The sequence below is a fragment of the Triturus cristatus genome, chromosome 5_2, assembly GCF_964204655.1.
Source record: "Triturus cristatus chromosome 5_2, aTriCri1.1, whole genome shotgun sequence".
Lineage (NCBI taxonomy): Eukaryota > Metazoa > Chordata > Amphibia > Caudata > Salamandridae > Triturus > Triturus cristatus.
The window spans coordinates 1075169641-1075313819 of NC_140588.1; positions in this window are offsets into that span (position 1 = coordinate 1075169641).

The following is a 144179-nucleotide window of genomic DNA, read 5'->3' on the forward strand; positions in this document are numbered from 1 at the left end:
GGCCCAGTCAGTGGGCGTCTTCCTCTTGTTAGCTTCGGCACGGCTGTTCGGTCCTTTTTCTCCTTTTCTTGTAGTTGGTTCTTGTCTCAGGAATTGTATACAACAAAGACCTGTTCACACTGTGAACCAATGTTTCATACATCCGGATTATTGGCCATAAACATTAGACCCTCATTTGTAGCTTGCGATTCTGTCGTCTAAGCTATTCTACGGTGTGGTTCATTAAAAAGAAGAAAGAGACAAATTGCCTACGAGGAATGTCAAATTGACTATTTATGTATAATAACCTTATGTCTCCCACACCCAAATGTGGTGAAAAAGGAGTGAGCAGGAGTGTTGGTGCCTCACGGTAGCGCCACCAAAGAGGGTTAAGCAGGATGGTACTCGCCTGCTACCTCAATTTCTCATCATCAGCTACCAACACTCCAACAGCAAGAAATTGTGCATGATGCTAGTGATGAACTAAATAGGTGCTAGGGTGTGTATTGAAAAAAGTTAAAGGAAGAGAAGCTGTGCTAGAATGTGTGCACCGTCTCAAAAAACCCCTAAGTGATATATATTAATATCAGAGAAAGAGCTAAATCACACTGGCTTGCATACTTTATTCTCAGCTGCGTGATAGCTCGTATGTTAAAATGCCGACATGTTTCGTTACCATCGGACCACACTCACGGTAACTTCTTCAGGGCTTGGGGTCTGTTCATTTATCCTTGCACCTTTCTTTGTCGTTTAAAAACAATTCTGTGGGAGACAAAAGAGAACATACACACACACAACAACATGGCTAGGTTGGTAACCTGTTAAAATTAGGGCAAGTCTCGTATATAGTCTTGAGGACCCCCCCATAAGGCATATATTTACCAGGATGTAGCCCAACATGGGCATACCTTTACCCTTGGGACCTTGCGGCTCTGTGTGCGCGTTCAAGGCACCACTTGTACCACTCCAAACGTGAGTCTGTAATGTATAACACATGATGAGAAATGTAAGCTAGTTCCCGTTTTTATATCTCATTCGTGGGTACATACTGATCTGTCCCCCTCCCGTCTCAAGTGATGCCTCCACATCTCAGAAAATCATTATTAATCGGTGCCTCGCTTTTAACATCACCCTTTAAAATTGTTCCCCTCCAAATGGACAACCTTCTCCCCACTACCTCGTTGTAATCCACATCCAAATCTCCACTCCTTAGCCTGTCTCAAGTTCAATTCCCCCAGACTCACACCATCTGTCACCACTCACCGTGTAACTGTTCGAAACTGGCGTTGACTCAGCCCAGGAACAACACGATCGTTCCACGGCGCTGTTTAAAAGCGTAATCACGCGTACCATGTGACTATACTGCGCTGACAAGGGAGCTCATCAATGAAAATGGAGCGCCATTTTGGAATGGGCGAATGAAAGTTAGGCTCACCGTGAGAATATACATTATTGTTAGTTTACTCCGTATTATAGTTGCCTAGCCATTCCATTGCACGAATTATGTGTCATCTATTAAATCTGCTTTTCGTCCTATGATGATGTGAATGCTCGATGTGGTATGAAAAGGGGGCTCTGTGTGATGCAAAAAGTGCCATTTGACTATGCTACGCTAACGAGGGAGATCGATGATAAAAGCGGAGCGCCATTTTGGAATGGGCAAATAAAGGCTAGGCTCGCCGTGAGGCTCCACATTGTTGTTAGTTTACTCAATATTCTTCCCGTTTAGCCCTTCCATTATACCAGTTAAGTATCATTTACTCAGTCTACCTTTTGTAATGCTCGATGTGGTATTTAGAGGAAAGACTCAGTGTGATACAAAAAGTGCGGTGACCATTTTCCAATAGGGAATGTTTTATTGTGCCTGTCTGCACGTAATGGCATGCTTACTTTGCCGAGTATCCAAAGTGATGTATTTCCTAGGTTGCTCCTGTAGGTGTATTTACAAATGTGAATCCCTCACAAATGCGCACAAAGTGTACAGAGGCTCCGACGATCAATGGTCAAGGTTTGAGTATACTAGAATGGCGTTACTGGCACCATTGACTCATTTATGCCATGTACTACATGTATACTCCTTACCCTGCTGGTATAGCCTCTATGTTCTGGTGAGCGATCATGTAATCACCTTACTCCATTCTATAAGGTCATTCAATCCATTCTGGTCCACTCCCTCTTGGTAAATCCACCGTGCTTCCCTGTTACTCAGTCTGGATTCAATACTGTATTGGTCACCTGTGACTCTTTCAAGGACTACCCAGCGCACTTCTTGCGCAGTATGTTTTTGCGTTTGAAAATGTTGCACCAATTTGGTGCTCAATTTTCCTGCACGAAGTGTGCTCAGATGTTCCTGTATTCTTGTTTTTACCTTCCTGGTGGTAAGGCCGATGTAGTGAAGCTCACAGGGGCATGTCAATCTGTATATTACATGCGAGGTGTTGCAGTTGCTAAATTTATTTAGAAACCAGGTTTTGTTGTTTTTAAGAGTAACACTTTTGGTTGGTGATGTAAATACGCACACGGAGCAATTACCACATGGGTAATGCCCGGAAGGGATATTGGTTTCACGTGGACTAGTTTTGGGTCTAGTGTGGACCAGCCGGTCCCGAATGTTTGCAGACCTTTTAAATGCGAAACGAGGAGGGGGCATCTGCATATTGGTGGTACTAAGGAGATGCCAATGCCTCCGGATGATTTGCCTGATTTTCGTGGAAAGTGGTCCAAAAGTAGTGACCACAAGGGGTTGGGATTTGTCCCTACCCCACGCCATGATGGGTTCCAACTGCGGGCGGAATTGTACGGGCTAATGAGGAAGATAAAACTTAAAAAGTTTTTTGCTGGGAAGGAAAAGGAGGACACATCCAATTTTTGTACAAATTTGCGGCGTCCTTCTCAGTTTTGCCCTCCGGGTAATACAACAGGCCCAGAAACTGTGGTGTTTGAACAAAAGATCCTACAAGAGATTGGTAAAATTGAACAAAGTATGCAAACTGCGGATTATAGCAATATGAGCTCTAGAGACTGGCAGGCATTGACAAGCCTACAAAACAACCAAACAATTACCATCAAGCCAGCCGATAAAGGCGGGGCGGTCGTAGTGATGGACACACTTGACTACGACACAGAGGTGGCTAGGCTGCTGGGGAACCGCTGCAATTACAGACCTCTAGCGCGGGACCCAACCAATGACTTGCAGACGACCATTATCAAGTTGGTAACTGAGGCTAAAGAAAAGAAATGGGTTACGTACAGGGAAGCCGAATTCCTGATTAACACCAAACCGAGGATGCCGGCATTCTATATCGTACCCAAAATTCATAAAAAACAACAGCCCCCGCCCGGACGACCTATTGTCTCCGGCATCCAGTCGCTATTAGAACCTCTATCCCAGTTTGCAGACTTTTTTCTCAGGGAATGTGTCATCACCCAACCCTCATATGTCCAGGACACCACGGACGTATTGAGAATTCTGGAGAATGTTTCTTACAACCCAATAAACCAATTTCTAATCACCATCGACATAGAGTCGCTGTATACCAGCATCCCTCAGGAGGCTACGCTGGTGGCAGCGGCGCGTGCCCTGAGGGACTCTGAATGGTTTTATGACTGCCCCCAAACCTTTGTCCTTCAATGCATAGAAATTGCATTGACCCAAAACTTCTTCTCATGTAAAGATCAGATATATCTCCAAGTGTCGGGGACTTCGATGGGGGCTACATTCGCCCCCAGTCTGGCCTGCATTTATGTGGGCCAGTTCGAAGCTTACCACATCAATACAGATACTAATCTCTTCCAGAGGAATATTGTCCTCTGGAAGAGATATATAGATGATATACTTTGTATATGGGAGGGGACCGAGGAAGAATTAAATGAATTCCTTGCTTGGCTCAATGGTTTGGATGAGTGCTTAAAGTTCACCTGGGAAGTAAGCAAAACCAGAGCAGTCTATTTGGACTTAGACATCCTAGCTGAGGGTGACAGGTTGGTGACCACGGTCCACCATAAACCAACGGATAGAAATTCTCTCCTACACTACAGCTCCTATCACCCGAGGGCCCTTCGGGATAACTTACCTGTGGGACAGTTTCTGAGATACCGCCGAAACTGTTCCACCACACAGGAATACTCCACACAATCAAACATCCTGGCTACTAAGCTACAGGACCGAGCTTACCCAAGGAAGGTCATACGACAGGCTAAAAAACGGGCATATAACACCCCCCGTGCAGCCCTGTTGGAAAAGACCAAAAAGGAGAAAGGAGAATGTATCCCAGTGGTCACTACTTTTGGACCACTTTCCACGAAAATCAGGCAAATCATCCGGAGGCATTGGCATCTCCTTAGTACCACCAATATGCAGATGCCCCCTCCTCGTTTCGCATTTAAAAGGTCTGCAAACATTCGGGACCGGCTGGTCCACACTAGACCCAAAACTAGTCCACGTGAAACCAATATCCCTTCCGGGCATTACCCATGTGGTAATTGCTCCGTGTGCGTATTTACATCACCAACCAAAAGTGTTACTCTTAAAAACAACAAAACCTGGTTTCTAAATAAATTTAGCAACTGCAACACCTCGCATGTAATATACAGATTGACATGCCCCTGTGAGCTTCACTACATCGGCCTTACCACCAGGAAGGTAAAAACAAGAATACAGGAACATCTGAGCACACTTCGTGCAGGAAAATTGAGCACCAAATTGGTGCAACATTTTCAAACGCAAAAACATACTGCGCAAGAAGTGCGCTGGGTAGTCCTTGAAAGAGTCACAGGTGACCAATACAGTATTGAATCCAGACTGAGTAACAGGGAAGCACGGTGGATTTACCAAGAGGGAGTGGACCAGAATGGATTGAATGACCTTATAGAATGGAGTAAGGTGATTACATGATCGCTCACCAGAACATAGAGGCTATACCAGCAGGGTAAGGAGTATACATGTAGTACATGGCATAAATGAGTCAATGGTGCCAGTAACGCCATTCTAGTATACTCAAACCTTGACCATTGATCGTCGGAGCCTCTGTACACTTTGTGCGCATTTGTGAGGGATTCACATTTGTAAATACACCTACAGGAGCAACCTAGGAAATACATCACTTTGGATACTCGGCAAAGTAAGCATGCCATTACGTGCAGACAGGCACAATAAAACATTCCCTATTGGAAAATGGTCACCGCACTTTTTGTATCACACTGAGTCTTTCCTCTAAATACCACATCGAGCATTACAAAAGGTAGACTGAGTAAATGATACTTAACTGGTATAATGGAAGGGCTAAACGGGAAGAATATTGAGTAAACTAACAACAATGTGGAGCCTCACGGCGAGCCTAGCCTTTATTTGCCCATTCCAAAATGGCGCTCCGCTTTTATCATCGATCTCCCTCGTTAGCGTAGCATAGTCAAATGGCACTTTTTGCATCACACAGAGCCCCCTTTTCATACCACATCGAGCATTCACATCATCATAGGACGAAAAGCAGATTTAATAGATGACACATAATTCGTGCAATGGAATGGCTAGGCAACTATAATACGGAGTAAACTAACAATAATGTATATTCTCACGGTGAGCCTAACTTTCATTCGCCCATTCCAAAATGGCGCTCCATTTTCATTGATGAGCTCCCTTGTCAGCGCAGTATAGTCACATGGTACGCGTGATTACGCTTTTAAACAGCGCCGTGGAACGATCGTGTTGTTCCTGGGCTGAGTCAACGCCAGTTTCGAACAGTTACACGGTGAGTGGTGACAGATGGTGTGAGTCTGGGGGAATTGAACTTGAGACAGGCTAAGGAGTGGAGATTTGGATGTGGATTACAACGAGGTAGTGGGGAGAAGGTTGTCCATTTGGAGGGGAACAATTTTAAAGGGTGATGTTAAAAGCGAGGCACCGATTAATAATGATTTTCTGAGATGTGGAGGCATCACTTGAGACGGGAGGGGGACAGATCAGTATGTACCCACGAATGAGATATAAAAACGGGAACTAGCTTACATTTCTCATCATGTGTTATACATTACAGACTCACGTTTGGAGTGGTACAAGTGGTGCCTTGAACGCGCACACAGAGCCGCAAGGTCCCAAGGGTAAAGGTATGCCCATGTTGGGCTACATCCTGGTAAATATATGCCTTATGGGGGGGTCCTCAAGACTATATACGAGACTTGCCCTAATTTTAACAGGTTACCAACCTAGCCATGTTGTTGTGTGTGTGTATGTTCTCTTTTGTCTCCCACAGAATTGTTTTTAAACGACAAAGAAAGGTGCAGGTATAAATGAACAGACCCCAAGCCCTGAAGAAGTTACCGTGAGTGTGGTCCGATGGTAACGAAACATGTCGGCATTTTAACATACGAGCTATCACGCAGCTGAGAATAAAGTATGCAAGCCAGTGTGATTTAGCTCTTTCTCTGATATTAATATATATAACTTAGGGGTTTTTTGAGACGGTGCACACATTCTAGCACAGCTTCTCTTCCTTTAACTTTTTTCAATACACACCCTAGCACCTATTTAGTTCATCACTAGCATCATGCACAATTTCTTGCTGTTGGAGTGTTGGTAGCTGATGATGAGAAATTGAGGTAGCAGGCGAGTACCATCCTGCTTAACCCTCTTTGGTGGCGCTACCGTGAGGCACCAACACTCCTGCTCACTCCTTTTTCACCACATTTGGGTGTGGGAGACATAAGGTTATTATACATAAATAGTCAATTTGACATTCCTCGTAGGCAATTTGTCTCTTTCTTCTTTTTAATGAACCACACCGTAGAATAGCTTAGACGACAGAATCGCAAGCTACAAATGAGGGTCTAATGTTTATGGCCAATAATCCGGATGTATGAAACATTGGTTCACAGTGTGAACAGGTCTTTGTTGTATACAATGCATTGAGTGGGGGATGACCTGTTCTCTGCCCCTTTAGCTCCTTTGTGTAGACTGGTCTTGTCTCAGGAAGCAAGGTTCAGGGGTGCCCCTAAATGCTAGAGTTAGGGGCATTACAGGTAGGTAAAATGTTGGGACCAATGGGTCCCTTCCCTGTGGTGGGTACACACCCTATTATGCCACTCTCCAGTAGGAGGGGGGCATATGCCTTTCCCTGGTTGGCTGAGTCTCCTCATCTGCAAGATAGCGGGGACTGAGAGTTGTGCTTCACCTCACCTCCCCCACCTGAGGGGTGGAGTTGGCAGAGGTGGGCACACCTCTCTTCCTCACTTGTTTTTCCTGCCGGTTCTCCTGCCCAAAGTGGGGCTCAGAACCAGTGGGGACCAGTTACTGAAAGCACAAGTGGCCTGGGGAAGCTCACAAAGGCGGCAAGTCTTTCAAGCTTCCCCTTCGTGGACCCTGCCCATCCTGGGGAAGGAGGCTTAACTCCTCGTCCCAGGATGTGCATTGTTACAGGCCCCCGAGAGCAGCAGGGTCTTGACCCAGGGGTCCAGAAACATGTCTGGTGGAGCCACTCAGCCAGGACACTTGTGGTAGGTTTGTTTTAAGGGGGCATCTCTAAGATGCCCTCTGTGAGCATTATATCCCACACTGGCATCAGTGTGGGTTTAATGTGCTGAGAAGTTTGATACCAAACTTCTCAGTTTTCAGTGTAGCCAATATGGTGCTGTGGAGTTCGTAATGACAAACTCCTAGCACCATATACTCTTAATGGCAGCATTGCACTTACAAGGTTTAAGAATGGACATAGACACTGTAGGGGTACAGGGCTCATGCACCTGAACCCTCACCACTGGTAAAGTGCACCCAGCTAGAGGGGTGACTGATCTATGTCAGGGCAGTGGGTTGTAGGCATGACACACAGGGATATGTGCCATGTCGACTATTCACTTTGTTCTGCACCAAGACACACAGCCTGAAAAGGCAGTGTGTGTGTGTAAAGGTAGAGAGCCTCTAAGGGTGGCACAATAAGTGCTGCAGCACCTAGAGGTCTTCGCTGGTCACAGTGCCCTGGGCACCTGTGGCCAGAGATGCCAATTGGGTTTAGGTTTCAATACAGTTTTAGGGAAAGAACATAGGCCCTGGGTACCTGGTTAGCAGGAGCCCAGGGCACATCACCTATTCAGCAAAAAGTGGGGGCAACCATGCAGAAAGAGGGCACTTTCTCACAGGGACAGCTAACTAGGGTTAAAATATCTTCTTGTACTCCCCAAACCCCCCGCTCCTCAATATTTAGTGTATTAGAACAACGGTTCAGTCGGAGAGAAAAGCATACTTTTCATATAATCACTTTTGTCTTTACCACTTGAGGAAGTGTATCTCTCTCTAAGTCTCTTTACATATATAAATAATTAAGAGCACACTCTGATCTCCCCAATGGAACCATTTTTCTTCTATACTGACCTGAACCCAGGTTCTGAGGGGTGCAGGGTTACCCCACTGTGGATTAATGACCCCTCAGCATTCAAGCATCTTTCCACTACTGATTGTAAGAAACAAATCATGGAATCCTGCCCGCCTAGTGCTCTGTTGACCCCCTTCTAGGCGGAAGGGATCACAAGGAGCACTACTGGAAGCAGGTCAGAGATTAGGGGTGGGCGTAGCTGCCATAATTCTCTAGTTTAATTACTCGTAATTACCACAGAATTACTCGTAACTATGCGTAATTACATGAGAAGCATAAGTGAGCACTTGGAGATATTTTCTTTGTGCACAATGCACCCCCGCGCTCAACATGGGCCCGAGGAGGCATTTTGCTCTGAGAAAATAGCTACAGGACATGAATAGCAGTAGCAGCGGCCGCTCGCTCTCTTATACAGAGTCATTATGATGGCGGAAGGACCGCTACTGCCGGGCCGGTGGTGGCGGTCCTTCCGCCATCACCAAGCTCATTACCCACCACCAAATTAGGATGGTGGTGGGTATCACGGCGGACGCAAAGTCCGTCCGCTGCTTTTTCGCCAGAGGCAATTGCGCCGATTCCCTGGCGGACGGTGCAGGGACCCTGAAATGTTGGCGGTGCCTAGCAGGCACCGTCCACCAGATCAGGATGTGTGTTTAGGAAGGCCATTGCGGGCCCCCCTTGTGTGTGGGGGGTGTCACTGCACCCCCTCCTTTCCTTGCACTAAGTGGCAGGCATCGCGTGGTGCCTGCCATGTAGTGCAGGGAAATGCTGTGCATGCACTTTTCACATTGCGTGCAGTGCTGCAGCCAGCAGCACCGCCCGCAATGTGAAAAGCCCAGGATGCACCCGCCAGTATGGCGGGCGCCTCCTAATCACAGTGGTGGGACGACCGCATGTCTGGCGGGCGGTCCCAAACACCGCTACGATGGCGGCCATCGTAATAAGCTCCTTAGTTTCTTATTCTTGTGCCCCTTTTAGTAGGTTTTTGGCCTCAAATTACTTTAATTGCTCAAGCTAGTGTAATCTCGTCGTTGTGGTAATTTCACATTGCAAGAGTAATGTGTAATTACTGATATTACTCCAATTACTCAGGTGTAATTACAATTTTACCCAAGCCTATCAATGACACCACCACCCAGTCCATCTCAAAGAATCGCAATGCGTCGCTTCAGGGTGGGAGAGCGCCACAAGGCTTTAAACAGGCGAATGTGCGGCCAGTCCCAAAAGATCCTACCATTGACCCGAGTTCTCCTGGTAATTCAAGGCCTACTTCCATGTTGCCTTACACGCCCAAACTACTGTCAAGTCACAACTTCCAAATTTTGTTGAAAAGGAAGCGAACACAAGGAGATGATGGACGGAGCGCTGAAACCTTTCAGAAACTTACCCCCAGTTCTTTGTTGAAAAGGAAGCCTTATTAAACCCAATGCAGGCCTTTGGGGAGAAAAACATACATTTCATACAATCACTTTTGTCATTACCACTGGAGAAAGTGTAGCGCTCTCTAAGTTTCTTTTCTTAAATAAATGATTAAGAAACACATATAGGTCTTTGTGCAAAACTAAACATTTTGTGCACCTTACCCTTGTACGGTGGAACTGAATTTTGAGCTGTAGTTTGTAGCTTAAATACACATTTCATGCAAGAAACCAACGGCTTAGCATTGCTAACCATATATTTTTAAACCTCGACTTTTTGCAAATAGGGCTCAGCGTTCTTTTATATCCATCTGCAGAATGTAGCGCTGCAGATCTGACCTCAGTGCTGTTTTGATGAAGATTCGTAAACGTGAGTCCCAAGAAATGATGCAATAAGTGGAGGTGGATTACAGGTGAATGGAGTTCCTTTCTGTGCAATAAACATGAAGAAGGTGGAACTACTTCAGTCCAGAGTCAACTATATTGGGAGCAGCTTCACAAGGGCTTAAGGAGTTGGAAAGGTAGAAGATTGTGAACTATTAAGGGGAAAAGTGATATTATGAAAAGTTAATCTATCTAAGAGTTGAGGGGTCTGTATGTTGTACAAAAACAATAGCTCATTCACCGCTAACTGCAAGACAGGGGCGGGTGTAACCCCAGTAGGACAGCAGCATCCTTGTCTCATCCAGAGCCACCACGATATACTCAAGAAACCCCCATATCTGTCAGTATTCACCAGACGACTTTTACACGGCCCGGCAGGAAGACAGTGCTGGGGCCGCCTCCTCCGAGCTAGTGGTAGCCCCACATTTGTCTCTTCGAAGGCTCATCATTGTTTTTGCACATGCATCACGCTAACACAATTAAATGGACTTATTTCTGAGTGCCAATCAACTTTTTAAAATCAGAGCAGTTACAGTTGCACACATTTATGGCTTTACTCACCGAAAGATTTTTGTCGCATTAAATCTACAACCAAGATTGTTGGTGCGTCAAGTGTACGTTGAGAGGCGCAAATGCCTAGTGCGTTTGTAAACACTCACAAACTCCTCTTGGAGTTCTTCACACCCGGGAAAAAGTTGGAGATTTACTACCGTCAAAGGTAGGGTTACAATTTATATACCTATATCATGGTTTGAATGTATTCCATAGCTTAATTACCCTGACGTAGACCCCAGACCTAGTTAGGCATAGTAAGAGGTCGAAACATGTTGGTAACATAATTAGGTCAGGTGATTCATTATCGATCACCAGATGACAGCCACTTCCCCTATGTTTTTAAACATACCAGAGGCACACACTAAATAAAGGCATCTCTTTGAGTATACTTCTAGGTATATTTTAAAACTCCCCTTCTTTTGTCTTACTTACAAAAAAGACAGGACCAAGTGTTTTTTCCTGACCATGGATTTATAAGAACTCCCAGAGGAAGACAAGCTTTCTCAGGTCGAGTCCGCCGGGGTGGCACTTTCCCTACGCAGGTGTGAGATGACGTCAAATGATGAAGCATGCCTCAATAAATTGAAAGTGAGATGACCTCTCAAAAATCTATTGATGACCCACACTCCTACGTATACGTCTTCTCTAATCATTAGGTTTGTGATGACCTAATAAATCCCTCAAGTGACTTTATATGTGTAGCAGTAAATACCTCTCTGTGTTGGGAGCGGCAATGGAGCACTCTGATATCAGTGGGGATTTCTAGAAAGGGGTTTTTCACGGGTGATTGTATTTTCCCTGTGGAGAAAAAAAGTTTATAAGTGTATTTAAACTTCCTCAGACTTTTTTTTGCATCCAAAGATATAACTGTGCACATTTGCAGGAGCAAACATAGAAATCACAAGAGAGGCGCGTGGTGGATGTGCAGTAAGATGGCCACTGGCTGATCGAGCTCCGCTCCCCGGTCCGCTTCTTTGCCTTTTTCTTCGTCCGGAAGCATAATTTGTCTCGTCCATGGCGAGGGTGGATGCCTCTGGATCGTGAGATATGGGCGGTAAGTTTTTTTAAAAATTCTTTTGAGCTCCCACCCGCCTGCATTACCTCAAAGGTGCATCTCAGGCAATGTTTTCCCATCTTAATGCGCTAACAGGAATTCGAGCACTGGTGCGCTCTCAGTTCTACGACACTGCGCAATTGTTGAACTTTGGCCCAGGGGCTTTTCTTTTAGCTCGATTAACATTTTTATTTTTTATTGTGCTATTTCTCCTGAGGATTTGCTTCTAAGCACACTTGCACCTTAGAAGTGTGCATTTTACATCGTGCCTCCTACTGCTCACTTTGCACTTCCTTTATTTTGTGGTGCATTTCTCTTTATTGCTCATTGTTAGAACTGGGGGTCGTTAGTTGGCAGAGGTAGGTACCTTTGACCAAATAGGGACCCTTGCTTCTAGTCAGAGTAAGGGGGTACTCTCCTAAAATAACCCCTGCTCACCCCCTTGGTAGCTTGGCACGAGCAGACAGGCTTATCTCAGAGGTAGTGTGTAAAGCATTTGTGAACACATACAGTAACACAGTGACAACACTACAGATGGACACCACACAGGTTTTATATCAAAAATAAGTATTCTTTATATAGACTTATCACAAGACCACAAACGACAAAAATCCACAATACTGTACTTTAAAAATGGTAGAAAATAGCTTAGTTCTCTTAAGATGAAAAATGCGACACTTTGATTTCAATGTACCTTAGGATGTGTAACGCTATACAACGAAAGCGGTGCAGGGAAGGTGATGCATTGGTTCCTTACATGCAAGAACAGTGATGCGTTGGGTCCCTACTGATGCGTAGGGGATGCGTCGGTTCTTCTCTGCGAGGGGAGGTGATGCGTCGGTTTCTTACTGCGTTTTCGTGGCGATGCAACCCGCACCGCCGTGATGCGATGATATCCGGTGCGATGAAACAAAGATGGCGTCTTCTTCTTGATGTGACATGATGCATGCACGCCCGACGGCTGTGCGATGACTCAACAATTCTTCTGAGCCGCGACAGGCCCTGCGACACGCTTACCGGTGATGCGGCGACATCTGATGCGACGTCGATCCTCTTCTCCGGCGATGCGAGGCGCTTCGGCAACGATGCGACAACTGCAGTGGCGACACACTTTCCCTGCGATGCGACGACAGCGGCTGTGACACGCTTCTCCGATGATGCGGCGGTGTCTGATGGGACGTCGATCCTCTTCACTGGTGATATGAGGCGCTTTCGCGTTGTGAAGCGACAGCGGCAGTTCAGCGACACTCTTCTTCTTCGTGCGTCGCGCTTCCAGCTCCTTTCCTTCAGGAAGCCCAACGCAACTGCAGGCACTTCCAAAGAACTTTTGGGGAGCTGGTGGGTGAAGTCTGTTGTCCCTGAGACTTCAGCAGGAGGCAAGCTCTTTCTCAAGCCCTTGGAGATCCTCCACAAGTTGATGAAAGTACACACAAAGTTCCTCTCTCCTTTCTTTGGCAGTCAGGCAACCACTGCAGGCCAATCCCTCAAGCTTAGGGATAGTCTCACTGGTTCCACTACTCAGCAAAGGTTTCTTCTTGTTTTCCGAAAGTGATCAAAAGTTCTGGGGTCTGGGTCCCCATTTTTATACACAGTTTCTCTTTGTTCTCTGAAGGCAGAGTGGCCTTTGCCTAGTCCAAACCAGTTCTGGTCAGTCCTGGAGCACTTTTGTTGACAAGACTCCTTCTTTCCTTTCACAGTGCAGACCAGGGACATCAGATGCACCACAGGAGGTGGAGCCAGCATTGTGGAGGGAAGGCACAGCCCTATTCAGGTCCCAGGTGCAACTCCTCCCACCCATCTACATGCAGGTCTCTCTATTCAGCCCTGAGCTGACTCACCCTGTCTCCTGGAATCCCCCCGCCCATGTCACTCAGACTCCAGACAAGGAATACACAACCTAGCAGAGGCAGGCTTGGTTGGTTAAATAAGAAAATACCTACTTTCTAAAAGTGGTATTTTCAAACACAGAATGTTAAAACCAACTTCACTTAAAGATGTATTTTATCATTCTGAGTTCAGGCATACTAAACTCGAATTTCTACCTTGTTCGCTGGGTCAGTTAGGATTATAAGATGTAATAATCAAACTGCCCATTCTGGCCCATGGGGAACAGGTAGCCTTGCAATAGTGAAAAAACGAAAATGGCTGTAATTCACCATTAAGACATGCCACACACACCAGGGCATGTCCTACCTTATACTTACAATGCACCCTGCCCTTGGGCCTACCATAGGGGTGTTTGATATGAGGAAAAGGGAAGGTTTAGGGACTGGCACGTGGGTGCACTTGCCCAGTCAACATGGCAGTACCAGACTGCACACAGGCTCTGCAGACCTGAGACACACTTTTACAGGCTACTTCTGTGGGTGGCACAGCCAGTGCTGCAAGCCCACCAGCAGCATTTGGTTTACAAGCCCTGGGCACACTCAGTGCACTGTACTAGGGTCTGACAAGTAAACCAAACCAGCCAATCATGGAATCACTAATCCATACATCAATTTACCATAGGGAGCACTTGCACGGTGGCACTGGACAGCAGTGGCACAGTGCCCAAAGCATCTATAACCAGGAAAAACACATGAGGCAACAGCAAAAAATGGAAGGGAGACCCACGCCAAGGTGCCAGGTCTAACACGTGTCCCCTCCAGCTGAAATGTGGGGAGAACTACCCTACCTCTTGGGAGTTCTCATCACTAAGGAGGAAAAATCTGGACAGACCATCAGCATTGGAGTGTTCTGTACCAGGGCGGTGTTCCACCGTGAAATCCATCCCCTGTAGGGAAATGGACCACCTCAACAGCTTTGGATTCTCACCCCTCATCTGCATCAACCATCTGAGGGGCCTGTGGTCTGTCTGAACCCGGAAGTGAGTCCCAAACAGGTATGGTCTCAGCTTCTTCAGTGCCCAGACCACAGCAAATGCCTCACGCTCAATCGCACTCCACCTCTGTTCCCGTGGAAGTAACCTCCTACTGATGAAGACTACAGTTGATCTAGGCCCTCCTCATTTATCTGTGAGAAAACAGCCCCCACTCCATGCTCTGAAGTGTCTGTTTGAATGATAAATTCTCTGGAGAAGTTGGGTGCCAGGAGCATGGGCGCCGCGCACATAGCAGTTTTCAGGTCCTCAAAAGCTTTCTGACAGGTGTCAGTCCAAATCACTTTCTTGGGCTGCTTCCTGGAAGTCAGCTCTGCGAAGGGTGCAACAATGCTGCCATACCCCTTGACAAACCTCCTGTAATACCCAGTGAGCCCTAAAAAGGCTCTCACCTCTGTCTGGGTTTTGGGGGGTTCCCAAGCCAGGATGGCTTCAATCTTGGGCTGTAGGGGCGCCACTTAGCCGCTCCCAACCTGGTGTCCCAAGTACACCACGGAACCCTGCCTGATCTGGCACCTACTTGCCTTGATCGTGAGGCCTGCCCTCCGCAGCGCCATCAACACTTCCCAGAGTTGGCGCAGATGTTCTTCCCAACTGGCGCTGAACACTGCAATGTCATCCAGGTAGGCGGCACTGAACTCTTCCAGTCCAGCCAACACCTGGTTGACCAACCTCTGAAAGGTGGCAGGGGCATTCTTCATCCCAAAGGGCATCACCCGGAACTGGTAATGCCCAACTGGTGTGGAGAATGTGGATCTCTCTCTTGCCCCATCAGTCAAGGCGATCTACCAGTACCCAGACGTTAGATCAAACGTGCTGAGGTACCGGGCAGCCCCTAACCGATCTATGAGCTCATCAGCTCTGGGAATGGGGTGCACGTCAGTCCTCGTGACTGAATTGAGCCCTCGGTAGTCCACACAGAACCGGAGTTCTGGCCTGGCACCCGGTGCGGCAGCCTTTGGGACCAAAACCACTGGTCTTGCCCAAGGACTGTTAGAGGACTCAATCACCCCTAACGCAAGCATCTTGGAGACCTCCTTCTTGATGCAAGCCCTCACCCTGTCAGTCACCTTGTAAGTTTTGTGCATCACAGGAGGACTATCTCCAGTGTCCACATCATGGACGCACCAATCAGTGACACTGGAAATCAGGGAGAACAGATCAGAAAATTGTCCCAGCAACTGGTGACAGTCATTTTGTTGCTATGGGGTCAGGGTGGAAGAGAGGTTTACACCATCCACTGACCTATCTCGCTCTGTCGCCGACAGTAGGTCAGGAAGAGGCTCAGTCTCTGTAAGAAGTTGGCCTGATATATGCTGTCCACTAGTTCTAGTGGGCACCTTGTATCAGTACAAACAACCCCTTATGGTGAATAGGTTAAAGACAACCTTTATTGAAAGCTATCCTAGTGGTAGCTATGGAGAGCAGTCTTCAGGCTACGTCTTGAAGGAATGTAAAGCAGCTTGTTTTTAATCTCTTGAATGATCAAATGAAAGGACAACTACGCCAGGAATATATTTAAAATATATGTATTTAAGATAAAACACACCCCTCTAGTCTCTTTATGAGACTGGAGTTCGAAGTACTTAATTTACAAGTTAGCAATCAACAGTAATAGCACAAATACACATTTGGACCCTAGGGGCGTACCAAACCATATACCAATAAAGTGATATAAGAACCACGACTGAACTAGACACAAGGCCTAGAGCCTGTAGAATCGCTGGGACCCCAAGGAACCACCAAGGTAGTGACACAGGGGACCCACGGGGGCCGTGTACAGTGTGTAAACACAACCGCGGGTTCCCGTTAGCTTCTATGGGCAATGTTGTGGTTGGAAATTTAAAGATTAGAGACACTTACAATGGATTTAGGACCCACGGGAGCACCGGAGTACTCGTGTTACCTCACCCAGGGAAGCCGTGACATAGGTGGGTTTTGGTGTCGGGTCGCGTCGTCGATTACAATGGAAGCTGGCGAAGAACTGCTGCTGCCGTGAAGAGAAGAAGTGTCCGAAGAGATCCAAGCCTGGATATAAGATGGAAGGAACCTGAAAGCAGAGGGGACAGAGTCTGGGTCACTTGCCAGCAGTGGTGGCTGGTGACATTTGAAAGTGGTGGGGCGTAAAAAAAGGGTCTAAATGTGTTTTGTGTCATAGCGAGACTGATTGACTAAAGGGGAACTGCAGGACCCTCACGCCAAGGAAATTTTGAAGAACAAAAAAAAAAGGCCCAAAGGATGCAGGTTAAACCACATTTCAGAAAGCAAGAATATTTATAAAAGTAGGTAGGATATGTAGACTTGAAATAATTAAACACATTTAAAACTGTCCCATATCGTGCTTCATTCCTGCTTGCACCCGTGCCATCCATTAAGCCTGACTGCATTATTTTAAAAGAATAGGGAACATTGGCGTTAGCCGCCTGACCTTATTGCCAAAGAAAGATGAACTATATGTCACCTCAGGTCTCCATTAGGGCCAAAGATTGGGTGGCGAAAACAGTGACCAAGTCTCCATAACCACACTCTCTCAGATGCATTGAATTAGTCATATAGCGCCACTCATACCAGTGCAGGGTGTCTGAGCACTTTGCATCACACGCATATTACACACAGACATTCAATCATACATGTGTAAATCACTGTGTAGGAAATGTTACGTAAGCCAAAGGACTAAAAGTGTAGGAGTCACATGTCATCCATACTGGTAGGCAGCATAGTTTAAGAGTGCTTGGTGTGGAGAAGCACAAACTCAGAGTCGAAAAAGAAACAGCATAGTTGGGAGTTTTCTTTAATAATAAGAATCGATTTCTAGCCAAATTAACCCTTTTTGCAACATTGATCAATGTTCTGTACTTTGCAGCGTGTATGCAGTTCTAGGATGAAAGTTAATACCTCACTATTCTATATTAGGACTAAGGACTTTAAATTATACATTGCAAGTAACCTGCTGATCTGTTTACATCTGTAATCTACATGGTACACGTTCTCTGCAGCAGGCATATTAACCCTCTGCACTAACTTCACCTAAGTCAAAACCACAACTATACAAAATGCTGATCTCTCTCTCCAGGAAGATAATTAATCACACGAGTTATCTTGACATTTATGTGAGGCCTGGTAATTGCGGGGTGAAAGAAACGCTGCAGCAGGTGCTTCAAAGGCATAATAAACTTTCAAACACGGCGCCCCCAGGATTCCAGCACCCGGTGCGGTGGCAACGATCGCATCGCCCTAAAGCCGGCCCTGACTGGCATTGATAGGGCACCGGAGGGTCTAAAATAGTAATGAATGTACATAACTATTTTAGGCCTAAGGAGGGCCTAAAATAGTTTTGTACATTCATAACTTCACAGTAACGGCCGGCATGATGGGGGTGGGGGTCGTCACGGGGGGTGGAGGCGGGTGGGTAAATGAAAGAATATTATAAAACTTACCATCCTCATCCTGCAACATCTTCTGGATGCGTTCCAACTCCCGCTCCGTCCTGCACACCGCAGCTTCTGGATGCGTCCAAACTGCCGCTCCCGCCGTCCTGAAGCTCTCGTCGTCATGTCGTCATGAATGAGAGACAGCCTCCCTCCCTCCGCTCTGCCAATCACAACGCTGAGGCGCAGTAGAGAGCGCCCCAGCCGGGACCATTTTCGCTATGTAGAGTGGGCGCCGTGGGCGGTGCTGCTCGAGGGCATGGGGGGAGTGGCTTGCCCAGTGTTGTGCATACGGACTGTTTGATCGGCCCCAGGGCCGGCCAAACAGTCCCTATGCACAACACTGGGCAAGCCACTCCCCCCTGCCCTCAAGCAGGACCGCCCCCCCCCGATCAGGCACTTCTGCTTTCTCGCTGTGCGAGAAGGCAGAAACATAAATGGTAGTTATTACCATTTATGTTTCTGCCTTCTCGCACTGCGAGAAAGCAGGGGGGCGGCGCCCAAACGCCCGTATGGAGGAGCCGCCACTGCTTGCCAGTGACCGAGGGCAGGATGGACCAATACCCACAGATGTCGGGTGCTTCAGGTGAGTTGACAGGTGTCTTGACTCTTCAGCCACGAGGTCCAGGAGGTGTCGACAAAGTCCCCGAGCCGGATTCGAGCTGTCCCATAAAGTTTGTCGAGTGCTGCAGTGTCGGCGACCAGATTTGACCCAACAAGCCTTGGAAACAGCAAGTCTTGTGGAAGGAGAAGAAGGATGTCGGTGCAGGCCAGCAAGGTCTGAGGGACTCACCCAGTGAGGGTAAGTCTGGGCACGTCTGGAGCAACCAGGAAAGCCCAAGCAGAAGAGGAGTTGCCTTCGTGGGGACCTACTAGCTAACGGGCTAGCAATTGTGAAGGAGCCTCAAGCGGTCGCACTGGAACCCGGCCCACGGGTCAATCGTGGAGTGGAGGCCGGAGAGCTTCAGTGCAGTTTGTGCTTGAGGCTGGGGCTACTTGTAACCCAAAGCAGAACTTCAAGGATAAACAGGAAGTCGATGTACCAGCAATAGTATGCGGTGCCCAGGGGTCACGGTTCCTCGTCACCACGATAGCCACGGGCCTCAGCTTTGCTGTGGACTCAGGGTAGCCTCGGGGAAGTCAGGAAATCCACCTCTGGTGATGCAGAGACTTTGGCATCCAACGGGAGCTTCGGAATTGCAGACCAGACAGTTGCTTCTTTGGTACCTGCCAAGCAGGGGAGTCACTCCTTGACTCCAAGGGAGATTTCTTCAGTCTTCTAGTCAGGATAGAACATCGAAGGTCCAGGATATATATTGCAGAGTTTCGTCCAGGGTAATCTAAAGTCGCAAGGACTGGGTTCTCATACTTATACTAAGTTTGGGGGTTGGACATACTCTAGGGACCCACCTATGGGAGGGTTTGGAAAGAGGGGTGGTTACATCCATTTCCTTTTCCAGCTTCACACCAGAGCAGGGGCAGGTAGCCCCTGCAACCGGTTTGAACTGGACTATGCACAGGGACACCAAGTGTGCCCCCAGTGCAGGACTTCAAAGCACCAGAGAGTGCTCCCGCCCAGCCCCAATACACATCTGCCTGTCTGGGGAGGTGGTTACACCTCCCTGGGACAGGAAACCTATTGTCCAGGCCTCCCTTGCCAGAGTTTCGGTCAGCAGCAGGAGGCCAGACCCGTGTCTGTGGCAGGGGCATCCATTTTGTGATGCCAGGGCTCTAGAAAGTCGTACCGGGTTAGACCAGTGTGAACATGTCTTTCCCTCTAGAAGGGTGGAATGCTACCCCCACTGCCAGAACTGACAGGGAGGTGGAGGGGGGTAGTATTCCAAAGCGTTTGACACCAAACACGACATGTTTCCGTGCAGCCATCCCAAAGTTAGCATTTACCGCGAGGTTATAATGTACTTAAGAGTATATGGTCAGGCTGCACCACAAACAGCATCAGAGGAGGTACTCCGAACACTGCAGAGGGGCTCTGCTCATGCAGGGGCACCCTCTCACATAAAAACCAAGCACTCTGCCTTCAGGATTGTTAAGGCCTGCCATAGGAGTGACTTATAGGTTTTCTATGTGTGTGCAATGGTAGTGATATAGGTAGCCTATACCACAGTAAGGGGTGCAAGCACACCCTTACCCAGGCTGCTGTAGCAGACCTGTGGTGCCATTTTGGAGTGCTTCCAGGGGTGGCATAATACATGCCCTCTGATGTACCTATGCCCTAGGTACATAGTATACCATATACTAGGGGCTTATAAGGCACTCCAGAATCCAATTAGATATGTACCTAATGTACATGGAAACCATTTTACAGAGAAAGCAGATAGATTGAGGCCCTGAATAGCAGGATCCCAGTCCAACTAAGTCCTAAACCAGCAAAACACCAGGCAAAAAGTGGGAGCAACCATATAGTCAGATTCCACCTTCCTACAGTCTCCTCCTCCATTCCATCATCTGTCGCTAAGAGCATGCCCACTTCGAGCCTCTCCAAGTGGGGCTTCAGGCGGTTGGCATGCAGGACCCGCAAGGGGTTCCTGAAGGACCGCAAGTCCACCAAGTAGGTAACAGGACATTTGCGCACTTCCACCTCAAATGGTCCGGTCCACTTATCCTGGAGTGCACAAGGCTCCACTGGGGCCATGACCCACACTTTCTGACAAGGCTGAAGCTCTACCAGAGTGGCATTCTGGTCGTACCACCGCTTCATCTCCTCCTGGCTGGCTTCCAGATTCACCTCAGCGAGTTGCCTGAAACACCTAGTCTGGTTCCAGAAGGCCAGCATGTAGCTATATACATCCTGGGGAGGTTTCCTGGGAGATTGCTCCCAGCCTTCCTTGACCAGACTCGGAGGTCCTCTCACGGGGTGACCATAGAGAAGCTCAAAGGGGCTGGACCCTAGAGATTTCTGTGGCACCTCACTGTATGCAAAGAGCAGGCATGGTAAAAGGACATCCCACTTACGCCTCATAGGTTCCTCAATACCCATAATCATGCCTTTTAGGGTTCGGTTGAATCTCTCAACCAACCCATTTCCTTGGGGGTGGTAAGGAGTGGTGAACTTATACTTACGCCACACTCCTGCCACAGGGACTTCATATACTTGGAAATGAAGTTTGGATCTCGGTCGGACACTACCTCTCTAGGGAATCCCACTCGGGAGAAAATTCCCATCAGTGCCTGTCTCACCACGGGGGCCGTCACCATCCTCAGTGGTATGGTTTCCGGGTACCGGGTGGCATTGTCCACCAAGACCAGGATGAACCTGTTGCCCATGGCTGTCTTGGGGTCCAGTGGTCCCACAATGTCAATACCCACCCGTTCAAAGGGGGTGCTGACCACGGGGAATGGCTGGAGAGGAGCTTTCTGCTTCCTCCCACTCTTTCTACTTGCCTGACAAGTCTGACATGTCTTGCAATGAGTGTCTGAATTCTTGCGCATTTGGGGCCAATAAAAGTGGATGACAAGCCTCTCAAAGGTCTTGTCCTGCCCCAAATGTCCTGCTAACAGCACATCATGAGCCAGCCCCAGTAGGAAGGCTCTGAAGCGCTGGGGTACCACCAGCACACGGGCTGACCCAGGCTCAGCAACCTTAGGCTCAGTATACAGGAGATCATTCTCCCAGTAGATCCAGTGTGATCCAGACTGATCACCTGTTGCCGCAGACCCACAAGAGAAGGGCATTCCTTCTGCTCCTTGCAGAACTCTTCCCTGGAGGGTCCTCCTTCTTGCTGCCAATGGGTCAGCTCAGGCAGATCCCCCAGTTCAGCTACCTGTTCCCCTGTAGGCTCCAGGGCATCCCCCTCAGGCTCTGCCTCCTCCTGGACTGTGGGAATTTCGGGGGCTGGTTTCCCACGCCCCCCTGTCTCTTCTCTTTAAGGCAGGCACCTGGGCCTCCCTCTCAGGTCCCAGTTATTCTTGAGCACCCTTACTGGCTGCCATGGAGCGTGTGGTCACACACGCCCAGTCAGGCAGACCCAATATCTCCAAATGAGCTCTTCGCTCCACCTTAGCCCAAGGTGAGCTCTCCAAATCGTTCCCCAACAAACAGTCAACAGGCATGGCTGGCCTCACAGCTACTTGAAGAGTACCAGAGACCCCCCCCCCCCCACTCAAAGGGAACCTGAGCCACCTTGCAGCAACAACAACTGGGTAAAATGCATTGGGGACAACCTGCTCGTGAGATACCAGGTGACACTTGACAGCTGTCACACTGGCTCCTGTGTTTCTAAGAGCCTCCACTCTATGGCCATTGATGGTCACCCACTGCCTGCACTTCTTAGTGTTATCAGGCAGTTGGGTCCTGGGGACCACCTCACAGTCTCCTAAAGAGACAAGGTACACCTCTGCGGGACCCCACCTACCTTGGACACCCATCTCCTCCCCCAGGGCTACACTCGCCATCTGCCGGGGTGGAGCACCAGTGGGTGCTGTCTTTTCAAACTGGGGGCACCGGGTATCATTAGACTCATGGCCCATGTCCCCATACTTGTAGCACCTCAGGAGTCCCCTAGGAACAGGGTCACCTTTCGGGCCCGTGCTTTTTCTCAGGGGGTGGCTGGGAACCTTTCCCTTAGTTCCCTTTGGAAATACTTTATGGCCCTCTCTGGAACTCCCTCTGTTTACCATTGTACCCCCCACTCTTCTGCTGGGGACCCTGCCCACTCTTGGCTGAGTCTTCCACGTGATCCTTGTGGACTCGGGTGCTCACCCAGCGGTCCGCCTCCTCTGCAAGCTTCCTAGGGTTAGTCAGCCTGCTATCAATCAGGTGCTGGCGTAGCTCTGGAAAACAATTACTTAATAAGTGCTCCCATGCATTTAAATCAAAGAGCCCCTCAAAATCATTAACTTTGCTACCCTTCGCCCAACCATCCAATGCTCTGCAAAAGAAAATTACATATTTTACCCATGTGCTTGACTCCACCTTCTTGCAATTTCTAAACCTCTGTCTATACAATTCAGGAGTCAACCAAACCTGGACATCAATGCTTCTTTCATGTGGCTATAAGAATTATGGCTTTTAGAGGGCAAGTCTAACAGTGTATCCCGACCCTCACTAAGGAACCACCACCACAACCCTGCTCCCCAATCCTTCTCAGGGACCCGGTGGGAGGACATGGCTACCTCATAGGCCTTAAACCACTGCCCAATGTCATCATTCTTATAAAACTCTCTAACCATATCCTTAGGAATATACACCCTGACTTCCACAGGCATGGATGGTGTGCTGCCACCAGAGGGAGTAATCTCCAAGCTCCTTACTTTCAACTCCAACTCCCTCAAACTTCTCTCATGATCCAGTTGCATCTTCTTTTCCTCTATTGCCCATTTCCTAATTTCTAACTGCCCATTCATTTTGGGTAGCTCCAACTTATTCCTCTCCCTGTCCTCCAGTTCCTCTGGGGACAGGCCTTTGGCAGAAACACTGCTACCTGCTGGGGAGCTTGCTCCCCTCCCCCCTGGACCCAATGGCCCATCCAGCTGCTCCTTTGCATTCTCAACCCCTTTCTCATTCTCAGGGGTACTCCTTGCTGCGACCCAGGCCCTCAGCGCCTTTTGGAGCTCATCCTTCTTGGAGAGACCGGTCAGGAAAAACAATCTACCAAAAGTATGTGGTCGCGTTTTGGTCTGTACACACTAGTAGTGTTCACAAATCACTGTATATGAGTCACAAAAGCAAGTCCAAATCAAACCGCTGCCACCAATGTTAGAACTGGGGGTCTCTAGTTGGCAGAGGTAGGTACCTTTAACCAAATAGGGATCCTTGCTTCTAGTCAGGGTAAGGGGGTACACTCCTAAAATAACCCCTGCTCACCCCCTTGGTAGCTTGGCACAAGCAGACAGGCTTATCTCAGAGGCAGTGTGTAAAGCATTTGTGAACACATACAGTAACCCAGTGACAACACTACAGATGGACACCACACAGGTATTATTTCAAAAATAAGTATTTTTTATATAGACTTATCACAAGACCACATACGACAAAAATCCACAATACTGTACTTTAAAAATGGTAGAAAATAGCTTAGCTCTCTTAAGATGTAAAATGTGACACTTTGAGTTCAATGTACCTTAGGATGCGTAATGCTATACAACGAAAGTGGTGCAGGGAAGGGGATGCGTCGTTCTTTACATGCGAGAACGGTGATGCGTCGGGTCCCTACTGATGTGTAGGGGATGCGTTGGTTCTTCTCTGCGAGGGGAGGTGATGAGTCGGTTTCTTACTGCGCTTTCGTGGCGATGCGACCCGCAACGCCGTGATGCGATGAAGATCCGGTGCGATGAAACAAAGATGGCGTCTTCTTCTTGATGCGACACGATGCGTGCACGACTGACAGCCGTGCGGTGACTCAACAATTCTTCTGTGCCGCGACAGGCCCTGCGACACGCTTCCCGGTGATGTGACGGCGTCTGATGCGACGTCGATCCTCTTCTCAGGCGATGCGAGGTGCTTCGGCAACGATGCAACAACTGCAGCGGCGACACGCTTTCCCAGCGATGCGACAACAGCGGCTGCAACACGCTTCTCCCATGATGCGGAGGCGTCTGATGCGACGTCGATCCTCTTCTCTGGTGATGCGAGGAGCTTTCGTGTTGTGAAGCGACAGCAGCAGTTTGGAGACACGCTTCTTCTTCGTGCATCGCGCTTCTAGCTTCTTGCGACACGCAGTCCCTCAGAAAGCCCAACACAACTGCAGGCACTTCCAAAGAACTCGTGGTGAGCTGGTGGGTGAAGTCTGTTGTCCCTGAGGCTTCAGCAGGAGGCAAGCTCTTTCCCAAGCCCTTGGAGATCCTTCACACGTTGATGAAAGTACACACAAAGTTCCTCTCTCCTTTCTTTGGCAGTCAGGCAACCACTGCAGGCCGATCCCTCAAGCTTAGGGATAGTCTCTCCTCAGTCTTTCTAGTTCCTCTCCTCAGCAAAGGTTTCTTCTTGTTTCCCAAAAGTGATCTAAAGTTCTGGGGCCTGGGTCCCCCTTTTTATACACAGTTTTTCTTTGTTCTCTGAAGGCAGAGAGGCCTTTGCCTAGTCCAAACCAGTTTTGGTCAGTCCTGGAGCACTTTGTTGACAAGACTCCTTCTTTCTTTTCACAGTGCAGGCCAGGGACATCAGACGGACAACAGGAGGTGGAGCCAGCATTGTGGAGGGAAGGCACAGCCCTATTCAGGTCCCAGATGCAACTCCTCCCACCCATCTACATGCAGGTCTCTCTATTCAGCCCTGTGCTGACTCACCCTGTCTCCCGGAATCCCCCGGTCCCTGTCACTCAAACTCCAGACAAGGAATACACAACCTAGCAGAGGCAGGCTTGGATGGTTAGACAAGAACATACCTACTTTCTAATAGTGAAATTTTCAAACACAGAATGTTTAAACCAACTTCACTAAAAGATGTATTTTAGCATTCTGAGTTCAGGCATACTAAACTCGAATTTCTACCTAGTTCCCTGGGTCAGCTAGGATTATAAGATGTAATAATCAAACTGCCCATTCTGGCCTATGGGGAACAGGTAGCCTTGCAATAGTGAAAAACGAAAATGGCTGTAATTCACTATTAGGACATGCCACACACAACAGGGCATGTACTACCTTATACTTACAATGCACCCTGTCCTTGGGCCTACCATAGGGGTGTCTGAAATGAAGAAAAGGCAAGGTTTAGGGACTGGCAAGTGGGTGGACTTGCCCAGTCAACATGGCAGTACCAGACTGCACACAGGTTCTGCAAACGCAGACCTGAGGCACACTTTTACAGGCTGCTTCTGTGGGTGGCACAACCAGTGCTGCAAGCCCACCAGCAGCATTTGGTATGCAAGCCCTGGGCACACTCAGTGCACTGTACTGGGGTCTGACAAGTAAATCAAACCAGCCAATCATGGAATCACTAATCCATGCATCAATTTACCATAGGGAGCACTTGCACTGTGGCACTGGACAGCAGTGGCACAGTGCCCAAAGCATTTATAACCAGCAAAATCACATGAGGCAACAGCAAAAAATGGAAGGTCTAACACTCATTATTTTTTTTTTCAATATATTTTCTATCTTATCTAAAATGTATCTTATCAATATGGCAGAAGGTGGAGGTGTCCTTACGAAAAATGATTCTTCCACCACTATTTCTTCAGCGACTCGCAAGGAGGGTGTGGGCGGTGGGAGTAAAAGACTTAAAAAGGACCCCTTTTCCCCCAGAAAATCACCTCTCTCGGTAACTATGGAGGATATAATGGACAAACATAAAATTTTGAAACCATTTATGGTGGAAACCACTAGAACTCTTCAGCGTCTTGATGAAAAATGGATTTCTCTTGAGTCCAGAGTGTTTGATCTCAAAGCTTTCACTGCAGAATCTTGAGACACCTCCTTTAAAGTAAGCATTATGGCCAAGGAAATTGCTTCCTTCAAACCGAAGATTTGGAGAATCGCAACCGGCGCAATAACCTTAGCGTTTATCGTATTCCTACATTCAAATCTCCCCAATATAGTAGGTTTTTCCACCAGCTCCTCCCTCAACATTCAAAGATCTCATCCGCTTGGACCAAAAACATCCAATACCAATTCTACTTCTAAGCCTCGAGAAGTTATCACTTCTTTTTCTCCCATTCACAGTTTTGATGCAAGTTCTTTCTGCCTCTAAGCAACGTAAACAAATGTTTTGGTCTGTTCATAGGATTTTCCTTTCTCAAGATGTTTCTTCAGTCACAGCTGCTCATCGCAAAGAATTCTAGGGCTTGCGTCTTTCCATCGTGCCTTGGGCGCTATATACGGGCTTCTCCATCCTTCTATCTTTAAGGTGCCCTCCAAAGATAAGACCATTTCCTTTGATTCTTCTGCTCAACTTAAGGATTTTATTCAACTTCACAGAAGAGAGTAGGTGGACACTGGTGACACCTGAAGTCTCTTCTACCTCTTGATGTTATTGTCTCTTATTGTCACTTCTCTGTAGGTGGACATTCCTGTATAATTGTTCTTCTTTTATTCTCTTTCTTCTACCAGTTTCTTCTCTGTTTTTTTGTCATCCTCAGGCTTCATGTTTGTCAATGACGCCCCAGTTTAGTGGTTGTTTGTCTTCTTTTCATGGACCGTTCCTGTTCATTGTCCCTCCTAGACGCGTAAGCTCACCTTTATATCACTTTTCTGTTGTCTTTCTTACTTCGTCCTCCCCCTTTATTCTTTTCTCTACTTTTAACCAGACTTTTACTTTTCCTATCTTATTTACGTGCTCTCGGACCGGGTTCTCCGGCTGGATCATCTTCTATGGTGCTTTATGGGGCTCTATTTCTAATTTTACTCTTTTTCTCTCTTATGGCTCTGGTCCTTCGGACCCTCTGCCATACTTCTCTCTCTTATTACTCTTTGGGTCTTTTTCGGACTCCTTTTCTGTTCCTTTTGTGTCTGTCCTTTTTTATCATTTCATTCTTTTGTTCATCAATATTTTTCCTGATAAATATATAGTGTATTTTCTTTCTTTTTCCTCTGTATTAGTTACTACTTCTTTCTGGACCCCCTTCTTTTTCTTTTTCCCCGGTTTCCTTTCCTCCTGGTTCGTATGGAAAATTGTTATGTATGCATATATTTTCATGCTCTGTTATTGCTGTTAATGAGGTTGTTGTTTTGTATTAGATTCTTTGCTAGTTTTCCATAAAAAATCTCCAAATTATTTCTTGGAATGTCAAGGGACTTCGGAGGCCTGATAAACAACAGAGTTCTCACACATCTTTCTAAATCTTCATGTCATGATGCTCTGTTGCAAGGAACTCATTTACTAGAGAAAGATACTCATATGCTTAAGATGGATGTCCTTATACATTTTTTTATATTTATGGGCCTCATGGTATGGAGCCTCATATCTGGGACTCTCTTGCAATCAAACTTCTATCTGTTAAGAATGCCAATCTTATTTTAGGCGGGATTGTAATCAGTTGATGGATCCTTTCTTTTTTTTTAACCACATTTTTTATTGCGTTATAGGTCAAATAAAATGCAGAGCTCTGTAACCCAGAGGCGAACTGCTACATGATACAATCGAAATATTGTGTTGACTTTTATAAGATGCATTATACAAAACTGAATAAGAAAGAAACAAACCCCCCCCCCAATGCACTGTCTTTGCACACCACAGTTAACAACAGATATCTGGCCGCCCATACATGAAATGTTCCAGTGGACCCACTAGATCCCATACAACATTCCTGCCCAATTAACTCTAAACAGTGACATCCCCCTCCGATGGGGGCTCTAGGTCCAAGCCTCTATAAGTTGCCGACCTCCTCCAGATCTTAAAGTGCTTCTGCGGACACCCTCAAGCTTTAAAAATAGGAACCTCAAAACCCATATTAAAATCAAGACCATTTTTCCATGCTGAGAGTGATGGCAGTGCCACTGCCTTCCACTTACGAGCAATGTCTCGTTTAGCGAGCGTAAATCCAAATAGCATCAGATAGCCCTTATAAATATTACCCCCCACCCCCTCCAATATATGCAACAGCACCAATTTTGGGGAAAAGGGGAGCTCCCACCCCAAAACTTCGGCAAGACAGGCCAATACCCTCTGCCAGAACCTCCCAAGCACCGTTCACTGCCAAATCGTGTAAACAGGGTGCCATTCTCATGACCGCATCACAGACAATGCGGGGACGCTATCAAACCCGCCCTCCATAGCCTGACGTGAGTATAATATACTTGGTGTAGGTAATTGAATTGGATCAGCCTAAGGCGCATCGCCACCGCCGCCCCTCGAGGGGAGGCAAGTGCTTCCGCCCAGCCTTCTCCATCCAGTGCACCGAGGTCTGCCTCCCACGTCTCCCTGAGTTTGTCTAATGTAGTGGAGCAATTTGTCACTAGGGTTTGGTAGATCTTGGAAATGTTATGGTCCTGCAGGTTGCCCATTAGCTTCGATGGGACTGAAATCAGGAAGAGACTCTGAATCTGCCACGCTTGGGAGGACGGCATGCCTAAACTGCAAGTATTTATAAAATTGTGTTTTTGGCATCTGAAATTCATGCTGGAGATTCTGGAAAGACTTTAGGACCATGCCACACATTGTGTCTCCTAAGGTAGAGATCCCAATGCTATCCCAGTCCCTGAAACCCTCTAGACGGGCCTGTTGCGGCACCCTACCATTAGACCAAAGAGGAGTCTCCTTCGTCAGCCTGCCCCACCACCCCATCCCTCGCAGGGCCTGCCTCCACACCTGGAGGACCACCCTCGTGGCGGATGGTAGAGTCCTGCGTATGGGAGCCGAGTACAAAACCGTGTGTAAGGTGTGGGACCCCATGTGCCTCCGCTCCACCGCATAAGCCGGGTCGGATCTGTCTCATACCACCATTCGTTCAATATCAGGAGTTGCGAGGCCACATAGTAGGAGTGGACATCCGAAGCAGCCAACCCATTACAATAACTGGACTGAAAACACGTCCGTAGCGCTACTCTAGCTGCCCTTCCTGCCCAAAGAAACTGCTTCAGGTTCGAGTTAACCTGGTGAAACCACGAGGAGTTGACGGGAAAGGGATAATTTTGTAGCTGGTAAAGCAGTCGCGGCAGCGAGACCATCTTAAAGATGGCCGACCGACCTGGAAGAGAAAGGGGCATATGGGACCAGGCCCTCAACTTGTCGTGAACATATTTTATACCTACCGCGGTGACCTGCACCGCAGAGGCCCAGGCACCCAATTCCACTGGTCGCTCCAGTGTCCACAGTACAGATTTACTCTGGTTCATAAATAAACCAGACGTTTCCCCCAAAATGTCCATGATACGCAGCAATCTTAGCCCAGTCTTATTGACGACGGTCAAGAAAAAAAGGACGTCGTCCACGTAGATGCGATCCTATAGTCTCTGAGCCCATTCAAAGCCTGCCACCTGTGTGTCAATCCACACCCATGCCGCCAAAGGCTCCATCGCTAGGGCGAAAAGAAATTACGACAGCGGGCATCCCTGACGGGTGCCCCGCCAAAGAGGGAAAGTCAAAGAGACAGCCCCCGCGACATGGACAGACGCAGTGATACGTGTATAAAGCAATTTTAAATGACAAAAAGTGCGGGCCCATATTCAAATGATCCAAAAGAGCAAATATTTAAGTCCAGCTAAGGGAATCAAACACCCTGTCCATATCTGCCAACAGGAGGGCCGCTGGCACCTTCAGCCTCCGAATCGTGTCTATAGCAATGTGTGCCCGTCGAATATTATGTCTCGTCACCTGTTGAGGTATAAAACCCGCCTGGTCTGCGTGGACCAATGAGGCAATATGGGGATGGAGGCGGTTGGCCAATGCCTTGGCCAAAACTTTAGCCTCGATATTCAACAGTGAAATGGGGCGATAAGATGAGTGTTGATCCGGGGGATGGCCCTGCTTATGAAACATTGCCACTTCAGCATGTCTCCAGTCTTGCGGGAGGCACCCCCGTTCCCGCGCCTCCTCCACCATCCGAAGGAGATGAGGCCCCAATTGTGAGAAATATCTTTTAAAGAACTCACATGGGAACCCGTTGGGACCCGGGACCTTCCCAGAGTTAAGATCCCCTAGTGCGGTGCCCAGTTCCTCCACCGTGAGCTGGAGATCCAGATCCGCCCAAGCCTCGTCGGAGAGCGTCCAGGGCGTAAGGTCCCCGAAAAAACAGCAAATCATGACCTCTGAAAGGGATTCCCTCGGAGTATACAAATCAGCGTAGTAGTGAGCAAAGCTCCCCGCTATGGCAGAGGGATCTCCCAGAGTCCTCCCATCAGGACCCAATATCCCGGGAAGAACCAGGGGACGCGTGGCTCTCTGACACAGGCAATGATGTAATTTACTAGATTTATCGCCCCATTGGTAAATCCTGCTGCGAGACGCAAGCCATGCCAGTCGCGCCTCGTCCATCAACAGATCAGCGTGCATTTGTCGTGCTACTATCACATGCCGGTGCGCCAGGGCCCCCCCTCCCCTCTACCAGCACGTTCCAGTTCCATAATATGCGCCTCTGGTCGCACCAAGGACTCCTTCTTAGCCCGATGTGCCGTGGAGCAATAAGAGATATCCACACCACGCATGGTAGACTTCATGGCTTCCCATAGGGGTTCGGCAGTCACAACCGAGCCAACATTAATTTCCAAATATTGAGCAATGGCCTGTCCCGTATGATCCCTATACTGTTCATCTTGCAGATGCCAGGGGGAGAGGCGCCATCGAAAGGGTGGCCTCGCTGGACTGAACTGCAACATAAGCACAGCCGGAGAGTGGTCCGACAGCCCCTCGGGAGGATTTCCGCCTCTGTTACTCTGCCAGCCACCGCAGACGGTACAAAGATATAGTCCAACCGTGAGAACGATTTGTGTACGGCAGAGAAATATATATATAACCCTGCTCCTCCCCATGCAGTCGTCGCCAGGAGCCCACCCAGCCGAGTCCAGACACCAAAGAGAATAATTTAGTAGTTCGGCATACGGTTGGCATTACCCCCGACTCCTTCTGTCCCTAGCCCCATCCATCACATCATTCCAGTCACCACCGACGACTGTCACCCCATCCGGAACATCTGTCCACAAAGTCATAATGCGCTCAACCAATGTCCAAGATAGGGGGGCGTAGACACTACTCAGCACTACCTGTTCCTCATAGATAGACCCCTGAATAAAGACGTACCTCCCCTGCATGTCTGGCCAAGTCCTGGAATTAATATATGGGCCATACGATAGATGAGAATAGCCACTCCCTGGGATCCCCTCGTGAACCCAGAGTGAAAACTTGAGAATAACTGTTCCTCAGAAAGCAAAGGGCCTTAGTCCCCAACAAATGTGTCTCCTGTAACATGAGAACATCTGCCCAATAATGCTTGGCCTGATGAAGGATGGCTCCCCTCTTCACTTTATCCAGCGCCCCCTTACATTCCAACTCACAATCCGGAGAGCCCAGCAAGGGACCGCGAGCTAACTACTGGGGCAGGCATCTATAGAAACAACAACCTCAATGAGCAGAACGTGAGGCAACCTGTGAAGATAAAGAAGCAGCGGTGCATAGCAGCAATAAGACAGTGCAGTGAGAAAACAACAGTCCCCCAGAACGTAACACTTGGAACAATCAACATCCAGAGCGTAGGCAGAAGACGTGCTGAATCCAGTGCAAACAAAGAACAAAAATGTCCCAACAAACCCCCACCTCAATACCTCAAAACCAATGAAGTATCTGTCGCGGTGAAAGCAGCACGAAAACCCCAACGGGGGCTCCCGGCCCTCTTCCACCAATGGATCCCCTGGAGCCCACCCACAATACCCGGGCTGCCCCCCGGACTGCATGGGCCAGGCGGGGAATATTCACCCCAACAGAAGCTTCAACAATAAGATCGGATATGTATGCATGTTCGCCCAACGGGAGAGTTCTTAAGAAGTTACGAGGCCGGCTTCCCCGATCGGGGCACCGAGGACGATCTGCAGGTGTCACTATAGGAATGCGAACGGCGTCTAGATGTTGAACGTCTGTTCCCCTTGAATTAAGGTTTAGGTGGTTTGCAGATGGATTTGCTCGTTGAAGAATCTGACTCGATCCGCGGCGGTGTATGTGATCGCACCCTCACTGACTCATCTGTTCAATTGAAGACCTCTTCAGGTGAATCAAAAAACATTGTGCGGTACTGGTAAACTACCCTCAATTTTGCAGGATACAGGAGGGCGTACGGCAACTTCAACACATGAAGGCGCGCCTTCGCCGCCATAAAAGATTGTTGCTTCTGCTGAACCAGTCGAGTGTAGTCCGGAAATATAAGGATACGAGCGTTAACAAAATTCAATGGTTCCTTAAGACGGGGCTGTTTCAGGATAGCGTCCCGATCATGATAATTTAGGATTTTCGCTATGACTGGTCGTGGCATGGCTCCCAGGGGCAGATTCTGCATGAGGGCCCAATGGGCCCACACAATGATAAAGACAAGGATTCTGGGGGTAGCCAACTGACGAGCCACTTAGTCAGGAACTGTTTCATGTCCCCCCTCACAGTCCTCCGGTGAACCCCACAAAGCACAGATTACTTCTCCGTGCCCTCCCTTCCGCATCCTCAACACAAGAAGCCAGACCTTGAGTGATAATCTCCAGCGTCTCCACCTTCTTTTTCAATGTGGTGACCGAGTCCTCTACTTCTGAGACCCTGGTCTCAGCCACAGTAATGCGCTCTGTTGCATTCCGCAGGTCCTGTCAGAGGAGTAAGACTTCAGAGCCTACCTCCCCTATTTTGGTTTCCAGGGCCGTTCGGGACTGCGTGATCGCCGCCATGAGTGCAGCATTGTCTGGGACCCCGCCCTAAGCGCCCTCCTGGTCAGCTGCTGAGGCCCCAGGCACCGTAAAGCGGTCCATGGTGCTTTGCTTTGCTGAGCCCCCAGAGTGCTTGTCCCTTGTTATGTTGGCACTAGGGCTCCAACGCAGTGAGTTCACCCTCTATATGAGCCACACAAGACTCCCAAGCTAGACAGATCGGCTCAGACCTGGGTGCACAGCCACTTCGCCCGTCCAAGACCACCCAAGATAGGCAAAATGCAGTATGGCGTTTCCTGAAGAGATAGGAACTAGGTACCCCCTTGTTGGAGAGTAGGGTCTGCTATCCTATGGTCACCCCAAATTTTTGCTTTTTGCTTCACTGGTTTTTGACATATTGAGGCTGTGGGCCTGCTAATCAGACCCCCAGCCTGCTGTTCTCTCTAACTAAATTGACACTATGCACCCTAGGTGCATAACCAATTGGAAGTGGATCACCCTGTGAGCCCCTGTACCAGTGTACACTAGGTACCCAGGGCATTGGTGCATCTAAGGCCTGCCAGGGGCTGAAGCATGTATTATGCCACCCCTGGCCTGGCCTAACAAATTTGACACAACTGGCTGATCACTCAGCTGGGGTAAGTTGGTGTAACCACCTCTTACTTAGGTGTAGTATACCTATACCTAACCTTAAATGGGACACCTGGTGACCTATAAGTCACTCCTATGGCAGGCCTTAACAATCCTGAAGGCAGAGTGCTTGGTTCCATGTGAGATGGTGCTCTGGCATGAGCTGAGCCTGTCTGCAGTGGTCGGAACAACTTCCTTCTACCGTTTCCAGATATCGTCATACCATATACTCTTAAGTGCATTATGAACCTCGCGGTTAAATGCTATCTTTGGTTTGGCTTTATCAAAACATGTCGAGTAAGGTGTCATACGAATTGGAATACTAACCCCTCGCCAATTCTGGCGACGGGGTTAGCATTCCACCCTTCTAGAGGGACACGACATGTACAGTACCTGAAACCTGGGTAAAATCAGACAGCCTCAGCTCCACAAAATGGATGCTGCCACCACAGACACAAGTCTGCCCTCCTGCTGCTGGGAGTCCTTCCAGCTTGGGAGACGTGGACAAAGGGTTTCCTGCCAGGGGAGGTGCGAGCACCACCCCAGACAGGATTTTGTGTATTGGTCAGGTAGGGCTTGAATGGAATGAGACATGCCTGAGGCTCACAAGGTGTCGCGATCCTCTGCGGATTCTGTGGGGGCGAATGAAGTACAAGAGTTCCACCTCCCGACGTCCCCGGCTCTGAATGTGAACACAGAGTACCAGGGCAATCAGGCGAGGGATGGGGAATTAGGAAGGGAACAGCGGGGACTGGGATACCTGTAACAGAAGGAAATCATAATACATAGTACAACCACACTGGGCAACCTACTCTCATTAGGTCTCACTATGTCTCCTCAATGTGTCACCTCATACACAACAAAACACCAAGAACATTGCCGAAATCGCCACAAGTTACAACAAGAGGCTTCCTCCTTTCATCTCACACACCCCAGGTTGTTTATGGCTCTCTGGGTTCTGTTCCCCCTGACTTAAGGCTCCTTTGAGGTGGTAGCACCCGATATAATTCTGCAGTGCTTCAATACTAACCGACTCAGTGACTAATCCTTCACTGACACCCTTGTCTAGCCCTTTAGGTGAGGTATAGTTAAAGTCACGCACCCCCCTATTACACCAGGCTGGTGTCTTCGTCGGAGTCAAGAAATGTCCCGCACAATGCAGCCCCTCCTTAGAACGACTATACCTTGCTATTGGCAGGCTGCGGCTCCGGCGGGGAATGGCACCGCTCCGGCTTCCACTGAGGAAGCGTCCGCTCCTAGTGCCTCTTTTGGTCCGAGGCTTAGATATCAGTCCCGAACTCCTGGAACGCGGCGGCGCTTACGTCAGCGTCCCGCGAGTGGTCCTTCACCTTTGGCAACTCCTGGATTCGAAGTAACGCGGTAACGCTTGGCTTCAGCGTCCCGCGAATAAAGAGTGCTCCTTCACCTTTTGGCCAATCCTAGGTTCGAAGTAACGCGGCAACGCTTGGCATCAGCGTCCCGCGAGTGGTCCTTTACTTTTGGCAAATCCTGGGTTCAGAATAACGCGGCAACGCTTACTCTAGCGTCCCGCGCTGGCGAGCTTCAGCAATTCTTCGTTTCGTTCGGAACCCACCGAACGGAATTCAAGTGAACAGGATTACGCGCTCCGATCGGTCCTCCTCTCCCGTACTAAATAGCGGAGGCCACGCCCTCTACCGCCAAGCTTTCTGGAAGTTGTGGTCTGGTTACAGTTTCGGTAGGCGCACTGGATCAGCGCCTGACACAAGGAGCCTCGGTGCATATGCCAGTTCAAACCGGTCCTGGGGCACACCAGCCCCGGACCTGGGGCGAGCTGGACAAAGGATTGGGGGTGTAACCACCCCCCTTCCTGGTCCCACCCTTAGGGAGGGACCTAGCAGGTAGTCCGGCCCCTAGAATCCGTTTAAAGGTAGGAGCTGTGTCCTAAGACTTCAGACATCCTGGAATCAACTTAACCACAAGAAGAAGACGGGAACTTCGACGCTCTGCTGCACAGAGGACTGAAGGAAATCTCCCCTATGGTCAGGGAGTGACCATCTTGCTAACGCAAGCACCAACCAGCTATTGAACGTCTGCTTTGCGGCCGCCTCCTGCCGGAGCCCAAAGCCCGACAAGACCTGGACCTCCAGACTTCTCACCGCCCGATCCACAGTCCCTGCAAAGAAGGAACCCGTGGAGGCACCGAGACACGTGGAGCCAGCCATCTTGAAAGACCGACAACAAGCTGCAAGCGCAACGACAGAGGCTCCCTCCAAGTTGTGCTTTGGGTCCTGAGAAGCCCAACACCCGAGCAGCATCTGCACCAAAGGTGAGCCCTCCAGCATCTCCCCGATCTGCGTGGGGCCCCTCTGCACTTTGCATCTCGACGCGCCTGCCCGGTCCCTGGCCCGTTGGCTAGTGGCCATTTTGGCGACCTATTTGAAAATCAACGACGCTGGTCTGGTTGCTCCAGACTGGCCCTAGCGGCTCTCCAAAAGAGCAACCCCTCTGACCTTGCTGGTCCGAACAATCAGCTTTCTTGAACTTCCACGACTCCGGCCTTTGCCAAGGCTTGTTTGCTTCTTTCGAGTCGCCGACACCGCCGACAGCGAGAGCCTGCGTGGAACAGCTCGTGACTCGACTCCTGGACGTCGTCGACCTTCAGGGACCACGTGGCTGCGGAGACAAGCTACACTTCACCACCTGTTTGCACCCGACATCGCCTGGTACCTACCTGGTGCCACGCCGGTCACTGGCTAGTGACTGTGAACACTGTCCCCTCTGCTTTCAGGTCTTCTACAACTCCGATCCACCCTTGGATCCAACGCAGCTCTTCTGGACCGACCGCCTGCAGCATCTTTGTCATCAGGCTCCATTGAATCGATAGAAGAAACCCGACGCACTTCGAGACCTATGCACCCGCTTCCTGTGGGTGAGGTAAAGCTGGCACTCCGGTGCCCAAGTGTAGAGAAACATCTCTAGTGTCTGTGTTTTGAATCTTGAGATCGTAGTCCACCCAGAAGACCCTTTCTGCAGTAACTTTTTAACTTTTACGCACCCATTGAAAACCTATGGGAGCACGCGTGTGACTTTCCTCACTGCACACGCAACCCGTGGACCTCCTGGTCACTAACTGAAGTTAGCTCCTTGTAGGCCCAGCGATTCTAGAGGCCCTAGGCCTTTTCCCTTTCCTGTTCGTGGTACTTATACCACTATTTTAGTATATGGTTTGAGTGGCCACCAGGGCCCATCCATATAAAGTGCAACTTCTGTGTATTATAACATTGTCTTGTTTAACGATTTGTGCTCCTTTGCTCATAAAGAGTCTAGGGGTTACTTTGAGAAATAAATACATATATATTTTGAATATATATCTGTGTGGTGTCCTTTCATTGGTATAAAAGGGGGTTACATTTGGTAAAACAGCCTGCTTAACACGCTTTAACGAGTTTAGCCTCAAAGACTGCTTAGCCTACGCTACCACTAGGGCAGCTAGTCCGAAAAGGTTGACTTACAACCACACCATAAGGGTTGCTTGGCATGGTACAAGGTGGTCACTTTAACTAGTGAACATCATATACCAGGCCAACTTCTCACATTGGTGAGCAGCGGTTGGATTTGAGCTTGCTGTGTTTTACCATTGTAATCTCTTGGTTACCAATTGAAAGATCACATAGGTACCTGTAGGTACATATAAAACAAGATAGATATACTTAAGTTCTACTGAACTTAGTTGTTGTAGAGCAAAGGGAGTAGCACACCCTGACTACAACTACTAGATAGGTTTAGTAGGTAAACCCAAGTGTAGGTAGATTGCAACACATCCACCCACACTTAAGAGCAATGGAGGGGGCAGAGGGGTCCAAGGTACCCATCTCTGTCGAGAGTGACCCCCAGAGGGCACCAACTCTCTTTGCTACCCTAAATCAAAATGAGCTCAGGCAGTTGGCAAATATCAGGGGCCTTAAACAGCCCAAGAACCCTACTTCTGCTGAACTCAGAGAGCTTTTACAGGCTGATGAAAATCAGAAAGCTCTCAAGAAAGCCCCCCAGTTAGGCCCCTTAGGGACTGGAACAGGAGGCCCCCCTTCTGATGATGCTACTGAGGTACCCCTTTCCAATAGTCACCCCTTAGATGAGATTCATACTACAGAGGATGAAAGTGAGAAGGGTACTGATACAGAAGGTAGTGAGGATGAAGTGAGAACTAGCCCAGTGCCACGTGTTATACGTGGCCCAGCTAACCTAAGACTATTGGGGACTGACAATGGGATCATCCCATTGGATCTCCCCAGTGGACTTAACACAGGGCTTGGGAGGCAAAGGAATCACTCAGGTGAATCCAATGCTTCTCATGCCTCTAGAGGCTTTCAAGGTCACTCCAGGAGAAGGATGACCACCCCTCAGAGGAGGGAGCATGAGGCCAGAATGCAGGAAGCCCAGCTGAGGATCAGGAAGCAGGAGCTAGAGGTAGCCCTGATGGAAGAGAAACTGAACAAGGCTAGGCAACCTAAAGAGAGTGGGTCTATACCCACTGGTGGCAGCATTGTCCCTAAGGACAAAGATAGGGTCTTTGACAATAGGAACCTGTCCAAGGTTGTGCCCCCCTACAAAAGTGGGGATGACATCCACAAATGGATGACTGCTCTTGAGAGAGCCTGCAAAGTGCAGCAGGTTCCTGAAGACCAGTGGGCAGCGATCTTATGGCTCTCCTTTGAAGGAAGAGGCAGAGATAGACTCCTCACTGTTAGAGAGGAGGATGTCAGAAATTATAGAGTCCTGAAAAGTGTCCTAGTTGATGGGTTAGGCTTAACCACTGAACAGTACAGGTTAATGTTCAGAGACACCCAGAAGACACAGACTCAGGACTGGTCTGAATACATTGAATGTGCCACTAAGGCTTTGGAGGGTTGGTTGCTGGGAAGTAAGGTATCTGATTATACAGGATTGTACAATTTGATGATGAGAGAACAGATTTTAAATAACTGTCAGAACCAGCAACTGCATCAACACTTGGTTGACTCAGATCTGACCTCTCCCCAAGAATTGGGAAAGAAGGCAGACAAATGGGTCAGAACCAGGGTTAAGCAAAAGAACCAGAACCAGGGCCAAGGGGGTGATCAGAAGAAAACAGACCAAAAGGGTGGAGATCAGAAATCTAAAGACCAGAAGTCTTCAACAGGGCCCCAAACTAGTACTAACGAGGGTGGGTCCCAGCCTAAAGGGAAGAAGAAAGAAGGTCCAAAGAAACCCTGGTGCAAATTTTGCAAGAATACAACTCACTGGACTAGTGATTGTAGGAAGGGTGGAGCCCCCAACACTGTTGCCCCTAAGGCACCTGCTCCCAGTACTACTGTTAGCAGTGTTGGTCCCCAGACAAAGGGTGTAGTGGGAATCACTATGGGAACTGAAGGAGATTCTGACTTAGACAGAACCCTGACACAGGCAGTCTTGATCTGTGATGGGGACATGGATTTGTCCCTGACTGTGAGCCCCAGTAACCTGGGCAAGTACAGACAGACTCCTTTAATTAATGAAAAAGTGGCTCAAGCCTACAGGGACACATGTGCCAGTGTCACTATGGTGACACCAGGCTTTGTGGATCCTGGACAGTACATACCAGGTGAGAATTACCTGGTGACCAATGCCAGCAATACCACTACTTCACATAGTGTGGCAGTTGTTAACTTCTCATGGGGAGGGGTAACTGGCCTCAAAAGGGTTGTGGTTAGTGCAGACCTCCCAGTAGAATGTTTGTTGGGCAATGACCTAGAGAGTTCTCTATGGTCAGAAGTGGAGTACAGGACACATGTAGAGATGTTAGGTATATCACCACATGTCCTTGCTGTGACCAGGTCACAGGCCAAAAAGTGCCTTACTGAACCACAGGTCTTGGATCCTGGAACAATGGACCAAGCACCTACCAAGAAGAAGAACAGGAGGGTAAAGGCTGTGCCTTCCCCCCTGCCTCAAAGTGATGATCAGCCTTCCCAGGAAGATGATCTAGAGGACCCTGAAGGAACTGTCCCTGAAGAGCTTGAACCTGATCAGGTTGAGTTTCTGGGGACAGGGGGACCTTCCAGGGCTGACTTGGGGCAGGCTCGGTTATCCTGTCCCTCTCTTGAACCCCTCAGACAGCTGGCTGCTGCTGAGGCTGCTGGGAATGCTCAAGGTACCCATAAAGTGTATTGGGATGAAGGGCTCCTTTATTCAGAGTCTAGAGACCCAAAACCTGGTGCAACCAGGAGGTTGGTTATACCTCTGCAATTTAGGGGCTTCCTTCTTACCTTGGCCCATGATATTCCTCTAGCAGGACACTTAGGCCAAAACAAGACTTGGGACAGGCTTGTTCCTCACTTTCACTGGCCTCACATGAATGAAGATACAAAGGAGTTTTGTCGCTCCTGTGTGACCTGCCAAGCCAGTGGCAAATCAGGTGGCACAACAAAGGCCCCCCTAATACCACTACCGGTGGTGGGGGTCCCCTTTGAAAGAGTGGGAATAGATATAGTGGGTCCCATGGATCCTCCCACTGCATCTGGGCACAGATTTATACTGGTGGTAGTGGATCATGCCACCAGGTATCCAGAGGCAATTCCCCTTAGGACCACTACAGCACCTGTTGTGGCCAGGGCCCTGCTAGGAGTATTCTCCAGAGTGGGGTTTCCTAAGGAGGTGGTTTCCGACAGAGGTACCAACTTCATGTCAGGATACTTGACAGCTATGTGGAAGGAATGTGGTGTCAACTACAAGTTCACCACTCCTTATCACCCACAATGCAATGGGCTTGTTGAGAGATTCAACAAGACCCTAAAGGGTATGATCAAAGGATTACCTGAAAAGCTCAGGCGAAGATGGGACATCCTTCTACCCTGCCTTCTGTTTGCTTACAGAGAGGTCCCACAAAAAGGAGTTGGCTACAGCCCCTTTGAATTGTTGTTTGGGCACCCTGTTAGAGGCCCACTGTGTTTAGTGAAGGAAGGATGGGAGTTACCTCTCAAAAAGCCTAAACAAGACATATTGGACTATGTACTTGGTCTCCGCTCCAGGATGGCTGAGTATATGGAGAAGGCATCCAAAAACCTTGAGGCAAGCCAGGCCTTACAGAAAGCTTGGCATGACCAAAAGGCTGTCTTGGTTGAGTTTCAGCCAGGACAGAAGGTATGGGTGTTGGAGCCAGTGGCCCCAGCAGCACTCCAAGACAAATGGTCTGGACCCCATACAATCCTGGAAAAGAAGGGAGAGGTCACCTACTTGGTGGACCTAGGAACTCCCAGGAGTCCCCACAGGGTACTCCATGTTAACAGGTTAAAAGCATATGTTGACAGGGCAGACATGGGCTTGCTCATGGCTACAGATGAGGGACAGGAGGAAGAGAGTGACCCTCTCCCAGACCTGTTGTCTCAGAACCCTGAAGATGGCTCAGTTGAAGGAGTGACCCTTGGAGGCAACCTCACTGATCATCAGCAGATGGAGTGTAGACAGGTTCTACAATCATTTCAACACATGTTTTCCTTGATACCTAGTCAAACTGACTGGTGTACCCATGTGGTGGACACTGGTGACAGTCTGCCTGTAAAGAACAAACTTTACAGACAACCTGACCACGTCAGGGACTGTATAAAGGCTGAGGTACGCAAAATGCTGGAACTGGGTGTCATTGAACCCTCAGAGAGCCCCTGGGCTAGCCCAGTGGTTCTAGTCCCCAAACCTCACACCAAAGATGGCAAGAGAGAGATGAGGTTCTGTGTGGATTACAGAGGACTCAATGCTGTCACTAGGACAGATGCACATCCTATTCCAAGGGCAGATGAGCTCATAGACAAACTAGCTTCTGCTAAGTTTTTGAGCACATTTGACTTAACAGCTGGCTATTGGCAAATCAGATTAGCTGAGGAGTCCAAGGCCAAAACAGCATTCTCAACCCCAGGTGGGCATTGTCAATTTTTGGTGATGCCCTTTGGTCTGAAGAATGCACCTGCCACCTTCCAAAGGTTGGTGAATCAAGTCCTTACTGGGTTGGATGACTTTTGTGCAGCATATCTTGATGACATTGCTGTCTTTAGCTCCACCTGGGAGGATCACCTGATCCACCTGAAGAAGGTACTTGAGGCTCTGCAAAAGGCAGGCCTCACTATCAAGGCTACTAAGTGCCAGATAGGGCAGAGTAAGGTTGTGTATTTGGGCCACCTTGTAGGTGGAGGCCAAGTTCAACCACTGGAGAGTAAGATACAATCCATCAAGGACTGGTCTCCTCCAACCACCCAGACTCAAGTTCGAGCTTTCTTGGGCTTGTCTGGGTATTACAGGAAGTTTGTTAAGAACTATGGGTCCATTGTGACTCCTCTTAATGATCTGACATCCAAAAAGATGCCCAAAAAGGTTCAGTGGACAGTAAGCTGTCAAAAGGCATTTGATGACCTGAAGGAGGCCATGTGCTCTGCACCTATCCTGAAAAGTCCTGACTACTCCAAAGAGTTTATTGTCCAAACAGATGCTTCTGAGTTGGGTGTGGTAGCTGTGCTGTCACAACTTAATGTAGATGGTCAAGACCAACCCATTGCTTTTATTAGCAGAAGGTTGACCCCCAGAGAGAAGAATTGGTCAGCTATTGAGAGGGAGGCCTTTGATGTGGTGTGGGCCCTGAAGAAGCTGAGGCCATACTTGTTTGGCACTCACTTCAAGATTCAGACCGACCATAAGCCCCTCTTGTGGCTAAATCAGATGAAGGGTGAAAACCCCAAACTGCTTAGGTGGTCCATTTTCCTACAGGGGATGGACTTTACAGTGGAGCACCGGCCAGGTACTGACCATGGGAATGCAGATGGTCTCTCCAGGTACTTCCACTTAGGACATGAAGACGAGACTGGTCAAGGCTAGTTTAATGTCCCTGCGTTTGGGGGGGGGGGGGTTGTGTAGGAGAGTAGGGTCTGCTATCCTATGGTCACCCCAAATTTTTGCTTTTTGCTTCACTGGTTTTTGACATATTGAGGCTGTGGGCCTGCTAATCAGACCCCCAGCCTGCTGTTCTCTCTAACTAAATTGACACTATGCACCCTAGATGCATAACCAATTGGAAGTGGATCACCCTGTGAGCCCCTGTACCAGTGTACACTAGGTACCCAGGGCATTGGTGCATCTAAGGCCTGCCAGGGGCTGAAGCATGTATTATGCCACCCCTGGCCTGGCCTAACAAATTTGACACAACTGGCTGATCACTCAGCTGGGGTAAGTTGGTGTAACCACCTCTTACTTAGGTGTAGTATACCTATACCTAACCTTAAATGGGACACCTGGTGACCTATAAGTCACTCCTATGGCAGGCCTTAACAATCCTGAAGGCAGAGTGCTTGGTTCCATGTGAGATGGTGCTCTGGCATGAGCTGAGCCTGTCTGCAGTGGTCGGAACAACTTCCTTCTACCGTTTCCAGATATCGTCATACCATATACTCTTAAGTGCATTATGAACCTCGCGGTTAAATGCTATCTTTGGTTTGGCTTTATCAAAACATGTCGAGTAAGGTGTCATACGAATTGGAATACTAACCCCTCGCCAATTCTGGCGACGGGGTTAGCATTCCACCCTTCTAGAGGGACACGACATGTACAGTACCTGAAACCCGGGTAAAATCAGACATAGCCTCAGCTCCACATAATGGATGCTGCCACCACAGACACAAGTCTGCCCTCCTGCTGCTGGGAGTCCTTCCAGCTTGGGAGACGTGGACAAAGGGTTTCCTGCCAGGGGAGGTGCGAGCACCACCCCAGACAGGATTTTGTGTATTGGTCAGGTAGGGCTTGAATGGAATGAGACATGCCTGAGGCTCACAAGGAGCCTCGGTGCATATGCCAGTTCAAACCGGTCCTGGGGCACACCAGCCCCGGACCTGGGGCGAGCTGGACAAAGGATTGGGGGTGTAACCACCCCCCTTCCTGGTCCCACCCTTAGGGAGGGACCTAGCAGGTAGTCCGGCCCCTAGAATCCGCTTAAAGGTAGGAGCTGTGTCCTAAGACTTCAGACATCCTGGAATCAACTTAACCACAAGAAGAAGATGGGAACTTCGACGCTCTGCTGCACAGAGGACTGAAGGAAATCTCTCCTATGGTCAGGGAGTGACCATCTTGCTAACGCAAGCACCAACCAGCTATTGAACGTCTGCTTTGCCGCCGCCTCCTGCCGGAGCCCGAGCCCAGAGCCCGACAAGACCTGGACCTCCAGACTTCTCACCGCCCGATCCACAGTCCCTGCAAAGAAGGAACCCGTGGAGGCACCGAGACACGTGGAGCCAGCCATCTTGAAAGACCGACGACAAGCTGCAAGCGCAACGACAGAGGCTCCCTCCAAGTTGTGCTTTGGGTCCTGAGAAGCCCAACACCCGAGCAGCATCTGCACCAAAGGTGAGCCCTCCAGCATCTCCCCGATCTGCGTGGGGCCCCTCTGCACTTTGCATCTCGACGCGCCTGCCCGGTCCCTGGCCCGTTGGCTAGTGGCCATTTTGGCGACCTATTTGAAAATCAACGATGCTGGTCTGGTTGCTCCAGACTGGCCCTAGCTGCTCTCCAAAAGAGCAGCCCCTCTGACCTTGCTGGTCAGAACAATCAGCTTTCTTGAACTTCCACGACTCCGGCCTTTGCCAAGGCTTGTTTGCTTCTTTCGAGTCGCCGACACCGCCGACAGCGAGAGCCTGCGTGGGACAGCTCGTGACTCGACTCCTGGACGTCGTCGACCTTCAGGGACCACGTGGCTGCGGAGACAAGCTACACTTCACCACCTGTTTGCACCCGACATCGCCTGGTACCTACCTGGTGCCACGCCGGTCACTGGCTAGTGACTGTGAACACTGTCCCCTCTGCTTTCAGGTCTTCTACAACTCCGATCCACCCTTGGATCCAACGCAGCTCTTCTGGACCGACCGCCTGCAGCATCTTTGTCATCAGGCTCCATTGAATCGATAGAAGAAACCCGACGCACTTCGAGACCTATGCACCCGCTTCCTGTGGGTGAGGTAAAGCTGGCACTCCGGTGCCCAAGTGTAGAGAAACATCTCTTGTGTCTGTGTTTTGAATCTTGAGATCGTAGTCCACCCAGAAGACCCTTTCTGCAGTAACTTTTTAACTTTTACGCACCCATTGAAAACCTATGGGAGCACGCGTGTGACTTTCCTCACTGCACACACAACCCGTGGACCTCCTGGTCACTAACTGAAGTTAGCTCCTTGTAGGCCCAGCGATTCTAGAGGCCCTAGGCTTTTTCCCTTTCCTGTTCGTGGTACTTATACCACTATTTTAGTATATGGTTTGAGTGGCCACCAGGGCCCATCCATATAAAGTGCAACTTCTGTGTATTATAACATTGTCTTGTTTAACGATTTGTGCTCCTGTGCTCATAAAGAGTCTAGGGGTTACTTTGAGAAATAAATACATATATATTTTGAATATATATCTGTGTGGTGTCCTTTCATTGGTATAAAAGGGGATTACATTTGGTAAAACAGCCTGCTTAACACGCTTTAACGAGTTTAGCCTCAAAGACTGCTTAGCCTCAAAGACGACACGCATGATGAACACCATCCACTCCGGATCTCCGACCGACCCATGCCCCCACCATGTCTTCAACAAGGCCGCCTCTACCATCGCACCCCACCTCCGAGACATCATCAACGCCTCCTTCGACACAGCCACCTTCCCGGAGAGCTGGAAGCACGCCGAGCTCAGCGCACTACTGAAGAAACCAACAGCGGACCCGACCGACCTCAAGAACTTCCGCCCAATCTCGCTCCTTCCATTCCCTGCCAAAGTCATCGAGAAGATCGTCAACAAGCAGCTGGCCGCCTTCCTCGAGACGAACGGATCCCTCGACCTATCGCAATCCGGATTCAGAGCCAACCACAGCACCAAGACCGCCCTCATCGTAGCCACCGACGACATCCGAGCCCTGCTCGACAAAGGTGAAACAGCGGCACTCATCCTCCTTGACCTCTCCGCAGCATTTGACACTGTCTGCCACCGCACCCTAGTCCAACGCCTCAACGACACCGGCATCCAGGGGAATGCTCTGGAATGGATCATCTCATACCTCTCCGGCAGAACACAGAGAGTACGCCTCCCTCCGTACCGCTCTGAGGCCACCGAAGTCATCTGCGGCGTCCCGCAAGGATCGTCGCTCAGCCCTACTCTCTTCAACATCTACATGAAACCCCTCGCTGCCATCGCACGCCAACACAACCTCAACATCATTTCCTACGCCGATGACACCCAGCTGATTCTCTCCCTCACCAGAGACCCCGACACCGCCAAAGCCGACCTACACGAAGGGATGAAAGATGTCGCCGAATGGATGAACATCAGCCGCCTGAAGTTGAACACGGACAAGACAGAAGCCCTCATCCTGGGACCGTCGCCCTCCGCATGGGACGACTCCTGGTGGCCCCCGGCCCTGGGCACCGCACCCAAGCCAACGGACCACGCACGCAACTTGGGCGTCATCCTGGACTCCTCCCTATCGATGACCAGACAAGTCAACGCCGTCTCCTCATCTTGCTTCCACAACCTCCGCATGCTCCGCAAGATCTTCCGATGGATCCCGACCGAGACCAGGAAGACTGTCACCCAGGCCCTCGTCACCAGCAGACTAGACTACGGAAACACCCTCTACGCCGGTACAACAGCCAAGCTTCAGAAAAGACTTCAGCGTATCCAGAACGCCTCCGCCCGTCTCATCCTGGACGCCCCCCGACGCAGCCACATCTCGAGCCACCTGAGAGACCTGCACTGGCTCCCTGTCAACAAGAGGATCACGTTCAGACTCCTCACCCACGCACACAAATCCCTCCACGACCTGGGCCCAAGGTACCTCAATAACCGCCTGACCTTCTACACGCCCACCCGACAGCTACGATCCGCGAACCTCGCCCTCACCGTCGTCCCTCGCATCCAGAGAGCCACCGCCGGAGGAAGATCCTTCTCCTACCTGGCGGCTAAGACATGGAACTCCCTGCCCGTCCACCTGCGGCTGACCCAGGACCACCTCGCCTTCAGGAAACAGCTCAAGACCTGGCTGTTCGAGCAGTAGCAGACCCCCTCCCCCAAGCGCCTTGAGACCCTTCCGGGTGAGTAGTGCGCGATATAAATTCCATGATTGATTGATTGATTGATAGCCTACGCTACCACTAGGGCAGCTAGTCCGAAAAGGTTGACTTACAACCACACCATAAGGGTTGCTTGGCATGGTACAAGGTGGTCACTTTAACTAGTGAACATCATATACCAGGCCAACTTCTCACACCCCTCCTGGAGTAAGCTGGGAGGTGTTACACCCAACGTGGGTGCAGAGTCTACCAAACTCCTGCCATGCGTGACTCAGCAAGGCTTCTCCACTTCCTGTCCCCGAGGGCCATCTCAAATATTGCCTCCATTCCACGGTACGCTCACCACTGAGAGCAGTGGGGCCCCAATAGCTCGACCACCATGTGTGAAGGGCATGTCACCACCACACAGGAATATTCCCCCAAGGTATTGACCGTGTCTCCCCAATCGGGCCACACAGGATGCCTCAGGAGCCCCCAATCACTCACTCTGCACGTGGTCCGATCCGGCTGCTGAATCTCTGTGAGGAGGGGGAAAACACACGGGGGAGCAGGAGTCCACAGTCTTGTGGAACACAGCCCTCCAATCAAAGTCTATGCGGACCACCACGAAGCACACCAGGCAATGCACACACCACCCCCATGCACGTGGCCCGATCTGACTGACGATAAATTACCAAAACAGGTTGGGGGGGAGTGGAAGAAGCAGCGAACTGCCGGGGCCCCCAAAGCAGATGTCGGCCGAGACGTCCGATTCCGCCTCCCAACTGCGCCACTGCACGGTGCCGTAACACCCTCACCCCACCTGTGTGGCTCGATACGACCACCGAGACTGAGGCAGCGTGAAGAGAACGGGGTCGGCACTCACTCCCAGGATATACTGGCATGTCAAAGGGCTTCCCTCAGGCAACACCCCCTCGTGGCCTGATGTATCCGAGTCCCAGGACGGGGATATGGGGGAGGGGGAGGGCTCCCTGCAGACTCACCGGGCCGTCGCTCCCCTGCAGTAACAGCACCACCAGCACAATGATCTCCTCCTCCTCGCTGGAGACAGGGGCCCACAGCCGGAGCCCGATCTCGTCCCCGCAAGGCTGGCCCACGCCAGGCTCCAGCCGCGCTCGGCCAGCCCACACAGCTCCGTTCCAAGCACGGCCACAGGGCCCGCCGGTCACGCACTGCAGTAGGAGAGTCAATAATGCACCTGGGGCCAGTTGGTTACACCATCGCCGAGTTCCAGCAACGTTAATCACTCCCTCATATAACTTTCAGCGCTGCTAAAGTCGCCAAAGCAGGATTAATGCAGGATTTTGATGACAGGTTCAGCTAAGCTCGCCTACAATGCGTCCGCCATGATGGCTCACTAGGCCACGCCCCTGGATCCTTTCTTAGATAGGAAATCAACTGTGAAGTATGTCTCCAATAACATGCAAAAGGCCTTATCAAGAGGCATTGGTTGAAGCCTGGCATATTTGTAACCCTGACCTTTTAGAATTTTCCTTTTTTCCCCCCGCTCACCACTCTTCCTCCAGAATAGACTACATCTTTCTCGATAAAGAACTCTCAAAACATCTCATCCATGCAGAAATAGGTCCCATCTTGGTTTCTGATCACACCCAGGTCATACTAGACCTTGAATCCTCTTTCTCCCCCTCTCGTGCCAGTAGATGGTGCTTCAATAATTGGTTGCTACAGGTTGAGTACTTTGTCACAGTTTTTTAAAAATGTATCACTGACTTTTTCACTTTAATACTACTCTGGACATCGGCTTCCACCACGTTTGGGATTCCTTCAAAGCTTCTGAACGAGGATTCATCATTAATTACTTCTCTCATAAGAAAAAGACTGCGACTAAAGAATCCTCTCTACTCTCATGCACCATATTAAAAAACTAGAGCATGAATATTTTTCGACTTCTCACAAAAAGGTTCTTGACCAACGTATTCAAGCTAAACTTAGTTTTAACAGGAACTCTATAAATAATGCTTTTAATGCTCTTTTCAAAGTTAATGCAAACTATTATGGTGGTTCTAATAGGGCAGGACAATTGTTGGCCAACTATCTCAAAGTTAAGAACCAGAAATGGAAAATAGAAGTAATTCATGATGCATTTGGTAACCCAGTATTCAAAGACCAGGATATCATGTCACGTTTTGCTAAGTTTTACTCTAATTTATACACTGAAGATAATTTTTCTCTCATGACTCCTTGGACTCCTTCTTCAGTTCTAACCCGAATTTACAAAATGCTCAGGTAGATTGTTCCCCACTGGAAGCAGACATTTAATGTACAGAGATACGATCAGCCATTTCTCTACTTCTAAAGGATAAAGCTCCTGGACCTGATGATTTTACAGTTGAGTTCTATTCTAAGTTTTCCAACCTTCTGGTCCTAAAACTTATTTTTCTTTTTCAGCATCTTCTTACCTCCAACTCGTCTGTTAGGTCTTTTTATGAGGCCAAGATATGTCTTATTCTGAAAAAAGGCAAGGACTTGGCAGATTGTAAAAATTACAGAACAATTTATTTGATTACCACAGACTGCAAAATCTTTTCCAAGATCTTAGCCCTTCATGTCAATGATTTCATTCCATTCCTTGTTGGCATCGAGCAGTCCGGCTTCATCAAAGGTTGTAACATCTCAGATAATTCCTATACTTTTCTCAATATCATTCATGGATCATCTCGTCTTAAGATTCCACTGGTAGCAGCCACTCTTGATGCTGAGAAGGCTTTTGATCGTGTTAATTGGGATTTCATGTTTAGTGCCCTTCAGTGGCATGGTTTTCGTCCCAGATTTCTTAAGTTGGTTAGGATCTGTTACACCTCTCCTTCCACCTTGGTCTTCACCAATTGTCTTCAGTCAAAATACTTCCCCCTTTCTAGAGCAACCTGACAGGGCTTCTCCCTGTCACCTACACTTTTTATCCTCGCCTTGGAGCCTTTTCTAACAACCATACGTAGATTTCAATTTTTTTCTGGTTTCTCGTGCGGTCAGCTTAATGTTAAATTTACTGCTTACGCAGATGCCATTCTTCTTTTCATTTCCACTCCTCATGCCACTGTCCCAGAGTTTCTTCAGCTCTTATTTCGCTATTCTGCTGTTTCCGGCTATCGACTTAACATAGATAAATCTGAAGTTATGCCACTTAATACATTTTGCCTGAAAGATATGTTTAAAAACACTGGTTTTCTTTGGAACCCGTCTAAAATCAAATGTTTGGGTATCCTTTACTCCTCTTCTATCAAAGACACGATTAAAATCAATATGGAGACCCTAAAACAAAAGATTTCCACCCTGTCTGCTCATTGGTCCCGCTATATCTCTCTTGGTGGGGAATACTAGATACTATTAAAATGATGCTATTGCCGATCATACATTTCTATTTACAGATGCTTCCCCCCCGATTATCCGCTACCTTTTTTAGGTCCATTGATGGCACCTTATCTAAATTTTTACGGAATAAGCCACCAGCTCGGATCCCTTTATCTAAACTTAAAATCTCTAAATCATCAGGCGGGGTCAACTTTCCTAATTTCATTCAATACCATTCCGCTTTTACCCTCAAACAGATTTGGACTTCGCTTGGTACACCTTCTTCCTATGGTGTTGCCTAGAACTTTCATTTAATTTCTCTTTTCTATCTTCTTCAGTTCTCTCTCATTGCTCAGAAACCTAGGTCTATGTCTTCTCCTTTATTAATGTTTTCCAGTTAAATTGTCAAATAATTTCTTTCCAGTGTTTACAATCCTCTTCAGTTGTTGTTAATAACTCCAATTTGCTACAATCCTAGTATTACCATAGCACACAGGACTCTTAAATGGCTTCCTTGGCTAATTAAAGGCCTCATTTTGATATCCCAGATCACTCATGATGGCCATTTAGTTTCTTTCCATGACTTAAGTATCTGTTTTCATTTTGCATCCTCATATTATGCTAATTATTCTATCCTCTTAGACATTCTTAGAGATAATGCCATTGATCCTTCCTCTAATCTTTCTTCTTCACTTAACAACCTTTCTACTCCTCCTGATTTTTCTATTGAAACCAAGGCTTCTATACTATATAAACGTATTTCTGCCTTGGGTTCAGATAGGATTTAAACACAAACTGAAGAGTCTTAGGAACAGGATCGCCAATCCTCTTTCCCTGTTACTCTATGGAACAAAGTTTGGTATAAAATTTTTCAATACTTCTCACTCTGCCTGCACTACTCAGACTATGTTTTTCTTCCATAATAGGTTGTTTTTAACCCCCTGTTCTTCATTCAAGAGGAAACTATCGGCCAATAGTAACTGTTGCAACTGTAATAATTCCTGTGGTGACGTTTTCCATATTTCTTTCCAAAGTTTCTTCTTTCTGGCAGCAGGTATGGCTCAAGTTGTCTCAATTTTTCTCTATCATTGCCCCGTACAGCATTCTTCATGTTTTTCTTGGTAGTTGTTCTGACATATGGTCTGGCCGCAGGACTGACGGGATGCTGGTGGATCTTCCTCTGGCGGTAGACCTTCAGGTCAACACTTCCAATTGGAAGGATGCTAACAATATTCCTCCCTCACCTGGTGGAACCTGGTGTGCCATAATCACAGATTAGACACTGCTCATTCTTCTTCACTGCGCATGATCATCAAGAGAGAACTGTTTGCCTTCCCTTGACTTCTTACCTCTCCAATAAGAATGCCATTAACGTCAGGGATGTAGAAGTTCTTAAACCTCCCTTGAATCTATGTCTTTTCACTCTTCAAAATCAATTTCACTGGTTTTTGCCCCTAATTCTATCGTATTTTTGCCACTAGTCCCATCAGGTTCCAGGTTGCCACCCCCTTTTTTTCCCCCCTTTTCCCCATTTAGAGTCTCAAAATTCCAAAAATTGATTTTTGTTTTATGATGCAAAATAATGGTCTCCTAGTATCTTCTTAAAATTAATTTCCTTCCAGTATATATTCATTTATTGCATTTTATATTTTTATCATCCTTTTTTCCTACTCATGTATTATTCTTTTTCTGTACAATTTCCTTGTGTGCAATTTTCCAATCTGTTTAGCCCTCAATAAAGCTTAATAAACTAAAAAAAAAAACAACATACAATTCTCAATAGATTTTCAGAATCATACCTTGAAACGTGTGCCTGAGGCAGGGATCCAGGCATAACCTGGAAAACCTTTTTGTTTTCTGCAAATGAGTGAATATGTATCCATGTGTGTGGTTGTAAATAACAGGACGCGGATTTACACATTTTCTGTGAATCAGACCCAATATGAGGAGCAGGTGGTGAATTAGCTTCCTATAAAAAATAAAAAGAACAGCGCTGTCAGGTTTTAATTTGCATGAATTATTGCCTTTGTATCTCCCTGTCCTGCTGTGTGTGTGTGTGTGTGTGTGTAGGTGTGGGAGGGAATTGCAAGTTTGGTCTAAACACTCAACTGCTTCTTATGGACACTGGCATCAGCACTGCCTTTCCAACAGGGAGTTTCTGCCTCAGCTGCCAAGCAGATAAAGCATTTTTTAGGGGTATGTAAGACCTCAATCGCCCCCGACCCCTACACACACACCTGAGCTATGCTGCTGCTGACAGAGCAGATTATGAAGATGGCCATTCTCTGGTGTACGCACCGGTCATGAACACAGCGGCTGAAGTATGGTGACCAGAACAGATGAACTTGTAGTTCCACCTCAAGGAAGAAGTGTGTAACTATGTTGTGAACAAGAAATATCATTCAATATCCTGTGTGACGCAAACAGGAGCCAACCATGAGCTGACCCCTCCTCGCTCCATCGAGCGCCATGGAGCAGCGTGGATGCGGGGTTGGACCCACGGACCACCAGCTGGAGCGGATGAGGAAATGCGGAGCTCTGACGTCAGGACTGGAAGCTGAAGAAGGTACGCCGGGAGGCTTTAGACGATTCAGGATTTTATGGGAAACAAATACAACTGGGATGTCAGACAGCCGGGTATAATGGGGGTAGGTTTTTAGCCAAGCAGTATAGGGATGTGCGATTAAAAACTTCTGCGGCTAATCCTACATTTGCCCTCATGATTTGTAGATGCATAGTGTATAATAAATAATCAATCAAATAGGATTTATAAAGCGTGTCTAAGCACGCTATAGGGTATCCAGGCACTTGCAGGCTCCAGAGGCTTGAGGGCCATTCGGACTTCCAGAAGTGAGATGATGGTCCGGAGGTGCATGGGGAGGCTGTTCGAGGTCTTTGCTGCGATGTGGCAGAAGGAGCGTCCTCCACTTCTGCTTCGGTATATGCGGGAAGTAAGGGCAAGTGAAAAGGAGGCGGAGCGAAGTCTTCTTGATGGTTGGTGGTTAATGTAGGCAGGTCCTTAGTTGTGTAGAGCCTTTTGTGGGTGGGTCAGCAGCTTGAATTGATATCTCTCCTGTATGGGGAGCCAGTGGAATTCCCTGAGGTGGTGTGTGATGTGGGCTCGTCGGAGAAGGCAGAGGATGAGTCTGACTGTGGCGTTCTGTGTGGTCTGACGTGACTGTAGAAGGTGTGTGGCGATTATTACATAGAGGGCATTGCCGTAGTCCAGTCATCTGGTGATGAGGGCTTGTTTCACGGTGCATCTCGTGTGTAGGGGTAGTCACTTGAAGATCTTATGCAGAATGCGCAGAGTGAGGAAGCAGGCGGAGGAGACTGCGTTGATCTGTGATTTCATTGTGAGCTTGTGTTCAATGATGATTCTAATGTTTCTTGCGTGGCCCGAAGGAGTTGGTGCTGGTCCTAGGGCTGTTGGCTACCAGGAGTCGTTCTATGTGTTACCGAAGATCAGTACTCACGTCTTGTCTGTGTTCAGCTGCAGGCAGTTGTTCTCCATCCAGTCGGCGACGCTTGTCATGCGTCTGTGGAAGTTGGTTTTGGCGGTGGTGGCGTCGTTGGTGAGTGAGAGGATAAGTTGGGTGTCGTCTGCGTAGGAAATTATGTTGAGATCGTTTATCTGACGATATTGGCCAGCGGGTTCATATGTGCGTAGAGGAGCGTGGGGCTGAGGGATGAGCCCTGGGGGACACCGCAGGTGATCTCCCTGGGTTCAGAGGGGAAAGGTGGGATTCTGGGTTCTTCTGGTGAGGAAGGAGGTGATCCATCTGAGTGCGTCCCCTTGGATGCCGATGTGGGAGAGTTTTTCGATCAGTGTGTGGTGGGATACAGTGTACGGAGTATATAATATACTCTAAAATATGAAACATTGTGCGTGCGTACTGATTGCGCGGTACAGGTTTGCCAAACTCCCACTTATAGAAGCATAACTCAGTAGGGAAGGAGTCAGAGACGCCCGACAGTTCTCCTTTCCTCGGAAACGGTCACAGTTTTCTTTTGTGACTTATAGGATCTACAGGTGTGACCCCTATAATGTTTGGGTTTCTTGTTATTTTGTTGCGTGCATCACAGAGTATGAGATATGTGCTACTTCTCTTGAGGCACAGTGTGTCCGCTACATACACAGTGCTCTGTGGCACAGTGTTCTCAGACACAGATGCAGGGTTCACTAGTATGGATCAACAGTGACGTAGGCACAAGGGCAGACTCAGAACGGATGGAACAGCTCATGGCCCCCCTACAGACCATGTGTGTTCTGCTGCACAGTTTCAGTTCTTCCCAAGTCTTCTTGTGGTGAAAACTCTTAACAAAGACAGCCTCTATCCTCAACACACCTCTTCTTTCTTAATAGCACACAACAACACAAAGTACAAAACCTCTCCCTCCTTTACTGAACAAACCGACCGCACAATACACAACAGATCTCTCTCTTTAACAAAACACAACAGTACAGTACAGAGCACCCTTCCTTTCTTGAGAGTGCAACAGAAGACACAGCACCTCTCCCTGCCTCCAGAACCAAAATAACAAGAAGACACAGCACCTCTCCCTGCCTCCAGAACCAAAATAACAAGAAGACACAGCACCTCTCCTTCCAGGACAGAACACAACAGATCAAGAAGACACAGCACCTCAACCTCTGTAACAGAACACAACAGAACAAGAAGACACAGCACCTCACCCTCTGGAACAGAACACAACAAGAAGACACAGCACCTCACCCTCTGTAACAGAACACAACAGATCAAGAAGACACAGCACCTCACCCTCTGTAACAGAACACAACAGAACAAGAAGACACAGCACCTCACCCTCTGGAACAGAACACAACAGAACAAGAAGACACAGCACATCTCCCTCCAGAACAGAACACAACAGAACAAGAAGACACATCACCTCTCCCTACCCTCCAGAACCGAAAAGAACAAGAAGACACAGCACCTCTCCCTACCCTCCAGAACCGAAAAGAAGACACAGCACCTTTACCTGCCTCCAGAACCAAAAAGAACAAGAAGACACAGCACCTCTCCCTACCCTCCAGAACCAAAAAGAAGAAGACACAGCACCTTTACCTGCCTCCAGAACCAAAAAGAAAAAGAAGACACAGCACCTCTCCTTCCAGGACAGAACACAACAGAACAAGAATACACAGCACCTCTCCCTCCAGAACAGAACACAACAGAACAAGGAGACACAGCACCTCACCCTCTGGAACAGAACACAACAGAACAAGGAGACACATCACCTCTCCCTCCCTCCAGAACCAAAAAGAACAAGAAGACACAGCACCTCTCCCTCCAGAAGAGAACACAACGGAACAAGAAGACACAGCACCTCTCCCTCCAGAAGAGAACACAACGGAACAAGAAGACACAGCACCTCTCCCTACCCTCCAGAACCGAAAAGAAGACACATCACCTCTCCCTCCCTCCAGAACCAAAAAGAACAAGAAGACACAGCACCTCTCCCTCCAGAAGAGAACACAACAGAACAAGAAGACACAGCACCTATCTCTCCTTAACAGAACACAAGAGCAGCTTACACAACCCACCTCCCCTGGCCAGGACCACATCATACACAGCTGGCGGGGCCCACCCCGGCCTCAGCTCTCCCAGCCTCCTGCCCTCCCCTCTGCAGGGAGGAATGTTCAGGAAGGGATTACAAACAGGCTGCAGGCGCTGCGCCCGGCGTTGTCCCATCCACGTGGAATGTGGGATATTGAGATGCGAGGGACGAGTGAAACGTCTCTGAAGCAAACTTACTGTAGGCATTCGAGCGCCACGTGTGTCAGTGCTGTGCGCTTCGCAGCGCTGCGTCACACCTGGGTGTGGTGCTCCGTGGCTGCACGACGCTTGCCTTTTGGTGGCTGCTACCACATTCAGCATGACTTTTGCTGGACTCCTGGTTATGGTAAAATAACGCGGTATGAGGGGTCTCGGTACAGGGTTGGGTTGGGATCAAAAACTGACCCGGGCACCCTTAAAAAAAAAAGTGGCCCACATTTGAGTATCTCACCTTTTCACAAAACACTGCTTCAGTGTTCCAAGTGTTATAAAAATAAGGTGGGCGGTTCTCTAAAAGAGGAACGTTTTCTTAACTTCAATAAGATAAAAAAAAATGTTGCCAGGTCTCTTTGTGGAAGGACAAGAAGACACAACACATCTCCCTACCCGCCAGAGCCAAAAAGAACAAGAAGACACACCTGAGTATAAGTGAGGCCTCCTCTGCTCAGGGCCCCTGCCCTTGCACACTCTGCGTACACATTAATGGGGGGGCCCAGCGAGGGACCGGGAGTGACGCCTCTGCCCCTTGGTAAAAGGGGGGTAATGGACGCCCGTCTGCCTCTGGCGGCATCTGACAGGCTACATCGGCCACGGCGCTGGCCACAAAAGCAGACCACAGCTGCAACTATGACACCAGCCAATCGCCCATTGCCCGAGTGCCCGCCTTACCAATCCGACCCTGTCTCGGCACACGAGGGGGAGATGCTCGTCACCACAACAAATGATGAGAGCAGCCTGGAATGCTTTGGTGAGTGGGGCAGATGTACTTTTAACTCTCCCTTTTATCCTTTTATTTTTCCTTCTTTTCACCCCGCTCATATTGTATCCGTATGTCATATTATCAGAAGTTTTTGGTAAATATCTTTGCCGATTGTAAAGAAAAGACGTCAGACCTTCCGGTAGGACGCTCCCCAAACCCCCCCCCCCCCCCCCCCCCGCAGCTCCGCCTGCACCCCCGCTGTCGCCGCTGCCCCCGGAGAAGTCGAGGCCCTTCACCACCCGCAGGCTCCACCTGCGCCTCATCCCTGGTGGCCAGTGGTGGCCTTAGGTTCGTTTCATTTCCCTTGTGCTGTCTCTTTGCCTTTTTGCCTCTGTGACCCTGATTTGTGCCTGTAACTGCCCGTGCCCCCTGCCCCCCGCTCGCCGCTCTGCTCTGTGCCATTTCCCTTGTGCTGTTCCTTTGCTTTTTGCCGCTGTGACCCTGATTTTGTGACTATGACTGTCTGTGCCCCCTGCCCCTCGCTCGCCGCTCCGCTTCTGTGCCCCCTTTTTGTTTCTGTACCACCTCGCCGTCCGCGTGCTTAATTTGTGCCTGTGACCCTGTTTTGTGCCCCCTTTTTATTTCTGTACCACCTCGCCGTCCACGTGCTTAATTTGTGCCTGTGACCCTGTTTTGTGCCCCGTTTATCTTCTGTACCACCTCACCGGTCTCCTGTCCTCCGTCCCTGCCGCTGCCTCACCTGCGGCCCCGCCCCCTCCGCGCTCATTCGCCACTCCTGTCCATCGCCTCCTGCCTCCCAGCTGCTCCTCCCTCCCCACCTCCCCATATATGGCGGCCGCTGTGCAGCCGCGCCACTGGCACGCCGAAGGCGCACCTAAGGCAAGCCCGTCTGCGCCCGTCCGCGCCTGGACCGCGCCCAGTGCCAGAACCACGCCCAGCACCAGAACCCCTGGCCCCCGCGCCAGCCACGAGGAGCACCGCCTCCGCTACGACGCCAAGACCCTCATCGCTCTCAACCCAGGAAGAACCCACACCTGCTGCAAGGTCGCCCCGAGGCGCACCCACGGCCCCTTCATCTGCCGGAACTGCAACTTCTCCTGCAACGAAAGCGCCAAGACACCCACCACAATGGAAACCAACCAGCTCAGATGCATCCTGATCAACACTCGCTCCTCACACAAACACGCCGTCGAACTCTGGGACCTACTCGACACTACATCTCCGGACGTCGCCTTCCTGACCGAAACCTGGATGAACGAAACCTCTGCGCCTGACATCGCCATAGCCATCCCAGACGAGTACAAGATCACCCGCAGAGACCGCGTAAACAGAGCCGGAGGAGGTATCGCCATCGTTCACAAAAACACCATCAAGATCTCTACAAACACCAACGACACCCTCAGCACCACCGAACACATGCACTTCCAGATCCACACGAACCCCAAGACAACCCTAAGAGGCACCCTCGTCTACAGACCACCAGGACCCCGGGCTCAATTCTGCGACTCCATCGCCGACCTCATCAGCTCACACGCACTGACCTCCACCAACTATATCCTCCTTGGAGACCTGAACTATCACCTGGAGAACAACAACGACAGCAACTCCTCCAACCTGATCGACAATCTCGCCAACCTTGGACTCAAACAGCTCGTCACAACGCCGACCCACATCGCCGGCCACACACTCGACGCAATCTTCTCCTCAAGCCCCCACGTCACCTTCAGCCACGTCTCCGAACTCACCTGGACCGACCACCACTGCATCCATTTCTCCTTCCGAAAACCACTCACACCCCACTGCACCCTACAGACCCCCCGCCGCCGCTGGGGCAAAATCACTGAAGAACAACTCCAGACAAGCCTCGCACTCAACCCTCCGACGAACCCCACCAACCCGGATGATGGTGCGCTCTACCTCGAACGCTGGATGAACGACTGTGCCAACACCATCGCGCCACTGAAAAACCCCACCAACAGAGGCACCAGCAGAAGAGTCAGCTGGTTCACCCCGGAACTCCTCGACTCCAAACGCACCTGCCGGAAACTGGAAAACACACGGAACAGGAACAAGACGCCAGTCAGCCACACTGCCTACAAAAACGCCATTCGCAACCACCACCACCTCATCAGGACCGCCAAAAGGACCTCCTTCACAGACCGCCTTGACAACAACGCACACAACAGCAAAGAGCTCTTCACCATCGTGAAGGAACTCTCCAACCCCAGCTCCAACGCCAACGACATCCCACCATCACAAGCCCTGTGCTACTCACTCGCCACCTTCTTTCACCGGAAAATCACCGACATCCACGACAGCTTCAGACCCCGGACGACCCCTGCCGACCACACCGCACCTAACCCACTGCACCCCACGAAACCCTGACAACCTGGGCTAACGTGAGCATCGAGGACACAATCAAGACCATGGGATCTATCCACTCCGGTTCCCCTTCAGACCCCCTCCCACACCACATCTTCAACAAAGCCAGCAAGTCCATCGCACCCCACCTGCACAAAATCATCAACCTCTCCTTCGAGACCGCCACCTTCCCTGAGAAATGGAAGCACGCAGAGATCAACGCCCTACTGAAGAAACCCAAAGCAGACCCGAGCGACCTCAAAAACTTCCGGCCCATCTCCTTGCTCCCGTTCCCAGCTAAGGTCATCGAGAAGATAGCAAACACCCAGCTCACGCGACACCTCGAAGACAACAACATCCTAGACCCATCACAATCAGGATTCCGCAGCAACCACAGCACCGAGACAGCCCTCATCGCCGCCACAGACGACATCAGGATCCTGCTAGACAACGGCGAGACGGCGGCCCTCATCCTCCTAGACCTCTCCGCCGCCTTCGACACCGTCTGCCACCGCACACTACGCATGCGCCTCCACGACGCAGGGATCCGAAACAAAGCCCTGGACTGGACCACCTCCTTCCTCTCCGGCAGAACTCAGAGAGTTCGCCTCCCCCTGTTCCGCTCCGAGGCCTTCAAGATCATCTGCGGCGTTCCACAGGGATCCTCCCTCAGCCCGACGCTGTTCAACGTCTACATGGCACCACTAGCACGCATCGCCCGACAACACGACCTCAACATAATATCCTACGCCGACGACACTCAGCTGATCCTCTCCCTCACCAAGGACCCCCTCACCGCCAAATCCAACCTCCACCAGGGAATAAAGGCCGTCGCCGACTGGATGGAGGACAGCTGCCTCAAACTGAACACAGACAAGCCAGAAATCCTCATCCTCGGGTCCAAACCCTCCGCATGGGACGACTCTTGGTGGCCCATGTCACTGGAGTCCCCCCGGCCCCCACCGACCACGCACGCAACCTGGGAGTCATCCTCGACTCGAAACTCTCCATGCCCAAACAAGTCAACGCAGTCTCCTCCACCTGTTTCAACACCCTCCGCATGCTAAGCAAGATCTTCAGATGGATCCCGACAAACACGAGGAAAACTGTCACCCAGGCCCTGGTCAGCAGCATGCTCGACTATGGAAACGCCCTCTACGCAGTAACCTCGTCCAAGCTCATCAACAGACTACAGAGAATCCAGAATGCCTCTGCACGCCTGATCCTCGACGTCCCGCGCCGCGACCACATCACCCCCCACCTGAGGAACCTGCAATGGCTCCCCGTCGACAAAAGAATCTCCTTCAAGCTCCTGATCCACGCACACAAGGCACTCCACAAAACTGGCCCAGCCTATCTCAACAGTCGACTCTCCTTCTACGTACCCAACAGAAAACTCCGCTCCGCTGACCACGCCCTGGCCACGGTCCCACGCATCCGGAGAACTACTTCCGGAGGCAGATCCTTCTCCCATCGCACTGCCAAGACCTGGAACACCCTCCCCCTCCAACTACGTCAAACCGAAGACCTGCTGACCTTCAGGAGACAACTCAAGACCTGGCCCTTCGACCAGTAACATCTCCTCCCCTCCCCACCCAGCGCCTTGAAACCCACCCATGTATGTAGTGCGCTTTACAAGTTACATGATTGATTGATTGAGAACCAGAGGCGCAACTAGAGCCAAATTTCGGGGGGGCTAAGAAAAAATTTCGCGGGGGGCTGAATCTTTAATCAATAGTCAGAGTGGAGCTGATTTCGCGGGGGGCTGAATCTTTAAGCAGTTGGCAGAGTGGAGCTGCAGGGGTTCTTAGAAGGGGCGAAACAACAGCGAGGCCTCATTAACATGCAAATGGTCTTTTAAAGACCTGTGAAGTGCTCGGGTGCGGCTGTGTGTGTGTGCCACCAGCCCTGGAGCACCAGCAGACGGGCTGCTGATGCGAGGGATGCCCACCTCACTAGCCCCGCACAGGCCACCGGTCCTGGAGCACCGCAGATGGGCTGCTGATGCGAGGGACGCCCCAGCACCAGCCCCGCACAGGCCACCAGCGCTGGAGCACCCACAGACGGGCTGCTGAGGCGAGGGACACCTCCTAAACAGCCCTGCACAGGCCACCAGCCCTGGAGCACCCGCAGACGGGCTGCTGATGCGAGGGACGCCCACCTCACCAGCCCCGCACAGGCCACCGGTCCTAGAGCACCGCAGACGGGCTGCTCATGCGAGGGAAGCCCTCTCACTAGCCCCGCACCCAGCCACTGGCCCTGGAGCACCCACAGACGAGCTGCTGATGTGAGGGACATCCCCTCACCAGCCCACACAGGCCACCAGCCCTGGGGCACCCACAGACGGGCCGCTGATGTGAGGGACACACCTCACCAGCCCTGCACAGGCTGGTAAGGGGGCATCCTGGGGCAACCACAGACTGGCTGCTGATGAAGCAAAGATGTCCTGGCGCTGCCAAGACGTCTCATGAGCGCACCCTGCTCGCCTCACTCACAAGCCTTGGAAGGGCTGCTGGGTTGAGTGTTCCTAAGAGCTATTCAGTTTGTGCAAACTTCAGAACCGAACACTGGGCGACTTTGTCTTTGGCACATTTTGGGAGCACATTTCTAGAACAACTTTGAACTTTATTACCCATTTTCTGATAACTTAGGTCTGCTTTACCTCCTCACCTGTCTTTCTCGCTGCAGTCATTAATAATGTGCGAAAGGTCCTATGGAGAGAACTTTCCAGTGGCGTCTCCTCTGCTATGGCGGAGAAGCATCGCCCCACTGCTTTTGAGAAGTGCAAAGCACGAAACATACAATTTTAATAACTTTGAGTTATTATAATTTTATTCTTTGTGCTGCTTTGCAGGCGGGCAGGAGCTGCTCTGCTCTTGGAGCAGGGCAGGGGAGGAGTAGTTTGCCCACTCCTAAGTGAGCAATGACTGGTCAGCCCTCTCGGGCTGCCCAAGCAAGTCATGCACACTTTCCCTGTTCTCCAAGCAGGCTGCATTACAGCCTGGATGGAGAACATGCCCACCCCTCCAGTCCCTGGCTAAGTGTTGTGTCATGGTGCTCAGACCAATCACAACGCTCATTGCAGCGTTGTGATTGGTCAGGGGAGCCTGGGTGCTTATCAATCACAACGCTGCAATTGGTCAATGGGGCCTGGCTCTGCTTCCTGTTCAAAGACGAGGAGAGCAAGAGGGAGACAAGACGCAAGACCGGCGGCAAGGTACGTTTAATTTTTTTTTATATTGCGCACTTTAAACCCCCTCATGCGACTCACCCCCCTGCATGACTCAACCCCACCCCCCACGACAACCCCTTCCCCCCAGCTCACCACCCACGAGCCATGCCGGCCACCACTGGAACTTTCCCAAGCAAAAAAATCTCAGCATTCTAGTTTTCCATCCCTCCAATATGGCAGACTTCCTCTTCCTCCGCAGAAAAGGGAAGTCCATCCCTTCCACATGCTGTTTCTTATAAACGAGGTTCTGCCAGAGCGGACCCATCACTTATCAAGCCGCAGTCTCTCGCACAAGGTTTCTATACTGCATTGTACAGAGACTCGGGGAACAGCCTTCTTGCTACGGGCAGTGCATGCAAGGGCCGGTCTGGGGTTTCTAGCTGCTAGGTAATAGGTATGATGCACAGGGTGCGTCGCTGATTGCTTACTGACAACTCAACGGAGCGGGAATTACCGCTATATCGTTTGGGGCAGATTTCCTTGTAGCCAGCATGGAGGGCTTCGGGAAAGCAAAAATGAAGACCCACGATGTCGAGGAGACAGAAGATGCTGCTGATACTTCTTCTTTACCTGTGGTACAGCCGATGATCAGGCAGCTGTGGCAGCGGCCTTTAAAGAGAGAGCACAAACAGTTTTTAACTCCTGAGTTTGGTTCTAGCACTTTTAACTTCACATTGACTGCCAAAACTGGTTAAAACCGCATAGTACTCCTCGGTCCGCCCCGGCTCATTAAGTGCCGATTGTTATGGAAGGAGGACGTTGCTGGTCACTTCCTGGTTGAGGATTGGGGGACATTTCATGTAGCAGTGCTCTTGTCGTTCTCCATTCAGATACGACTATATAATACCCATGAGTGTGCGGATACGCACAGTGGGCGTACCGCTGGTGTGCTGAAGGCTCGCTAAAGGCAAGCACGTCTGTGCCCATCCGCATCTGGACTGCGCCTTTCACCCAGACCCCTGGATCTACTAGGTCAGGAAGGACTCTCCTCTTGATGTACTCCAGAGAACAATAATTGGGCTTACAACAGCAGGTTAAGCCATTTCACTGCGCGGCCTTTGGGTTCAATGAATCCACATCAATGTAAAACATGCAAGACAGAGGTATTGTTCTTTGGATGTCAGCCTACGATCTGGAACAGCAACTGGTGGCCCGACATGCTTGGTGCCTTACCCACTCCAACTGACACAGCTAAGAATCTAGGTGTCATCCTAGATAGCAAGCTGTCACTGGACCGCCATCTTAACTGTACACTGCCAATCTGCTTCCGTGCTATTAGAATGTTGAAACGAGGAAAATGTTCTCGTTTATGGCCCTCCCGGCTTGTAAACATGTAGCTCTTGCATTCGTTCTCATCGAAGATAGACTACTGTAACGCGCTGTACCTTGAGACCAACAAGACAACCCAAACAAAGCTGCCACATATGCAGAATGCAATATCGAGGTTTACCTTGGATATTCCTAAGCAACCGTCGGTGTCGAAAGGGCTAATCGAACTTCCCTGGCTTCTGGTATGGAAGCACATTATGTTCAGGGCACTCTGTATTGTACATTAGCCTCTCTACGCGGTACATCCAGCTGAAATTAAAGCCATGTTCCAATGGTATGTTCCTCCTAGAAATCTTTGCTCAGCACATCATCACTGGGTAACGGTTTCCAGAGTTCGGAAGAAGAGATGGGGAGGGGGAGCTCTCACAGTTTCGGTGGCAATGCTTTGGAATACTCTTCCCATCATCTCGCGTGGCAGAAGCTGCATTGCCCCTTCAGGGTGGCCTTAAAAACCTGTTTGTTTCACCTATAGGACATCACACTATCACTGGGAGCTTCTAGTACCAGTTCTTACCAAGCGACATAGCAAGACTACAGCGCCTAGACGCCCAAGGGCATTTGTTGCGCTTTTATAAATTTTGGTCATATTATATCAGGGCTTGGGGACAGCAAAAATAAAGGCCCACAATGTCGAGGAGCACACATAGAGTCAGCTACAAAAGTAACCATGAAGTCTATGAGAGGCATGTATTTCAGTGCATCAATTTCAACTTTGTTTCTTAATCACAGGTGGTAACTGTAGGAGAGTAGGATCTGCTTCTTATAGTTACCCCCACTTTTTGCTGATGTTTCACTGTTTTTCACTGTTTTCCGATTTTAGTCTCACTGGGATCCTGCTATCCAGGGCCCCTAGCTGCTTCCTCTCTAAATTGATAGCATGTACTTTAGGTACACTACAGATTGGAATCTGGGGTACCCTTATACGTCCCTAGTATATGGTATACTATGTACCTAGGGCATAGGTAACCCAGAGGCCTCTCAGGGGCTTCAGCATGTATTATGCCACCCCTGGGAGACCATTCAAAATGACACAACAGGTCTGCAACAGTAGCCTGTTTAAGGTGTTGTATGCACACCATACTTAGATATAGGTTCCCTATATCTATCCATATTACTGCACATATAAACCTATCAGTCACCCATATGGCAGGCCTTATCAATCCTGAAGTCAGGGTGCTGGGTTTTTATGTGAGAAGGTGTCCATGCATGAGCAGAGCCCCTCTGCAGCCTTTGGAATCTTTATTCTGGGGTTGTTTGTGATGCAGCCAAACCATATACTCTTAAGCGCATTATAACCTTGCGGTAAATGCTAACTTTGGAATGGCTGCATGGAAACATGTCGTGTTTGGTGTCAAACACCTTGGAATCATACCTCCCCGACACAAACTGCCGGGGGAGGTATGATTCCACCCTACTAGAGGGAAAAATATGACTTCACCGGTACACCCGGTACCAGCTTCACAGAACCCTGGCATCACAAAATGGATGCTGCCAGCCACAGACACAAGTCTGCCCTCCTGCTGCTGGATGAAACTCTGGCAGGGGAGGCTGGACAATAGGTTTCCTGTCACAGGGAGGTGTGACCACCTCCCAGACAGGCTTTAGTGTATTGGGTCTGGATGGGTGCACTCCAAGAGTGCTTTGATGTCTGCACTGGGGGCACATTTGGTGTCCCTGTGCATAGTCCAGCTCAAACCGGTTGCTGGGGCTACCAGCCCCTACTCTGGCGCAAAACTGGACAAAGGATATGGGTGTAGCCGCCCCTCTGTCCTGACCTCCCATAGGTGGGTCCCCAGAGTTTGTGCCACCCCTTCCGTGGGTATAAAGTAGGAACCCTTGACTACAGGACTTTAGATTTACCTGGACAAAACTCTGCTACAGAATCCCAGAACTTCTACTATCTACACGATGTTGGATGACTGAAGAATCTCCCTTGGAGTAAACGAGTTACTCCCCTGCAAGGCAGGCACCAAAGACTCATCTGTCCAGTTTGCAACCACTCAGCTCCTGAAGGACTCCGAAGACTTTGCAACACAGGAGGTGGGTTTCCAAGCTTCCCTGAGGCCGATCCATGCTTTCAGCAATCCTGAGATCCAAAGCCCTTGTGGGGACCGTGCAACCCGAACCCCTGGACACTGTGCACATTTGCAGCAGCATATGCTTCTTGGCAATCCCTGAGGCTGTGCTTTGGGATTCTTGTAGACCAGACCCCGAGCAGTGATTCCACCGAAGATTACTGGCTTATACTCCTCGAGTGTCCCGTGGGCTGGTATTTAGTGATTCCTCTCCAGGTCCCTTTGCGATCCCTTGTTCATCGACTTGTAGGTCCCTGAGAAGAGTACTTTAACTTTCAATGGGCTTACCTGGTTGCTCCTGACGTGCCCTGACTCTCCATTGCTTGGGGAGTCCACAGGACCTTGCTGGTCCACATCAAAGCCGTTTTCCTCTTACCGCATGGTTTGCCGTTGCCAAGGCTTGTTGGTCTCCAATCCGGACACCGAGCCCCCAGCATTCGACATCCTTTGTGGGACAGCTCGACTGCAGACTGCAGACTGTGGTTGTCGTCGACACCTCCTGGTCCCCGTGGCAGTGGAGTCAAGCTTCACCTCATCGCACCTGAAACACCCGACATCGGTGGGCATTCGTCTATCGTGCCCCTGGTCACTGGCAAGTGACCCAGACTCTGTCCCCTCTACTTTCAGGTTTGTCTCATCTTCAATCCAGGCATGGATCACGCCGGACACTTCTCCTTTCCATGGCAGCAGCATTTTGCAGCAACTCGCCATTGAAAACAGCGAAGATTCCCGACACCATTTGACACCTATGCACCCGGCTTCCCTGGGTTAGGTAACACGGGTACTCCAGTGCTCACATGGGTGCTGGCCTTAGAACCTTCTAAGTATAAAAGGGTTTGCTCCAAGTCCTCTCCTAAGTGTCCTTAATCTTTAAAATTCCAACCGCGACTTTCCCATAGGATTGTACCGAGCTTGCGGCTGTGTTCTCACACTGCACACGTCCCCCGTGGGTCCCCTGTGTCACTACCTTGGGGTCCCAGCGAATCTACATGCTCTAGGCACTGTGTCTAGTCAAGTCGTGGTTCTCATACCACTTTCTTAATATATGGTTTGGTCTCCCCCTGGGGCCCATTGTAAATTGTGCTATTTACTGTCGTTTTAGAACTGTAATATTGTGTGCCTTGCTCTATAATCTCATAAAGTGGTTAGTAGAGCGTGTTTAGTAATAAATACATATATTTTATATATACCTTGTGTGGTTCTCCTTTCATTTGGTCATTCAAGAGGTTATAATCTGGTAAACCATGCTGCTTTACATTCCTTCGAGACTTAGTCTGAAGGCTGCTCTCCATTGCTACCACCAGGAAAGCTTTCAATGAAGGTTGTCTTAAACCTAATCATCAATAAGGATTTTTTGGACTGGTACAAGGTGCCCACTATAACTAGTGGACAGCATATTCCAGGCCAACTTCTCACAGTCACACTTATGTAGTTGTTTTGGAAAAACAGTTGATTACATAAGACGATTAGGGCAGCCGACGTGTTTCCAGTGTAATGCAAGGTGGATTTGTAGAGCACTGCTTGTCACCCACACGCTGATCCTGTCAAACTTCATCAAGGCTGCAATATAACAAAAGAAAAACATGTATAAACCATACTTTACATATTTGTTTCAAAAGTTAAAATATATCATAATTTTAAGCAACCCATCAAATCCGTACTGAGAAACAAAAGTGAGAACCAAGAGGGTGGCTTATATAGACGAGCATGGCCGTGCTCCCCTGTGTTAGGATCCATAGTTCCAAAGTGATAAGAGAAAGGTGAACAGGGCTTAAGAGAAAACGGAAGTGTACTGCTCCGGTTACTTACCGGTAAGCTTCATTACTTTGAGTCCAGGGCTTTCTGGCCAACCTAACTTTCCCTCACTCCCAGCTGAGCTGGGGTTCGGCTACATTCATATTTCAAGGCCTGTAAGAGAAACTGGATGTGAAAGGGTGGACTCACCTTTTATGAAGAGTGAGAGGAAGAAGAAGTCAGCCATTCTGGCTGGCTGGCAAACTGGAATGTTGAGATTTCTTGCTTGAAAAGCTCTGTCCGCGGGAGCTTTTGCTCATCTAGTAGTGTTTGTGGCGAGGAAGACCTGGCATCAAGCACTGATCCAACAGTATGGCAAAGCCCTGTGGCACCGGTGGTAAATGGCTCTGATATAGTCTGAGCCTAGTAACTTCTGTCCCATAGACATCCACTATGAACTGCCAAGGTTCAGAGTCTTTATCCGTGAGGGAATAGGGTACAGACCACTGGGACCCACACAATGAACTCCCATGATTAGGAGCGAGTTATCTATGAAGGCATGGTGTCCAGACCTCTGTGAATTCCATGTTTAGGAGTCATTAACCGTGGCAGAGTGGCATATGGACCATGGTCATATGCACTGTGAAATCAGATCTTTCGGAGTGTGTTATTGAAGAGGGAATGCCACCCAGACCATTCGGACACAAGCTATGAACTCCGATATTTGAAGTGAGGTATCATTGAGGGAATGGTGTCCAGACCACTGGGACATGCACTATGAGCTCTGATGTTTGGAGTGAGTTATCGATGAAGGAATGGTGCCCGGACCAGTGGGGCATGGACTATGAACTCCGATGTATGGAGTAAGTTATCTTTGGAGGACTGGAGTCTGGGACACTGGGACACACACTATGAACCCCGATGTTTGCAGTGAGTTATCGATGAAGGAATGGCGTCCACACCACTGGGACACATACTATGAACTCTAACATTTGGATTAAGTTATCGATGAAGTAATGGCGTCCGGACCACGGGGACACATACCATGAACTCTAACGTTCAGATTAAGTTATCTATGAAGGAATGGCGTCCGGACCACTGGGACACATACTATGAACTCTAACTTAATCTGAACTCTAACGTTTGGATTAAGTTATCGATGAAGGAATGGCGTCCGGACCACTGGAACACATACTATGAACTCTAACGTTCGGATTAAGTTATCGATGAAGGAATGGCATCCGGACCACTGGGACACATACTATGAACTCTAAAGTTCGGATTAAGTTATCGATGAAGGAATGGCGTCCGGACCACTGGGACACATACTATGAACTCTAACGTTCGGATTAAGTTATCGATGAAGGAATGGCGTCCGGACCACTGGGACACATACTATGAACTCTAATGTTCAGATTAAGTTATTGATGAAGGAATGGCGTCCGGACCACTGGGACATACTATGAACTCTAACGTTCTGATTAAATTATCGATGAACTCTGTTGTGTGGAGTGAGTTATCGATGAAGGAATGACACCCAGACCACTAGGACACGCATGATGAACTCCAATGTTTGGAGTGAGTTATCGATGAATGAAAGGTGTGTGGATTACAGGGACATGCAGTATGAACCGGCCAAGCTGTCCTGCGTACTTAGGGAGGGAGTGCAAACCACCCCTGCTCCCTCTGTTGGTGGGAGCCTAGCCACACCCCGTTCGACCTTGCTGGAGTCACAAAGAAAAATAAAATGATAACTTTTTGTTATCATCATTTTATTTTTGTTTTTCACTGCTAAACGAGCAGTGGGGCGACGCTCGTCCACCTTAGCGCACATTGAACTCTGATGTTTTGAGTGAGTTATCGATGAGGGAATGGCGTCCGGACCACTGGAACACATACTATGAACTCTAACATTTGGATTAAGTTATTGATGAAGGAATGGCGTCCGGACCACTGGGGCATACTATGAACTCTAACGTTCGGATTAAGTTATCGATGAACTCTGTTGTGTGGAGTGAGTTATCGATGAGGGAATGGCGTCTGGACCACTGGGACACATACTATGAACTCTAACATTTGGATTAAGTTATCGATGAAGGAATGGCGTCCGGACCACTGGGACATACTATGAACTCTAACGTTCGGATTAAGTTATTGATGAACTCTGTTGTGTGGAGAGAGTTATTGATGAGGGAATGGCGTCTGGACCACTGGGACACATACTATGAACTCTGATGTTTGGAGTGAGTTATCGATGAGGGAATAACATCCGGACCACTGGGACACATACTATGAACTCTAACATTTGGATTAAGTTATCGATGAAGGAATGGCGTCCGGACCACTGGGACACATACTATGAACTCTAACATTTGGATTAAGTTATCGATGAAGTAATGGCGTCCGGACCACTGGGACACATACTATGAACTCTAACATTTGGATTAAGTTATTGATGAAGGAATGGCATCCGGACCACGGGGACATACTATGAACTCTAACGTTCGGATTAAGTTATCGATGAACTCTGTTGTGTGGAGTGAGTTATCGATGAGGGAATGGCGTCTGGACCACTGGGACACATACTATGAATTCTGATGTTTGGAGTGAGTTATCGATGAAGGAATGGCGTCCGGACCACTGGGACTCATACTATGAACTCTAACATTTGGATTAAGTTATCGATGAGGGAATGGCGTCAAGACTACTGGGACATACTATGAACGCTAACGTTCGGATTAAGTTATCGATGAACTCTGTTGTGTGGAGTGAGTTATCGATGAAGGAATGGCGTCTGGACCACTGGGACACATACTATGAATTCTGATGTTTGGAGTGAGTTATCGATGAAGTAATGGCGTCTGGACCACTGGGACACATAGTATGAACTCTAACATTTGGATTAAGTTATCGATGAGGGAATGGCGTCCAGACCACTGGGACATACTATGAACGCTAACGTTCAGTTTAAGTTATCGATGAACTCTGTTGTATGGAGTGAGTTATCGATGAAGGAATGGCGTCTGGACCTCTGGGACACATACTATGAAGTCTGATGTTTCAGAGTGAGTTATCGATGAGGGAATGGCGTCCGGACCACTGGGACACAAACCATGAACGTCCTTGTCACTCATTCAAGTGTCTGTCGTCGGCAGCGTTGAGTCTCTCCTCCAGGGTCACACATCGGATGGGGCCCCCCCCAGCCGATATTTGTGATTCTCTCTGATAAAACTTGCTGAGGTTTTTTAGTTTTCACCTCACAAGTTATGCTTCTACAAAAGCCCATCCCTAGTAATAAAGTCATCTCGCGCCAACTCCCCCTGTTTATGAACATATTTGGGATTCTTTCAGACCCGGCCAGTGCCCTGTACTCTCTTTTTATTAATATAACCCGTCATATCGCTTTCAGCGCTGGAATCCGCTTGAGTGGCTTCCCAGAGCGCCTCGGCTTCCCGCCAAAAGCTGTGTCATCGCCGCCCTAAAATATAATGGAGCTCCGGGCTGCAGGCCTCCGCGCCTCACGGTGCGGGGGGTGGGGGGCAATAAAACTGAGTTTAAATCAGGTTTATGTCCTCTGAGTGACGGGACATCACACACAGCCCTGCCCGATTCCTCGAGTACACCGAGCGCGTTTTATGAGCTCTCGCGTGATCCAAACTCCCTAAAATGAAGATTTCAAAGTTTAAAGTTGACATTCCTGGGCTCGTCCCAGTGTTCTGGGCCTGGGCTCGCGCCAGCTGGTTATTGACAAGCTACAGCCTGAGACGTCAATGAGGGTTATTCACAAAAAAGGAAACCTGTCAGTCGGCCAACACTCACTCACGTGAAACACCTTCCTGTGATGTAACAAGGGGGTGCAAGGTCAGGTGACCTCACTTACAGTGAAACAGGGCAGGAGGTGAAAGGTCATGTGACATCACTTCCTGTGATGCTATCAAGAGGTCAAAGCTCGTGGGAGATCACAATTTGTGATGTGATCATGTCCAGGGTTCTGCGACACGTGGCACAAACGGTGAAATCAAAGAGAGAGACGTGTATGTGTAGAGAAAGAGACAGACGAGAGCGCGGAAGAGAGGGGTCAAAAGAAAGAGTGAAATCTAAGAGAGAAATCAGCCAGACACATCCATGTCTATATCAGAGCTTCACTAACTTTTTAGAACTAAGGGCCATTTTTTTACAGTTCAGATCGGGTATTTTCATTTTGTTGTGTTTGACAAAGAATGACACCTTAGGCCTAGAGGCTTTCCTTTCACCCCTGTACCCCAGTAGGATTGTTGCAGGATTCACCTTACTTTTCTTTCTCTGACTGCAAACTGAGAGGAGTTTGTAAACATCAAGTTACAAACACATCAGCAGCAATTTGTCAGAAGTGACAGCCTGACATGTGACCTTTGCTTTTGAAGCCCGATAAATACAGAATTGAGAGGCCTCTCTATTGATTGCAAACACCTTTGAGCTGCGGCAGGTGAGCCACGTCAAACCCCCACACTGTTCACTAGTAGTGCATTTTGTGCACACATTACTTATTGACACTACTGCAATGCAGATAAACATAGAGTTAACATAAAGTTACAAACATAGGGGTTATGACGTGCGAACGCTGGAAAAAGCTGAAAGCTAGGAGGATACTCTGAAAAAGAAGGAGGGTCGTGGAACTTAGAGCAAGAAGGGACAGCCTTTACACCGCACATAGGGACACAATCTGAGATTCTCAAGAAACATTGGCACTTGTTCTTGGAAGTTCCAGGGTTAGAAAATGATACTTCTAGGAACCGCTGACCAGGGCCGGACTGGTAACCGAAACCGGCCCTGGCAAACTGCTCGGCCGGACCCCCTAGGAGGGCTGAGGGAGTGCGGCTGAGCTGTTTACCATGGTCTATTTTGTTACCAGGGCCGACATTTCAGGCCCCCGGTAACAAAACTGGCCCCCACACTGGCGGCCCACCGGTGAAACGCCTGGTGCCTGCAATGGCCAGTCTGGCCTTGCCGCTGAGTGATCTGTAGGAGGGGGAGGTCTTTGAAGGACATACTGTGTCCTAGTTACATGGCCCCCATACAACAACATGGCACTTAAATACCATCTAAACCACTGTTTTTTAGATCGAGCATTTGAGGCCTCTTGTGTATACTTTAGTTTATACTTATATGTGTATGTACTTTGTGAGCTCTGGAGATCAGCTCTAAAACTTGTCTATTTCCGCTTAGGGACTTATTTTTCAGTTCAACTGCCCCTATTTAACTGTCTTGATAGAAAACGACCAGTAAATGCCAGTAAAATACCAGAATTGCTTTCTGCTGCGGGACTTTCTTTTAAAAAAAATTCTGGCAACTGCCTCTATTTAACTGTCTTGATAGAAAACGACCAGCAGAGGTCAGTAAAATACCAGAATCACTTTAGCATTCTCTAGATTCCAGTCCACAGTAAATGTCTTCCAGGAACACCCGTAGACAATAATATTTTTTTCAAATCTTGTATTTTCAGAGATATGACCACCGAAGGCCCCTATTTTATATTAAAAACAGAGCTTTGGACTGTACAATTTCCGGCTGAAAGGCAATATTTCTCTCCATGTGTTCCCATACCTGGCGTGTCACGCAGTTTGGTGCTTACTTTTACTCCATGTTAAAGAACAGTAGATGTTTCAGCACCCAGGCGAATGTGCTGCTCAGCTAAATACATTTAAGGTCCCAAAGGCAAGACCGATTGCATTGCAAATGCTTGTTTTACATGTAATGGCTGCAATGTGTGTAAATTTGGTATGAATAAGACAATGAGTTTCAAGTGCAACACTTCCAAAGAACCTGAGGGCGGGCTACAGACCTTCCTAGCCTGGGTCTCCCATGGAGTCGAGGTGCGCCAGCTATCTGGGGGTCAGGCTTACACACGGGGTGCATGAGTTAGAGGCTGCCAATATAGGGAGAGTCCTGGAAGGCGGAAATCCGTCAATAAAAGTTTGCAACACTCAATGTCTGTCCTTGATGGGGAAGCTGACATTAGTAAACATTATAATCGTGCCCCTCCGACACGTGCTCGCGGCCTGTCCACTCTTATGCGCATGTGGAGCGGGGGAGGTCGCTGATAGCTGACCTCCTGTGGGCTGCGGGGATGACACGTGCTCGCGGCCTGTCCACTCTTACGCGCATGTGGAGCGGGGGAGGTCGCTGATAGCTGACCTCCTGTGGGCTGCGAGGCCGACACGTGCTCGCGGCCTGTCCACTCTTACGCACATGTGGAGCGGGAGAGGTCGCTGATAGCTGACCTCCTGTGGGCTGCGGGGCCGACACGTGCTCGCGGCCTGTCCACTCTTACGTGCATGTGGAGCGGGGGAGGTCGCTGATAGCTGACCTCCTGTGGGCTGCGTGGACGACACGTGCTCGCGGCCTGTCCACTCTTACGCGCATGTGGAGCGGGGGAGGTCGCTGATAGCTGACCTCCTGTGGGCTGCGGGGCCAACACGTGCTCGCGGCCTGTCCACTCTTACGCGCATGTGGAGCGGGGGATGTCGCTGATAGCTGACCTCCTGTGGGCTGTGGGGACGACACGTGCTCGCGGCCTGTCCACTCTTACGCGCATGTGGAGCGGGGGATGTCGCTGATAGCTGACCTCCTGTGGGCTGCGCGGCCGACACGTGCTCGCGGCCTGTCCACTCTTACGCGCATGTGGAGCGGGGGAGGTCGCTGATAGCTGACCTCCTGTGGGCTGCGGGGCGAACACGTGCTCGTGGCCTGTCCACTCTTACGCGCATGTGGAGCGGGGGAGGTCGCTGATAGCTGACCTCCTGTGGGCTGCGGGGCCAACACGTGCTCGCGGCCTGTCCACTCTTACGCGCATGTGGAGCGGGGGATGTCGCTGATAGCTGACCTCCTGTGGGCTGCGGGGCCAACACGTGCTCGTTGCCTGTCCACTCGGAGCGGGGAGGTGTCGAATTTCTGAACCTGGGGGCAGATTTATGTTGCACTTGCGCCTCATTTACGCTGCCGTTGCGTCACTTTTGTGACGCAGCAGTGGCGCAAATCCTGCGCCATGGTGCGGGGCATTTACAAACGTGACGCATCTCCCAGATGCGTCACGTTGTAAAGCCCTGCGCCACATGTAGGCGTTCCAGGGCAGGTGGGGGCGTTCCGGCGCAGGAACGCCTCCTAAAAGTGGCTGAGTGAAATCTACAAGATTTCACTCAGTCACTTTTAGGCCCATGCTGCGTCAAAACCCTGCGCCTGCTTGAAGCAGGCGTAAGGATTGACGCAGCATTGTACGGATAGGGCCCCCCAGATCATTGCTGGAGCTGCGTCGCGCTTGCGACGCAACTCCAGCAATGCGCCACTTTTCGGCACAGATGCGTCACGCATCTGTGCCGTTTTTGCCCCATGGTGCGCCGCATTATAAATGCGGCGCATCCATGGTGGCGCAGCTGTGGCGCATAATAACTGGCGCATCCCTGCTGATATGCAGGAATGCGCCAGTCGTCATGAATCTGCCCCCTCGAGTCCAACTGCAACACGCAGTGCACTGGATGGATGAGCATGCCACACTGGGAACCACATTGCTGAGGGGCCCCTGTGTTGGCACTCGTTGCCGGAACTATTAATGATGGGCGCGAGGGTTCCAACTACTGTGCGCTATAGCGTTGGGTTTCCAGGACCTGGGAAAGGGCGGTGCGGTTGGTGTTGAGTAGGACCACATTTCGTTTTGATATGACCATTGTCTCTTATAGCACATTCAAAGTCCGCGGACAGGTGGCAGGAGGGGGGCTGCGACACTTTGCGGGACCTGTACCCCGATGAGCGCTTTATTACCCTAGCCGATGCCACAGAGACATTCAGCCTAGGGAACGGGCCATTCCTCTAATATGCAAATTTAGCGGCGACAGCCCGTGACATGTGGCCCTCACTCCCAGATGCCCCCCGGAGAATCCCAGACTTTGGTAACTCTGCCAAGTCTGGCAGGGGGTCGCGGTTTATATCACACATATACCGGTCCTTGAGGGGTGCTCAACCGCGGGCAGAACTCCAATACATGCCAAAGGACATGAAGTGTTAGCAGCGCCCCCTATCAGCCAAGGAATGGGAGGGAATCCAGGTGGGGGTGAAGACCACATCTCCAAGCGCCAGATTAAAGTTATTCCAATTCAATATAATGCAGCAGGTTCACCTCGCCCCTCCACTCTCCATGCCATATACCCTGCACGCCCCTCTCCTTGCCCCCGTTGCGCTGTACTAGGTGCGGACTTTATCCATCTGATATGGGGCTGCCCCAGATTGGACGAGTATCCGGAGACAGAGCTAACATCCCTGCATGAGGCCGCGGGGGTCCACGCAGAGAGAGGTAGGGCGATGTCTGTAAGGTCGGACCCCTGTGCTATAAAAACAAGAAACGGAGCAGGAGGTACCGCTTGCTGGGGCTCACACTGGCCAAATGCAGAACTGGCATGAGGGGGTGCCCCGGGTAGCCCCGCCGACTGAGGAAGGACTGAGAGATATGGTGGAATGGACGACTGTAGAGGCATGGCACATGCACACAACACAAAGAGACCACAGACTTGCCGATGACCTGCAGGCGTGGGCGGCGATGCCCCCTACTGTGAGATCCCCCTGAGGCACTGCCCCCCTCAACCAGACTGTGGGATAGGGTAAAGAACACACATTATTCAACAGCAGGGATACCAATGAAGGCCACCTCTGTTATAGATGCCATGTAGAATGTATATGTATTCTGCTCTTAGAAGTGTATACGGCGCAATGTATGACGTTTGATGATAGCCAAGAAAGGCGGAATACGTTTTTGCCATAGGGCCGAGGGGTTTCAATTGTCATTGAAATCTGGTACGCTACCTTGGGATGTTTTATTAGTATGCCGGAATTGTTTCATTTATTGTACAAATGCCAATAAAAACCCAAACATAAAAAAATAACACTTCCAAAGAATACAAGATAAGACGTTTCATTAATTGTAATTCTCAGTTTGTCATATGTCATTGGTTGTGACTGTAATTTACTATATGTGGGGTGCACAGTCTCGGATCCAGGAACACTCTGGAGCATTAAGGATGGGGGAACAAAATACCCCATGACACAGCCTTACAATGAGAAACTTTGGGGTAGTCCAAAGTTCCATGGGACTGACCACATGTCGATGAATTCACCGGGCGGTGACAGGGAATCACTTCTGAGACAAACTGAGGCAAAATGTACCTGTCGTTTGACGTCCATAGGACAGAGGCACACCTCAGATTGTGAAATGTATCATTCCTTGTGAATGTTGGTGGGGGTGGTGCTTAGTTCTGTGGAGTAAGAGGTAAGATAAGGGTTATAAGGGTATTTATTCTTGGCCCCTTTGCGTTGGGATTGGTGGCATTCATTTGAAGCCCGGCCAGCGTTGAGTGTTGCGTGCATTGGTAATCTGTTGATAATGACGGCGGATCACCTAAGATGGCGGACTCGTTCCTACTAGTAATGTTTGTTGCTTGTTCTGATTTCTGTGCTACGTTGGATGCTACTCGGTTATACACCGTATGTGAGATTGGGATCGGCAGCAAGGGTACATACTATTGTATAATAACATGCATGTCTCTGTTTTAAGACTCGGATCTCAGGGATGGGAATATATGTTGAAATGTGAACTTTGTACCTCATCCATGTGACTTTAGACATCGTCTGTTATGGGGCGATGGTGGAATTTAATCAAGATGGCGGTTCTCGAGCTCTTTGAAATAGTATGATCCGTTCTCTGGTCATGGAATATTAATGGGATTGAGATCTGCGTTAACAGACACCACTATTGAATAATAATACGTAAGGTTGGTTTTCGATTTCTGATCGGCCCCTTGGGAATCTGGGTGTTTGTTGAAGAGCGATCCCCTTTTGTCCCTATTATAAGATGGCGACCACGAAACTGCATCGTTTGTTATGATGCGCTGCTGGAATGGGGACGCATTACTACTTATGTTGCAGTTTTCTAGTTTTTTGGAGTGTATGAGATATTTTTTGTTTATGGCATGTCAATGAGAATAGGGATTGGTAGTAACAGAAAATACCATTGAATAATAACAGGCACAGTTGTTTTTTTGATTTACGATCAGGCCCTTAGAATTCTGGATATTTGCTGAAGCGTAACCTTTTTTCCCTATAACAAGATGGCAATCATGGGAAGGTTGTAACTCTGGAATGGTTCGAACTAGGGGACCACAGGTGTTTTCTATGAGTAAGGTGCCAAAATGTATATCAGGAGGATACTATGTGATGGGCACTCTTTCTGCTGGCTGGAAAGCGTGCCTGTTATAACGCGGGCACTGATCCTGGCACATCCATTCGATTGTTCGTTTGTTGGTGATTTGGTTTTTAATTCAGGGAAGGCGGGATCTTATTAACAATTCTAGACATTGCCAGCCAATGGATAAAGAAGATGTTTGTTATGGGATGGCTTATTATGACTATTCACTATTACTCATTTTTGGGGGTGGATTTGCCCTCTCTTTTCAAGAAGGAAAGATTTTTATACATTGATATTTCAGGATGAGAACGTGGGACGTGGTTTTTTGTATGGTCAATTGACAGTTTATTTTACTGTTTGTGATTTAAATTTGAGTGATTACTAAATACTTTTTGACAGCTGAGCCACGCGTGTCGGTTCCCTGCAAGCGCAACCACGCAGATGCCTTAACCACACCTATGTGTGGTTAAGGCAGTGCGCGGTCTAGATGCTGGGATGGGCGGGCACAGTAAGAGGAAGGATCCGGAGAAGACGGGGTCTGGTAAGTGGAGCTTGGGCCGGGTTTTTGGGGTGGGGAGTAGTTTTTAGGTCTCGCCTGGCGTAGCTGCGCACATGCGCAGTCTCGCTGGCGAGATTTAGTGTTAACAGGTATTTTCTGTAAGGGGCATTAAGCCCCGCCCCTATTTTCCATTGGCTGGCGTCACCGTTTATGCTAAACAGTGGCCAGCCATTGGAAAAGAGGTGTCGGTGACGTATTTGCTTGGCTTTTCGAGCCGTCCCATTTGGACGGACTCGCTTGCTTTGCGTTGGTCGCAAAAAGTTTCTTATCTTTATGGGGCCAAACACATGGCCCCATAAAGACACGAAACCTTTTGGCAGGCGAGGCCGTCTAAGTGGGACGGCAGGAAAACGTAATGGGAGCGCTGTTTATTAGCTGAAGATTCATGGTTGTGCTGTTATCGGCGTATCCGTTTTCGCGGTGTTCTGCCCTACCAAGCAGGTTTGGGGCCATCAAATCTTTCTATCAAAACCGATTAAATAAAAAAAAATAGGAATAAATATTGTTTCAGTACGTCATCTGCTTGATATTCTTACGTTGTTGTAGTTTAGTGGAGTTTCGTGTGATAACCTAGCCTGTTCCCACGATGGTTCATGGTTTTGTCTTTTACGTACGTCTTTGTCTGTTAGTTTAGTCTTTCTTTTGATTGCTAGTGCTGAACAATCTTTCTTCCTACCCAATCGCGCTCGGCTGTCTGAGGTTGCACGCATGTCGGAAATGACGTCACACCGGTGGATGCGTTCGAAGTGCTCACAGAGGCGGGGTCGCTGTTACCAAAGTTTGGCCGAGGGCTAGCGATGGAGCGTGGGAGCTGGGGGGATCCCAGGGCAAGGGGCCACGGGAGACCCCACCATGGGGAAGGAACAGGAGCTTCTGGAGGCCGCGCGCACTGGCAACCTGCCGGCCGTGGAGAAGCTGCTGTCTGGAAAGAGGCTGTCCGCTGGCTTTGGTGGATCTGGTGAGCGAGGCGGGGAGTGCAGCGGCGCTGGGGGTTCTAGCCATCCCTGTCCAGCCTTCCCAGGTAAGAAACAGGACACCGTCATGGACCACACCCAACCAGCCAACCTCTGCCCAGCGAAGACCCAACCAAGTCTTCATATCCCCTTCACCAGCATCAGCCCACCTTGAACGCAGGTGGACATCTAGCCTACTTGGGTACGGCACAAATGCGCCTATCAACGCCCCAACCTACCACCGATGTTTAGAAGTCCCATGCCTACCTAGCATGTGTAAGAGTCACTTAACTAGACCATACCCTTGATCCCAGTACGCAGGAACTGCAGTCACCTGTCTAGCTTGCCCAGATAATTAAGTTGTTCAGTCCCTCCCTTATGGAGGCGACCAATCTCCGGCTGGCCATCCAGCTCAGGTGATATTACAGGCCTACTGTTGTAATCCAAGCAACGGGCCGGTTAATCTCTGTCCAGCGCACTAAAATGGGACTTATCTCTTAATGGCACCCAACGGTAACCTTTCATCATCCCACGGCAGAAGGAGTTCTAAACACCCTCTGTTCAACTTGCTTGGGTAAGAGCTCATAGAGCATTTTAGCACCCACAGCGAGCGGGTGGGCGCTAGTCACCTATTGCGGAGGCAGAGGACTGTAGGACTTTCCTGTCCCCTTCCCTAATTAGTACTGTTATTTAACCAAAGCTCTCTATCAGGTCGCCACACTGTCCGCTTGCCTTGCTTAGTAGAGGCAAAACCTATTGGACGATACACCAGTTATTTTATTTGTAATCCTATAACGTGTTCCTTATGTTTATTTCATGGTTTTACTTATTTATTTCATTGTCCCTAACTCCTGTTATGTGGCTAATTATTCAAATTAGTTATTCGGTGGATGTTTTGGACCCTTCTCATACATTTGGTCTGAATTAGTTACTACGAAAGAAGCGAATTATTGCACTCTAGTGCAAAAGAACACAGAAGCAGTATACACGTGTGTACTAGTTGTTCTTAAAATGATGATGGGTTGGTGTTTAGTAGGGAGATACAGCAACAAAGCTCCCCTAGGTTTTGCTGAAATATCAAAATGCCATTCAATCCACAATAACACATTTCCAATATCAACCTGAGCCCACAGTAAACCATTACCATGGGTACCCCGCTTATAGTAAAATGTTATTAAATTCATTTACAAATCTTTTTTATATGTATTTAAATATTAAAAAAAACACGTATTTGCTAGACACAGCCAATCACAACCACAGAAGAATTGAAAACAGATATGTTCATCAGTCTTTAAAAACAGTCACGTCTCCCATCATGCATCACTTTGCAATTTATGAACCACTTCATGTAAAAGTGTACAGTGCAGGTAGATTGTGATAGTGTAGATTTCAGGTATAGGAGAATGTGATTGTTTTTAAGGACTGGTCCAACAATAATATTAGAGGGCTCTATTTGTTCCCTGGTAGAGAATACTACTACTACATCAGACTCCTTTCTGTAAGACGGGGAACTGCTGACACTACGAGACAGTGGGGATGCTGGAAGGTGACCTCAGACACATGCATCCTGCTGGATATGGTGTATTCTGTGGGGCGGCTCTTCAGGTGGTCAATACCTTCTGAACCTGGTATTAACACGCAAAATGGACTTAATATACTAATGATTCCTGCAATGTGTTTATTGACTTGTTATGTTTTTAAGTTGATGAGTGTTTACATAACACATTTTATATTATATGTATAGTTTTGTATGGGACATATATTTGCATAACCCATTCTTTTCTTTACAGTATTAACTATACTGCTGTCATAGGTATATAAATTGGTCTCTGGGTGTTATATTTGTAATTATAGGTAACGAAATGTGCTTATTTGTCACATTGCTTAACAGTTAAGGGGTCTTGACGAGCACTGACCTTTCGTTTCACTGTTGGAAGAATCTGTCTCCACTTAAGTGCCTTTAGAAAGATTGTTTAAGCTGCATTTCCTAGGAGGGGAATTTGAAAGTGCTTCTTTCAACAGGTTAACATCCACAAATTGCTTGCAAACATTCTCGACCTGCTATATTCATTAATAATTGACACTTCTTTCATATATTAATGTAATCCATAATTCTAGAAGCGGAATCAATTATTTAAAAGACCAACACATATTGTTTTTGTTACCAACAGGAGTAGTCTGCAATTAATTATAAATACTACATTTGTAAAAAGTGGTATTTTGATGGGATCCATGGTTACTGTGTAGTTACAAATTCACATTAAGCTCCGGTTTCAGCTAGCACCAAGACACCCCTGGGTATTCGCGCTGTATAAATTGCATTAACATACCAAAACTGAGTTGTGCTGGGGTGGGGAGGTGAGGCAGGCCTTGCATATGAATAAACTCGTGGTCCCACAGCATCTCTGAATAAACGTGTGGTCCCAAAGCATCTCTGAATAAACCTGTGGTCCTACAGCATCTCTGTATAAACTTGTGGTCCACCAGCATCTCTGAAGCAACTCGTGGTCCCACAGCGTCACCGAAGAAACTCGTGTTCCCACAGCATCTCTGAATCAACTTCTAGTCCCACAGCATCTCTGAATAAACCTGTGGTCCCACAGCATCTCTGAATAAATCTGTGGTCCCACAGTATCTCTGAAACAACTTATGGTGCCACAGCATCTCTGAATAAACTTGTGGGCCCACAGCATCTCTAAATAAACTCGTGGTCCAACAGCATCTCTGAATAAACTCGTGGTCCCACAGCATCTCTGAATAAACTCGTGGTCCCACAGCATCTCTGAATAAACTTGTGGTCCCACAGCATCTCGGAATAAACCTGTGGTCCCACAGCATCTCTGAATCAACTTGTGGTCCCACAGCATCTCTGAATAAACTCGTGGTCCCACAGCATCTCTGAATAAACTCATGGGTCCCAATTTACAAAACTAATCTGAGACAAAACCCTAACTTTATGACTTAGTATTCACAATGCGCATTTAGGAGTAGTAAAGTTAGGATTTTGTCTCAGTTAAACTTAAGTTTTGGTTTTAAGTTTAACTTAAGACCGAAACTTAAGTTTAACTGAGACAAAGTTTTGGTGTTAAGTTTAAGTTTTGGTCTTAAGTTTAACTTAAGTTTTGGTCTTAAGATTAACTTAAAACCAATACAAAAGTTTAACTGAGCCAAAGTTTTGGACTTAAGTGTAAGTTTTGGTCTTAAATTGAATTTAAGACAACGACTTAAGTTTAGCTGAGACAAAATCCTAACTTTACAACTTCTTAATGGCCTTTGTAAATTCCAAAAGTCATAAAGTTAGGATTTTGTCTCAGATTACTTTTGTGAATCGGGCCTATTGTCCCACAGCTTCTCTGAATAAACTCGTGGTCCCACAGCATCTCTGAATAAACTTGTGGTCCCAAAGCATCTCTGAATAAACCTGTGGTACCACTGTATCTCTGAATAAACTTGTGGTCTCACAGCATCTCTGAGTAAACTCGTGGTCCCAAAGCATCTCTGAATAACCTGTGGTACCACAACATCTCTGAATAAACTCATGGGCCCACAGCATCTCTGAATAAACCTGTGGTCCGACAGCATCTCTGAATAAACTTGTGGTCCCACAGCATCTCTGAATAAACTCGTGGTCCCACAGCATCTCTGAATAAACTCGTGGTCCCACAGCATCTCTGAATAAACCTGTGGTCCTACAGCATCTCTGAATAAACTTGTGGTCCCACAGCATCTCTGAATAAACTCGTGGTCCCAAAGCATCTCTGAATAAACCTGTGGTCCTACAGCATCTCTGAATAAACTTGTGATCCCACAGCATCTCTGAATAAACTCGTGGTCCCACAGCATCTCTGAATAAACCTGTGGTCCTACAGCATCTCTGAATAAATTTGTGGTCCCAAAGCATCTCTGAATAAACTCATGGTTCCAAAGCATCTCTGAATAAACTCGTGGTCCCAAAGCATCTCTGAATAAACCTGTGGTCCGACAGCATCTCTGAATAAACTCGTGGTCCCACAGCATCTCTGAATAAACTTGTGGTCCCAAAGCATCTCTGAATAAACTTGAGGTCCCACAGCATCTCTGAATAAACCTGTGGTACCACTGTATCTCTGAATAAACTTGTGGTCCCACAGCATCTCTGAATAAACCTGTGGTCCTACAGCATCTCTGAATAAACTTGTGGTCCTACAGCATCTCTGAATAAACTTGAGGTCCCACAGCATCTCTGAATAAACACGTGGTCCCACAGCATCTCTGAATAAACTCGTGGTCCCACAGCATCTCTGAATAAACTTGTGGTCCCAAAGCATCTCTGAATAAACTCGTGGTCCCAAAGCATCTCTGCATAAACTCGTGGTCCCAAAGCATCGCTGAATACACCTGTGGTCCTACAGCATCTCTGAATAAACTTGTGGTCCCACAGCATCTCTGAATAAACTCGTGGTCCCACAGCATCTCTGAATAAACTTGAGGTCCCACAGCATCTCTGAATAAACCTGTGGTACCACTGTTTCTCTGAATAAACTTGTGGTCCCACAGCATCTCTGAATAAACCTGTGGTCCTACAGCATCTCTGAATAAACTTGTGGTCCTACAGCATCTCTGAATAAACTTGAGGTCCCACAGCATCTCTGAATAAACACGTGGTCCCACAGCATCTCTGAATAAACTCGTGGTCCCACAGCATCTCTGAATAAACTCGTGGTCCCACAGCATCTCTGAATAAACCTGTGGTCCTACAGCATCTCTGAATAAACCTGTGGTCCTACAGCATCTCTGAATAAATTTGTGGTTCCAAAGCATCTCTGAATAAACTCATGGTTCCAAAGCATCTCTGAATAAACTCGTGGTCCCAAAGCATCTCTGAATAAACCTGTGGTCCAACAGCATCTCTGAATAAACTTGTGGTCCCAAAGCATCTCTGAATAAACTTGTGGTCCCAAAGCATCTCTGAATAAACTCGTGGTCGCAAAGCATCACTGAATAAACCTGTGGTCCAACAGCATCTCTGAATAAACTTGTGGTCCCAAAGCATCTCTGAATAAACTTGTGGTCCCAAAGCATCTCTGAATAAACTTGTGGTCCCAAAGCATCTCTGAATAAACCTGTGGTCCTACAGCATCTCTGAATAAACTCGTGGTCCTACAGAATCTCTGAATAAACTCGTGGTCCCACAGCATCTCTGAATAAACTCGTGGTCCCACAGCATCTCTGAATAAACTCGTGGTCCCAAAGCATCTCTGAACAAACCTGTGGTCCTACAGCATCTCTGAATAAACTCGTGGTCCCACAGCATCTCTGAATAAACTCGTGGTCCCAAAGCATCTCTGCATAAACTCGTGGTCCCAAAGCATCGCTGAATACACCTGTGGTCCTACAGCATCTCTGAATAAACTTGTGGTCCCACAGCATCTCTGAATAAACTCGTGGTCCCACAGCATCTCTGAATAAACTTGTGGTCCCAAAGCATCTCTGAATAAACCTGTGGTCCTACAGCATCTCTGAATAAACTCGTGGTCCTACATCATCTCTGAATAAACTTGTGGTCCCACAGCATCTCTGAATAAACTCGTGGTCCCACAGCATCTCTGAATAAACTTGTGGTCCCACAGCATCTCTGAATAAACTTGTGGTCCCAAAGCATCTCTGAATAAACCTGTGGTCCTACAGCATCTCTGAATAAACTCGTGGTCCCACAGCATCTCTGAATAAACTTGTGGTCCCACAGCATCTCTGAATAAACTTGTGGTCCCACAGCATCTCTGAATAAACCTGTGGTCCTACAGCATCTCTGAATAAACCTGTGGTCCTACAGCATCTCTGAATAAATTTGTGGTCCCAAAGCATCTCTGAATAAACTCATGGTTCCAAAGCATCTCTGAATAAACTCATGGTTCCAAAGCATCTCTGAATAAACTCGTGGTCCCAAAGCATCTCTGAATAAACCTGTGGTCCAACAGCATCTCTGAATAAACTTGTGGTCCCAAAGCATCTCTGAATAAACTTGTGGTCCCAAAGCATCTCTGAATAAACTCGTGGTCGCAAAGCATCACTGAATAAACCTGTGGTCCAACAGCATCTCTGAATAAACTTGTGGTCCCAAAGCATCTCTGAATAAACTTGTGGTCCCAAAGCATCTCTGAATAAACTTGTGGTCCCAAAGCATCTCTGAATAAACCTGTGGTCCTACAGCATCTCTGAATAAACTCGTGGTCCTACAGAATCTCTGAATAAACTCGTGGTCCCACAGCATCTCTGAATAAACTTGTGGTCCCACAGCATCTCTGAATAAACTCGTGGTCCCACAGCATCTCTAAATAAACTTGTGGTCCCAAAGCATCTCTGAATAAACCTGTGGTCCTACAGCATCTCTGAATAAACTCGTGGTCCTACATCATCTCTGAATAAACTTGTGGTCCCACAGCATCTCTGAATAAACTCATGGTCCCACAGCATCTCTGAATAAACTTGTGGTCCCACAGCATCTCTGAATAAACTTGTGGTCCCAAAGCATCTCTGAATAAACCTGTGGTCCTACAGCATCTCTGAATAAACTCGTGGTCCCACAGCATCTCTGAATAAACTTGTGGTCCCACAGCATCTCTGAATAAACTTGTGGTCCCACAGCATCTCTGAATAAACCTGTGGTCCTACAGCATCTCTGAATAAACCTGTGGTCCTACAGCATCTCTGAATAAATTTGTGGTCCCAAAGCATCTCTGAATAAACTCATGGTTCCAAAGCATCTCTGAATAAACTCGTGGTCCCAAAGCATCTCTGAATAAACCTGTGGTCCAACAGCATCTCTGAATAAACTTGTGGTCCCAAAGCATCTCTGAATAAACTTGTGGTCCCAAAGCATCTCTGAATAAACTTGTGGTCGCAAAGCATCACTGAATAAACCTGTGGTCCTACAGCATTTCTGAAAATACTTGTGATCCCACAGCATCTCTAATTAAACTCGTGGTCCCACAGCATCTCTGAATAAACTTGTGGTCCCAAAGCATCTCTGAATAAACCTGTGGTCCTACAGCATCTCTGAATAAAATCGTGGTCCTACAGCATCTCTGAATAAACTCGTGGTCCCACAGCATCTCTGAATAAACTCGTGGTCCCACAGCATCTCTGAATAAACTCGTGGTCCCAAAGCATCTCTGAATAAACCTGTGGTCCTACAGCATCTCTGAATAAACTCGTGGTCCCACAGCATCTCTGAATAAACTTGTGGTCCCAAAGCATCTCTGAATAAACTCGTGGTCCCAAAGCATCTCTGCATAAACTCGTGGTCCCAAAGCATCGCTGAATACACCTGTGGTCCTACAGCATCTCTGAATAAACTTGTGGTCCCACAGCATCTCTGAATAAACTCGTGGTCCCACAGCATCTCTGAATAAACGTGTGGTCCCACAGCATCTGTGAATAAACTTGTGGTCCCAAAGCATCTCTGAATAAACCTGTGGTCCTACAGCATCTCTGAATAAACTTGTGGTCCCACAGCATCGCTGAATAAACTTGTGGTCCCAAAGCATCTCTGAATAAACTTGGGGTCCCACAGCATCTCTGAATAAACCTGTGGTACCACTGTATCTCTGAATAAACTTGTGGTCCTACAGCATCTCTGAATAAACTCGTGGTCCTACAGCATCTCTGAACAAACTCGTGGTCCCACAGCATCTCTGAATAAACTCTGGTCCCACAGCATCTCTGAATAAACTCGTGGTCCCACAGCATTTCTGAATAAACCTGTGGTCCTACAGCATCTCTGAATAAACGTGTGGTCCCGCAGCATTTCTGAATAAAGTCTTGGTCCCAAAGCATCTCTGAATAAACCTGTGGTACAACAGCATCTCTGAATAAACTTGTGGTCCCAAAGCATCTCTGAATAATCTCGTGGTCGCAAAGCATCACTGAATAAACCTGTGGTCCTACAGCATCTCTGAAAATACTTGTGATCCCACAGCATCTCTGAATAAACTCGTGGTCCCACAGCATCTCTGAATAAACCTGTGGTCCTACAGCATCTCTGAATAAACCTGTGGTCCTACAGCATCTCTGAATAAATGTGTGGTTCCAAAGCATCTCTGAATAAACTCATGGTTCCAAAGCATCTCTGAATAAACTCGTGGTCCCAAAGCATCTCTGAATAAACCTGTGGTCCAACAGCATCTCTGAATAAACTTGTGGTCCCAAAGCATCTCTGAATAAACTTGTGGTCCCAAAGCATCTCTGAATAAACTCGTGGTCGCAAAGCATCACTGAATAAACCTGTGGTCCAACAGCATCTCTGAATAAACTTGTGGTCCCAAAGCATCTCTGAATAAACTTGTGGTCCCAAAGCATCTCTGAATAAACTTGTGGTCCCAAAGCATCTCTGAATAAACCTGTGGTCCTACAGCATCTCTGAATAAACTCGTGGTCCTACAGAATCTCTGAATAAACTCGTGGTCCCACAGCATCTCTGAATAAACTCGTGGTCCCACAGCATCTCTGAATAAACTCGTGGTCCCAAAGCATCTCTGAACAAACCTGTGGTCCTACAGCATCTCTGAATAAACTCGTGGTCCCACAGCATCTCTGAATAAACTCGTGGTCCCAAAGCATCTCTGCATAAACTCGTGGTCCCAAAGCATCGCTGAATACACCTGTGGTTCTACAGCATCTCTGAATAAACTTGTGGTCCCACAGCATCTCTGAATAAACTCGTGGTCCCACAGCATCTCTAAATAAACTTGTGGTCCCAAAGCATCTCTGAATAAACCTGTGGTCCTACAGCATCTCTGAATAAACTCGTGGTCCTACATCATCTCTGAATAAACTTGTGGTCCCACAGCATCTCTGAATAAACTCGTGGTCCCACAGCATCTCTGAATAAACTTGTGGTCCCACAGCATCTCTGAATAAACTTGTGGTCCCAAAGCATCTCTGAATAAACCTGTGGTCCTACAGCATCTCTGAATAAACTCGTGGTTCCACAGCATCTCTGAATAAACTTGTGGTCCCACAGCATCTCTGAATAAACTTGTGGTCCCACAGCATCTCTGAATAAACCTGTGGTCCTACAGCATCTCTGAATAAACCTGTGGTCCTACAGCATCTCTGAATAAATTTGTGGTCCCAAAGCATCTCTGAATAAACTCATGGTTCCAAAGCATCTCTGAATAAACTCGTGGTCCCAAAGCATCTCTGAATAAACCTGTGGTCCAACAGCATCTCTGAATAAACTTGTGGTCCCAAAGCATCTCTGAATAAACTTGTGGTCCCAAAGCATCTCTGAATAAACTTGTGGTCGCAAAGCATCACTGAATAAACCTGTGGTCCTACAGCATTTCTGAAAATACTTGTGATCCCACAGCATCTCTAATTAAACTCGTGGTCCAACAGCATCTCTGAATAAACTTGTGGTCCCAAAGCATCTCTGAATAAACCTGTGGTCCTACAGCATCTCTGAATAAAATCGTGGTCCTACAGCATCTCTGAATAAACTCGTGGTCCCACAGCATCTCTGAATAAACTCGTGGTCCCACAGCATCTCTGAATAAACTCGTGGTCCCAAAGCATCTCTGAATAAACCTGTGGTCCTACAGCATCTCTGAATAAACTCGTGGTCCCACAGCATCTCTGAATAAACTTGTGGTCCCAAAGCATCTCTGAATAAACTCGTGGTCCCAAAGCATCTCTGCATAAACTCGTGGTCCCAAAGCATCGCTGAATACACCTGTGGTCCTACAGCATCTCTGAATAAACTTGTGGTCCCACAGCATCTCTGAATAAACTCGTGGTCCCACAGCATCTCTGAATAAACGTGTGGTCCCACAGCATCTGTGAATACACTTGTGGTCCCAAAACATCTCTGAATAAACCTGTGGTCCTACAGCATCTCTGAATAAACTTGTGGTCCCACAGCATCTCTGAATAAACTTGTGGTCCCAAAGCATCTCTGAATAAACTTGGGGTCCCACAGCATCTCTGAATAAACCTGTGGTACCACTGTATCTCTGAATAAACTTGTGGTCCTACAGCATCTCTGAATAAACTCGTGGTCCTACAGCATCTCTGAACAAACTCGTGGTCCCACAGCATCTCTGAATAAACTCTGGTCCCACAGCATCTCTGAATAAACTCGTGGTCCCACAGCATTTCTGAATAAACCTGTGGTCCTACAGCATCTCTGAATAAACGTGTGGTCCCGCAGCATTTCTGAATAAAGTCTTGGTCCCAAAGCATCTCTGAATAAACCTGTGGTACAACAGCATCTCTGAATAAACTTGTGGTCCCAAAGCATCTCTGAATAAACTCGTGGTCGCAAAGCATCACTGAATAAACCTGTGGTCCTACAGCATCTCTGAAAATACTTGTGATCCCACAGCATCTCTAAATAAACTCGTGGTCCCACAGCATCTCTGAATAAACTTGTGGTCCCAAAGCATCTCTGAATAAACCTGTGGTCCTACAGCATCTCTGAATAAACTTGTGGTCCTACAGAATCTCTGAATAAACTCGTGGTCCCACAGCATCTCTGAATAAACTCGTGGTCCCAAAGCATCTCTGCATAAACTCGTGGTCCCTCACTACACCGGTGCAGAATGCTGGCCTCTAGAGGGGGTCTCTCTCACTACACCCAGTGCAGAATGCTGCCCTCTAGAGGGGTTCGCTCTCACTACACCCAGTGCAGAATGCTGGCCCCTAGAGGGAATCGCTCTCACTACACCCAGTGCAGAATGCTGCCCTCTAGAGGGGGTCTCTCTCACTACACCCAGTGCAGAATGCTGACCCTTTAGAGGGAGGCGCTCGCACTACACCCAGTGCAGAATGCTGCCCTCTAGAGGGGTTCGCTCTCACTACACCCAGTGCAGAATACTGCCCTCTAGAGGGGGTCACTCTCACTACACCAGTGCAGAATGCTGGCCTCTAGAGGGGGTCGCTCTCCCTACACCCAGTTGCAGAATGCTGCCCTCCAGAGGTGGTTGCTCTCACTAAACCCAGTGCAGAATGCTGGCCCCTAGAGGGGGGTTGCTCTCACTACACCCAGTGCAGAATGCTGGCCCCTAGAGGGGTCGCTCTCCCTACACCCAGTGCAGAATGCTGGCCCCTAGAGGGGTCGCTCTCCCTACACCCAGTGCAGAATGCTGGCCTCTAGAGGGGGTTGCACTCACTACACCCAGTGCAGAATGCTGCCCTCTAGAGGGAATCGCTCTCACTAAACCCAGTGCAGAATGCTGCCCTCTAGAGGGAATCGCTCTCACTAAACCCAGTGCAGAATGCTGGCCTCTAGAAGGGGTTGCTCACACTACACCCAGTGCAGAATGCTGGCCCTCCAGAGGGTGTCGCTCCTACTACACCCCAGTGCACTATACTGGCACCTCCAGTGGGGGCCACTCTCACTACACCCAGTGCAGAATACTGGACCTCTAGAAGGAGTCGTACCCTGGCGCTTGGCATCTAAATTGGTGTATTTCTAACTGGCCCTATCTTGTTTCCACCTGGAGATCTGAGTAATTATTTATGTGGTATGAGCCCCCTACAAACACCCTAAATAAATGCAAAATAAAAGAAGCTTTGATTAGGCTAATAGGGCTGGATTTAATCTGCCTGGGCATGTAAACACAGGCATTCACAAATACTGTGTCCAGTCGCTGCGTACTCACATGTTTCGTATCACAATAAACCTTGTTGTATTGGCTGCACCTGTGCTTGGAAAAAAGAAGCAACAAGGATTGTTTTCTGGATAGAATGCACACAGGAGATAAAGAATTGACTATGAGTGACAGTGTGATGACTGTGTACACTGTTCAGATGTGAAATAGTCACTCATGCGTTTCAATGGAAGCCTTTCCTGTAAGGCGAAGTGATACATTAACTAGTCGCAAGAAGGAGGTGAGAGGGTACTACTCCTCTAAGAGCAGCCAGCTATATTAGCAATCTAAAGATTCTGTACCAGTGCATCCTGCAGGCAGCTGTGCTATCAAGCAAGACCTACAATAATAGAGTACACCGGTGTGGGCGAGTTCCAGAAGGGGCGAGTTCACCTCTCTGGTCTTGCAAGAGTGGACTATAGAAGGGTTGGAAGGCGAGGATAGACAGCTAGCCGAAGAGCTGGGAACGATACGAGACACCACTCCAGGCCCTTACACAATGCACTAACAACAAGCATGCACAAATATGTATATAACCTCTAAACATTGATGACCTGCAGCTTGACAAAAGCATTCCATCAGTATTAGCAGCCTGAACTGATTATTAATGACTGGACAGCCAATCAGAATGTATCCTTTATGGGCCACATAAAGCAATACAGGCCACCTCAGCAAGGATTCCAAGAATGGCCCTTTTTTCTTATATTGGAGATGTAGCTGCTGTCCAAAATATTAACTTTAGATATTTGTAATGTAAAGTACAAGAGTTCACTATGAAAGTACCATGGATCAAAATATCGACAATACATAGATAACTATATACATTTAAATGTATTTAACGTTATTGTAACTTTTTAAAAAATTCAACTCATCTTACATTTATATAATGTATTAAACAGAATTCTAAATTAAACAATGCATTAGTAATGTATACTCTGTACTAAACCAAACAACAAATATAAAATGAAAAATACATTTAAAAATAAGGGAATAAAACTAACATTTGCCAAAGAATAAAACTCAGAAATAATTTTAATAAGGAAAACACATTAAAAAAATAGAGGATCTATAATCATTTTAAATATATATATTTTTTTAATTAAATATCCTCAAAATATTTTTTAAATAGTACTGAAAGAAATAAAAAATAGTAACCAAACTCCAATATTAAACTTTACGAAAAGAAAAATTAATTGAAAAATACTACAGTAATTACAATTGTACAAACTATGATACTAATACCTACAGTTTTAGGGGGTGGGTGAATCACATTTACTCTTATAAGTCCAATCTAACAACATTGGGAAGAGTGCCTACCTTTGCCATAGGAGGTAGATTTGCTATTCTAATTCCAGTCTAACAAAGGCTGAGGAAAGTGCCTTCATTAGCATTGGGGGTGATGGGGGCAGGATCTGATTTACTATTCTAACTCCAGTCTAACAATCGTTGGGGAAATAACATATATATGGGCAGTCATATTTGCTACCCTCAAACAATATAATTAAGCCTTAAAAAAGATGTTGATTTTTTTTTTTAAATAGAATATTTTTTTTTTTAAATAGAAAAGAATTAAATAATTTAATAAAAGTAATAAATGAATAAAATGTTTTCTAAAATAGTTCATACTCGCCCATGAAACAAACATTAACTAAATGCTCAGTGACTGAAAATCATTATTCGCAAAAGTATTTTTAATCTAATAAATGTGATTATTTAATTACCAAAATATTAACAAAAACATCAAACCCAAAAATATCACACAACCCATTATAAAAAAAGTTATTTATAAAAAGTAAATACAATAATATTTAGCAACCTAAAATAATTATAAATACAAATAACTACTTGCCAATTTAAAAATTAAAGTCCTTAATACATTAATAAGTTATTCTCATTTCTAAATTATTTTATTTAAACATTTTCCATCAAATTCTCCCCAAAAAAACACACCCTAAATTTTAAATGTAGTACATAACTCAACAAACTTTGAAACAATTAAAAAATAAATAACAATTGAAACATTTAATAAAATTAACATATTAACAGATTCACATTAATTTATATATAATTTAAAAAGCTACCCACTATGTCACTCCAATAAACCCAATATTCTGCACTTAAAATGTAATTCATACACAATAAATGTAATAAACTACTGAACAAAACAGTGAACATGACATTAATTGGTATTTAATTAATGAATATCTCTACCCACCCAAATCCTATTTAAACGAAATTCTCCATATGAAAAAATAAAACTCAATTTTACAACTTTATTAAACATTTAAACATATAAGTAATTAAATGATATAAACAAATAACATAAATTCAAATATAATTTTAAAAACTCTACCAACGAAATCCTTCAACAAACCCAACCATCAGAAAATATATATTACAATAAGATTTTAAAAATAGTAATTTCACAATGGCTTATAATGGAATAGAAACATAAAACAATACAGTAAAACCCAAATAAAACATTATCAAAGTAAATTAATTTTAAACTTCGGGCTGATAGGAAAACAATTAGAAATTGATATTACTACCTTTGATATCTTGGTCCTGAATATGTTTTCGGTCACAATATTTTGACCATGATATATTGGTCAGCCAATATTTTGGAGCTGATATTTATGTGGAATGAAGTGCATGGACATGACTGGGTGTAGTGCAGTATTGCTTAGTGAAGTATAAGTTTCCATATTGCGGGCAACCCTTAGCGCAGCAAACAAAGTTCACCTTTGCATTTCTTCTTTCCTCCTGCTGGTGTTATGTGATTACAAGCATAAGCAAAGCCCATAGGCCTTGTCTTTACCAGATAAGTGCAGATGCTTGTTTACTTTTGTTTTATCACTCTCATATAGGAATGGTAGAGTAAAACAGCCGAGCCAAAATAGCCACCGGTGCATCAGAATGCATGTGAGGAAGTGGCGGCCATCTTTGAATGGTTTATATCTAGTAAAAGATGTCCACCATTTGTCTACATGCATGCATATCGGTAAAATAAAAATAAAGAATTAAAAAAAACAGAAGCACAAAAACTGGAGCAAGCACCTCTGTAGATCTTTGTAGGTGCTGTGCCCTCAGAAGAACATTAAAAAAAAAAAATGCAGACCACCAGTATGAGCGGGGGTTGGGGGTACAAACAGGTGACTAAGTAGAGAGAGCGTGGGGCTCTGAGGAGACTAAAACACAATGTGGCCGATTCCGATCCGGGTCGGAAAGCACTCCGACCGAGTCGGATCCAGAGTGTTTTCCGACCGAGCCGGACCCCTACAGTCCGACCGAGCGAGTACGATGCGCACCTATGCTGTTGGACTCGGTTCGGTCGGACTCCCATAGAAGTCAATGGGAGCCAGTCGTACGACGCGTACATGGGCTCCCATAGACTGAATGGGTACGTCTCGAACAAGTGCGCCCCCTACAGTGGGTACGCGTCGGTGCCACCCGCACCGTACATGCCTGTGTTGGGGAGACCCATAGGTCTCCCCCTGTGTCCGAGTTGTAGGGCTGCGGGTGTCAGGGGGTCCGACGCGGACCCCCAAAGTCCAACTCGGGGAGCTTTTGCGAGCCGGACACTCCGGCTCGCACAGGCTGTCCGACGCGTGCATCGTACTGGCTCGGTTGTAAATCGCATCCATTGCACGCCACGGTTAGCTTCCGACTGGGACGTAAGGAGCGGTTCGGACCCGGAAAAGACTCGGTCGGTGAATTTCATGTAGCTCGTATCGTACTTGCTCGCTCGTACAGCTGTACGAGTCGGCCGGAAAACACGCGTTCGGCTTGTAGTTTTTCTGGCCGAACACGATTCGATGCCCTTCCGACCGAGATCTGAATCGGCCCCAATGTGTGCTTAGAACACATTTTTTATAATGTTTACATCAGTGCAATGCTGTGGGCTGATACCAACGCTTACAAACAGCCCGTTTAGCCAAGGCCTAAAGCCAGTAGAATCACATTAGCCAATTCACTTAATATTTTTCTTTGTCAGCCGACGTGTTTCATCCCCATTGGAACTTTCTCAAGACATTTGTTTGAGTAATATCTCATCCAGCTATTTAAATGGGCCGGCACTTTTTTATTTGAGAGGGGGAGTACCGGCACTTCTCAAGAGTGACGTCATACTTTTAATTGGAGAGTACCGGGCACTTCTCAGGGATGAGCAGGTACTCTATTACAGAGCACCTGCACTTCTATTTTTCCATCTCACCCCTTTCTTCATACTTGTAATGCACCTCAATTCCAATTTTTGTCCTCCTTTCTCTGGATCGACTTACATATAAGTTGCATACAACCACCAGTAATTGATTGTAGCATTTGTCCCCACCGGAAATTTGGACTGATTGATCATACTACTGGGATATTATTAAAAGAAAAGTTGTGAGAAAGTCTCAATCGGTACAAACCCATCGGCCAACAATGATATAAAACTGAGTGAATTTTTAAATACATTTTTGGAAAATGGAACATTTTTGGTAAAAAAGACATGTTGACTCAAGGGGCATTCTTCGAACAAGTGCGATATAAAGCAACAAAGGAATCTGAGACACAGTGACGTGGTTATCATTGGGTGTAAACTAACATTGAACTGGTTTAAGGATCTGTCACTTTGGGACATGGCGGGGATTTATAATGACTGATCCCCTAGTGTTGACCAGTACTGGACATTGGGTACGGATGTAGAGTGCAGAGTCACCGAGCACAAGCTGCTATTGTAAATTATAGCACAACGTGCCCAGAAGCTTTGTCATCCGGATGAGATCACCTAATGCGTGTGTGAGAGGCTGTCCGTGCACTCTATCCGAAGAGGACTCTATCCAAAGAGGACCCTATCCGGAGAGGACCCTATCTGAAGAGGACCCTATCTGGAGAGGACTGCATCCGGAGAGGACCCTATCTGGAGAGGACCCTATCTGAAGAGGACCCTATCCAGAGAGGACGCTATCTGAAGACGACCCTATCCGGAGAGGACCCTATCCGAAGAGGACCCCATCTGAAGAGGACTCTATCTGAAGAGGACCCTATCCGAAGAGGACCCTATCTGAAGAGGACCCTATCCGAAGAGGACCCTATCCGAAGAGGACCCCATCTGAAGAAGACTTTATCTGAAGAGGACCCTATCCGAAGGGGACCCTATCCGAAGAGGACCCCATCTGAAAAGACCCTATCTGAAGAGGACCCTATCCGAAGGGGACCCTATCCGAAGAGGACCCCATCTGAAAAGGACCCTATCCGAAGAGGAACCTATCCGAAGAGGACTGTATCCGGAGATGACCCTATCCGAAGAGGACCCTATCTGAAGAGGACCCTATCCAAAGAGGACCCTATCGAAGAGGAACCACCTTAGGAGAATCAAAGTATTAACCAATGGACAATGTTTTTTTAAGCAGAATTATGTTATGTTAGACCTAAGACCCCAGGCAGGCGAGACAACATTAGTAGGAGGCTATGGGGCCAGGACAAATTCCTGTGGAGGCCCACTTCCCTTACCCAGCACTACCTGGAGTGAGCAGAGGTTCCTCCAGATGAGGTCCCTGACTGAGAGGCATTTTGCCAAGCATCCCTTGCTTTGCTATTGGCCTTTCGCTTGTCTCTCCGATACTTGAACATGGGGTGCGGTGTCCTGCTTCTTCTCATCCCTGGCACTGTGGGGATGACCACGCCATCCTTCAGCTTAGCGGATCTTGAATGCCCCCCGACTCGTCTGTGGCATCCGTGCACGCTGGCTGTTTGCTACCCTGCCCCACCCTCTGGGGAGAGTGTGGATGAGGGCATTGGCTGGGCAGTATCTTTGATCCACTTGACCTCCCCTCAGTTCCCTGAAAACAATAGAGCCTGCTGCTCTTTTTCAATGGATGATGTAAGATGCTCGCTCACGACAGGCCGAAAGGGGCTCATAATGGGAACACACACTCTAAGTTATATAGGGGAGGGTTGTTTTTGATCTGGGTGATACTCTGAGCTTGAGGTTACTGCCAGGCTGCCCCGGGCCCTCGAAGGGGGTCCTTCTAAGAGGGCAGCCATCCTTAGTGCCACAGGATGGCACATTCGCCAGCAGTGAAGTGTTGAGGGGACCCGGGTGGGTCCCCCTGAGTGGCGTCACTTCCGGAAGGAGGTGGGGGGGGGGGGCGGGGGGAAAGGTACTTATACCTTTCTCGCTCTCAGCGTGACCTCTTTTCCTGCTGCCCAGACGACGGTGCCCCTCCTGCCTGGCTGCCCTGATGCTGTTTTTTGAGGTGAGTGCTTTCCCCGCCCTGGGCTTTTCCTCCGGGGGCCGGGCGGTACCTTTCCCTGCATCCTTCCTCCCTTTCCCTTAGCAGGGGTGGGGGCTGCTGGGGAGGGTGGTGGAGCTAGCGTTCGCCCTGTCGGCCCGTGCTGTCGGCCGGGCCCTGAGGAGGGTGTGGCGGAGGGGTCCTCGCAGCGCGCGAGGCCTGCCTGGGGGGGTATCTCCAGTGGGCACGGGGCACCTGGGCTCTTGTCACATGGGGCATGGGGCCTTACCTGCCGCGGCCACTCTCCTTCCTTCTCCCTGTCCCGGGGGAGGGCGGGCGGCATCTCTCGGTGGGGCCCGGGCTGCCGTAGCTGGCCCCTGCTGAGGGGGGCGTAGTAGGGGTTCTTGTTTTCCTGCTGGTGCCCCGGGCGGTGGCGGGGCTCTGATCCGGGCTGGGGCCGCGGGCCCTGGTGGGCCAGGGGCCTCGTGTGCGATGCGGAGGTGGGGGGATCCGTCGCGTTAGGTGACCTCGCTCTCCTTCGCACCAGCGGCGTGCGGTTGGCTCTTGAGTCCGTCCCAGCCTGGCCGGGGACTACTGAGAGGGCGGTGGGAGGGGTTTCCTTGATCCCGGCTGCGCTCCGGTCTTGGCGTGCGGGCACCCGCGAGCGGGGGTGTTCTCCCTCCCCTGCTCCCGCCCGCTCTTCCAGCACAGCGGCTCTTGGGCTCTTCCTACCCGGTCGGGGGCCCAGGCCACCACGAGAGGGCGCCTGCACTTCGCGTGCTCTTTGGGATTTTCGCAGCGCCCGCCCCAGCTGCGGACGGTGTTCCCCCCCTTCTCGCCGTGCCATCACTCTCAGCTCGCCCCCTGCTGGCCGCATAATTGTGTGTGTCCTTGGCCGCTTGCTCTCCCTACCGGGCCGTTCCGTTATCCCGTTCCTTCCTTCTCTCTCACGTTCGGCGTTCCCCGTGCTTCCCCCCCTTTTCTCGGCCAGGGCAGGCCTGGCTGGGCTTTTGGGTCAGCTGGGAACTCCCCTGGCCTGTGGTGGGGCGCGTTTTCCTTGGCCGGGGCAACCACTCGCTGGGACAGTTTCATGACCGGGCAGAGGGAGGCGGGGGGGCTGTACCGGGGGGGCGGGCGGGGGCAGCGGGCTACCTCGCTTCTATGCATTTGGCGGCAGTGTTGGGGCATTTGGGACCCCGTTCCACACAGAGTAATCCGTAGTTGTATTGATGGGGGGGGGGCAGGGTTTCTGATGTGTGTCTTATGTCCCAATGCAGGAACCGCGCTGATCGCTGCCCAACTCACCTGGGGGGCCACCAGAGGCATCGACAGGTACAAGGGTCAGAGCACACTGGGGCCAGTGTGCTGGGGTCTGGGGCAACCAGGCTCAGGATGGAGGGCAACTCTTGTTTTCTAATTTCAGAGTTAAGTGAACAAGTATTCAAACAGCAATAGGAGAGGAGCTGACGGTGAACAGGAGCAGGTACGGGCAGGTGGTGCTTCAGGGGAGGGTGTGTTTCAGACACAGACTGGGAGGGGGTCGCGGGGTGATCGGTGACCAGCAAGGAAGGTCTCAAGACGCAACGGGGGGCTATGTTAACTTGTCTTTTCATCTCGCACTCAGAATTATCGCCGTGTTCAGTCCTGGAATGCACATAATCATATCTGACATCTTCTCTGAGTAAGTGGTTACGGGGAGTGGGGGATGGGGCTCTGCAGCTAGCGGCAAGAGGCCTGGCCAGACTAAGGGTGTGGTAAGGTGCTGTCTGACACTAACTTTATCTCCGTAGATTGAGGAACGCAGGAGCCGACGATCCGACATGGATAGCCAGGGCTCACCACCCCTTTTCACGCAGACGTCGCAGGTGGACGATTCGTTGCTGGACGCCACGCAGGAAGCGCAGTGGGCGGCGTTTATACAGATGGCCAAGGGGAAGGGCCTGTCCTGGGCCACGGGGATCTTGAAGGCCATCGAATCGGAGGACTCTGGCATCGTCTGCGAGCTGCCCCCTCCTGAGTTTGACCTCAACACTGAGGCCGGGCCATCGAGAGCATCGAAGCGGGTGCGCAAGCCCACGTCAAAGGACTTCCCGGCAGACCCGCTGCCAGCCAAATCCAGGGCACTGCACGCATGGAAGGAGGCAGGGCCCCAGCAGGTCACCCCTCAGCCCTTGAGGCCAGCGACCCCGCAAGACAATCCTACGGCCGCATTAATGTACGCTACGCGGGAAGATCCTGGTAAGCTCACTGACACGCTCAAGAACTTCATGGCAGAGCTAAGAGGGGGCCAGGTGAGCCCCTGCCCCCCAATATTGGGTAGCAGCACTCCTACGGGAGAGGGAGGGGCGTGGGTGGCGGCAAGGGTGTGGGTTAGCCAGGCGGATGTTCAGCAAACCCTGCAGGGGGTGCCTGCCTCTGCCACCCCAAAGGGATCGTCGGGGTGGCAGCCACACCAGCGCCAAGCAAGCCTCTGGAGGGAGCTGGGGAGGTGTCCCTTTCCGCGACCCCTGCCATCCTTTCGGTACCTCCTAGCCTACAGGAGACGGCAGTCTCAACGGGCGCTGCGCAAGTTAGTTCCTCACCATCCGCCAGTGCGCTGGTTAGCATCCCTGCGAACAGTAGTCAAGCCGTGCTAGGAACGCCATCTCCTCTGGCCATCACCCCGCCGATTGGGGTTCCCCCTGTCCAGCAGATCGCACCCCCGCACCTTTTCAGCTAGTCACAGCGGCACCTTTGCTGTCAGGTCACTGCTCCTTGGCCTGGCAGGTCCCCTTAGCGGCCAAGGTGGTTATCTGGAGGCGAGAGTTGATAGATATCTTCTCTCTGCTCTTGTTGGGTCAGGATGGGGTAAATGCCAGAAAAGTGGGGGTGAAGGAGGATGACAAGAAGGTTAAGTACCAGCCGTGGCCAGAGAACACCATAGAGAACTGGCTAGATGCGTTTGCTATTCTGTCCACACTCATCCTGGAAAAACATCCCGAGCAGGGTCAGGGGTTCTTGCAATACGGCGCGTTAATTCGCAATGAGGTGATGAAGTGGGGGGGACAGGGCTGGGTGAAATATGACAGGGAGTTTAGGAAAAGGATGTCCATGTGTCCTGATATGCATTGGGACCAGAAGGAAGTACAGCTATGGCTAGATCACATGGGATCACGCACGCTGCAAGGCGCAGGGGCACAGCCTAAAAGTCAGGTGAACAAGGAAGCAAGCAGTAGTACTTCTCACACAGAGACACGGGGTGACAAACAGTCCTTTCGGGGAGGGAGTAGGGGGAGAGGGAGCAATAGAGGGGGCTTCAGAAGGTCGCCCTCAGGTACCTGCCGTTTGTTCAACACGGGGTCTTGCTCTTGGGGCAAAACATGAAAATTATTGCACGCATGCAACAAATGTGGGGGCCCCCACCCAGCGCTTTCTTGCCACTCTCAGCAAGGGGGCACCACCAAAGGTAAGCAGGACACTGGAAGTTAGAGGGGGCATTCTGGGTCCTTTCACCACCCCACAGATTATTCTACCCAAACCCCTCTCACTTCCCACCGGAGGCCAGCCCCGGGTATATGGGGGCACTATTAAGGGCCCTTCGCCAGTCAGTTTGCCAAACCTTTTGCCTCTCCTCAGACAGTACCCGCTCGCACAGGACAGTCAGATGCTACTAACAGGATTTTGCAAAGGTTTCGAAATTCCTTTTGTGGGACCCGAAGTGGCCAGGGAGGCCGATAACCTCAGGTCAGCCAAGGAACAGCCAGAGGTTGTTAGGGCCAAAGTAGAGAAGAGAGGGCACTTGGGAGAGTGGTGGGCCCTTTCCTGCAACCGCCCCTAGATAATTTTGTGGTTTTCCCTCTGGGGGTGGTGCCCAAGAAGGAGCCTGGGGCCTTCCGCTTAATCCACCACCTCTCTTACCCGGAAGGGGGCTCGGTTAACCATGGGCTGGAGGAAGGTGCTTGTTCTGTCACGTATTGTACACTGGACGTGGCTTTGGACCTAGTCAGGAGGGCAGGCAAGGGCGCCTGGTTAGCCAAAGCAGACATCGAATCGGCGTTTCGCTTACTACCAGCGCATCCAAGCAGCCAACACCTGCTAGGCTTCAAACTAGAAGGCAGGTACTTTTACGACCGGTGCATGCCCATGGGTTGTGCAGTCTCTTGTGCTTACTTCGAAGCGTTCAGTAGCTTCCTTCAGTGGGCTCTTCAGACAGGCTATGGGGTCGTAGGGGTGACTCACTACCTGGACGATTTCCTATTCATTGGGAGAGATGGGTCTCAGGACTGCAACAATGACCTTAGGGATTTTGATTGCTGGCCAGTCATTTTGGGGTCCCTCTTGCGCCAGGGAAGACGGAAGGTCCGGCGCAAGTGTTAACTTTTTTAGGGATCGAACTTGACACCTTAGCAGGGGAATCCAGGCTCCCAGCAGACAGGGTCCAGGACCTTGCACGGCATATACAGGCAGCCATAGGTCAGGAGAAGGTCACTCTGAGCTTCTTGCAGAGCCTTCTGGTTAAGCTCTACTTCGCTGCCTGGATAATACCAGCGGGGAGGGTCTTTGCACGTAGAATCGCAAGGGCAACGGCGAAGGTCAAGCGGAAGCATTACCTAGTCAGGCTAAGCAAGGGAATGAAGGAAGACCTGAGCATGTGGTCGAGCTTCTTGGAAAGTTTTAATGGCTCAGTCTTATTGAGGGCGCCTTGGGCGGGGACTCCGGAACTCGCCTTGTTCACGGATGCGTCTGGCAGAGAGGGCTTTGGGGTCATACTGGACACAGAGTGGTGCGCGCAGAGATGGCCCAATGTGTGGCGCAGGAAGAAAATCACTGCCAACATGACGGTCCTGGAATTGTTCCCAATAGTGGTGGCTTTCCACCTATGGCCCGACAACCTGGCGGTGGTGCAGGCCATCAATTCTCACTCTGCTTCCTGCCTGCTTGTCTTGTGTCGACTGAGGGAGTTGGTGAGGGTGTGCCTAGTTAACAACATTGAGTGTAGGGCGCGAAATATCCAAGGGGTGCAGAACACAGCGGCTGATGCTTTCTCTCGTTTTCAGTGACACAGGTTCCGGGAGACGAGGCCGAGAGCGAGGGAGGAGATGACCCCTTTTCCAGCACACCTATGGTTCCTACTGAATCTGTGAGACGCTTGAGGGGGCTGGGTGAGCTGTCCTTAGCACCTAGGACCGTCAAGCGGTACAGGGCGTGTGTGGAAAAATTCTGTACTGTAACTGGCGCATGGGAAGAAGGGAGGTCATGCCTGGAGAGCAGGACTTAGGACTTCATTTTGTGGGCCAAGGACCAGGGGAAGGGCCAACCATGGATTGGGGGACATTAGCCGGCGATCAGCCACCATGCTAGATTAAGGGGGCAGGAAGATCCCACAAAGTCTTTCTTGATCCGGGCGGCACTCAAAGACTAGGCCAGGAGTGAGCCACGAGCACCTGACAACAGGTCAGCCATGGATTTCGAAATGCTTCAAGGGATGCTGGATTGGCAGGACGACCCACTCTGCTTTTGAGGCGGCCCTCTTCTCGGCAACCTTTAGCCTGGCCTTCTTCGGGGCATTTAGAATGGGGGAACTGGTAGCTAGGTCAAGGCAGGACACGTCGGGGGTGGCGTTGAACAAGCAGGATGCTGTGTTGGCAGGCGGGGCCCTCACCGTAAGGCTACGTAGATCTAAAACGGACCAGGCGGGGGAAGGGAGGGTGATCGCGCTGAACAAACTAGAGATCGCCAAGTATTGTCCAGTGTGCCTAGTCTCGTCTTACCTGGTGCTGTGCCCTGCGACAGAAGCCTACCTGCTAATGCACGCTGACAGTACACCCTTGACCAAGTATCAGGTACAGCGTATAATGGAGGTTTGTTTAGAGCTGTCAGGCAACAAGATCCAGGGCAAACGATTCTGCAGCCACTCTTTCCGAATAGGGGCAGTGACCACGGCTTTCCGGGCAGGCTTACCGGAGGAACGCATCAAACAGGTGGGGCGTTGGGACTTCAACTGTTATAAAAAATACATACGATCATAAGGGACCCCAAGCAAACACGGATCAAGGAAGAGAGGTAGTTGCGTAAAATAGGGTTGCGACATAAGATGTTGGTGTATTACTTTTGGTGTAATTGTGTGCACGTGTAAATTGTGGTTGTTGTGTTATGTTTAATAAATCGATTTTCAAACTTCTACATCTTCATTTGCCAGGAAAGACGGTCTGGGTGATGGGCCATTCTGGAGTCCAGAGGGTGTCTCAGTGGGCGGATAGCAGAAAATGGAGGCACGGGTTTACAGCCACGAGGATGTTGTGGCTTAGGACACCAGACATACGATGGAATAGCCTGATGAAGAGAGTCCAACAGAGACTGGGGGGGTTCACTCACCGCCCGATGTATTAGTAATACACCTAGGAGGGAATGACCTGGTTCACCTGGGGAGAAGGGACCTGCTTCACAAGATGAGGGCCACCATGTGCGAGTTGAGCAACAAGCTAGGGACCTGTGAATTATGGTGGTCAGAAATTACACATAGGCAGGTTTGGCGGGGCGCGCGTTCCGGGGAAGCCATGGAGACCTCGCGCAGAAGGGTGAACAGCGCAATGCGGAAGTTCACGGAGCAAAGGGGTTTGGGGTTTATCCGGCATAGGTTGCTACATGCTAAGTGCACAGGGTGCTTCGAGGCTGATGGGATACACCTGTCCAAAGTGGGTATGGACTTATTCTTGTTGGATCTGGGGGAGGCCTTGGAAACAGCAGGGTGTAAGTAGATAGCGCTATATGGTGGGGGGCCCTGGGATGACGGGGGCCACACCAGGGCTGTGGCGGAGTTACAGGGCGATCCAAAGGCTGTAAGGTACAGATGGGTACCCTCTACAGGAGCACAGTAAGGGTGCTAAAGCCAATTATCCCCAGGGAGGTCCTCGCGTGGGATCCTGGAGGAGCGACGGCGCCCCGCTAGTCCTACGGTCAGTTGTGGACCTGAGCAACCGGGGGTTGCCTGCAACGCTCCGCCCCCCTTAGATGGGAGGGGCGTGAGTAAAGGGTGGACTGGCGGTCCGCCGGAGGGAGGGGCTATACCCTCCCCCAAAAGGACAAACACCGGTTGTTCGCGGCCACCGTGTTTTATGGCTCATCGGGTGGGCAGGCGGCGAGGGGCTGCCTGCCCTGGGATTGCCCGTAAGTTAACCCACCATGTTGACATATTGTTATGATAATAAACCTGCAGCAATTTTCTCCACTTAAAATGTGTTGTGTCTAATTTATTACAATTATTGCTGTGGGAGGGCTGGGCAGTGTGCCGATATTGGCACTAACGGTACAAAAGGGGGTGGTGATGGACGGAGCATCAGAACCAATCAAACACTCACACCCAGTCAACAGACCTGGGTTTGATCCATCACCGTTCTTTAGCCCACTCTGCCACCCCAGTTCAGACATGGCCATATGCAAATCAGTCTGACCCTGTGCCTCATGGGAACAGTCCAGCCCGAACTGCCAAGCCATGCCTTCCCTGGACCGGAAACAAGCTTCCTAGGACCGGTTTCTGGCATTTCAGCCGTCTTCAGCCAGGCTTGCTTGAATCCAGTGGCAAAGTGAGCAAGGGACTCACGTCTGAGCATACCCTGCCAACTTATGGCGAACAAAGCGGTACAAAAGGGGGTGGTGATGGACGGAGCATCAGAACCAATCAAACACTCACACCCAGTCAACAGATCTGGGTTTGATCCATCACCGTTCTTTAGCCCACTCTGCCACCCCAGTTCAGACATGAAGGCATGGCTTGGCAGTTCGGGCTGGACTGTTCCCATGAGGCACAGGGTCAGACTGATTTGCATAAGGCCATGTCTGAACTGGGGTGGCAGAGTGGGCTAAAGCACGGTGATGGATCAAACCCAGATCTCTTGACTGGGTGTGAGTGTTTGATTGGTTCTGATGCTCCGTCAATCACCACCCTCTTTTGTGCCGCAATATTGGCAATAACAGCAGAGGTGATCGCCTTCCTCAGAGAGATTTGTGTAACAGCCTCTGGCCTCAGGGTTTTATAGGAGAGCAGCAGGGGGGGCTCTCAGCTCCAGTACACACAGGGGGCGTTGACGCTGTCTCTAAGCCGAGGTGTTACACAGGAGAGAGATGTCTCAGGGTTTCATAGGAGAGCGGCAGGGGGGGCTCTCAGCTCCAATACACACAGGGGGCGTTGACGCTGTCTCTAAGCCGAGGTGTTACACAGGAGAGAGATGTCTCAGGGTCTCATTGGAGGGAGTGCCAGAGAGGGCTCTGAGCTCCAGTATGCACAGGGTCTGTCTCTAAGCCGGCCTGTTACACAGGAGAGAGCTGTCTCAGGCCTCAGGGTTTCACAGGAGAGCGGCAGGGTGGGCTCTCAGCTCCAGTACAGACAGGTGGCATGGGTGCTGTCTTTAAGCCGAGGTGTTACACAGGAGAGAGATGTCTCAGGGTTTCATAGGAGAGAGTGCCAGGGTGGGCTCTGAGCTCCAGTACACACAGGTGGCATGGGTGCTGTCTCTAAGCCAGGGTGTTACACATGAGAGGTGCCTCAGGCTTCAGGGTTTCATAGGAGAGAGTGCCAGAGTGGGCTCTGAGCTCCAGTACACACAGGTGGCATGGGTGCTGTCTCTAAGCCAGGGTGTTTCACAGAAGAGAGCTGTCTCTAAGCTCAGGGTTTCATAGCAGAGAGTGCTAGGGTAGGCTCTGAGCTACAGTACACACAGAGGGCGTGGACGCTGTCTCTAAGCCGAGGTGTTACACTGGAGAGAGCTGTCTCTAAGCTCAGGGTTTCATAGGAGAGAGTGCTAGGGTAGGCTCTGAGTTCCAGTACCCACATAGGGTGTGGGCACTGTCTCTAAGTTTGGGTGTTACACAGGAGAGAGCTGTCTCAGGCCTCAGATTTTCATAGGCGAGAGTGCCAGGGTGGGCTGTGAGCTCCTGTACACACAGAGGCCTTGGGTGCTGTCTCTAAGCTGGGGTGTTACACAGGAGAGAGCTGTCACATAGGAGAGCGGCAGGGTTGGCACTGACCTCCAGTACACACAGGGTGGGGGGCTCTGACCTCCAGTACACACTGGGGGCAGGGGGCAGGGCGCTCTGAGCTCCAGTACACCCAGAAGAGAGCTGTCCCTGAGCTCGGCTGCGCATGCGCCGTCTCTGAGCTCGGTGTTAGCCCTCCAATTACCCCTCCCTTCCAGCCTTGAGGCAGCATCCTTCCCTGAGACACGGATCCAGCCCCTAGAGCCGTGCCTTGGAGCTGCTGCTAATAACGTACCGTCCCGACCGTCCTCTGTGAACCCCCTGCCATCTTCCCGCCTCCACTTCCTCTGACCCCACAGCTGCGCGAGCGAGCACGTGCTGCAGCTTCCTTAGAGCCAGGCCTGGGTTTTACGGCCTCTCGGGGACATTCAAAACTCAATTTCTTTTCTTGTGGCTTTGTTCAGCTGTGTGTTATGTGGTGTGATGTCACATCCCATCTGGACCCCTCCGACTCGCGGGCGGTTCGGGCTTTGCTGTGAGAGGTTTTTGGCTGACAGCACCGCCCTCGCTTGCCTCAGCCCTTGTACGGTCGTGGGTCTTCGTATGTTTTCCTATGCACCCCTGAACACTTTGAGTGACAGCTGACCTCCTTCCCTGGACACTTTAAGTGTCCCGCTGACCTAATTCCCTGGACACTTTGAGTGACAGCTAACCTCCTTCCCTGGAAACTATGAGTGTCCCGCTGTACACCATCCCTGGACACTTTGAGTGACAGCTGAACTCCTTCTCTGGAAACTTTGAGTGACAGCTGACCTCCTTTTCTGGACACTTTGAGTGACAGCTGATCTCCTTTCCTGGACACTTTGAGTGTCCCGCTGGACTCCTTCCCTGGAAACTGTGAGTGACAGCTGACCTCCTTTCATGGACACTTTGAGTGACAGCTGACCTCCTTTCCTGGACACTTTGAGTGTCCAGCTGACCTCCTTACCTGGACACTTTGAGTGACAGCTGCACTCCTTTCCTGGACACTTTGAGTGACAGCTGACCTCCTTTCCTGGACACTTTGAGTGTACAGCTGTCCTCCTTACCTGGACACTTTGAGTGACAGCTGCACTCCTTTCCTGGACACTTTGAGTGACAGCTGACCTCCTTTCATGGACACTTTGAGTGACAGCTGACCTCCTTTCCTGGACACTTTGAGTGTACAGCTGTCCTCCTTACCTGGACACTTTGAGTGACAGCTGCACTCCTTTCCTGGACACTTTGAGTGACAGCTGAACTCCTTTCCTTGACACTTTGAATGACAGCTAACCTCCTTCCCTGGACACTTTGAGAGACAGCTGACCTCCTTTCCTGGACACTTTGAGTGACAGCTGAACTCCTTCCCTGGACACTTTGTGTGACAGCCGACCTCCTTTCCTGGACACTTTGCGTGACACCTGACATCCTTTCCTGGACACTTTGAGTGACAGTTGACCTCCCTTCCTGGACACTTTGAGTGTCCCGCTGTCCTCCTTCCCTGGACACTTTGAGTGACAGCTGACCTCCTTCCCTGGACACTTTGAGTGACAGCTGACCTAATTTCCTGGATACTTTGAGTGACAGCTGACCTCCTTCCCTGGACACTTTGAGTGTCCAGCTGACCTTCTTCTCTGGACACTTTGAGTGTCCACCTGACCTCATTTCCTGGATACTTTGAGTGTCCTGCTGGACTCCTGCCCTGGACACTTTGAGTGACAGCCGACCTCCTTCCCTGGACACTTTGAGTGACAGCTGACTTCCTTCCCTGGACACTTTGAGTGTCCTGCTGGAATCCTTTCCTGGACACTTTGAGTGACAGCTGACCTCCTTCCCTGGACACTTTGAGTGTCAGCTGAACTCCTTTCCTGGACACTTTGAGTGACAGCTGACCTGCTTCCCTGGACACTTTGACTGTCCAGCTGACCTCCTTCCCTGGACACTTTGACTGTGCCGCTGGACTCCTCCACTGGACACTTTGAGTGACGGCTGACCTCCTCTCCTGGACACTTTAGTGTCCCGCTGACCTCCTTTCCTGGTTAATTTGAGTGTTAGCTGACCTCCTTTCCTGGAAACTTTGAATGACAGCTGACCTCCCTTCCTGGACACTTTGATTGTCCAGCTGTCCTCCTTCCCTGGACACTTTGAGTGACAGCTGAACTCCTTTCCTGGACACTTTGAGTGACAACTGACCTCCTTTCCTTGACACTTTGAGTGACAGGTGACCTCCTTCCCTGGACACTTCAAGTGACGGCTGACCTCCTTCCCGGGACACTTTGAGTGACAGCTGACTTCCTTTCCTGGATACTTTGAGTGACAGCTGACCTCCTTCCCTGGACACTTGGAGTGTCCACCTGACCTCCCTTCCTGGACCCTTTGAGTGTCCCGCTGGACTCCTTTCCTGGACACTTTGAGTGACAGCCGACCTCCCTCCCTGGACACTTTGAATGACAGCTGACCTCCTTCCCTGGACACTTTGAGTGTCAGCTGAACTCCTTCCCTGGGCACTTTGAGTGACAGCTGACCTCCTTCCCTGGGCACTTTGAGTGTCCACCTGACCTCCTTTCCTGGACACTTTGAGTGTCCCACTGGACTCCTTCCCTGGACACTTTGAGTGTCCCACTGGACTCCTTCCCTGGACACTGTGAGTGACAGCCGACCTCCTTCCCTGGACACTTTGAGTGACAGCTGACCTCCTTCCCTGGGCACTTTGAGTGTCCCGCTGGACTCCTTCCCTGGACACTTTGAGTGACAGCTGACCTCCTTCCTTGGAAACTTTGAGTGACCGCTGACCTCCTTTCCTGGACACTTTGAGTGACAGCTGATCTCCTTTCCTGGACACTTTGAGTGTCCCGCTGGACTCCTTCCTTGAAACCTGTGAGTGACAGCTGACCTCCTTTCATGGACACTTTGAGTGACAGCTGACCTCCTTTCCTGGACACTTTGAGTGTCTAGCAGTCATCCTTACCTGGACACTTTGAGTGACAGCTGAACTCCTTTCCTGGACACTTTGAGTGACAGCTGACCTCCTTTCCTTGACACTTTGAGTGACAGCTAACTTCCTGCCCTGGACACTTTGAGTGACAGCTGACCTCCTTTCCTGGACACTTTGAGTGACAGCTGACCTAATTTCCTGGATACTTTGAGTGACAGCTGACCTCCTTCCCTGGACACTTTGAGTGTTCCGCTGGACTCCTTCCCTGGACACTTTGAGTGACAGCTGACCTCCTTTCCTGGACACTTTGAGTGACAGCTGACCTCCCTTCCTGGACACTTTGATTGTCCAGCTGTCCTCCTTCCCTGGACACTTTGAGTGACAGCTGAACTCCTTTCCTGGACACTTTGAGTGACAACTGACCTCCTTTCCTTGACACTTTGAGTGACAGCTGACCTCCTTCCCTGGACACTTCAAGTGACGGCTGACCTCCTTCCCGGGACACTTTGAGTGACAGCTGACTTCCTTTCCTGGATACTTTGAGTGACAGCTGACCTCCTTCCCTGGACACTTGGAGTGTCCACCTGACCTCCTTTCCTGGACACTTTGAGTGTCCCGCTGGACTCCTTTCCTGGACACTTTGAGTGACAGCCGACCTCCCTCCCTGGACACTTTGAGTGACAGCTGACCTCCTTCCCTGGACACTTTGAGTGACAGCTGAACTCCTTCCCTGGACACTTTGAGTGACAGCTGACCTAATTTCCTGGATACTTTGAGTGACAGCTGACCTCCTTCCCTGGACACTTTGAGTGTCCAGCTGACCTTCTTCTCTGGACACTTTGAATGACAGCTGGCCTCCTTCCCTGGACACTTTGAGTGACAGCTGACCTAATTTCCTGGATACTTTGAGTGACAGATGACCTCCTTCCCTGGACACTTTGAGTTTCCAGCTGACCTTCTTCCCAGGACACTTTGAGTGTCCACCTGACCTCATTTCCTGGATACTTTGAGTGTCCCGCTGGACTCCTTCCCTGGACACTTTGAGTGACAGCCGACCTCCTTCCCTGGACACTTTGAGTGACAGCTGACCTCCTTCCCTGGACACTTTGAGTGTCCTGCTGGACTCCTTTCCTGGACACTTTGAGTGACAGCTGACCTCCTTCCCTGGACACTTTGAGTGTCAGCTGAACTCCTTTCCTGGACACTTTGAGTGACAGCTGACCTGCTTCCCTGGACAGTTTGACTGTCCAGCTGACCTCCTTCCCTGGACACTTTGACTGTGCCGCTGGACTCCTCCACTGGACACTTTAGTGTCCCGCTGACCTCCTTTCCTGGTTAATTTGAGTGTCAGCTGAACTCCTTTCCTGGACACTTTGAGTGTTAGCTGACCTCCTTTCCTGGAAACTTTGAGTGTTCCGCTGGACTCCTTCCCTGGACACTTTGAGTGACAGCTGATCTCCTTTCCTGGACACTTTGAGTGACAGCTGACCTCCCTTCCTGGACACTTTGATTTTCCAGCTGTCCTCCTTCCCTGGACACTTTGAGTGACAGCTGAACTCCTTTCCTGGACACTTTGAGTGACAACTGACCTCCTTTCCTTGACACTTTGAGTGACAGCTGACCTCCTTCCCTGGACACTTCAAGTGACGGCTGACCTCCTTCCCGGGACACTTTGAGTGACAGCTGACTTCCTTTCCTGGATACTTTGAGTGACAGCTGACCTCCTTCCCTGGACACTTGGAGTGTCCACCTGACCTCCTTTCCTGGACACTTTGAGTGTCCCGCTGGACTCCTTTCCTGGACACTTTGAGTGACAGCCGACCTCCCTCCCTGGACACTTTGAGTGACAGCTGACCTCCTTCCCTGGACACTTTGAGTGTCAGCTGAACTCCTTCCCTGGGCACTTTGAGTGACAGCTGTCCTCCTTCCCTGGGCACTTTGAGTGTCCACCTGACCACCTTTCCTGGACACTTTGAGTGTCCCACTGGACTCCTTCCCTGGACACTTTGAGTGTCCCACTGGACTCCTTCCCTGGACACTGTGAGTGACAGCCGACCTCCTTCCCTGGACACTTTGAGTGACAGCTGACCTCCTTCCCTGGGCACTTTGAGTGTCCCGCTGGACTCCTTCCCTGGACACTTTGAGTGACAGCTGACCTCCTTCCTTGGAAACTTTGAGTGACCGCTGACCACCTTTCCTGGACACTTTGAGTGACAGCTGATCTCCTTTCCTGGACACTTTGAGTGTCCCGCTGGACTCCTTCCTTGAAAACTGTGAGTGACAGCTGACCTCCTTTCATGGACACTTTGAGTGACAGCTGACCTCCTTTCCTGGACACTTTGAGTGTCCAGCAGTCATCCTTACCTGGACACTTTGAGTGACAGCTGAACTCCTTTCCTGGACACTTTGAGTGACAGCTGACCTCCTTTCCTTGACACTTTGAGTGACAGCTAACTTCCTGCCCTGGACACTTTGAGTGACAGCTGACCTCCTTTCCTGGACACTTTGAGTGACAGCTGACCTAATTTCCTGGATACTTTGAGTGACAGCTGACCTCCTTCCCTGGACACTTTGAGTGTTCCGCTGGACTCCTTCCCTGGACACTTTGAGTGACAGCTAACCTCCTTTCCTGGACACTTTGAGTGACAGCTGACCTCCCTTCCTGGACACTTTGATTGTCCAGCTGTCCTCCTTCCCTGGACACTTTGAGTGACAGCTGAACTCCTTTCCTGGACACTTTGAGTGACAACTGACCTCCTTTCCATGACACTTTGAGTGACAGCTGACCTCCTTCCCTGGACACTTCAAGTGACGGCTGACCTCCTTCCCGGGACACTTTGAGTGACAGCTGACTTCCTTTCCTGGATACTTTGAGTGACAGCTGACCTCCTTCCCTGGACACTTGGAGTGTCCACCTGACCTCCTTTCCTGGACACTTTGAGTGTCCCGCTGGACTCCTTTCCTGGACACTTTGAGTGACAGCCGACCTCCCTCCCTGGACACTTTGAGTGACAGCTGACCTCCTTCCCTGGACACTTTGAGTGACAGCTGAACTCCTTCCCTGGACACTTTGAGTGACAGCTGACCTAATTTCCTGGATACTTTGAGTGACAGCTGACCTCCTTCCCTGGACACTTTGAGTGTCCAGCTGACCTTCTTCTCTGGACACTTTGAATGACAGCTGGCCTCCTTCCCTGGACACTTTGAGTGACAGCTGACCTAATTTCCTGGATACTTTGAGTGACAGATGACCTCCTTCCCTGGACACTTTGAGTTTCCAGCTGACCTTCTTCCCAGGACACTTTGAGTGTCCACCTGACCTAATTTCCTGGATACTTTGAGTGTCCCGCTGGACTCCTTCCCTGGACACTTTGAGTGACAGCCGACCTCCTTCCCTGGACACTTTGAGTGACAGCTGACCTCCTTCCCTGGACACTTTGAGTGTCCTGCTGGACTCCTTTCCTGGACACTTTGAGTGACAGCTGACCTCCTTCCCTGGACACTTTGAGTGTCAGCTGAACTCCTTTCCTGGACACTTTGAGTGACAGCTGACCTGCTTCCCTGGACACTTTGACTGTCCAGCTGACCTCCTTCCCTGGACACTTTGACTGTGCCGCTGGACTCCTCCACTGGACACTTTAGTGTCCCGCTGACCTCCTTTCCTGGTTAATTTGAGTGTCAGCTGAACTCCTTTCCTGGACACTTTGAGTGTTAGCTGACCTCCTTTCCTGGAAACTTTGAGTGTTCCGCTGGACTCCTTCCCTGGACACTTTGAGTGACAACTGACCTCCTTTCCTGGACACTTTGAGTGACAGCTGACCTCCCTTCCTGGACACTTTGATTTTCCAGCTGTCCTCCTTCCCTGGACACTTTGAGTGACAGCTGAACTCCTTTCCTGGACACTTTGAGTGACAACTGACCTCCTTTCCTTGACACTTTGAGTGACAGCTGACCTCCTTCCCTGGACACTTCAAGTGACGGCTGACCTCCTTCCCGGGACACTTTGAGTGACAGCTGACTTCCTTTCCTGGATACTTTGAGTGACAGCTGACCTCCTTCCCTGGACACTTGGAGTGTCCACCTGACCTCCTTTCCTGGACACTTTGAGTGTCCCGCTGGACTCCTTTCCTGGACACTTTGAGTGACAGCCGACCTCCCTCCCTGGACACTTTGAGTGACAGCTGACCTCCTTCCCTGGACACTTTGAGTGTCAGCTGAACTCCTTCCCTGGGCACTTTGAGTGACAGCTGACCTCCTTCCCTGGGCACTTTGAGTGTCCACCTGACCTCCTTTCCTGGACACTTTGAGTGTCCCACTGGACTCCTTCCCTGGACACTTTGAGTGTCCCACTGGACTCCTTCCCTGGACACTGTGAGTGACAGCCGACCTCCTTCCCTGGACACTTTGAGTGACAGCTGACCTCCTTCCCTGGGCACTTTGAGTGTCCAGCTGACCTCCTTTCCTGGATACTTTGAGTGTCCCGCTGGACTCCATCCCTGGACACTTTGAGTGACAGCTGACCTCCTTCCTTGGAAACTTTGAGTGACGGCTGACCTCCTTTCCTGGACACTTTGAGTGACAGTTGATCTCCTTTCCTGGACACTTTGAGTGTCCCGCTGGACTCCTTCCCTGAAAACTGTGAGTGACAGCTGACCTCCTTTCATGGACACTTTGAGTGACAGCTGACCTCTTTTCCTGGACACTTTGAGTGTCCAGCTGTCATCCTTACCTGGACACTTTGAGTGACAGCTGAACTCCTTTCCTGGACACTTTGAGTGACAGCTGACCTCCTTTCCTTGACACTTTGAGTGACAGCTAACTTCCTTCCCTGGACACTTTGAGTGACAGCTGACCTCCTTTCCTGGACACTTTGAGTGACAGCTGAACTCCTTCCCTGGACACTTTGAGTGACAGCTGACCTTCTTTCCTGGAAACTGTGCGTGACACCTGACATCCTTCCCTGGACACTTTGCGTGACAGCTGGACTCCTTCCCTGGACACTTTTAGTGACAGCTGACCTCCTTTCCTGGACACTTTGAGTGACAGCTGACTTCCTTCCCTGGACACTTTGAATGACAGCTGACCTCCTTCCCTGGACTCTTTGAGTGACAGCTGACCTCCTTTCCTGGATACTTTGAGTGACAGCTGACCTCCTTCCCTGGACACTTTGAGTGTCCACCTGACCACCTTTCCTGGATACTTTGAGTGTCCCGCTGGACTCCTTCCCTGGACACTTTGAGTGACCGCCGACTTCCTTCCCTGGACACTTTGAGTGACAGCTGACCTCCTTCCCTGGACACTTTGAGTGTCAGCTGAACTCTTTCCCTGGGTACTTTGAGTGTCAGCTGAACTCTTTCCCTGGGCACTTTGAGTGTCCAGCTGACCTCCTTTCCTGGACACTTTGAGTGTCCTGCTGGACTCCTTTCCTGGACACTTTGAGTGACAGCTGACCTCCTTCCCTGGACACTTTGAGTTTCAGCTGAACTCCTTTCCTGGACACTTTGAGTGACAGCTGACCTGCTTCCCTGGACACTTTGATGTCCAGCTGGCCTCCTTTGACACTTTGAGTGACAGCTGACCTCCTTCCCTAGACATTTTGAGTGTCCAGCTGACCTCCTTTGACTCTTTGAGTGACAGCTGATCTCCTTCCCTGGACACTTTGAGTGACAGCTGACCTCCTTTCCTGGATACTTTGAGTGACAGCTGACCTCCATCCCTGGACACTTTGAGTGTCCTAATGACCTCCTTCCCTGGACACTTTGCCATCTCACTGTGGTTCTCGACGCTCCCTCTGAGTCAGCATTAACAGTATTAGTTGCGGTCAAAGCTTTCATGAAAGTCCCTTCTGTAGGTGACGTACTCTGGCGCGTTCTGATATTACTGTGAACAATGTGTGTAAAGTTTCATCAGTGTCCTGGGACAGGGTTTGGTTTGACCAATGTGCTCTTTACGAAGAAACATGAGTCCCAGGAACGCTGATGAGTCCAATGGCTACGCAACGCGCGTGATTTGGCCAAGATTCGCTGATGACGGCACCTCTGCTTTTATTCCCAGTCCTGAGTGAAAGTCCACTGCTTTCATCAGCTGTTCTACACTATGGCCTGTTAGAAGATTCACTGATTTCATCAGTTCTTCGGCAGTACAGTCGGTTCAAAGACCGACTGTTTTCATCAGCTCTTCTGCAGTAGGGTCTGTTCGAAGACCCACTACTTTCAACAACTGTTCTATGGTTCAAACACCCAGTGCTTTTAACAGCTGCTCTATGGTATGGTAAGTTTAAATTACCCACTGCTTTTAACAGCCATTCTACGGTATGGTCTGTTCGAAGACCCTCTTATTTAATCAGCTCTTCTGCAGTAGAGTCCGTTTGAAGACCCACTACTTTCAACATCTGTTTTACTGTATGGTCAGTTCAAACCTCCATTGATTTCAACAGCTGTTCTACAGTATGGTCAGTTCGAAGATTTACTATTTTCATCAGTTCTTCTTCAGTAGTCTGTTTGAAGTCCCATTGCTTTGAACAGCTGTTCTACGGTATGGCCAGTTCGAAGACCCACTGCTTTTAACAGCTGTTCTACGGTATGGTCTGTTCGAAGTCCCAGTGATTTAATCAACTCTTCTGCATTAGAATCCATGTGCAGACCCACTACTTTCAACAACTGTTCTACAGTATGGTCGGTTCAAAGCCCCATTGCTTTCACCAGTTGTTCTATCGTATGGTTAGTTCAAAGTCCCACTGCTTTCAACAGCTGTTCTATGATATTTTCAGTTTGAAGACCCACCACTTTTAATAGCCGTTCTACGGTATGTTAAGTTTCACGACCCACTGCTTTCAACAGCTGTTCTATGGGATGGTCAATTTGAAGACCCACTGCTTTCATCAGCTCTTCTGCAGTAGGGTCTGTATGAAGCCCCATTAATTTCAACAGCTGTTCTACGGTAAGGTCAATTTGAAAACTCACTTATTTTAACAGCCGTTCTACGGTATAATAAATTTCACGACCCACTGCTTTCAACAGCTGTTCTTTGGTATGGTCAGTTCAAATACCAAAGCCTAACTTTACTACTAGTAAAGTTAGACTTTAGGTCAAAGTTAGACTTCGGGGCTAAACTTAGACTTTTGGTCTAAGTTTACCTTTGTGAATCGGGCCCTAAGTTTAGACCTGAAGTCTAAGTTTAGATCTAAAGTCTAACTTTACTACTAGTAAAGTTAGACTTTAGGTCAAAGTTAGACTTCGGGGCTAAACTTAGACTTTTGGTCTAAGTTTACCTTTGTGAATCGGGCCCTAAGTTTAGACCTGAAGTCTAAGTTTAGATCTAAAGTCTAACTTTACTACTAGTAAAGTTAGACTTTAGCTCTAAACTATGGGCCCGAATCACAAAGGTAAACTGAGACAAAAGTCTAGCTTTACAACTTTCACTATCCACAAAGGGCATTTATGAGCAGTAAAATTAGACTTTTGTCTCAGTTAAACTTAAGTTTTGGTCTTAAGTTTGACTAGGACCAAATGTTTAAGGAGTTCTGGTCTTAGGTTTAACTGAGATCAAAAGTCTACGATCTTTTGGTCTCAGTTAAACTTAAGACCAAAACTTACGTTTAACTGAGACAAACATCTAACTTTACTACTCGTAAATGCCCTTTGTAAATACCAAAATTCATTAGGTTTGACTTTAAAAAAAATAAAATGTGAGAGTTTTATATAGTGCGAACTAGACCCGAAGATATTAGGTATCAGAGCGCTTTACGTAGCACCAGTTACGTTACACAAGGACACATTCATTTTTGTTGGAACGGGGAGATTAAGTGATTTGCCCAGAATCACAGGATGTTGAGCGTCGTTGCCGAGACTCAAACCCAGTTCCCCAGCTTCGACGTCGACTGCTCTAGCCGTAAGGCTACATCCTCAGTTTACCTTTCTGACTCGGCCCCTAGACTTTTGGTCTATGTTTACCTTTGTGAATTAGACCCTAACTTTACTACTTGTAAAGTTAGACTTTTGGTGTAAACTTAGACTTCAGGTGTGAACTTATGCTTTTAGTCTAAGTTCACCTTTGTGAATCCGGCCAATGACTAAGGAAGTAGGTTTGCAAAACCCACCGTCAAGCAAGAACAAAAGGAGTGGCTCCCAAAAGAGAACGCGGGGGCCACAAACCGAGATGATGATGGAGAAGTAAGATCACAAGTTGACGCAGCAGACTACAGGTGAAGTTTGAATCCTGCCTGATGATTGGTCCTCCCTCCTTCCTCTAAGAAGCACTGCTAACAAGAACCAGTTAATTCCCTGCCTAAGATGGCTGCCAGCTACAGCCCGAATCTGAACAAAAAGCTGCAGCAGCTGCGATGAAGGATGCTCCGCAGAGGAACTATTCAAAGGTAGTGACCACAACTACTCTGCATAGTGTAGCAAACTTAGGCCCAGATTTACTATCAATTTGCGCCATGGTGTGCCACTTTCTTGGTGCAGCCGCAACGCAAAATGTCTTTTGGAATTTACAAAGCCCAATTTGCGCAGCTTTGTAAAAAAAAAAAATAGCAACGCAGCGCTTAGCACTGCTTTACGTCACTTTGCATCTGGGAGGTAGTACACGGGTGTAACATGGACCTTCCCGTTCATTCACCCATGTATTTGGACATAATCCCATATTTACTACAGTCTGTAATTGCACCAAAATGGGGTACCCCTCCCCAAGAGAGGCATCACGGGGAGAAATATCTTTGTTTCTCTTTGTTACTTCCTCTCTGCATGTGTGTTGCATTCTGTCCTGTTTTACTGCCCAAGTTGTGCTAGTAATCATCATTTGACACTATGCAACCCAAACCCGCGCCGTGCAGTTGTCAAGGCGCTACATATTTTACTGTTGAGAAACAGACCAGCCGGTCTCGTTGCATGCCTGTGATGCTGTATGGAATGCACCAGGAGAGGGCTCCCCACGAGGCCAGGTCCACCTGAACCTTTTCAAATCCATAACTTGTCTGTCATCCCTTAAAGTGCCTCCACTTTTCCAATTGTAGCCTATATCGTAGGCTAAAAAGCCCCATCACGTGCAAGGAAGGCAGTGACGTCATTAATGACGCTACGGCGCTCCTTGCCCTGTGCAAACAATAAAAAGAACGGTCCACGCATACGTTTCTGTTGTGGTTTAATCTTGTTTGTTTTACTTTCACAGACAGCTACAGTGGCTCGTTGAGGGCGGAGCTCGACTGAACTTTATTTAGATTCCTCCCTGCCCCCTTCTAAAGCATGTGCTGTATGTACCCCTGCGTGAGTTACACGCTAGAGGAGTGAGATCACGGACACTCAGTTAAGGGGCAGTCTAAGCACAGGACTTCTTCAGGTGCACTCGACTTCCATCTGCTGATGTAATAAAACACCTGGCTGCAAAGAAATATCACTCCTGTGACCCTGGTGCCTGCTGTTGGAAATGTGCTAAACGGGGGCTTTCCTTATGCTACAGGGATCCTCCCCTCTGTTAAATAGGCGCTTCCCTTATGCTGAAGAGACCCCCTTGATGCTGAAGGGACGCTCTCCTGTGTTAAAGAGATGGTTTCCTTATGCCGTAGGACCCTCTCCTGTGGTCAAGGGATGCTTTCCTTATGCCGTAGGACACTCTCCTGAATTAAAGGGATGCTTTCCTTATGCCGTAGGACCCTCTCCTGTGTTCTAGGGACTGTGTTCAAGGTGTGCTTTCTTTATGCCGTGGGACCCTCCCCTATGTTCAAGGAATGCTTTCCTTATGCCGTAGGACCCTCTCCTGTGTTCAAGAGGTGCTTTCCTTATGCCGTAGGACCCTCTCCTGCTTTCCTTATGCCGCAGGACCTTCTCCTGTGTTTCTGTTAGGAAATGTGTGTAAATATCTTAGCAGCGCCAGAACAGCATTTCCTTTGATACCCCGTTATCGAACTGGAGCCGAGGAATTATGGAGGGCGGGACTTCCGCAGAAACAGATGTCAAGGCTCCTGTCAATGCAAGAACAAGCATTGAAAATGCAATAGGTATCGGCTTTGATTAAGTTAAAGCCATTTGCTTTGCTAATGGTATTGTATAGCAAAGCGAATGGCTTTAACTTAATAAAAGGCGAGACCTATTGCATTTTTAATGCTTGTTAATTAGGCAGTCACTGCTCAGCTCAGTCAGTTAAAATGTTTCCGTAAATTGTTTCCAGGGTGCGTGCACTTCTTTTTAAACTCTTAAATCCAAAATGAGAACTATTTGCAGTAAGAATGTTAGCGTTCCTAATATCACAGTATTTTCAGAGTCTCTCTAACAACTGTCAGGGCCACAGAATGACGCACATATTCATCTACCCTCAAGGGCAAGTAGGGGACCCGAGGGGCACGCACGCCTGGTGCGGAGTCCACGTGAGCTCCAATCCGCAGATATGTATACTCAAGAGTCCTTTTAAAAACGGATTTGTAAAACAACCTGAAAAAAGTCAAACACGGTGTGTGCGTCAGGGAGGGCCCTGGAGGGCCGATATATGATGGCTGTCATCCGAAAGCCTAGAAGCTGATGAACTGCTGAAGGTTCCACTTGCAATATTTAAAGGCATTTAAGTAAACATTTATGAGATTGTTTTACACTTCCACTTAAGCCTTAGTACAGACAGTCCCCTTCCACCCCAAGTGGCAACAAAAGTGCATGGTTTCCGAATACTTTGACACGTAAATAGAGCTTCCCCCTCCTCCCGGTTCTGAGGTGATTGTGTTTTCCATGCAAACCCTTGCACCCCCTCCCTGAATCCGCAGTGTTAGTGAAATTGCGAGACATGTAACAAGAATGATCCTGCATTCATCCTGCCAGCCCCCGGCTAAATGCTCCCTCCCTCGATAATAAGCCCCCGCAGCCGGTAGCCCTCTCCCCTCCCGGCTGCTCTCTGCAGTCATAGAAAGTGGAACAAAGGTAAACACTTGGGCCCGCTCCTGTGTTCAGCAACCTCCCTAATAATAACACGGACTTGGGGCTCCGTGGGAGACCCGAGGGAACGTCAGTCCAGGCGCCCAGGGTTTGTTCTGTGGCCGCAGCCCGAGCTGGCCTCCCCTGCGCACACCCTTCGTGCGGGTCTCCCATAAAAAGCTATTCTTCCTACCTTCGCTCGCCCTTTTCAGCGCCGGCCGGCCGGCCTCCTACAATGCCACCTCGCCGGGCCTTCTCATTCACACGCCTTGGCACCGCAACAATCGCGCAGCCTGTGGCACGGCTGCCCTCTGCACACCGCCCAGCTACGGCTTACTAAATGACAGGAGAGCCACAAAGCATGGCTGCCGGGAGAGCTCTCGGACACAAGTGGGACCAGCATACGGGGGAGAAAGAGCCCCTCAAAAACAACCTCCTGCAAGAGGCGAGGGGAGCACGCGCTCCCTGCAGTCGCATTCACTCGGTCACTCTCTGCAGAACTGGCCCGGCGTCCCTTGCGGGTATTTGCATCTGAAGTGAAACCCACTCACAGTCGAAACCCTACAAATTCTACGGCAACCAGAAATACATTTAGGGCAGTATGCTTTTGGGACACTCCACATTTTTGTACCCATGTGTGCGGAAAAAAGTATATGCGGTTGAAAGTAAAAAACCGTAAAACACCGAAGTGTGCGTAGGCACAATATTCCCCTCAAGAGGCGCACTGTGACCAGAACCAGACACACAACTTCCTGCCGCCGTGCTTGGTTACTGTACTCTACATGCTCATTCACCAAAGAAGATTTATAAACCACACTACAGCAAAGGCTCTCTCGCCCTCTATGCCCATGGGGCTGTTTCTTACAGACTCGCCCACCAACTTTCACCTGCATGACGCAGATTGTGCAGTAAAATATGGCAGTAACTATCATTTCCGGCGCATGGAGATTCGCAATCACGAAGAATACATGAATCTATTGCGCCTCCGTATTTATTTATGGATGATGACTATTTCAACATTTCCCTTTAACATAATATACCTAACTTTCGTAACATTATTCAGAAACGTTCTATTTACCATACTGAAGCAATACCTCCACGTGCTGTGGATGGTGCGTTCACAATAATGTAAATATAGGACTTATTTCTGTAGTTGCGGAATTTTGAGACAATAACATTTGGGCCGAGGCCTAGCGATTCCCGGGTCAGTAAAGAGCAATGCATCGTGTGCAGGGACAGGGGGTGCTGGTCACGAGAGGGGAGGGTGCTGGAGTGTGCAAGGTAAAACAAAATTGCTCCGGAAAGGGGTACGGGTAGGGAAGGTAGGGGGAGAAGTCTCAGGTGAGCGACTGAGGTCTATAGCACAGCTCACAGAAGCAGCGCTATTTTGAGATGGGAAGGCAGGGGAAAGAAGCCGGGAACTGGAAACTTTACTGCTGATAAATGATATTTACCTGAATGCACAGCACCCTGCCCCCCACACACACACCACCCTACCACCGTAAGGTGACGCTTCTCCGATGGTGCGCCTTTACCCTTGGTATCACCTGGTGCTGAAGCGTTCTCCAGTCACCAATCCCTTATAAAACCTATCTATGCCTCGATATGACGTGGAAACCAGGCCTTTCCTTGATATACTTTATTTTCAGTCGTTCGTGAAACACGCACTTCCTTGTTTCGCTTTTACTCTTAATACATCCGGTAGATACAGCATGCGGTTATTTAGGTAAAACATTACACTCTATTGACAATGTGGGACCGTTGTTTTGCGGTTGTGAAACCTCCTAAATTGCTGGAGAACACAGAAATCGTTTAGGGCGTAGTTTCCAACTCCCACAAACCCAAGGCCAGCCAAGATGTGCTGTACAGCTTCCCATTCCGTGAGCACACTCCCGGCGCTGCTTGATGGCACACGCATCGTCCGACCTTGGCATGTTTTGCTGACATCTTTCGTTTTTTTGGTTTCACAATACCAAAATGCGTTTTGATTTTTCTTCATGCAGAATGTTCCTTATATTTATTTATATATACTCTCGAGCAGTCTTTTGACCGGTCCTCTTTCCTTCCTTGAGGCTGGGGAGTGGGGAGCGCTGGGTGGTCACTGCACCTCTCTCTCTGTCCGCAGTGTGGGGGCTGTCACTCCCCGCACGGGGCCGGGGCAGGCTCAATGAAGGTATGCCCAGGAGGGGCCTAGGCAACGGGTGTCCTAGCAGGCTCTGATGCCCTGCAGAGTCCCCGGGCAGGGCGGCACGGAGGTCCCTTGGTGCCCCTGCGGCTGCGCTGCTGTGTTCAGCTGGCCCAGGTTGCCCATGCTCATGAAGGGGCTGCCCCCCGCGCTGCCCTGTGCGGCTGGGAGGCTGGAGTAGTTGCAGCTGTAGTTGCTGTTGTACTGGGGGCTGTTGCTGTAGCTGTAGGCCGGGTAGGTGTTGTAGGAGTAGGGGATGCCGCCCACGGTGTGTATGTAGGCCGTGCTGTAGCTCTGAGAGCCTCAGAGGCAGGGCTTGCCGTCACGCACCAGCACTGGTACGGCCACCCTCCGGGGCTGCCTAACTGAGCTCTCGCCTGCATGCGGAAATCCTTAATCAGGTCTCTCTGATTGGCGTCAGGAACTTTCTAGCCTGGTGATATGCGAACACGGCCTGACTAGGCCAGGGTCCGGACTTCAGTCCCATCTGACTGCAGACAGTCTAACTGAGCCTCCACCTGGCTAGAGATATTTTAATGGAGTCCCCGTGCAGCAAGGGGCGCTCTAGCCGGGCCCTCAACCTCGAAGGATGCCCTCGGTGGAAGCTCAGGCGGCAATGGGTGTTCCTACTGGACCCTCACCTGACTAGCGACAGCATCATTTCAACAGAGCCCTCCCCCATGGGCTAGGGGCATTCTAACAGATCTACCACTAGACTAGCAACAAGGATCTCACCTGCATAAGGGCATTCTAGCTGCATCCTCTTTAAATGGCAAATGGGGACAGGATATGGCGTACTGACCAGAGCTGTCTATTTGGGAACCGAGTTTGAATCTCGGCACCGGCTCCACATGTGTGATTCTGGCCAAACCACTTAATCTCCCTGTGCCTACACAAAAAATGAATGTGTCCTTGTAACTGGCGTTCATATAAAGATATCCGGTTGAGCACGCACTATATAAAACTGCAAAACAAAAAGCTTCTGCCTGAAATCCTTAATCAGGTCTCTCTGTTTGGCTTCAGGAACCTTCTAGCCTGGTGATATTCGAACACAGCCTGACTAGGCCAGGGTCCGCCCTTCGGTCCCATCTGACTACAGACATTCTAACTGAGCCTCCACCCAGCTAGAGATATTTTAACAGAGTCCCCCGTGCAGCAAGGGGTGCCCTAGCCGCATTTTGCATGCCTCGGAGCTCCAACGCTTCTCGCAGCCCGGCATGTTCCCGCCTGACCCGCTCCGGGCGCTCCCCGTGCTACGGTCGGACTCCGCACTACAGCCTGGGTGCCTGGCTTCTTCTCCGGCACATGCCGAGCTCTGCAGCTCGGGCTGGGCGGGTGGACGGGCGCTGTAGCGGCAGTGTGCCTAGCTATGCCCTCGCCGCCCATCGCATCCCTAGGGATTAAATTACCAACTTCACCACATTTAAACGCAATTACCAATTCTGCACGGCAGTTTTTAAACGTGCGTGTGTATGTATATTTATGCTCTGCACTAACCATCAAAGTTCGTTTGCCTTTTTCTGCTGTCCCACTTGGAAGGCCTCGCCTGTTTCTTATCTTTATGGGGCCATGTGTTTGGCCCCATAAAGATAAGAAACCTTTTGCGATGAACGCAAAGCAGGCGAGGCCATCCAAATGGGACGGTGGAAAAAGCCGAGCGAATACGTCAGAAGGAGCTCTTTTCCAATGGCTGGCCACCGTTTAGCATAAACGGTGACGCCAGCCAATGGAAAAGAGGGGCGGGGCTTAATGCCCCTTACAGAAAATGCCCCATCTCATTAAATCTCGCCAGCGAGACTGCACATGCGCGCAGCCTACGCCAGGCGAGACCTAAAAAGCAATCTTTACTGATCACCGAGCGAAGCTGCGTTCTACGCTCGCTGGTAAAACCGCCTGAGACATAATCTTTCTGGGGTGATTTTTTTAATTCTTCATAACGGATTTTAACGGATTTTAACATTTTATAAATTGTGAGTAAGGCATTTACTGAATTGGGAAACTGGGAGTGAGCTATATTTGGCACTGATTAGGCACTTGGCACTTTAGCCTGAGCACCGTTCTGGGCTCGGACGGAACACCACTTCCGCCTGGTTAGCGGTCTAGTGTTCCACAGGGGATCTATTTAATGTGCACGCTGTCGCGCCCGCGCAGCGTGCGCGCCCTGGCACGCATAAGGCACGTCCAAGGCAAGCCCGTCTGCGCCTGTCCGCGCTCAGGCCGGACGCAGGGCCCGTCCCCCTGGTCATTTCATTACTGATAGACTGCATTATACTAGTAGTGAATTACATATGATTAATCAGGTTGATAATCGTTCTCAATGCCCTAAAGTGTTTCCGGACAATTATCACAATAGCAGTAGGGGTGTAGGGTGCACCAGCTGTCAGCTACCGCTTTCTGTAGTGTTAAACCTACCAATTGACTGTCGGAAAATTACACCGGGTACGAAAAGGGGCAGTGGAAAGGAAACGTAATTGAATTGTATGTTATTTAATGCCAGATCACTGGTAAAACATTCTATGGAATGTGCCCTTCTATTGGAGGACAATAATGTAAAACTGGCATTTATTACGGAGACATGGTTAGATAGCACCTCTGGCCCGGACCTGGTTAAAGCTACACCGCTTGGCTTTCACTACTATACTCTTGATCGTACGCAGAAAAAAGGGAGGGGCTTGCGGTGATTTATCATGAATCACTTACCCCAAACTTCGTTCCAGTTTATAATCAGGGGTGCAAAGCATTTTCTTTTAATATATATTCAGCACTATATAAACCTTTTAAAGGTATTCTAATTTATCGCCCACCCGGTGCGAAAAGTGGTTTTTTAGACTCATTGAGTCTGTTGTTAGAAGAAGGGTTGAGTCAACAATCCTTCACAATGCTTGGAGATTTCAACTATCATCTGGAGAAATTTCATGATCCTGACACATCCAGATTAGAACATATCGTGGCTATAGGAGGTCTTGAACAACTGGTGTCTCCTCCCACACATGTGAAAGGTCACACCTTAGACGGTATATACTCTAATAATAGTGATCTAGTCAATATTTCAGTCCTTCCAATCACGTGGTCTGATCACTCTGTGGTCAAGTTTGAACTGAATAGCTCCTTGGTGCATCTTGCTGGCCCCAAACAGAACAAGGAGATCATTACTAGGGCATGGGCAAATTGGATGCCAAAAAATTGGAATCTTCCCTTATAGATTCAATGTATACGCCCTCGCGGGACATTGAAGAGGCAACAAATCTGTATAACAGATGGCTAGTCAATGCATGTGAACAACTAGCGCCCCCCCCTAAAAAACGGATACCTAAACGAACCTCTCCCACCGCATCTTGGTACTCTGGAGAGCTTAAGGCAAAACAATTAATTTGCAAACATGCTGAAAGGAAATGGCGTAAAAACTATGCTGAGTCTGACAAAATAGAATTTAAAATAGCCATTTCCAAATACAAGCAATCTCTCATGTTAGCCAAGAAAGATTATTTTTCCTCACAAATAACCAAGACCCAATCTAATTCTAACGAACTTTTTAAAACGGTTATTAAATTGTCCAGTCCCAATATGTCAAAAGATCACGTTGCTGCTGATTTTTGCAACAAAATTGCTGCATCTTTTAAGTCTAAAGTTATGACGATATTTGTATCTCTGTCGGGACTGATAAATAAAAGTCAGACTGACCTGAATAAAAAAAAAAAAAATTGGAAAACCCACATCCCCCTGATATGACATTGGATCATTTTTCCCCTTTGGAGAGGTGTGATACTTTGAAACTGTTGAACAGTATCAAATCCGGGGCTCCGAGTGATCCCTGCCCAGTGTGGATTATTAAACAGATTGCTGTACTTACTCCTCTGCTTAATGATGTACTCTCATCAGGAATCTTTAAAAACTTATGGAAAAAAGCCGCGGTTCTTCCGTTATTGAAAAAACAGTCTTTGGATCCTAAAGATCCAAATAACTATCGACCAATTTCTAGACTTCCTCTCTAAACTGCTAGAAACTGCAATAAATAGTCAACTTAGTGACTTTCTCCATCTTAATAATTCTCTGGATCAGAGCTTTTCATAGCACGGAGCTGGCACTTTTAAAATCAACTGAGGAAATCAGAGAGGCCGTGGATAAGGGAGGGAATGCGTTGTTGATCCTATTAGACCTATCCGCGGCCTTTGACACGGTTCACCATGAGGTATTACTCAACCGGTTATCTGAGATTGGGATAAGTGGCCAGGCCTGGAAACTGTTAAATTCATTTTTGACAGACAGGTCACAAACAGTTGACCTAGATGGTAGCATCTCTGAACGCTTTTCTTTGCCATGCGGAGTGCCGCAGGGCTCAGCACTTAGTCCCACACTTTTTAACATTTACGTGGCACCCCTGGCTGGCATTATTAGATCTTTTGGGTTCCAGCTCACCTCCTATGCTGACGACACACAAATTGTCGGTGAGGGAGGGAGCTGAAACGGAAACGGGTGCACGCTTCCATGACTCTATGGGATCCATTTCAACATGATTGTCTTCTAACTGTTTAAAACTCAACTCAGCTAATACTGAGGTGTTGAGATTCCGGAACAATCTTCGGATATGGACACCAGAATGGTGGCCTGAGAATCTTGGTCTCTGTCCTATACCATCCAGGACAGCCAAAAACCTGGGCATGGTGATAGATGATAAACTCACCATGGGGGACCATGTGAGCAAGGTGACTTCTGCATGCTCCATGGTTCTCAGAATGATTAGGAAAATTAGGTTCTTCCTGTCTGAAGGGAGTTTGAGGACGGTGGTGACAGCACTAATTATGTCACGTCTTGACTACTGCAACAGTTTATATCTCAATGTTCAAAAACAACATCTGAACAGGTTGCAGGTGGTTCAGAATGCAGCAGCTAGATTGCTGACCGGGACATCTAGGTTTGTTTCAGTCAAAGGAGAACTAAAGAAATTGCATTGACTTCCAACTCGTTTGAGATCTCGCTTTAAGGAGCTGCGTATTGTTTTTAGAGCCTTGAATGGAACAGGTCCTGAGTTTCTTAAAAATAAGTTTTCATGGTACATCCCTAACAGAACTCTAAGGTCCACAGGTGCCAAGCTAGTGAACACTCCCTCTTTCAAGAAAACAAACTGGGGAGGTAGAAGCTTTGTGTATTGTGCCTCTAAGGCCTGGAATGAACTCCCTCTCACTTTGAGAAATGCTTCTGATCTTATTTCTTTTCGTAAAAATCTTAAAACATGGTTCTTTTCCCAGTTTTAGATCCTTGTTATCCCAGGTAATCAGTGTTTAGAGCCAGGACACCTAAGGGTAATCGTGTGCTCTAGAAGTATTAATAACGTAACATACTTACCTTGGCAGAAAGGACTTGTTAAGAAGACGCCTGGCACACGTGCTGATGCATCATATGACCACCGTGTGTGCCATTCTGCTAACCCCACGGCTCTCCATGGGCAGAAGAGGTAAGTGACGTGGGCACCACTTGGACTCATTCCGCTGACAGCAGCCCTGGCACCCTGACAGCAGCCCTGGCATGATTGTCACTGCACTGGCACCCTGACAGCAGCTCTGGCACCCTGACAGCAGGCCTGGCATGATGGGCACTGCCCTGGCACCCTGACAGCAGCCCTAGCACTCTGACAGCACCCCTGGCACCCTTACAGCAGCCATGATATTATGGGCACTACCCTGGCACCCTGACAGCAGCCCTGGCACCCTGGCAGCAGCCCTGGCACGCTGACAGCACCCCTGGCACGATGGGCACTGCAGAGCTGCCTCCTGTCCCAGTGAGCAGCAGTTGTGCTTTTCAGCATCAGAGGACTCGTGGGTAAACCTCAGCAGCATCCCAGGTAGAGGTGTTTATAATCAGCAGCACAAAGGATGTGATAGACTCTCACCTGGCAAACAAGCAGTGATGGCTTGATGATGTGCCCTCATGGCACAGGGTTCATGGTACGAGCACCCTCTGTCAGAGAGACATGGCATCAGTACAGCGGAGCATGCTACCCGTCCACCGGCAGCGCTTGGAGCTTCATCAGGAGTATGAAGCGCTATATAAATGTAAATGCAATGCAAAACAGGTGCGTGCCTACTCTGCATCTGGGAATTTGTGCCTGGCACACAATTTCTACACTATACCCATATATAATGCGATATGACGCTGCTGTAAACATATTCGAATATGTATTTAGCTCTCTTTCTGAACTTTCTATTTATTCTATGTTGCTGAACCAATTCATCTGAGATTGTGGGGTGTATTATGCACCATTCGTGACGGTGTTTGTAGATGTGGGAGGGTGTGAAGGGGCCCCTGACGCCTTCCCATACCCTCTGTACAGGGCCCGGCTGTGTGCTCTGCTCCCTCGCAGGGTGCACTGGGGGGCTGGCTCGGTGCCCTGTCAGGCCGAGTGTTGACATGGTTTCTGCGTGTTACTGCAGCTGACCTCTTTGAAATGCTCGTAAACTGCGGCCTGCTGCCAGGGCCCTCCCCAGGCAAGGCGGTCCAGGAAATAAAAATGTCTGTTTTTATGAAATAATCTGTTTCTGCTGATTAGAAACAGCTGGGATGCATCAAACCAGAGAAAGCTGCTCATTTAGGACTGGCATGAGCTCATAGTCACATCTCTGCCCTTCCAGGATGCCTCCCTCTGCCACTACCATCACCACCACCTTCACAGCTACCACAGCCACCCATCAGAGCCACCAGTAGCAGCACCACACTCACCACTGTCATCATTAATGCAATTAACACCTATATAGCCAGAAGAACCCACCACTGCCATCAACATCCCACCTACTGCTACAACAAACACCACAACAAGCACCACCACCAAATACACCACTAGCATCACCATCACCACAGATATTATTATGGCCACTACAGAAATATCCATACAGTCACCACCAATGCCACTGCAAACACCACCACCACGTTTAGTAACACAGCCACCAAATAGCCCATCACAGCAACCACCATCTTCACAAACACCACACTAATAAACATCAATAAAACAACCACTACCAAATGAACACCAACTCAAACATAACTCCCTACTACAATGCCTGTCTCAGCAGCACTACACGATCACTACCACCACACATAACAAAACAACCACCAAATGCCCCACCATAGCAAGCACCACACACTCTACAAGGATAAACATCAATAAAACACCCCACATCACCACAATTAACACTAACTCCAACATAAATTCCCACTGCAAAACCTACCTCCGCTCTATCAACACAATCACCGCAGCCATATATAACAGCACAACCACTAAATGCTCCACCACAAACTATACAATGATAAACATCAACAAAGACAACCAACAGCACCACAATTAACACCTACTCCAACATAAAAACCCACTGCAAAGCCTACCTCAGCTCTATCAACACAATCACTGCAGCCATACATAACAGCACAACCACCAAATGTCCCATCAGAGCAGGCACCAATCAATCATAACATTTGTCAGGCACACTACTTACCCGTGAGGGTCTCAAGGCGCTGGGGAGGGGGGGGGCGGGGTGAATGCTGCTAGTGCTCAAAATGCCAGGTCTTGAGGAGTCTTCTGAAGGTCATCAGGTTTTGGGTCTGCCGTAGGTGGGTGGGGGGAGTGTTCCAGGTCTTTGCAGCAAGGTGGGAGAACGATCTGATGCCGGAGGTCGCTCTTCGCATGCGGGGGACTGTAGCGAGGGCGAGGTCGGCGGAGCGAAACTGGCGGGTGGGGGTGTAGAAGCTGAGTTGTTTGTTGAGGTACGCTGGTCCGGTGTTGTGGAGTGCATTGTGTGCGTGGGTGAGGAGTTTGAAGGTTATCCTCTTGTCGACGGGGAGCCAGTGCAGGTCTCTCAGGTGGGGTGGGGTGGCTGTGGCGAGGGATGTCGAGAATCAGGCGTGCCGAGGCGTTCTGAATGCGTTGAAGTCTTTTCAGGAGTATGGCCGAAGCTCCTGCGTAGAGGGCGTTTCCGTAGTCCAACCTGCTGCTGACGAGGGCCTGGGTGACCGTTCTTCTTGTTTCGGTGGGGATCCAATTGTAGATCTTGCAGAGCATGCGGAGGGTGTTGAAGCAGGAGGAAGAGACAGCGTTGACCTGCTTTGTAATGGAGAGGGTTGGAGCTGTTCCCAGTGCAGCCGGCCACCAGGAGTCGTCCCAGGCTGAGGGGGTGGATCCGAGGATGAGGACCTCCGTCTTGTCTGAGTTCAGCTTCAGTCGGCTATTCTTCATCCACTCAGCGACGGCTTTCATTCCTTCGTGGAGGTTGGTTTTGGCGGTGTGGCGGTCCTTGGTGAGGGAGAGGATCAGCTGGGTGTCATCGGCGTAGGAGATGATGTTGAGGTCGTGCAGTCGGGTAACGTGGGCGAGCGGTGCCATGTAGATGTTAAACAGCAATGGGCTGAGGGATGAGCCCTGGGGTACGCCGCACATGATCTTGGTGGCTTCGGAGCGGAAGGGGGGAGGCGGATGCTCTGTTTTCTGCCAGAGAGGAAGGAGGTGGTCCAGTCCAGGGCCTTCTCTTGGATTACAGCGTTGTGGAGGCGTATGCGTAGTGTGCGGTGGCAGACCATGTCGAAGGCGGCTGACAGGTGCAGGAGGATGAGGGCCGCGGTTTTTCCGTTGTCTAGCAGGTCCCTGATGTCATCGGTGGCGGCGATGAGGGCAGTTTCGGTGCTGTGGTTGCTGCGGAACCCGGACTGGGACGGGTCCAGGATGCTGTTCTCCTGGAGGTAGCGGGACACTTGTCTGTTGACGGTCTTCTCGATGACCTTCACCGGCAACGGGAGCAGGGAGATGGGCCGGAAGTTCTTAAGGTCCTTGGGGTCTGCCTGGGGTTTCTTGAGTAAGGCGTTGATCTCGGCAATTCAATTCAATGACAAACATCAATCATACAACCAACTGTGCCACAGTTAAGACCTGCCTCAACATAACTCCCCACTACTACACCTATTTCAGCAGCAGCACCACAATCACCACCACCACAATTAGTAACACCACCACCAAATACCCCATAACAGCAGCCACCATCTACTCAAACACCACAACGATAAACATCAAGAAAATAACCACAATCACCTCACCTAACACCAGCTCCAACATAACTCTTCACTACAATACTTATCTCAGCAGCACCACCACAATCACCAGAGCCACAATTAATAAAACAACCACCAAATGCCACACCACAGCAGCCGCCACACCAAAGCAACCACCAAAAACTCTACAATGATAAACATCAATAAAACAATGACCATCTCTACATCTTATCGCTAACATCAGCATAGCTCCCACTAAACCCTTACCCCAGCGACACCACCATCACCACCTCCACAATTAACAACACAACCACCAAATGCCCCAACACAGCAAACACCACCAGCACAACAGCCCCCACTATAAACAACGGCAAAACATCCATCATCCCCACAATGACACCAACCTCACCTTAATGTCCAACTGCAGCCCTTAATTCAGCAGCAACTACGTTAAACATCACCACCATTAATATCCACACAACTACAAACACCATCACAAGCACTACCCCCTACCCAAACTCCACAGTCACTAATATTATCACAGGCACACTGGAACAATGATCAGACACAGCTACAAACACTGGTCGCTCATTACAGCCCAACAAGGAACACAGCAGGAGGCCCTGACACCCCGGGCCACACAAGGAGAAACAGACATTCAGGGCCATACCAGCAGACACAGGCACACATAGTCACAGCAGGAGACACCAGCGCAAGGGCACAATTGGAGACACAGACATCCAGGTTCACACCAGGAGACACAGACACCCAGGTTCACACCAGTACACACAGACACCCAGGAGACACAGACACGCAAGATCACACCAAGAGACACAGACACCCAGGATCACACCAAGAGACACAGACACCCAGGATCACACCAGGAGACACAGACACCCAGGATCACACCAGGAGACTCAGACACCCCAGTTCACACCAGGAGATACAGAAACCCAGGAGACACAGACACGCAAGATCACACCAGGAGACACAGACACCCAGGATCTCACCAGGAGACACAGACACCCAGGATCACACTAGGAGACACAGACACACAAAGTTACAGCAGGAGACACAGGCACCCAGGCTCACACTAGGAGACACTGATACCCAAGTCACACCAGGAGACACAGACACACATAGCCACAGTAGGATACACAGGCTCTCAGGATCACACTAGGAGACACAGACACCCAGGATCACACCAGGAGACACAGACACACAGTGTCACATCAGGATACACAGACACCCAGAATCACACCAGGAGACACAGACACCCAGGATAACACCAGGATACACAGACACCCAGAGTCACACCAGGATACACAGACACCCAGGCTCAAACCAGGAGACACAGACATCCAGGATCGCACCAGCAGACACAAACACACATAGTCACAGGAGGAGGCACAGACACCCAGGATCACACTAGGAGACACACACACACACACAGGATCACACCAGGAGACACAGACACACATAGTCACAGCAGGTGACACAAACACACCTAGTCACACCAGGAGATTCAGACACACAGAGTCACAGCAGGAGACACAGACACCCAGGATCACACCAGGAGACGCATACACACATATTCACAGCAGAAGACACTGGAACCCAGGATCACACCAGGAGACATACACACCCAGTATCACACCAGGAGACACAGACACCCAGGTTCACACCAGCAGACACAGGCGCACACAATCACAGCAGGAGACATCAGCACAAGGGCACACTTGGAGACACAGGCACCCAAGATCACACCAGGAGACACAGACACACATTGTCACAGCAGGAGACACCAGCGCAAGGGCACACTTGGAGACATAGGTACCCAAGATCACACCAGGAAACACAGACACCCAGAATCACACCAGGAGACACACACCCAGCATCACACCAGGAGACAGAGACACCCATGATCACACCAGGAGACACAGTCAACCAGAGTTACACCAGGAGACACAGCTCAAGAGCACACTCGGAGACACAGGCCCCCAAAACCACTCCATGAAGCACACACGCATTGCTACTGGAGGCAAAGGTACAGCATCTCTCTAGATCTGGGCTATGAACTCCTGGCCCCACGAGCAGGTTCAATGCAACCAATGCCCGGGTCCTGAGATGCAAGAGATGTTCTTTGGTAAGAGAAAGTGAAGTGGGTGCCTCGTCCAACATCTTCCGCATCTGGAATCAGGAGGTTTATGTGCTTTAATCACCACACACAAGGAGGCTGATTTACTAAATATTTTTTACGGTCGAAAACAATCCACGTCACTATCCGCAACCGCAAAAATATTTTTAACATTGTACTAAAGACATTTTCAGGATTGGATACACTTTTACTGACTCCTGGCATGTTTTTATGACTTCATACCCAACTGCTAATCAGAAGGTAGGTGTCCCTTCCAAAGATCGATTCAGTCTGAGATGTATCAATGCTTTACAGCCGTAATCCGGTCACAAGACACTGAACCATGACTGACTCCTGAGTTGGGGTGATAAGACATTACCAAAAGGGAAGGAGACCCATTTGGGTCCCATCCCCTTTGTGAATGTAAATAAAAGTTTGTTGGGGAGTAGGCGGCAGCCCAGGGCACCCCTTCCAACTTTGAAACAAACTTTTCACAGGACGAAAATGTTTCGTTTTAAACACAGCAACATTTCTTTTGAGGCACACGAGCTGCAACAAAAGTTACTTCACTCAAAGGCAATAGCAGACACTGTGGTCTCCGGACCCTAGCAGGCCACCATCCCGGTGACGGCTTCCAAATGGAGTGAGTCTCAATTTGCGACCTACCTCATTAATAGCCATTTGATAGGTTGGATTGCAACCCACCTGGAATCGAACTTAGCAAACCGACTCACAAAACGTTGTGAGTACCTAGCAGTTCTAAATTGAGCCCATTTTAATTAAAAAGTAAATAGCTTTGTGACATAAAATATTCTGTGCCCACACACTAGAGTGCAGAGTCCCTCTGAGTTCAGCTAAGGTCCCTGAACCTGAGACTCTCCCAAAATCAGCCTGAACTCAATCCAAGCTTGGACAATCCCATAGAAGCTGGACCCCTTCAAGGCGTCTTTTAAACACTTTTTGTCTCGAGAAGAAACTGAGAGATAACTTCCAAACTGAGAGCCTTAAAATCACACCATCCTATAGATCGATGGTGCTCTTTCCAACAGGTAACACATTCCTGGTTTTGTGAAAACTGTTTCCTGAGGGCACATGTTTGCAGGTACCACCTGATGGAATAGAGCAGGAACACAGCAATCCGATGTTATTGTGTCCACTGCATCCTCAGGTCCGGATGTGGCAGTTCTGCATCAGTAGACCCTCGACGCTTGGAAGGAGGGTCTAGTGGGTTGGAAATATCATTTTCAGCTGTGGAGCATCAGAAGTATGTTCGCGATGGCCAACGGCGATGTTTTTCTCCTTGAACTTATGCCGAATACCATCTCTTAGCTTCATGTGACTTGGTGGACTCGACGTCAATTGAATTGGGCCAGGGTTTCTCCTTTGCTCCCCTGCAGGGTCGCAAGCTCTGCAGAAGTATTATATTGTATTGAAGAACTTATATAGCACTTACTACCCCTCTGTGGGGCACTGAAGCGCTTTACCTACATGAGTAGCAAGCTACAGCAGGCAGGGTCCGGGGTTGGAAGGAGTTTTGATCCTATGTAGGAAGTGTTTCCATGTCGTGTGAGGGGTTGCAGGTGAAGTGTACCCCCACACACAGTGGGGACGGCTGCGGTACCCTCACCTGAGTAGAGGAGAGTGGCGGCTGGCTGTAGTCGTAGTTACAGGAGGAGCAGAGGCTTCGCTTCACGCAGCCCCTGTAGACGGTCTACTAATGCTGTTGGAAAAGCTGCTGGGTCCCCGATAATCGGGGTCTTTCACACCCCCCTGGCGCATGTGGTTTGAATGTTTGCATCTCATGACCTGGGGCATGCATGGAGCAGGGGTGCTGAATCAGCTGCGACCTCTGTAAGGATACATTGTGTGTCACACAAGATAGTTTTTCCCTGTGTTAGGTTTGACCTCATTCTGACTTCTGGGACCATCCTGGGGGTCGACGCCTCAGATACCCAGCTGCGTTTTATAATTTTCTGGTGCCTGAGGGGCGATCCACATTCAACCCAGAGACCTTGCCTGAAACCACGGCCGGGCAGGCCTTTTATTCCACCGGGCATTTCCCCGGTGGGCGCAAACCCTTGGAGGGGGTGTTGAACGCCTATGGCTGGTGCCGCTGGCACTTTCCCCGGCTCCTGGAGGATGATGGCAGCAGGCATGGGGGGGCTTCAAGAGACCGAGAGAGAGGCTGAGTGGAAAGGGAGCGGTTGCGTGAGGTGAAGAAGGGTGGGGGCTTGTTTTACGCATTTTTGCCAGGGCCGCTTTTGGTTCAAATCCGGCGCTCCTGGACCTCTCCCGGGCTCAAACCCGGAGCATCTCCTGTCCCCTCATTCAATGGCGCATGAAGCTTTATTTATCTCAGCCGAAGGCCTACACATCAGGGTTGTTTCAAGAGGTTCAGGGCAGTGTTAGGAAGGTCACATGTGCCGGGGGGGGGGGGGGGGGGCGGACATCGAAGAGGCCGATCCGGGCAGCTTTCCATCAGTTCCCGAAGGTCAGGTGTATGTCGAAGTAGGGTACCGAGCTGTGCTTTGCATATTGAGTGAGAAGAGGGGTTCCTAGCCTCAGGGAAACATTTATGACAGTCTGTAGGCCGGGGGAATACTGACAGGCAACAACAGACTAAAGGGGGGGAGGGGGGCAAATGTAGTCTTCTTTGGTATTTCTGTAGGGCCAGCAGCGGGGACGTGCCAGAGTACAGTCTACAGTGGGTCCCCTTGGAGTCAAAGGGGGAGGGGGGGGGGGGGTGTAGGGAGGCCACGTGCTTTACACTCATATCAGGGCTGAGTTAAATGAAATGACAGATTTACGAAGCGCACAATCACTGCAGGGCGTCGAGGTGCTACAGAAAGGAGAGCTCTGAATGAAAAAGACAGAAATAAAACTCATATCCCTATGAAATGTGCCGGCTATACATTTAAAGAATGAAAAGCTGGGCCTTGGATGCTTTACGAAAGCTGCTGTGTTCCTGCAGATCACTCATGGCTCTTGGGAGAGAACCCCACAGTTTTGCTGCGGCCACTTTCAAAGGCTTGCCCCCTCACCTGGTCTTCCTAGATTTGGGCACCCCTACAAGATTGTAGGGAGCCGACCGAGGATGTCTGGTGGGGTCCACCTCTGGCCCTGCAGGATGGACGTGCTGTGTGACGCAGAGGACGCCTTTGTTTGGTTGCTGCAGATGGCGGAGTGGGGGCGACTCAGCGCAGGGCAGTACCTGGGGTCAGTAAGGTGGCGTGGACACCACCCTAGCAGCTGTTTCTTTGCAGGTAAGTAGGTGGCTACAATGATGTTGTTTTTAATCAGCTGTTAGCAAGAGCAATGACTGGCCAGGGGGTCTGTGGGAAGCCTTCAGGAGGACAGAGGGGTGGCGGACGAGGTCTAGCGCTTCTCTTCTGCCCCCTCATTAATGCCTCTGAGGCAGTGAAGGGGGAGGGTGGACTCCCCCAGCTGGGGGTCTTTGCAAGACTTGGCTCCTGAACTGGAGGGCTTAAGGGGGGCAGGGGTGGTCTCTGCTGACAGAAGACGTATATGGAGGGGACACAGCAAGTGCTTCTCTCCCACAAAGACCGTAATCTAGACTCCAAGAACGAACTTGCCGCTTTGGTTACAGAAAAACGCCTCACGCCGTACTTATGATCAAAAACATAAAATCACAACGCCACACTTGGCGACAATTATTCACAAATGTGTACCAAATCTTGTTGAACCCAAGTACTTAGTCAGCTGGACATCACATTACCCTCCTTCCGGCTCCTCCTCGTGCAGTAGAACACTTTGAGGATTCATGGGTTGACTCCTCCACTGGTACCCCTGGCACCTCTAACCCTTCTGGGTTCAAAAGTGGGCCCCGCCTCAAAAAGTGGCCTCGTGCGTTCAAAATTTGTGAAAAACACCCAACCACAGAAGCAAAACAGGTGCGCTCTTTAGCGGAACCGGGTTCAATTCTATATGCTAGAGGAGCGCCCCCCCACCATAGAAACCACTGTGTGGTACCCCCAACACCCATTGGAGAGGTGGGCTGGGCAACTGGGCCGTAACTTGGTCCCCTCGAGCAGACCCCCTCCTCCACCACCCCAAGGGGCCACCACACTGTGAGCAGGTCGGTAGGGTCAGGGAAGCAAATGACGCAACCCACAGTGAAATGTTTAAAATGCTCCAGATGCCCCTTTCAGTGCCACATGAAACTGGTGTTCTCTGTGCCTTATTTCTTGTGAGATGCCATGTTGGTCAGAAGAGTCCCCGCCAATCATGAGATCACCCCGCCCAAATTAGGGATGTATGACACAGTCACGCATGCTTTTATAATGCATGCCATTACAACGCAGGCAATGCAATGAACGCGTGGTTACCATGAGCTCCATTACCACGCATTGCCTTAGGGAAGCGCTGGACGTTGGAATGGGATATATCACTATTCCAACTCCAGTCTGTGCAACAGTAGGGAAGGTGTTGGATTTAAAATCCATCAACAAGTTTCCTAATGCAAGCCGTTGTAACGACTTGCGTGGTAATGTAACGGCCCGTATAGGGAGTGCTACCGGGGAGGTGACGTAGGGCGGGGGAGAGGCAGGGTGGGGGGTTGTAAAATGCGGCATACGGCCGATTTCAGGTAAGTAACGAAAAAAAAAAAAATTGTTGCGCGCGCTGCATTGCATTTGGCGTTGCAGCGCGCGCACCGAAATTCGTTTTATTAATTTTTTTCGTTACTTACCTGAAATCGGGCGTATGCCGCATTTTACAACCCCCCACCCTGCCCCTGCCCCGCCCTACGTCACCATCCCGGTAGCACGCCCTATACGGGCCGTGGCTGAATGTAACGCATGGTAACAACGCGTTTGTCGTATTGCCCGCATTATAATGGCACTGCGTAGTTCTAGCTGCGTAGTAAAGGCTGTTTCCCCCAAATGGGACAAACAGCAAAATATCATCACCTAGAAAACAGCAAAATCACAGGAGGTAAGTCCCATCACCCACCCAAGAAAAGCTACAGTGACCATACCACAGCTCCAGAAGCCCTTTTAAATACTACCCTTAACAGCCTCTGAAGGGGCTAATATTCGCAGGGCTGGAGGCAGTGGCACAGCGGGATGAAAGGCAGGCACAGAGACCACTGTGGTATCCTGAATGTGATGTCATGTGTTCTGTATTCTTTACTATGTATTCATTCTGTAATGTGTTGTTGGTATGCTATCAGTGCATCTTCCACGAGTGTTCCCAGGTTCTGCGTTCCTGCCTTGGAGGACGGCTGTCCGTAGGCAGTTGACCGGGAACAGCAGAGCTGGGTGGACGCTGGTCGATGGGCTGCATACCCTGGATCCTTCTTGCTTAATACATGGATATCCTTACAGCCTTATGGCCTGCTTCTATGGATGAGCGTACCACAACAACCATGCCTTGCCTCGCGCTGTGTTGTCATGGACTTGTTTGCCACACGCTAGGACTGGGCGGAGCCTCACTTTTCTCCGGGTGTAGGATACCCCGGGACATAAAGTGGATGCCTTGATGCCGCCAGGGCCCAGGGGTCTCCATATGCTTGTCTCCTTTCCCCTGAATCCACTGTCCTAGGTCATCTGGGTTGGCTATAAAGACACTTAATGTTCAGTGGGCGGTGGTGACGATATCCTGGGCGCCTTGGGTGGGTTGGATGTCCTTAATTCTCTGGTTCGTAGATTACTAAAGGGTTTCTTGCTTCTTAATTCTCCCCAGAAGGTGATTCTTCCTTCTTAGGATGCACCTTTGGTTTTGGGGTTCCTGCTGCGTCCCCTCTTCGAGACTTTTAAGGACATCCTCATGGATCTAATGTCTTACAAGGTGGTTCTTCGAGGCAATTGAGGGATTTGAAATCTCTGGTTTGTTCCCCATCGTAGGTGTGTATTCCCCCTGGTGGAGTGGTGTTGCAGCCTTTGATGGCCAAAGTCCTTTTTGACCTTGCCTCTGGACCAGGTGGTGGTGCTTCACTATATACACACACTGTAGAAGCTACCCTGAAGTAATGGTCACTTACATACTGTTAACTGTGTCCCTACAAGCACTAAATAGATGACGTGCTGGGATCTCAACAATTGTGAAGAAGTGTCCTCACACACCACCAGGTGTCATGCTTCATCATAGGCGGTCCTCGCTGTCTTATAACTATAAGATTGGTGATGGGGTAATAGTTCCCCTAATCTCCACATTCCAGTTTTTAATACCAAGTAGTACCCTATGATTAAATGTGTTTGGGGTAGTACATTGGTTTTTAAATCACTATTGCACGGGCCCCCACTTATATCATTAGAAGCGCCTTCCTGTCTTCAGGTGTTGGCCCGCTCTCTATCAAACCGTGTTTTTAGCGATCGACCACTGCTTATGATGAAGCATGACACCTGGTGGTGTGTGGACAGTCCTTCACATTTTTTGAGATCCCAGCACTCAGTCTATTTAGTGCTTGAAGGGACAATGTTACAGCATGTAAGTGACCATTGTAGGAAGGTGGAATCTGACTATATGGTTGCCCCCACTTTTTTCCTGGTGTTTTGCTGGTTTATGACTTAGTTGGGCTGGGATCCTGCTATTCAGGGCCCCAGTCTATCTGCTTTCTCTGTAAAATGGTTTGCATGTACATTAGGTACATATCTAATTGGATTCTGGAGTACCTTATACGCCCCTAGTATATGGTATACTATGTACCTAGGGCATAGGTAACTCAGAGGCCTACCAGGGGCTGAAGCATGTATTATGCCACCCCTAAAAAGCACTCCAAAATGGGACCACAGGTCTGCTACTGCAGCCTGGGTAAGGGTGTGCTTGCACCCCTTACAGTGGTATAGGCTACCTATATCCACTATATATACAGACACATATAAACCTTTAAGCCACTCCTATAGCAGGCCTTGACAATCCTGAAGGCAGAGTGCTTGGTTTTGTGTGAGAGGGTGCCCAAGCATGAGCTGAGCCCCTCTGCAGCTTTCGGAAATACTTCCTTATGGCTGTTCTGTGATACAGCCATACCATATACTCTTAAGTGCATTATAACCTTGCGGTAAATGCTAACTTTGGAATGGCTGCATCAAAACATGTTGTGTTTGGTGTCAAACATCTTGGAATACTACCCCCCCACCCCCCCCCCCGCCAGTCCTGGCACCGGGGGTAGCATTCCACCCTTCTAGAGGGAGAGACATGTTCACACTGGTCAAACCTGGTAGGACTTTCCTGAGCCCTGGCATCACAAAATGGATGCCTCTGCCACAGACACGGGTCTGGCCTCCTGCTGCCGACCGAAACTCCAGCAGGGGAGGCCTGGACAATAGGTTTCCTGTCGAGGGGAAGTGTAACCACCTCCCCAGACAGGCTGATGTGTATTGGGGTTGGGCGGGAACACTCTCTGGTGCTTGAAGTCCTGCACTGGGGGCACATTTGGTGTCCCTGTGCATAGTCCAGTTCAAACCGGTTGCAGGGGCTACCTGCCCCTGCTCTGGCATGAAATTGGACAAAGGAAATGGGTGTAACCACCCCTCTTTCCAAGCCCACCCATAGGTGGGGCCTTAGAGTTAGTTCATCCCCTAAACTTACTATAAGTATAGGAATCCAGTTCCTAGGACTTTAGATTACCCTGGATGAAACTCTGCTATGTACATCCTGGACCTTCGACGTTCTATCCTGACTAGAAGACTGAAGAAATCTCCCTTGGGGTCAAGGAGTGACTCCCCTGCTTGGCAGGCACCGAAGAAGCAACTGACCGGTCTGCATCGCTGAAGATCCTGCCGGACACCGAAGTCTTTGCATCACCAAAGGTGGATTTCCAGACTTCACCGAGGCTACCCTGAGTCCACAGCAATGCTGAGGCCCGTGGCTATCGTGGGTGACGTGGAACCGTGACCCCTAGACACCGTGAACTTTTGCAGCAACACTATCTTCCTGGTCCTCTTCGAAGTTGTGCTTTGGGCTCCGAGTAGCCCCAGCCTTGAGCATCTCATGCATCGTAGATTGTGGGCCTCCACTCCATGAGTGACCTGTGGGCCCATTTCAAGTGTGACCGCTTGAAGCTCCTTCGCGATCACTAGCCCGTTGGCTAGCAGGTCCCCACAAAGGCAACTTCTCTTCTTCTTGGGCTTTTCTGGTTGCTCCAGATGTGCCCCGACTTACCCTCACTGGGTGAGTCCCTCAGACCTTGCTGGTCTGTACCGCAGTCCTTTCTCTGAATTCCAGTGACTTGCCGTTGCCAAGGTTGTTGGGTCCAATCTGGTCGCCGACACCGCAGCACTCTAAAGACTTTGTGGGACAGCTCGAATCCAGCTCATGGACTTCGTCAACACCTCCTGCACCTCGTGGCTGAAGAGTCAAGACACCCATCAACTCACCTGAAGCACCCAACATCTGTGGGCATTGGTCCGTCCTGACCTCGGTCACTGGCAAGTGACTCAGACCCTGTTACCTCTGCTTTCAGGTTCCTTACATCCTAGATCCGGGCTTGGTACTCTTCGGACACTTTTCCTCTTCACGGCAGCAGCAGTTCTTTGCAGGCTTCCATTGGAATCGACGACACGACCCGACACCAAAAGACACCTATGCACCCGGCTTCCCTGGGTGAGGTAACTCGAGTACTCCAATGCTCCCGTGGGTGCTAGCCCTAGAACTGCTTAAGTCCAAAAGGGTTTGGTCCTGACTCGATTAGAAGTGTCCCTAATCTTTAAATTTCCAACCGCAACATTGCCCATAGAAGCTAACGGAAACCTGCATTGTGTTTACACACTGCATACAGTCCCCGTGGGTCCCCTGTGTCACTACCTTAGGTGGTTCCTTGGGGTCCCAGCGATTCTACAGGCTCTAGGCCTTGTGTCTATCCCAGTCGTGGTTTTCATACCATTGTTTTGGTATATGGTTTGGTACGCCCCTAGGCCCAATCGTGTATTTGTGCTATTACTGATGCTTGCTCACTTGTAAACTGAGTACTTCGAACTCCAGTCTCATAAAGAGACTAGAGGGGTGTGTTTAAACCTATATACATATATTTTGAATATATACCTGGCGTGGTTGTCCTTTCATTTGATAATTTAAGACATTATAGACTGGTAAAACAAGCTGCTTTACATTCCTTCAAGACTTAGCCTGAAGGCTGCTCTCCATAGCTACCACTAGGATAGCTTTCAATAAAGGTTGTCTTTAACCTATCACCATAAGGGGTTGTTTGGACTGATACAAGATGCCCACTAGAACTAGTGGATAGTATATATCAGGACACCTTCTCACAACCATTACTTCAAGGTAGCTTCTATAGTGTGTGTATTTGGTAGGTTTGGAGGCCAGCTCACCCTGAAGACCCCCTACCCTCTAGTTCCCTCCCATGTATAATTCTAAGGGCTCTGTGTTTTGATGGTGCTTCACTGCCTCGTCCTCTGGGCTGGAGGTACTTGGTGATGTATTGTGCTGTCAAACCATACACCAGCCTTCCATGCTTGTGAGGCTTTGTTTGTGAACTTGGCACAATAAAGTTGGGGTTGAAGACTTGTACTGTTATGAGACCAAATACAAGTTGGGTGGAGAGGAGTTTCCTGGTGGAATTCTGCTCCACCCAGTCAGAAACGGCTCTGTGTTCCTGCACCCGGATATACTGGGTGTGAGGACAGTGGGCCCAATGGTTGCTGCAGATGGCGGAGTGGGGGCGACTCAGCGCAGGGCAGTACCTGGGGTCAGTAAGGTGGCGTGGACACCACCCTAGCAGCTGTTTCTTTGCAGGTAAGTAGGTGGCTACAATGATGTTGTTTTTAATCAGCTGTTAGCAAGAGCAATGACTGGCCAGGGGGTCTGTGGGAAGCCTTCAGGAGGACAGAGGGGTGGCGGACGAGGTCTAGCGCTTCTCTTCTGCCCCCTCATTAATGCCTCTGAGGCAGTGAAGGGGGAGGGTGGACTCCCCCAGCTGGGGGTTTTTGCAAGACTTGGCTCCTGAACTGGAGGGCTTAAGGGGGGCAGGGGTGGTCTCTGCTGACAGAAGACGTATATGGAGGGGACACAGCAAGTGCTTCTCTCCCACAAAGACCGTAATCTAGACTCCAAGAACGAACTTGCCGCTTTGGTTACAGAAAAACGCCTCACGCCGTACTTATGATCAAAAACATAAAATCACAACGCCACACTTGGCGACAATTATTCACAAATGTGTACCAAATCTTGTTGAACCCAAGTACTTAGTCAGCTGGACATCACATTACCCTCCTTCCGGCTCCTCCTCGTGCAGTAGAACACTTTGAGGATTCATGGGTTGACTCCTCCACTGGTACCCCTGGCACCTCTAACCCTTCTGGGTTCAAAAGTGGGCCCCGCCTCAAAAAGTGGCCTCGTGCGTTCAAAATTTGTGAAAAACACCCAACCACAGAAGCAAAACAGGTGCGCTCTTTAGCGGAACCGGGTTCAATTCTATATGCTAGAGGAGCGCCCCCCCACCATAGAAACCACTGTGTGGTACCCCCAACACCCATTGGAGAGGTGGGCTGGGCAACTGGGCCGTAACTTGGTCCCCTCGAGCAGACCCCCTCCTCCACCACCCCAAGGGGCCACCACACTGTGAGCAGGTCGGTAGGGTCAGGGAAGCAAATGACGCAACCCACAGTGAAATGTTTAAAATGCTCCAGATGCCCCTTTCAGTGCCACATGAAACTGGTGTTCTCTGTGCCTTATTTCTTGTGAGATGCCATGTTGGTCAGAAGAGTCCCCGCCAATCATGAGATCACCCCGCCCAAATTAGGGATGTATGACACAGTCACGCATGCTTTTATAATGCATGCCATTACAACGCAGGCAATGCAATGAACGCGTGGTTACCATGAGCTCCATTACCACGCATTGCCTTAGGGAAGCACTGGACGTTGGAATGGGATATATCACTATTCCAACTCCAGTCTGTGCAACAGTAGGGAAGGTGTTGGATTTAAAATCCATCAACAAGTTTCCTAA